The following is a 144179-nucleotide window of genomic DNA, read 5'->3' as shown; positions in this document are numbered from 1 at the left end:
GCTCCCGTAGAATATTTGGGAAAAGGAAAGGCTGTCATTATCAGTTCTGAACAAGGAAAAAAGAAGGAATTCTGCATAAAAAAACTCTTTACTAGCAGGTCTTCGGAACTCTCGAACATGAAGGAAGATGATACTATACCTAGCCAGCTTCTACTCTCTGAAAGCAAGACACCAACATGTGGCATCCTCTCAGGTTCTCAGCAGACAGGGCTGCCCCACCCCTTCAATGCTAGTAATTACTCGGTCTCCTTACCCTACTACCAGCAGCCAGATGACGTCACACTTCCAATGATTCCAAGTCGTATCTGAAGTCATCCCGAGTACTCCAGGCCTTCCTTTGTCTTCCAAAGATCCTATAAGCCCAATATCAATTCGGCCCGAGACCAATCCCTCTTTCCTTAACCAAATCTTAACCCATCTTCAAAACAACAAAAGCTACACACTTTCGGATTTGCCGAAACAAAATTAAAATCTTTCTCTTCTGGTGAGTCCATCTGGCCGTGCTTGCATTGCTTTCAATACTTTTCAACTAAACCCAACTCCTCCTTCCTCTCATACCCATTTACCCCCTCTTCGAACATCCTTCTAGAATATCAATCAAAACCAATATTGACCTCATGGCATCAGCTTTTGCCATCCCAGCTTCTTCACCAGCTTCATCTTCAGAATCATCTAGGAAGAGGAAAATTCCCATCCCACTCAAGCAAGCCCCCCAACACCCGCATAAAAAGGTTCTTATTTCCTCAACTGTTACACTGGAAGATTCGGCCTGGCTTAATAAGGAGAAAACAGGAACTTGTTTGGATGCAGCACCACATAATACAATTGGTCTATCCACCGAAAACAAAGAGGTGCCTCAAGCTTCACAAAAAAATCATACAGTCAGAAATGAAAAATCGAGCAGGCCGCAGCACAGGAACAAAAAGATCAACAACTCTGGACAGTATACTCCATACCAAAGGCAAGCTCTATCAGTCTCGGGTAATAATGTTCAGACTCAAACTATGCATCTCTTTCCCACTAATCCAATGACTAGAGTGGCAGGTCCTCACTGCCACAAAATGATCCATGAAGCTTCTTGCTTGGAACTGCTGAGGCATCGCCCGTCCTCGTGCAATCAGATCACTCAGGGCAAATATCAGGATCTATAATCCTGATCTTATCTTTCTTTCAGAAACTTTATTGCCTTCTAGTGATAATAGTCGTATTGTGAATATGCTTGGTTTCTCTTATTTTGTACACTCCCCACCTACTAGAAAATGGGGACGTCTTTTGCTCATGTATCAGCTGGATGCGATATGGAACTTGTAAATATTTCTAGCAATATGATATCTATTTTGGTCTACTCTGATCCCACGCACATGCCTTGGCTTTTGAATCTTGTTACTGCCCCGCCCCGTACAACCGAAAACAACACTTTTGGGATCTTTTAAGCTTGACTACTAAGTCTTTTTCAGGACCCTCTCTTGCCATTGGAGACTTCAATTCTATCCTCTATCAGTCTGAAAAAATGGGGGGTAAACCCTTTGCCCAATCTTCTAATCCAAATGGACTTCCTCTCTTTATGAATAGATTTGGGCTTGTTGATATTGGGTTAAAGGGACCAAAATATACCTGGTCTAATAAAAGAGAGGACCATAATCTTATCAAAGAAAGACTAGATCGAGGGATCGCCAATTTAGCCTGGTTTGATTTGTTTCCACAGGCAACCATCTCTACTCTTAACCGAGACTCTTCAGATCATGCTCCTATTTTCCTGGACACTTCAAATAGAAAGTCTTTTCCTAAAGCTTTTAAATTTGAAGAATTTTGGTTGAGAGTCCCTCTATTTATGGCATTATAAAAAAAAGCTTGGAACTCCACTTTCATTAGTACGCCCTCTTTTATCCTTTCAAAAAAGCTCAAACTTACAAAGAAAGCACTTCGAGAGTGGAACATCAAAACTTTTGGTCATATCCAATCTCAAATAAAAACCTTATATGAGGCCCTCTCCTTCATTCAAGGTCAAGACAATTCTTCCTCTTCAAGCTCTTTGGAATTGGACTTGCAAGCAAATTTTCATGAACTCCTCATTAGAGAAAAATCCTTCTGGCACCAAAAATCTAGAGTTACCTGGCTCACTACTACGGACTTAAACACAAAATTCTTCCATGCCTCTACTGTCATCAGGCGCCGCAGTAACAATATGGAGTGCCTCAAAATCAGCAGTAACCAGTGGACCTCTGATCCATCTTTTATCACATCTTCTGTCCTGGTCCATTTTCAAAATCTGTTTACTTCTTCCAATCCAACACTTTCTGTTGATCTGGATATTCTTTTTCCAAGGAAAGTAACTGAAACTAAAAATCGTTTCCTTTGCAAAATCCCTTCTGACGAGGAAATATTTCTTCTTGTTAAAAATCTTCTCTCAGCAAAAGCACCTGGACCAGATGGTTTCACTGGCCTTTTTTACAAAAAATGTTGGGAAATCATAAAAGCAGATATTTTGGCTACTGTTAAAAGCTTCTTTATTCAAGCAAAACTTCTAAAAGAACTGAACCATACCAATCTGGTCTTGATTCCCAAGATAGAGAATCCAAATGATATAAATCAATTTCGACCTATTAGCCTTTCAAATGTTTGCTATAAAATCATAGCAAAAATCATTGCTAAGAGGTTTAAAACAGTTCTGCCAAACATCATCTCTCCTTTTCAATCTACTTTCTTACCAAACAGAGTTATTCAAGAAAATACAATCTTGGCCCAAGAGATTTTTCATCTCATGCATAAAAGAAGAACCAGAAATAGCATTATGGCCATCAAAATAGATATGGCAAAAGCCTTTGATTCTTTGGAATGGTCATTCATCTTGGATGTTCTTCATCACCTTGGGTTTAACCATAATTGGATTCATTGGATTAAAGAGTGCATTTCAACTGTCTCCTACTCTATAATTATCAATGGATCCCCCCATGGGTTCTTTCATCCTTCGAGAGGACTGCGACAAGGAGACCCCTTATCTCCTTTTCTTTTCATCCTTGCCTCTGAAGTTCTCTTTAGGCTTATCATCCAGAAAGAAAATCAGGGTATTCTCAAAGGCATAAAACTATCAAGAGAAGGGCCCTCCATCTCTCACTTATTATTTACTGATGATCTATTCCTGTTCGGTATGGCAAACCATCAAACAGCCCAAGCATTTGCAGATTGTATTGATTCTTATAATGCTTGGTCCGGGCAAAATATCAATAAAAGAAAATCCTCTCTCCATTTTAGTGCCAACATCAATTCTGATTCCATCAATGTGGTTAAATCTCTCTTTGACTTCAGAATCTCTCGTCCAAACTCTAAATATTTGGGTCTCCCCCTTAAAAATGGTGCTGATAAGAAAATTTTTTTATCTGATCTCATTGAAAAAATCCAAGCCAAACTCCAAGGATGGAAGACAAAAACCTTATCACAAGCCTCAAAAACTGTTCTTATCAAATCGGTAGCAAGTTCTATACCCTCATATGCTATCTCCACATTCCTCTTCCCAAAAGAAAAGGCAAAAAAAAATTGACTCTTTGATAAGAAGGTTCTGGTGGGGGTATGATGATAACCAAATAAAGAAATTTACCCCAAAATCTTGGAAGTCCATTTGCTTACCAAAATCTATGGGAGGACTTGGCTTGAAACAGACTTCCATATTCAATTCTGCTCTCATCTCAAAATTTGCATGGGCTCTTATCAATGATTCAACCAGCTTATGGAAAGAAGCTCTCTCTAAGAAATATTTAAAATCTCACTCCTTTCTAGAAATTTCTCCTAAAGCTATTGATTCCAGATTTTGGAGAAGTATACTAAAACAAAGAGATTTCCTCAAATCAAGCATATGCTTTCAGATAAACAATGGAGCTACCACCATAGTTTGGACAAACCCTTAGATACCTACCTTATCAGTCAATTCACTTCTACAGGATCCCACTAATGTTGTAGTGGATCACTCTATGACTGTATCAGAGCTAACTCTAGAAGAGCCAAGATGTTGGAACACCCTTCTTCTCAATACTCTCTTCTCGGAAACCACCATCAGAGAGATCCAAAAAATCCCATTAGCCAACCAAAATTTCCAACACATACCTGATAAACTTTAATGGATTCATCATACTTCTAGTAATTTTTTGGTAAAATCAACTTATGCTACCCTGGTTCAACAGAATGGTATAGCTTCTACCAGTAATCTGGCCGTTAACTAGAAGGCCCTTTGGAAGATGAAGTTACAAGATAGACTAAAAATGCTCCTTTGGAAGATATGCCACAGTATTCTCCCCACAAAAACAAAGATCAGCAAAGCCATTGCACTAGATGAAGACCAAATATGTTGTCCTCTTTGCAAAACTGAAGCTAAAGATCTCCCTCATCTATTCTTAAAATTTGTTTTTTCTAGAGTGCTATGGAGACAATCAAAGTGGCCATTGGATATCTCTCAGTTTGCAAGTCAATCAATTTCTAATTGGATCAGCATCATCATTAATCCAACACCCACACTGAAGATCCCAGAGGAAGAGCTGCATGATTTTCAAATATTTGCTACAATTGCAATGGATCAGTTATGGTTCCTAAGAAATCAGTTTGAGAATAATTTAGTAACACCCTCAATTTTAGCATACGTTGAATCAGTGATCAAAATCTCTAATCAGCATACCAGAGCATGGGCAAGACAAGAGAATCAGATTGAAGAAACAGAAGAAAGACACCCTGATGGCTATCAACTAATAACTTTTGATGTGACAACTAAAAAAGAGGAATCAATCCTTGCAGCTTTTTGCTGGGGCGAAAATGGGACTTTATTATTTACTAAAACTGATCTCATCAACAGAGTAAGCTTAAATGTAGGAGAAGCATCAGCTGCATTAATGGCTATTAAAGAAGCTAAAAAGTTAAAATTGGAAAGAATAATTCTCAAAGGAGATTCACAAGTCACTATCCAAGCAATTTTAAATACCTCTCCAGTTTAAGAATGGATCATGAGCCCGATCATCAATGACATCAGACATCATCTAGACTCATTCAAGGAATGGAAGATGAGGAAAATTCATCGATCTAAAAATCAATGCGCGCATAACTTAGCGCAATGGGCAACAACAACGTAAGTTTTTGGTAACATCCTTCTAATCCAAATTCTCCCTTCATTACTGCAATTCCATAACAGGAAGGATCCACCCAATAATGTAACTTATTAATTTCCTGCTACTAAAATGTGATGTACTATGTTTTTATAAATATTATGCAGCTTGCTTAAAAAAAAAATTAATATTATAATTTTCTCTATATGTAGTACAACTTCGGACCACTCTTCAATGTGAAAACTTTATTTCATCTGTTGAAGGCCATGAGCATTGAAGGCCCATATAGAAGAGTGTAAAAGAAAATGAGAGTTTTTTTTTTTTTGAGCATTGCTATTGCTACAGAAGTTTTCCACCGAAAACTTCTAACGAAAGGCAAAAGTTTTTTTTTTTTTTTTTTTTGCTTTTTTTTCAATCATTTTTTTAAACACTTTAAATATTTTTAAAAAATATAAAAAAATCATAAATTCATTTAAAAACATTTCTTAATCACTAAGTAAAAATTAAAAAAAAAAATTACCTTTCGGTAGAAGTTTTCGATAAAAAATTTCTGTAGAAATAGCATTTTCCTTTTTTTTTTTTTTGTTTGAGACAGAGAATGGGAGAGTTGTCAACTATAAGCCATAAGGCTTGATAGATCATAAAGCAAAGACAAGACATAAAGTAGTGGAAAGGGACAAGACATAACAGCGGTGCAACTATAACTGCTGAGAGCACCCGCTGAGTTTCCGTCAGTGTATTTGAGATTTATTTTATTTTTATATTTTTTTATATATATATTTTTTAATATATTTAAATATATTTAAAAAAATAAAAAATTTATAATATTATTAAAAAATATTTATTTAATCATTAAGTAAAAAATAATAATAATAAAATAAAAAATTTATAGCGGTAAAAATTAACAGTGAATAGTATTTTCCCAAGACATAAAGAGGGATCTGCTCTCATTGGGCAGGGATTAGTACAGTTCATCTGGATTGGTATGGCCCATAATTTCAAAACAAAAATTTCACATGAATGCTTTTGGGGTGGGACCCTTCTGGGTCCCTCTATTAATCTCACAGCAGAATTGCAGGTCCATCTCCTACCCATCTAGATCTTTCATATTTTATTCGAGTCTTTTGTACGTGTTCCATGGTAGTATCACACACTGCATATAGAGTATCAACCCCAAAAATAAAACAAAATTAGGTATCCTAAGCTGGTTGATATGTCAGCTTCAACTTGAAAAAATATATATATGTAATTTCAACCTGATCTGGCCTCTGTTACAGTTCCTTGTCCCTAAGCTGTTGATAAGACAATATTTTGCTTCTCTCTGTTATATATGGGGTTCAATGAATATGAATTGACCAATCTTGGAATATGAATAATATTTTATATATATATATATTACTGTATACGTGGCCATCACACGTGGCGCACATGACAGTGGGGCCAAAGCCTGATTTCTAGCCAATGGACATTAATAAAGAGAAGATTTTCTAGGGAAAATATGTATAGTTGGATTCATCAAATTAAGAAAAAAAAAAAAAAAAAAGGAGAAGGGAATTGGCCTGGGGACGAAGCTGGCCCAAGGTTAATCTATCTTTTGGCAGCTTCCACCAAGAGGTTCATTTCATCATCAGCTATGCATTTTAATTACCACAGATATATAGCTAGCTTGGTATATATTATAAAGTGGCAAGTGCAAACCATTTTGAGTACGTTAGGCATTCGAATTTTAGAGACACGTTGCATGCATACAGAATGCGAAGGGCTAATTATATATAGCAAATTATGTATATATATATAGAAGAAAAGCCAACAGCTGGGTCTAAATTGTACAACAAAAAGTCTACTTGCACCCGAAACACACCGGGTACCCGGGTGTCAAATCATCATTATTTAAACGGTGCGTATGCACCCTAAGTTAAACGCACCGTTTAATTATTTAGTCTTCTTTCTAAAATTAACCCGGACGAATGCTCATATCCAAATGATTTAGGATTGAACAGAGTGATTCACGATTCACCTATGGAAGACTGTTTCGATGCCCAATCATCACCTCGCACCTCCAAGCTTCCAAAGCTTGCTACGAAATCGGTTCCCAAACAAAGGTACGATGTGTGGCCACAAGCTTCTGCTCAAACAACCTATACCACGGACGTGCTGCCAGACGAACCCGAAACACCCATGGAAGCCGATGAAGAACCCCAATCTTCACCTCGCACTGTGAACACCTCCAAGCTTCTCAAGCTTGCTACGAAGACCATTTCCCCACGAAGTTACGATGGGTGGCCACAAACTTCTCCTCAAACAACCTTGCCCACCGATGTGCTGCCAGATGAAACACGAAGGGAGTCATAGGTTGTTCTCATTCTCTTGAATCATTGATCTCATTTTCACACTTTGCATGTCCTAAAACGAGATGGGTGTTCTCAAATAAACCGAATCACTAAAACAGAGCAAGGCATTATAATACCCACAATAAAAAACTTAGATGCATAAAACATAAAAAAAAATTGCTCAGATGGCCATGGAAGACAGCAAGAACACCATGAAGAAAAATTAAGAAAAATAGAAAACAATTTGCATAAAATAGAGCATGGGTACGATGGCACTCACTTGAAGAACGACAAACCCACTTTTCTTTTCGCAGCAAAATGGTTTCGGAACTCGGAACCCGCAGAATGGTTTATGCAAAAAATGGTTTCTGGTGCTTTTTTTCTTCAGCGAAAATGGTTTTTGGTACTTCTCTTTTCAAAGCAAAATTGTTTCTGGTGATTTTCTTTTTAGCGCAATCGGACCACAATGAGGAACGGCTATCGCGCAGAATGGTTTCTGCGCAGAATGGTTTTGGTGCTCATTTCTCCTTTCCGTCTTTTTCTTTCTTCTTTTCTCTCTTTTTTTTTTTAATATAATATAAAGCTGCCATGTCAACGATTCCGCAACGGGTACCCGAATACGGGTACTTGTAGCAGAATTGATTGTACAAACATGGCTCACTATAAAAAAAAAAAATGTTGAAAATCAAGTTGAAACCCATAATTTCAAAACAAATATTTCAAAACAGAGAGAGGGATTTGCTCTCATTGGGTTAGGAATTGGGATGAGTTTTTGTAGGGAAAAGGAATCAGATCACTCTGAGACCACTTTTCTCAGAAAACTCGTGAATGTAGAGAGATTAGTGAGAATGAAGAGCTTGAATTTATAGTGAATTTTATACGCAATACCGGTAGACGTATGCTTCAAAGTAAAACCACATAAATACTTGTCTTTTTATTTTCAGTCATTTATCATTAAGCAAGTCACAAATGAGCATTCCAAGCACAACACCACCAAGAACCATCACGAGAGAGGAGAGGGTCCTCTGATCATCTTGTTGCGGTTGAAAAATGCATCAACATCATCAAATTTTCACAATTTTATTAAATAGTTGAAATAATTATTATCCGATTGCATTTCTATTTTGGTGAACGATTGAACTGCACAACAGGAACAATTCTCTTTTGCGAGCAATCACTGATGTTAACAAAAAAAAAACCACATAGACAAACACCTGACTAAAGGGTGTAGTCAAAACTTAGTGAGAGGCCATAACAGAGGATTTACTGATTGTAGAAGAGCACTGAAATCATTGAATAATTATACATAAAGTCATGAAATGTGTAAATATCGTGCAGTCGCTTTAAAAAATTGTGGAATCTACTATTAAAAAATTAATTTCTTTTCATATGAGTCTCATATTTATTTACTGTTGTCAAAACGACTGTACGGCGCTTACGTACTCACGACTGCAAATATCCTTTCTCAAAATTCATTATATTGCAACCGAGCTGGGCAAGAGCTATCTATTTAAGTATCTATACAAATATAAATACTGTAATATAACTGTATCTATATATATATATATATACACACTATGTCATCTACAAATTTATCAAGTACCTCATCCATTATAGATAATCCAAAGAATGAGCGAATGGAATATTCAGAATAAGCTTATGAATATTTTTTTTTATAAAAATATAGAAAAAAAAGGTTTACCAAATCTATCGTTAAAAAAAAAAAAAAAACTACCCATTATTTCTGCTCCAGTTTAGGAACAAGGCAAAACTTGTTATAATTATTATTATTATTATTATTATTATTAAATATACAGGTAAAGGAATACTCTGTTTTCGAGCAGGCATAGTTCCCGGAGCAAGGAATGCTCTGTTGGGCATGCAAAAGCTTTTCTAATATTACATCCACATCCTCTTCAAGTACGACTTCAAGCTTCATATCAGCAACATCAAGGACCATGATTTGAGTCTGTAAACATTTATCAGGCCAACATCAAAGGACATGATGTCAAAAGCACACTGCAAGTTTACAAGATACGATTATATGCAAAATCCATTCGATGTAAAAGCTATCTAATTGCTTGGCGCCGAAGTTGACTGAACTCATGGCTACACAGCCAGAATGAAGTTGTACAACCAGTAGCACGGCCTTTTTCTTTTTCGGATAAGTGATATCGAGTAGATGTTAGTTAAGAAGCAGCGAGTTGACAATTGATATGGTTTGAGTTTGATTCTTCAATTCAATTAGTAGTTACTTCTGATTGCTTGGCGCCGAAGAGAATATTCGCAATCCAGTGCTAAGGATCATATGTGAAAGCCATAAATCAATGTAATATGCCTTTAGCATTTCAACAATTAATATGCTCTAGTAAAAAGAAAGGCTAAATTTGCAGCATGTATATTGACTGACATGTCCAGAATTACAAAAAAACTGCTAGATGTCATATGCATTAAGAGTTGTCTTCACAAGAGCAATCCAATAAATGACCCTTGTAAGCTACCAACAATTTCTCTGCATCATTTCCAAACTTCGCTATGAACTTAGCCAAGAACTCCTCCTCCGTTAAAGACAAGACGTGAATAAAACTTGGCTCCCTCTTCAACAGCTTTTCGGAGTTAATAACCTGCAGAACCATGTACCGAGGCATCACTCTTTTATCCATGCTATACATCAAACATGAAGGTATACGAACTAACACAGACTTTTCCAAGTTAATGGTATTCATGAAGAACTCAAATCCAAGCTTTAGCTTCTCCTCGGAGGTCCTAAGCAAACCAGGTGCCTTTCGAAACATTTGGATACATTCTTCTGAAGAAAACCCGGAACTCTGAAACAATTCCAATTTCCTCGTGAAAGTCTCATTGCTCATGCAACTAACTGTATAAAGCGCATAAACCAACATCCTTGAATTGACAGCAAAACCCATGTCTAGTACCCGAGAAACAAGATCTCTAAGCTTGGATTCCTTAATAGTAAAAAGCCTAGGCTGCCTAGTCAAAAGCATTGAAAGCTGAGACCCGACAATACCACAACTCTTCAAGAAGGCAATATTGCCCATCAACCCTGATTGAGGGTCTCCCCTCACCACCTTATTGCACCGCCGAAGAACGCGGAAAAGGTCTTGGTTATCCTCATCGTTGGACAAGATATTCTTGATAATTTCAATGCAGGGTACCAATCTTCTCTCCAAACTCACGTTCAAAAGCATGGAATTCCTGGAAATGAACTTGCCCAGCTCAGAACCAACAAGACCCAGCTCCTGGAAAAACTCAATCTTGGGCTTAAGGGTCTTGTCTATATCAGAGAACAGAATTTGTGGGGACGTGCGGACTGCGGATCGAATGTCCGACTCGGAGAATCCGAGATTTTGGAAGAAGAGAAGTAGGGACCCGGGCTTCTCGGGGGATTTGACCCAATAAAATCTGGTCGAGATAGAGAGGGCTTGGGTTTCGGTGAATTTGAAGGTGTTGATTAGATAATCGGCAATGGGAGAGTTATTTTCCAGGATTTGGGTTTTGGCTTTGGTGGATGAAGAAAGAGAGTACCAGAAGAGAAATTGGAAGGGTTTGATCGAGTCTGAAACAAACCTTTTGTAGAAATGGTAAGGTGGAGGAATGGAGAGGGATTTGAGAGCTTGCATTGACAGTGCGATGCTGTGGACCATGGAGAGAGAGAGACTGAGAGAGAGAGAGAGAGCGAGTTAGGGTTTGTTTGAGGTCTTTTCTTAAAGAGGCGTACTTAAAACGACAGATAGACTGAATCAGCTTAAACGACACATGCTTAAACGACAAAACCGCAATTACAGCTGGAATCAGCTTCTGGTAAATGTTACCATAGACGCCATTAATCCCATACTCATCAAAGCCCACTACTGTTTCTACTTCGGGACTCTTTTTACACCTTCAACTATGCTTGGTCACGCAGATGATTGTTTCAGATATTAACACCCTTATCTTCTAAAAAAAGTATGCATTTTCAGATCCGTTGAAGTTCTTTCTCACATAGATTTGTAGTGTTGGGTCATTCAAGCATGTGACAAAGTCTGCCTCTGTCTGCCGGTAGTCTTCAACGGAGACAATCACAGGCAAATTCACAATCAGTCCTCCCAAGGACACTCATTGTACTGATGTTAGCCTATGTCCTCCCACCGTGGTCAGTCCTTTGTTATATCGGGAATGCAATGACGGGGAGTATATTCTACTCTCAAGTTCTTGAATAGCTGTGTAGAAAACTTCATCTACGTCACTTAAAAAAATAAGATTTGATTTATAAAATTTAAAATTTAAAATTTATTTTTCAAATCAAATGATGTAATTTAAATACTTGCTTCAGAATGAAATAACAATTTTAGAAAAGCCTAAAAGCATTTTCATCCCATTTCCTATAAAATTTCTTATAATTTAGTTAAAATTTACATTCTCTAAAAAATTTTCCTAAATTTTATTTATTGTTCAAAAACCTCATACATCTCATTCACAATCATTTCTCTATTCTATTAAAATAATATTTCTCTATTCTTTCTTTATTATTTTTTTCTCCCACTTCTATTTACAAACTTAATGACTCAATATTTTTTCTTATGTTTTGAACTATTACTCTAGTGAATATTTTAAACAAAAAATTATATTATTTTTTTGGGGGTATAATAATATTTTTAAAATTATTTTTTTATATTTTAGTAATTATTTAAATTATTTTTAAAATTATTATTTAAAGCTATAATACATATGAGTATGAGAGAAAGTGTAGATGATTGGAAGAAGAATTTATTTTATTTATTAGAATAAAATATTGATAAAAAAATAATTTAGGGATGAATAGTGATTTCCTATATTTGGGAAACCATTGATCATCCCCTAAACATTTTTCCTAAAATAGGTATTCGGATGTAAGCGGGATTTTAATCAAAACCGTAAAATGAGCCTCAAATTATAGGGAAAAGAGTGTTATGGGGCACTAGCTGCGAATGCTCTAAGGGTGTCATAAAATCTAAAACCTCAACAAATATAGGTTACCTGGCTTGTAACAAAAGACTCCCTTGCATAGATTGATGCAATTGATCTCTTTAGGTTACAAAATTTTTTCCTATGGAAATGCACAGCCGATAAAAAATCATAGTAGATCCTATACAAATTACATTCCAATTAAACTTTGAGAGAGCTCCATCAACAGTAGAAAGAAGAGGTGTTATGGTCAGTTCAGTAGATGGAAGAGGGATGAGTGCTGAATCTGGAGCTTATCGAGTGTATTGCAAGGGAGTTAGTTACTTATTAGTTGATCATGTGTTAGTCACGTGTTTACTTGAGGGCTAAATGTACTATTGAGTCCTCATTTACTCATTGATGATTACCATAATACCCTTAGTATTCAACTGTCATTAACAGACATGGTTGTCTATAAATACTAATGCCTTCATTTCTATCGATTACATTGAAAAGTTAATAAGAATTCCTTTGGAGGTTCCTGGTCCCTCGAAGATCAGAGTGTTCATTTCCATTGTTGTGTGATAATTCTCTAGTATACTATTACAATTTGCATCAGAGCAATTCGAAATTCTGGGCAATTTTTTTTTAGAATGGCAGAAGGCACACGGTTTAAAGATTTGGAGAAGATGGTTCTTGGGTTGAAGCAACATCAAGAACTTTAAAAGAAGAGAGTCGCAGATCATCAGAGTGCACTGGATGGTCTGAATTCCAAGATGGGTATTTTGTTGGAAGTTGTGAATGGGGGATGAAATGTTTAGAATGGGAGTGTAAAAAAATGGTGATGGGGCACAATATGAGAACTTGAATGTGACTCCTGGAATGCAATTTCGAAGCATTAAGTTGGATTTTTCAATATTCAATGGAGAAAACCCAACTGGATGGCTTTATAAGGCAAATCATTATTTTGCCTTACACCTTATGCCGGATGGGCAGGAGATATTGATAGCCTCATTCTATATGGATGAGAGTGCATTAGTATGGTTTCAAGATGCTGAGGAAACTGGTTCTTTCAATACTTGGAATTCTTTTGTTGAAGTTGTGCAGTTAAGATTCAGGAGCTCTTCTTACGATGACCTTATGGAGGCACTTACAAGATTGAGGCAGAATTCTACAGTTGGGGCACACAAGACCCAATTTGAAGTGCTCTTAAACAGATTGAAAGGTTTGTCTGAAAAGTATAAGCTTTCTTGTTTCTTGAGTGGCCTTAGAGACGAGATAAGATTGTCTGTGAGAATGCTACACCCTCTGAATTTGAATACTGCCTTTGGATTGGCAAAGATCCAAGAGGAGTATATCACTAGTTCTCGGGAAAATAGTAGATTCCAGTCTTCCTATGTTTCTGTTCCAGGGGAAGGCAGCAATACAGTTTTTGGTAATTCTGTTAGAAAAGAGGGATTCTCTGGACAAAGGAATAATAGCTTCAAACCCTCAGTTCCATTTCAGAAAGTAACACCAACTGAGATGAAAGAAAGAAGAGACAAGGGCTTGTGTTATTTTTGTGAGGAGAAGTGGAATCCTAGTCACAAGTGCAAGAAGGCCAAGCTGTTTGAAATGGAAGGTATGGAATTGTTGCAAGAAGCTGAGAAGGAAGGGGGTGATCAGCAAGATTCGCATGGAAATTATGAAGCTGCAATGGCAGAATGTGAGATGCCTGAGATCTCACTGCATGCAATTGCGGCTGCTTGAGCCCGAGAACTATGAGAGTTAATGGCAAAGTTAATGACTACTCAGTGGTGGTTCTTGTTGACATTGGCTATACATATAACTTTCTTGGCCCTATGATAGCAAGAAAAGTGGGATTAGCTGTCAAGAAAAGTGGAAAGATCGAAGTTAGGGTTGCAAATGATGAAAGGATTGCTGGTGAAGGATTGGTTCAGAATATATAGTTTTAGATGCAAGGTCATCATTTCAGCACTGATTTTTTCTTGCTACCTTTAGGGGATGCGATGTGGTGGTTGGTATGCAATGGCTGAGGACTTTAGGTCCTGTTTTGTGGGATTTTACTAATCTTACAATGACTTTTGAGTTTTGTGACTCTTAAGGCTTGAGTTCCCAACAAGTCTGAAATTGTTGAAGATGTCTAGATTTGCCAATTGATTATTGTGGAGAGGAAATGAATGTTCCTTCAGATTGTTCAAAAGGAGACAAACCAAGAGGTTGGAAGACATGATTCTGATATTGAGGCAGTGCTAGCAAGATTTGGCAGTGTATATGATGAGCCAAAGGGCTTGCCTCCAAGAAGAGCTAAGGATCATCATATTACTCTTAAAGAAGGGACCATGCAAATATCTGCTAGACCATACAAGTATCCTTTTTTCCATAAAGCTGAAATAGAAAAAATAGTCAAAGAGTTATTGGATGCAGGAGTAATTAGGAGAAGTCAATCCCTATTTTCTTCACCTGTTCTTTTGGTGAGAAAAGTTGATGGTTCATGGCGTATGTGTATAGATTATAAGGGTTTAAATAGGGAAACAGTCAAACATAAATTCTCTCTATCCCTGTAATTGATGAACTCTTAGATAAATTACATGGAGCCTCGATTTTTTCAAACTTAGACCTTAGATCTGGGCACCACCAGATTCGTGTGAGGGAGGGGGATATTGAAAAATTTGCATTCAAAACATATCAAAGGCATTATGAATTCTTGGTTATGTCTTTTGGCTTAACCAATGCCCCAGCCACTTTTCAATCTTTGATGAATGAGGTATTCCAACCCTTCTTGAGAAAGTTTGTAACTATTTTTATGATATATTGATATATAGTAAGTCTAGAGAAGAACATTTAGATCATCTTTCAGTTGTGTTGGAAACTTTAGCAAATAATACTCTTTTTGCCAAAAAGAGTAAGTGCAGATTTGCTTATGGGGAGATTGAATATTTGAGAGATTTGGTATTTGCAAAGGGTGTAAACGCAGATCCATCAAAAATCAAAGCAATGACAGATTGACCCTTACCAAAATATCTTAAGTCACTAAGGGGATTTCTTGGTTTAACGGGTTATTATAGAAAGTTTGTTAAAGGATTTGGCTTAATTGTTGCACCATTGACTGATTTGCTGAGGAAATATGCATTTTTTTAGAGGGATGAAACTACTAAAGCCTTTGAAGAATTGAAGAAGGCCGTGACAAACCCACATGTTCTGGGCCTTGCCAGATTTTTCAAAGCCATTTTTGTTGGAATGTGATGCTTCTGGCAGAGGGATTGGTATTTTCTTAAGTCAGGAAGGGAGGCCCTTGGCATTCTTAAGTCAAGCTTTTGAAGGGAAAAGCATTGGACATCTCTACATATGAAAAAGAGTTACTTGCAATTGTGTTGGCTATGAAGAAATTGAGGCCTTACTTGTTGGGAGCTATGCTTGTAATTAAAACTGATCAACAAAGCTTGAAGTTTCTATTGGAATAGAAGATAAGAACTTCATCTCAACAGAAATGGATTACCAAGTTGCTTGGTTATGATTTTACGATTGAATACAAGCATGTGAAAGACAATATGGCTACAGATGGTCTTTCTATAAGGGAAGAAGTGGAGGAAGAAGCTGTTGAGTTGTTAGCTATCACAATTCTTGATCCATTGTGGTTAGAGCAGCTGAGACATTCATACTTGAATGATGAAGAGATTTCAGTAATTTGTAAGAAGCTACAGGAGGGCAAGCTTTCTGATAAGAAGTTTGAGTTGAGAAATGGGTTGTTATTCAAAAATGAGAGGCTGTTTTTGTCATCTTTATCACCTATGAAGGAGCAAGTGCTGCAGTTTATACACATAAGTGCCTTTGGAGGACATTCTGGTTATCAGAAATCATTGCATAGAGCAAGGGTGGATTTTTTATGGAGTGGCATGAGGAGAGACAAAGTGGTTTATAAGGAAATGTCAAGTTTGTCAAAGATGCAAGACATAAAACTTACAACATGGTGGTTTATTGCAGCCTTTGCCAATTCCTAGCAGATCCTGGAGTGATATCTTCATGGATTTTATTGATTCCTTGCCATGTTTAAAGGGGTTCTCTGTTATTTTGGTAGTAGATAGACTCACAAAATATGCACATTTCTTACTTTTATCTCATCCTTATATAGTTGTATCTATGGCTGCTATATTCATATATCAGGTATTCAAGTTATATGGTATGCCAGCTACCATTGTAACTGATAGGGATGTAGTTTTTACAAGTGATTTTTGAAAAGAGATGTTTAAATTGCAGGGAACTAGACTACACTTTACCTCTACCAATCATCCACAATCAGATGGACAGACTGAAGTGGTTAATAAGTGTGTGCAACAATACCTAAGATGTTTTGTCAGTGAGAAACCAAAATAGTCGATGCATTGGCTTCCTTGGGCTGAATGGTGATATAAACATCAGTTCACTCATCTACTAAAATGACTTCATTATAGGCATTATATGGTGCTCCTCCTCCCACTTTAATTCAATATGTTGATGGTACTACTCATAATGAAGCTGTGGGAATGGAATTAAAGTCAAGAGATGAGATATTAATTATGTTGAAAAAGAATTTGCTTGATGTTCAGGTTGCTATGAAACATCAATATGATAAGCATCATACTCAAAGGAAGTTTCAGATGGGTGATTTTGTTTATTTGAAAATGCATAAATATAAGTAGCAGACTGTGAGCCAAGTCAGTAGATCCAAGCTAGCAGCCAGATATTGTGGGTCATTCAAGGTTCTGGAATGCATTGGGGAGGTAGCTTACAAACTTGAGTTGCCACCAAACTCATCAGTTCATCCAATATTTCATGTCTCAAGGCTGAAGAAATATGTTGGGCCTAATTCTCAAATTTCTCCCGTGTTGCCATTAGTTGATTCGCATGGGATTTTCAAGATGGAACTAGAGGCTATACTTGACAGAAGAATGACTGTTGTGGATAACAGGCCTTTTATCGAGCTGTTAGTGAAGTGGCGTGGTGTAACTAAGGAAAATTCCACTTGGGAACCTGTGGAACAGTTGAGAGCTCATTATCCTGACCTTGTGGGCAAGGTCTTTCAAAGGGAAGGGCAGTTGTTATGGTCAGTTCAATAGATGGAAGAGGGATAAGTGCTGAATCTAGAAGGGAGCTTATCGGGTGTATTACAAGGGAGTTAGTTACTTGTTAGTTGATCATGTGTTAGTCTACTTGAGGGTTAAATGTACTATTAAGTCCTCATTTACTCATTGATGATTACTATAATACCCTTAGTATTCAACTGCCATTAACAGACGTGATTGTCTATAAATACTGAAGCCTTCATTTGTATCGATTACATTGAAAAGCTAATAAGAATTCCTTTAGAGGATCCTAATCCCTCGAAGAACAGAGTGTTCATTGAATCATTTCCATTGTTGTGTGATAATTCTCTAGTATACTGTTATAGAAGGAAACCTTGAGTTTGCTAATGCATCCACAAGGCAGGTAGCCTCTCTATCTACAATCTATATACGTCTTTAGATGATCTTGTAACCTCATAATGTCTGTCCAAACTTGAGCTGAAATGGAAAGGTGGGCAAGGTATATATCATGTTATGGTTAATAAGCTTTGCTCCACCGCAATCACTGGCAGGCAATAATTCATTGTTCAAAACTGTACTATACCTGATACTTCAATAATCAAATGTACAATAGTGTTTGTGTATATATATATACACACACACACACAATAGTGTAATTTCGTAACTAGGCAGGATCATGACAACTTACAAAGTCAAACATCACGGACACGTTGCATTTCTTCTTCATCTTCATCTAATATTATTCAGATAGGAGAGAGAGAGAGAGAGAGAGAGAGAGAGAGAGAGAGAGAGAGAGAGAGAGAGAGAGATTGTTGGAAGGAACTGTTGATTGAACCTTACAAAAATAGAAAAGATACAAATAAATCTTTGGAAAGAAGCTAAAATGAGCATATTTCTAACAGGTTGTGATGCCACTTTTCAACCAATATTCAAATTGACAGAAAATGAAATGAAGGGAAAAAGTCGCTTGAGAAACTAGAGGTTCTTGATATTGGATTAGTACTGCTCCATTACAAGTAAGAACACGATCAACATGGCTCGAGCCCAAGGCCTGAATGTCCATTTCTTGTACAGGAAAGGGAAGTAGTCGTTTAGTGATGTTAGGAATTCGGCGACGACAGAAAATCCTAGAAGTAAAGAGGAAGATGAAGATGAAAGTGAGAACAAAAGATGGGTTTGACGAAATGAAGTGAAAGGAAGACTTGAACAAGAAACAACATTGTTGGGATTCAAGTGAAGCACATCATTTTGAGAAGTTAAGCAAAATAGGGCGTTGGGGTAAATTTTGGAGGGTTGTTGAGAATTGTACGCAGCGTTTTAGCTAATGTGTAGTCTGTAGTGGTCTTTGTAGTACGCAGTGTTAGGACTTCAAAATACCAAACGATGTGTTTAGTTTACTGTCAAGTGTTTTTGCACATCGAAGCGCACCAATAGGTACACTTGTATCGTTTAATGAAACGGTGCGTTTTCATTTTTATGGGATGAACAAGTTTTGGGCGGGGAGAGAATTTGGCATGAAATGGGAAAAATGAGACGAGCATGCCCTGAATTCAATGTTGTTGACTCTAGTCTCCAACTCGAAGACAATTCAGGAAGCGGCAACCTTTGCAACATTGCTGAGCATGACCAATGCTCCGATTCACCCCATGAATGCGATTTCTTTGGCGAACCAAGTGGCAATAAATACGACCCTTCACTCAACTGCAAGACAAGGTCTCGGTCACTAGCGTGCCAGAGCTTCCCCTGCCGAGTGAGCGGCCTCTGGGTAAACAATTGTGCTTGTCCCTGCCACTTGGGGAAAGCACCATCACCTATGTATATATACATATATATATATATATCTATGTATTAGCTAATAATATAAGTATATTGCTTTTGCAATTAAATTAAAATATGTAACATGTAACCTAATTTTGTTTTTTCGGGAGGGGGGGGGGGGTGGCGGCACAGTGCCCCTACATTCTATATATATCCTTTCTTAAGGTGGAGGGAAACCAGTAATTACATAGTGGGAACTTCATACTATATCCAGGTTATACCCAGAAAGTTCAAAGAGCCTAAAACCAGTGACCTCCACTAACAGCAATAGACAAACAATCATCTAATCTGAGGCAGCCCAAGCCTGTCAATGCCAAGGACCCCTTTCAATAGATGGGGAATTGTAGCCATTGACTCCCAATTTTTTGTGACCCCTTGAGATCCCAGCTTTGCAAGGAAGTCAGCAGTTGAGTTTTCTTGCCTATAGATATGCCTCAAGTTAAATAATAGTTGTTGTAAAAGAGCCTGAAGTTCCTCCCAGAATTCTTCCAGGTACCAGACACCACAAGAAGAAGATTTGATCCAATTAATAACCACTTGAAAGTCCATCTATATCTCCACTCTAGTAATGAGTTTTTGTCAAATAATTATGAGCCCATGTAGCAAAGATAAAAATTATGCACTTGTGTTTGTGCCGTGCCCAATGGAAGCTGCAAATGCTACGATCAACCTCCCAAATTCATCTCTTACTACCCCCTCCAACACCTGCCATGCCAGGATTTCCTCTACTACTCCCGTCAACATTTAGTTTAAACCAACCCGAACGTGGTTTTTGCCAAGCAACAAACAAAACAGGTTTAACCTTTGGGGCTTTATAGGTATGTTCATATCTGCAAGGACTCTTTCATCCCTTACACTCAATGGTTTAACAGCCTTAAGCTTTTCACTTAATTTCCCAATCTAGTACTTTATTTGTCTCCAAGTTTCCTCTATGTTAATGCGTCTTCCTTCCATTCTCACACTACATCTTCTTAGCCACAACTGCCAAGTGGCTATAGATGGGATTATACCGATTAGTTGACCTTTTGTAGTGAGCTTGGAAGCTTTGTTAAACCAAACTTGCACCACCTCATACCAGCTTTGGAACTGTCTCCCAGGCAATCCAATTTGTTTAGCACATCTCTCCCATACTGCCTTTGCCACCTCACAGGTAGCCAATACATGGTTAAGGTCTTCATATCCTCCTCTTTCATAATAGTTACACTTTGAAACAATAGGAATACCTATGCATCTAACATGGTCATCCACACTTAGCACAATGTTGATGCTTTTCCACATGGTAATAGCAATATTTTTGGGGAGACTCGAGTGCCATATCCATGGGGCCCAAGTCAGTTTGGGAGCTTTGACCTTCACTACCTCCCAGACACTTTTTGTAGTAAAAATCTCATCTTCCTTGGCCGTCCAAATAAGCATATTCACTCCTTTTTGGCGACTCAAAGATTGCACTATTTCTCCTATTTTTGGACGCCAACAAGACTAGTCAGAAGATTTATATCCCACTCATCATTCAGCCTGCACTCCTTCTGCTTTCGACTAGGACTACCATTAATTGGTAAAGTCTCACTAAGAGTCTCCTCTCCCAACCACTTGTCAAAACAAAAGGATACCAAACCTTCTTCCAGTCTCCACTTTGATTTTTCCAGGATGGATGGGACACTTCTTAATACCATTTTCCAAAATCAACTACCTTTATTCGGATTTATTAAGGAAACATGGTCATTTTTTCACATATTTTGCCTTAAAAAACCTTGACGATAGAGAGTTTTCCGTTAGTAGCCTCCATGCAAATTTCATATGAAGAGCTTTTTGCGTATCCTGGAGAATCCATACCCCAATGCCCCCTTCCTCAACTAGCTTACATATTTTTTTCCAAGCTCTCCACTGTCTTTTTCGTTTTCCATCCTTATAGCTCCAGAAAAAATCACTAAAGCACTTATTGATGTGTGCTATGATAGAGTTTGGTATTTGTAGGATGGAAAGGAGATGAATAAGGATACTATTGAGTACATGCCTGATGAGTAGTAATCTAGCTCCATTAGACAATAAACGGGCGGATCAACCTCCAATTTTCTCCTGAATTTTCCCCACCAACTCCTGAAAATGAGAAGCCTTTAATCTTCCCTCTATGATAGGTATTCCCAGATACTTGAAAAGAAAGGATCCCTTTGAAAAACCTGTGAGTTCCAATAGCCCCCGTCGTCTTGTTGTGGATATGTATTTAGAGAAGAACACAGAAGTTTTCTCTTTACTCACCACTTGTCTTGACCAAACTTCATATATCGCAAGCGTCTCAGAAATAGTGCAGAGAGATTCTTTACTACCATAGCAAAAATCACTATGTCATCCGCGTACAATAGATGAGAGATAATGGGAGCCTCTCTAGGATGATAAAATGGTCTTATTTTTCCTTCTTGAAATTTTTTCTTTAGCAACCTTGAGAGAATCTCTTCCATAACAATAAAGAGATAAGGGAAAATAGGATCCCTTGTCTCTGACCACGGCCCCTTGAAAATAGCCTTTAGGAGTACCATTCATAACCAAAGAAAACCAAGGGAAGCAGATACATAGTCAAATCAAACTACAAACCTGCTGAGAAAACCCAAACGTTGCCAAAACATTGATTAGGAACTCCCAATCCACATTATTATATGCTTTAGCCATATCAATCTTCAGGACAACATTCTCACCTCTTACATGTTTGTTTATAGACTAAACCATCTCTTGTGTCAAACTGATGTTCTCAATATGCTTCTCCCTTTAATAAAAGCTTCTTGCTCTTGGGAAACTATTCGGGGCAGCAAAGAGGATAGTCGACCCACTAATATCTTTGTGCAGATTTTATAAAATACTGAGTAAAGACTTATGGGTCGAAATTTTTCAAAACCTTTTGGGTTCTCAACCTTTGGAATCAAGACCAAAAAAGAAGAGGAGAGCCCTCTAGGCAGCGGGTTACCTTTGAAGAAGTCATGGATAGCCACTACAACATCCTCCGCTACGATCTGCCAACAGGATTTATAGAAACCCGAGCCAAACCCCTTCGGACATGGGCTACTATCAACTGGAGTGGAGAACAATGCTTCCTTTATCTCTTGGAATGAAGGACTCTCTAGAATCAGCCTATTATTCGATGAGCTCACCACAGATGAAACTATAGAAGCTATGTCAGGAAAAACCCAAGGAGACGAAGCTGCCAGGAAATTCTGAAAATAATCCACAACCCCTAAATGGATTTCTATCGGGGTCTTCAACCATCTATCCTCCCCTATTTTCATCTCCCTTACTACCCTGTGGTTTTTTTAGTCCAAGGCATGGAAGAATTGGGAGTTTCCTTCCCCCTTCTCTAGCCATTTCTGTTTTGCTTGTTGGGCAAGGCGGGTCTCTTCCCTACTTTCCCAAGTGTGTAACTCAGCCTTTGATGCCAACAAAACAAGTTCCACGTCTTCAGGGAAACCAAACTGAAGTTGTTCTACCAAACAAACTATCCTCTCCTCAAGTCGTTGTATGTGATCACTTGTCCAACTAAACACTTCTTTATTGCATCTCCTAAACACCCATTTTAGATATTTTAGTTTTTTTTTTTTCCAGCCTTACCATACCATGGCCAAACTGAGATTTGCCCCAAGCGTCACGCACACAATTATGGAAGAGCTCATGAGAGGTCCACATTTGTTGGAACTTAAAAGGAATAAATCCATACGGCTTATTTCTTTTCCCCAAAGATACTACCAAAGGTGAATGATCCGAACTTTGCCTTGTCAAGTAAGAAAGCAACACCCCTGGTAAATCTAGCAACAAGGACGAATTTATCAAGGTCCGATCCAGCCTTGCCCAACTTCGAGCTCTACCTTGCTGTCCATGACATCATATTTTCTTCATAATTCGCTTCAACCAATCCCACCGCATCTATGCAATCATTAAACTCCCCCATATCAATATTTGGTCTAGGCCTCCCTCCAATCCTCTCACCATCATTACAAATGATATTGAAATCACCCATGATGATCCAAGGTGCTTTAGCAATATGCACGCTATTCAAATCTTCCCATATCTTCCTACGATCCATATATGAGCATTTAGCATATACAAAAGTAATAGCCACTTGCTTGTCCTTCTCTTTAGCTAATATTGTTATACTTTGACCCGTATTACCAGACACAACTATACTCCCACTGGTTTTCCACATTACCCATAATTTCCCTCCATCTCCCTCATTTGTAATACCACCCCTAAAATCCATACTTTGTTGAAGTCGACTCATACTGTGTTCATCAATAAAAGGTTTAGCCACAACTACCACACTTGGTTTATGCCTCTTTATCATTTTTAACAAGTGTTTTCTTAAGGTACCAAGCCTTCTTAAATTCCAATACAGTAATGGATTCATAGGTCCAGTTTGGATGGTATGCTTTTGGCCCTAACGGAGCTCCTATTTTTTACTTCCACTTCCCCTTCTATGTTTGAGCTAATATCATGTTCTTTTTGTAAATTTTCCAATTCATTTAGTTCTTCAGAATCTGATAGGGAGCACCTTACCACAGAAAACAACAAGTCTCCCTCCTGTGTATCTGTACCATGTTCAATTGACCCAATCCCCTGCTGTCCTACTTCCTTGAGGGCCGCCAAGTTAGGCTCCAGAGAGACACAATCTTTCTGCAACCGGTTAGTGCATCCATCTGCCAACTCTACTCGAGGACTAATCTGTACACCAACATCTTCTTGTACCTGCTCTAATTCCCCCTCTTCTAACTCTTCAATCGGTATAGTATCGCCATTTTCCAAACCTTCCTTGTCAGAGCATTGATTATTTTTTGTCCCTTCCATGTCTATTTGCCCACTTGATTCTCCCACGAAAACAACATCATTTAGATTTCTAGTTTCCTCTACAACGACCACATTATTTTCTGGGTTTAATATCAGATTTCTAGTCATCTTTTCCTCTATTGCTGGGCCTTTCTTCTCCCATCTTCTCCCACCAACTACCACCCTCTTATTTCCTTCCTCACGTTGTCTATTCTCTACTTCTGTTTTTTAGATGTACTGCCATTATGTCCTTGCATATTGCAACTTGGGAAATAAGCTGGTAGAGTCTCATATATCACATACTGGTATCAACTTTGTGTGGCCCTCGGAATACCAATCCAAAAGCCCTCTATTGGCTTCAGCAATGCATCCATCTCAATGCATACTCTCGCTCCATCTGTCCGAGTAGCACACCTCGTGTTGTTATCATTACGTAAGTAATTTCCCATTGGCAACACAAGATTACGCAAAAAATCCTCATGATAAAAATTGGGAGGCAACCTAGGAAAAAATACCCAAACAGGGACCAATGATGGTTCCTTTTCCTCCGAAAAATCAGTAGACCATTTGAATAGAGGAAAGGGCGTACCTTTGATGTCGCAGGCCTCCCGAGCAAAAGTTTTGCAAAAATCCTCCAATTTTGCAAATCTGAGAAACACATGCAGTGAAGTCCGCATGCTAGAAACAACTGGTTGAGACACCAGCCCCCATCGATTGCGAATGAAAGCTCGGATTACGTCTAGAGATGAGCGTTGACGGAGAAATTTCATCACCAATGAATATCGGAATGGCTGAGCAGATCTGTCTAGTTCCTCCTTCGAGAAGTTAATATAAGTTTCTCCTCCGATGGATTTCGGCGCACGCAGTGGTATCTCCATTATAGGTAGCGAAATCGGCATCTAAGAAATTGTTTCCACAAAGGTTTAAGGCCTCGGAGGCAGGGACCCTTGAGGGCCCCTGTGGCTAACATCCCCCCAAAATAAACAGGCGAGGAGGACACTCATGAGGCTGTCAAACTTCCAAGCAATCCTTTCTGGCCGCCGCAGTCCCTCCCGATCTAGTTAAGCAGTCCATTGGCAGTAGTTCCACTCGGTGACGAGTAAAACACCACAGGGTTGAAAGACCCTTGGCGGCGTCAATAGTTATATTTTATAATTTGTACAATAATTTGTCGATAAGATTTAATAATTTCATATACTAGTATGTTGGAACCATATATGAAATAGATATATGCTATTATATTTGTCAATAAAAAAAATATATATATAATATCATATTATGTATATGTATTAATAATTTATGTAGGCATATAATATATTGTTATTATGGATAAATATCAACTAACTAGATATTAATTATTTATAAATTTTTAAAATCTTATAATTCAATAGAGGTTCTCCTTGTTAATAAAATTTTTATTTTTAATTTATCTAAGTTATTAATTATTACTTTTTCTCTCATTTTTCAAAATCTTATAAAAGATATTAATTCAAATTATTTTATTAATATTTACAAATTTTTCATTTCATCTCATCTCAATAATTAAAAATAATGCTACTTTACCCACTCATATTGATAAAGAGCATACATATAATATTTTGTTATTACGTACCATGAAGAGACACACAAGGTGTTTGATAAATTGCATCAACCAAGATCAGAGAATTCCACAGCTTATATTTTCTATATTTCCTCACACACTTAAATGTACAATATCACAATGTATTTATAGAATACAATAGCCAATGAAAAGCATTATGAAAAAAAAAATAGAAAGATGATTCTCGAATATTCTTTGCTGTAGAGTTTGTTATGTTGCTGTCATGGAGCCCCCTGCATCTGAATCAGGTTGTTGAGGATTTCTTCCATAAGGATTCATGTGTGTAGTATGTGCTGAGGCATGTGCCTTAATAGAGAGTAAAATCAACCAAAATTTTGTTGATTTCTTATATTTTGTACGTTCGTCTAAGGTTAATAATTATGACACGTTATGACTATAAAGAAAAAATACAATAATATTGTCTCTTCCTTTACTCAAGTAACTTTAAGTTTGTAATGATCATAAAAGGAAATCCTATGCGCTCTAGTTTTTCTCTCAACACAGCCCCCCTCAATAAACTCAAATCAGAGAAGGGGGTTGGAGCTTTGGCTACTCCCTCCCTCTTCCCTTCCTCCCTTATCCCTCATCTTTTTTCTCTCTAATTTTTCTTTTATTTTTCTAGTTTTGTTTGTTTTTCATTCACAGTAGGCGAAATGCAGATATATTGTTCTCTAGAGCCAGGCAACCATCACGGGCCCCACCGCAAGATTTCCAAGGCGCCGATCCTTCAAACGGACAAAAAATCTCGTTGAACGGAGCGGCACATGAGCCACACGCACGGTCCAAAGTGTGCAAGTGACATCCACGCGCCACTGTAAGGGGAGATATATCACCGCCACATGCGACTTTTCTAAAACCAGGGTCATCGGTTTCTTTAAACCTAACGTTTCACCGTACTTCCAGAGTGGCGCTTGAGGGACATGCACCACCACAATCTCAGTGTTTGCATCTTTGATTTCCTCTAGGGTTGAAAATGTAGATCTACAGATTTCCAAGCTGTAATTTGTTATTTTCTCATGTATCTTTTATGCTTTCTTTTATTTCGCTTGTTTTAGGTTAAAAAAAAAATACGTTCTCTTAGATTTTGTTCATAGAGTGTGTCTTCTACTCCGTCCTAGACAGAGTATGATATTGTTTTATTCCGTCTTAGGATAGAGTGTTGTCTTTTAAACAGTTTATCTGTAAAGAGTTACAACAATAGATTAGACCATGTCAATCACAAAACAAATTGTGTATTGAGAAGGTTTAAAAGTAATAGTTAGCTTGTATTATGTATGTCTCGGATCAAAGTTATATGTCTAGTTATGAATAAATGTAGTTTGTTCTTAAAAAAAAAATTGTAATGATCACGTCATTTCTCATCATCAACAAAGACTGCATGCAGATCGATCTAGCTTTACATCTTCGGCGTAAAAATTTGACGATAGCATTTAGAAACGCTTATCTCGTGCATGTGCAGTCGTTTCGAAATGATACATGTATGCATGATCAATTATTTTGAATATTCTCATGTAATTTAGTTGCTTGGAAAAAAAGTTCACGAAAATATTGATCTATATTATCGAAAGGATACAAAAAGTTCCAAGCCGGCCATATTATAGTCATTTTTGTGTAATTTCACGAATGTTACTGTGGGAACTTTTTGTCGTACTATCTATAATTTGTTAGACTTGGAAAAAAATACACTAGCTGTTGCAAATATGTTGAAAAGAATAATATTACTTTATCCATTCAATTTATTCATTTATTTTGATATCTTATATATATTTTTTTAATTTTTTTATTTAATAGTTAAGAAAGTGACTATTAGTATATTAATTTTTTTTATTTTTTAAAAATATTTTAAAATGATAAAAAAAATATAAATAAAAAAAAACAACAAAATAACACCGCTCGCTCGAAAAAAATAATACTACTTTATCCACTCAATTTATCCACTTATATTGAAAAAGAGCATGTAAAATTTTGCTATTACGTACATTCTTTTGTTGAATAAAATCAGTTTTAATTTTTGTTTTCACACCACATGCATTTCATGGCTAGCTTCTTTTTTTTTTTTTTTTTTTTTTTTTTTTTTTTTTTTTTTTTTTTTTTTTTTTTTTTTTTTTTTTTTTTTTTTTAATTATGTTCAGCTTCCTAAGGTGCTGAACATGAAATTTAAATTTTTTTTTTTTAAATTTTGTTGTCTGATCGTGTCATTTGTGAAGAATATGAAACATCTTGTCTTTTTTGTGAGTTGTCTAATTTCTAGGTTCGTTTGTTTTCAGAGATGAGATGAGATGAGATGAGATTAAAATTAAAAAATTGAATAAAATATTGTTAAAAAATATTTTTTAATATTATTCTTATTTTAAAATTTGAAAAAATTGAATTATTTATTTTATTTTATATTAAAAATTAAAAAAATTATAATAATTAAATAAAATGAAATGATATATTTTTTGAAAACAAACTAGATCTCTTTTATGATCACGATGAGTATGTACGTACCCAATTTGCTTTCTTATAATCGAAAACTCAAATATTATGGTTAAGAATTAAAGACCAACTATATTGTTTGTTGTAAAAGAAATATACGTCATTGCAACAATCACGTCAAGCCACCAGCCCCAGTTTAAATTATTGAATGGCAGATACCAAATCATGTCACAAACCTTTTAAATCATATCATTTCACCTTATATTATTTAAATATAAATATTATTTATTTTAATTTTTAATTTTTAATTTTTTCATCTAATCATTATATAATAATTATAAATTTTTTAAATTTTTAAATAAAATATAAAAAATAATTTAATTTTTTTAAATATCAAATAAAAAATTTTATTCTAATAATATTTTAAATTTATAATATTTTTATTCAATCTCTCTATCTCATTTTTTAAACTTTCGTAAAACATATTAATTCAAACATATTAAACATATAAATTATTTTATTAATATTTATAAATAATTTCATCTCGTCTACCGTCCAAATCAAATCTTATTATGCCCTTCTAGGTCTGGTAGTACCACGTGTTATTAATACCAAAGTCTATTTTTTCTCCCATCAAAAAAAAAAAAAAGTCTATTTTTTATTTTTTTAATACATTTGGACAGGGTTTTGACACCAATACCTCTATTTTGAAGATTGAGAATTTGTGACGATCACACCATAGACCTTTGGCCAATAGAATCTAAATGATGCGACAATATCAAGTCATTTCATAAAAAATAAAAAATAAAAATAAAATTATTATACTCACAAAAAAATTTATTATATTCATAAAAAAATTTAATAAAAATAAATTTATAAATTAACATAATTTTATATGATACGTTAGATCTATTTTATAATATAACATATCAATTTGTAAATTTATAATAAAAATAATCTAACATATTATATAAAATTATGTCAATTTATAAATTTATTTTTATAAAAACTCTTGTGCTTACAAAATTTTTAAATATATATACACACACAAAAGAGCGGGGCAATGGGGGCATTTAGCACTGACTCTTTAAAATTGTTTGTAAAGAGACCCTTTATAGCAACAATCTTTGCCTGCCCCTAGAAAGACCACTGTATTGGGTGAGCCATGAGCCATGGACAGCTAAAAGCATCTCATTCTCACCAGGCTTAGGCAACCTCAGCGTCCTGGGTTGTCATTCCAACAGACAACCTTTGGCAACTCAGCTGCAATTAAAGACCATCAGCTAAATCTAGATATTTTCATGTCACATTAAACATATATTGTTATAATTAAGAGTTTAAATAAATTATTTTCTTACTCAATAAAATTTAGAAGATAAATTTTTTTAATTATTTTTCATATAAATCATTGATTTTAAATGATTTTTTTCTTTTATATTTTTACTTTGGATTTTTTATTAAGAAGTTTAATATTTTATAACAAAAAAATTTAGGATCCATATTAATAAATTTATTATTTTTTTTAAATTTAATTTTAATAATTATGGAGAGACCACATCCTTAAAAATAGATAATGTATAGAAATTAAATAAAATTTTAGAACTATAAGAAAAATAAAGTATAGAGAGAGGCAAAAATTATAAATTTTTTGAAGAGACATCTTTTATATTTATTCATGTATAAAATCTAGGATCGTTTTCAACGTGCAAGTTGCACATCTTTCCGCATGTGAACAAAAAATTATCTGTGCTTCCACAAAAGTCAAGAACTTAACTTCAAATCAAATCGTACGTGGTTCGATTGTCACTGCCTCAACCTAACAATGTTAATGTCTGTGAAAACGTGGAATACAATAAATCCAACATGATTTGATATATCTAATCACGTGAAATCACATTTATTTCTCAGATTTTGCAGGAAAAATAGCAGGTGGATTTGTGGCTAAAACCGCAGTTTGCTTCTTAGGTGATTTTGTGGGTTTGGTTGTTCTAGTCTTTTTCTCGGTTGCGGATTGTTTAGGAGAAGTCATTGTAAGGTGTGTTTCGAGTTTTTGAATTTTAATGGTCCTTGTGCTCTCAAATTTGGGGAAGTGTCTCTAGTTTCATAAGTCACGCATCAAAGTATCCATCTTTTTTTTTTTTAATATATCGACTGATGTGGCATAAAGCCACGTAAGCCGATTACTCGGTGGTTTTTCTTCGCCGGTTGTACGTAGCAGGATGCATTTATTTTCATGTAATGTCTGCTTGTAATAGACAGTTTTCTTCATATATATATATATATATATATATATATATATATATATATATCAACAATGAATAGAGACTCTTATTTTTCAACATGATTTTAATGGAATACGTGGAATACAATAAATCCAACATGATTTGATCAGTTCTTCTACGTACAACCGAGACGAGTAACCGTTGAGCAACCTGCTAATAAATATATTATTAAGAAAAAGAGAGAAGAAAAAAGAAAGTGACAAAACCAACGGAGTCATGAAGTACAAAACAAGGAAATGGAAAATCAAGAGAGTGTCATCGTCGTCGTGGGTCTGAACCAGTGGTCATCATCGTGGGTAGCCGGTCTTGAGTAGCCAAATCTGTGCCGGTGGTCATCGTCGTGGACTCGTGGGTAGCGTTATGGGTAGCCGAATCTGTTGAAAGTGGTCGTCGTTTGCAACCCCCTCCCCCCCTCTCTCTCTCTAAAATATGCTCTCATCTGCAAGCCAAACAATAGATTGTCACTATTTATGGGAAAAAAAAATTTTGTCGCTCTCCACTGGGCAACACCTCAACAGAGTAAGGCCAAGCTTTCTACTGTTAAACATCATCTACACAGTATACCCACTCTCAAACTTCATCATCGGACTATTAGAAATTGCTGCACACACAAATCCCACCCACCAATTCACCACCATTTCAGATAACAAATTCTAATCTCCATAAACCCCTTCATAAAAATAAAAAATAAAAAAAAACCAGAACAAAAAGCAAAGAAAATGTTATACTTCCATAGATCTATACCTTTTTGGTTGTTTAGGAAAAGACTATGAAGAGAAAACCAGAAGAATATGAAAGGAGAGGAAAAAGCTGGTAAAGTTGATTTTGAGGAAGAAAAATTTTATTTGCAGTTGATATATTATTTTTATAGTTCTCTAAAATTATAATGTTTTTTCTATTCTTCAACTCGGCTATGTTCTTCCAGAGATCTATTCCGGATGCAGATGCAGATGCAGACGCGGATGCAGATGCGGATGCAGACGATGCGAGGAAAGACGAGAGAAAAACATGAAGTCAGTTTCAAGTTTTTAATTCAATTGGAGGCTTTAAATGCAACAGGAAACAAAATATAAGAAAAGTCAACCGGCCACATGGGACGCGGTGCCCCCGCGGTTTCCCTGGCCGTTTGTAAGTAGACATTTTCTGATTTGATATATCTAATCACGTAAAATCACTTTTATTTTTCACGTGATCTCTTTGAGTGTAACATTTCTCTTCCTATATCAAGGAATGGAATGAAGAGAGACTCCAGTAGCAGCTGAATCTAGTACCTCTCCTGAAACTCGGTCATTTACCGCATCTGAATCAAACATGGCCACCGTGTCTTGGACATGGAGCATACTCGCACTGCTTGTGCTCGCACATCTCCTGCGACAATGGGCATTGAAAAGCTGGAACAAGAATAGGAAATTACCACCTGGCCCAAGAGGGTTCCCCATCTTTGGGAGCCTTCATATTTTGGGGGAGTTGCCTCATCGAAATCTACAGCGACTAGCCCAGAAATATGGCCCCATCATGCACTTGTGCTTAGGTTTGGTGCCTGCTATTGTTGTCTCCTCGCCTCAAGCTGCCGAGCTCTTCCTTAAAGCACACGACCTTGTGTTTGCTAGTAGACCACCTATGGTGTCTGCAAAGCACATCAATTATGGGCAAAGGAACATGATCTTTGCTCCGTACGGCTCTTATTGGCGCAACATACGCAAGATGTGCACCCTCGAAATGCTTAGCAACGTTAAAATCGATTCTTTCAAATCCATGAGAAATGAAGAGACTGGCCTACTGGTGAAGTTTATTCAAGAGGCCGCCAGTAATTGTGTTGCTGTAGATCTGAGTGCCAAGCTTATATCTCTGAATGCGGATATGTCATGCCGTATGGTGTTTGGGAAGAAGTACGAGGACAAAGATCTTGATGAGAAGGGATTCAAGGCTGTAATGCACGAGGTTCTGTATCTTGGAGCAGTTCCTAACCTAGCCGATTATATTCCTTGTATTCGTCCCTTTGATCTTCAGGGGCTAACACGACGCATGAAGGCTGTTAGTAAGATCTTGGATAATTTTTTTGAGAAGATCATTGATGAGCATATCCAGTCCAAGGATGAAAATAAGACCAACGACGACTTTGTTGATGTCATGCTGAGGCTCATGGGGTCAAGAGAATCTGAGTACTCTATTGAAAGGTCCAACATCAAAGCCATCATTTTGGTAAGTAAGTTTTCATACCACTTGCATTCATGTATTGATTTAGCAAGGAATCAAAGTATAAGTCAAAAAAGATTTATAAAACTTATAGTTTATTAGGTAGTTGTGTAATACTTAACGTAGTCAAATAGATGCGTGAAGAACAGAATTATGTATAACTCTACAATTGGATTCAGATATTACGCTAATTTCACATATCAAAATTTTGGTGGCAGGACATGCTTGCAGCCTCGATGGACACTTCGGCAACGGCAATTGAGTGGGCACTCTCAGAACTAATGAAGCATCCACGGGTAATGAAGAAGCTTCAAAAGGAGTTAGAAACTGAGGTTGGCTTGAAGAGGATGGTAGAGGAAGCAGACTTGGATAGATTGGAGTACTTGGACATGATTGTAAAGGAAACCTTAAGGCTACATCCAGTAGCACCACTTATGATTCCTCATGAGGCCAGGGAAGATTGCACAGTTAATGGTTTCCACATACCCGGAAAGTCTAGAGTGATGATAAACTTATGGGCCATCGGGAGAGATCCGAGTGTTTGGAGTGATGCAGAGAAGTTCTTCCCGGAGAGGTTTGTTGGGAGTAACATAGATCTCAGGGGACGTGACTTCCGACTAATCCCATTTGGTGCTGGCAGAAGAAGTTGCCCAGGGATGCAATTGGGTCTGACTGTGTTCCGGCTAGTGCTAGCACAACTTGTGCATTGCTTTGATTGGGACCTTCCAGATAACATACAGCCAACTGAGTTGGATATGACTGAGGCGTTTGGTATTACTGTTCCTAGAGCCAAGCATCTACTTGCCATTCCTCGTTATCGCCTTCACCATTGACAAATTTATATTTTCTCTATTTTTGGTTGCTGATTTCTGCAATTGGAATGCGTAGATTTGTATGCAAAGGAATAATTTAGTTTTGTAGAAGAAAATAGTATTATGTAACTAAAGTTTGCTTGAATTCAGTACTATGTAATAAATAAAATCTAAGTGTCAACATTAGCACCTTGATTTACAAACTTTGCTCGAATGTAGAGTAAGATAAAATATATATATATATATATATATATGTTTATATTATGTGATAAAGTAACTAGTCATCAAGAGAAATAATTAAAGGCTCTTGAAGTTTCTCAAAATAGTGAACTTTATGAATCCGATAGTTATAAAGCTAAATAGGTATGCTAAAAAGAAATTTAATAAGAAACTAGAAAGCTCTCATATGAAAATTACTAATGAAATTATATATATACATATATACACTTTAATTTAACCATTTTAAAATTAATTATATATTATTTAATTATTATTAATGAAGTGAATGAGAGTGGATGATTTGACTAAATAGGAGCAAAATATCATTAACGAGAGTTGAAAAGTCTTGTTTTTTAGATTGCATAGAGAGAGCCGGAAAGTCCTCTTCTGCATTAGAGAGAGTTATGTCATTGGATTACAAATTATTAAAGCATCCTTTTTTTTTTTTTTTTTTGAAGGAATAAGACTTCTCATTCATATTGTAATCACAATGGATGAATAAAGGGGGGAAAACCTCCAAAGTAATGCTCTCCTCAGAGAGTTTTAAACCATCCCTTTTAGACATAAAATATTGTACATCCCCTACAGTTAAGGGATTTCCCTGAGAATCCTCCTCCTCGCCCTTTTTTTGTGCATCTTTTCCTTGCTTAGAAAATTCCTTGAGATCCTCTGCTATGGCCTTTCTCCTATGACTTTCCGATGAAGCTGCATCTGTCTCACCTTGCCTTGCCGGAAAACCATTGGAAGAAGGCCTTTTTGAACTAGCCCGAAGCCATGCACCATACTGAGGGGTGAAACTTTCCTTAGCACTCAGTTCCATCTCCATTTTAGCACATCTTCCAACCAAGTGATTGATCAAACCATAGTGATAACAGAAATTAGGCAACTTCTAATATTTGAAAGAGGTCCAGTACTTCTTATTCCCAAGCCTCAGAAACCTTCCTCTTGCCAAAGGTTTAGACAAGTCCACCATAACTTTGGTGCGTAAAAAACTCCCCCCATCCGTTCCACCACCATTCACATCCACTCTGAGTACCTCTCCCACAGTCTGTCCTATCTTTCTCCCCCCATACCATAGTTCATGCCAGCATATGGTAAGTCGTGACATTGGATCCAAAAAGGTTCAGATGTAAACTGAACATCCCTGGAATTGTAACAACACTTCACAGTCCTTTCAACAAATTAGAAACTTATCAAAGGACCACGGACGACCATGCATAACCCTTCTCTTATCATCACTTTGTGCAAATTCAATTAAGAATTTGTTCCTTCCCATCTCAGTAAATACTGCTTTACCTTCTGTTTGCCAAACTTTGGGTAATGTATTTTTAAAAGCACCTCTGTTGATTTCCTTTTCAGCCATGACACATGCCATTATGCACTTCTTGCTCTTCTCCACAGTCCAGCGTATATCTTCCTCATTGATCTCCACCTCCTGTTGTTCATCTTCAGTTAACTTGAGATTCTCATACATACTGGACAAATCTCCCTTCATACTCCCAAACTCCCCAGACTTAAACCCGAGAGATAGGAACTCTACGTTTAGATGTTGAGTTGAATCGAGATGAACTGAGTTCTTTATGAATAGTAATGAATTGATATGATAGAGTAAGTTTTATAGGGCTCACTTATGACAAATTTAAATGTATTTAGACTTTAGATGTTAAAATAAGTTTAGATATATTTATGAGAATTTGAAAAGGGTTGTGGGTCTCGCGTGTAAAGATATATTGTATTGAAAAAAGTTGTGGATCTCAAATGTAAAGAGGTTTTGAGTTTATATGAGTTTATTGATTTGAGAGTTAGATATTTGAATATTATACTCAGCTTAAAATTAGATTGCATTGAGTTGATCTCAGTATAGTCTAACAACCAAATATGGATAGATGAATGTCCTGCTTTTACTTTTTTACAAGTATGTAAGGATATAAATTGTTCAGGTTTACAGTATGATGAATGAATACACGAGGTTCTTTGGTTTCAAAAAAAAAACAACCAAATAGGGCCTAAGCTTACCAAGGCAACCTAGAGAGAAAAAGCCTCACCTTCATGAGCCCGATTTGGATATACAAAATCATTTCATCTCATCATTACAACTTTATCAAACTTTCACACAAAATATAATAAATAATTTAATTTTTTTAAATCTCAAAATAAAAATTATATTAAAAAATTATATTCTAATAATATTTTATTTAATTTTTAATAAAATATCTCATCTTATCAAAATTGCAAACGCGACCAGTGAAAAAAGGACCGTATTTATTAGGTTGAAACTCCCAAGCCTTGAGGAACTTATTAAAGCCTCTTTTTTATAGGTTGAAACTACTGAAGGTAGATTTTTCTTTACTTTCTTTACGCAAGGAAAAGAGACGATTTTATGGGCTTTAGCAGTAGCAACTCTTTAGTATATATTTGGAATTGTAGTGAGAAATATAATTTATAATTTATAATTTAAGTAATAAATTTTATTATTAAAAATTTATTTTTTATTTGATAATAATATGTTTAAAATACTTACAAACATGTTATGTATGTTTAGAAATAAATTAAGATAAAAATAATGATTATTTGAATTTTTAAAGATTATGACATCCTTAAGAGTTTAAAAGTTGTAATTATTTAAAAGTTGTATGAGTATTTTTATCTATTGACAATATTTTTAAAATTTGAATTACGTTCTGCATTATCCAAAAAAAATATGTTTGAAACGAAATTTTTAACTTATTTGAAATTAAAAAATACTTTAATATATAACATTTAATTTTTCCATTAAAGAGCTTTTAAAACTATTTAAGCATTTTTTAAGACTCATGCCACAACCCCAAACAGACTCTTGGGCTCCAACTCTGGAAATTCAGGAACATTACGTTATTTAAATTTTGTGCGTGTAAACGCCTTCATATTCTCCAAATCAAACCGGCTTTCAAGCAAAAATGAGAATGAAATGGCTTGTTTCCCTTACCAGAGTCTAAAAAGGAGCAAATAACACTAGAAAAATAACCACAAGAGGGTGGGGGAAATAAAAAGGGCAAATATTCCCTTTTCACGTTGCGAGCCATGTTATATGCCTGTCAAAAAAGAACATGCTGAGAACCCAAAAGAATCAAAATCCTTCTCAATTTAGATCAAACCCAAGCACTGACTGTCAAATAATCAACGGATGCAGGTCTCTTTACAAGAAGATTTTCAAAATAACAAAAGAATTTGATCATTTAGCCCAAAATCACAAGGCTTGAAACCAATTAAGGAGAAAAGAATTAAGAGAAACATTGGGGGGGAGGGGGTGTCAAGGAACCAAAAAAACTAATTCCAAGACCCATGTACAAAAATTTTCAAACAGATACAGAAGAGAGATCGTCCAAGACTTGTCTGATGTTAGGCCTCTCATTTACTGGGAGAATACACCTGATCGAGACTCCGAGCAATTCATCCATTGCTTTGGAAGTTTCTTCCCCACCTGTAATGTCTCTGTCGATACAATCCATTCTCCGTCCTTCCTGATCGCATAGTCGAACCCAATCTGTAAGATCAACAGCTCCCGACTGGCCTGATATTATGTCACCAGCACTTCTCCGGGTTAACAGTTCCATTATAATCACTCCAAGTGCATAGACATCTGCCTTGAATGACAGAACTGGTTTAACAGCAGTAGCAAGTTCTGGAGCACAGTATCCAAGTGCTCCAAGATTTAATATTTGCTCCGCAATGCCACCCGACGTCATAAGCCTGTGAAGACCATAATCAGTAAGGCGGGCATTGTAATCAGGACCTTCCAGGAGTATATTTGTTGGTTTCAGATTTCCATGTGGCAGACCTCTATCATGAAGGTATAACAGGCAGTGAGCAACATCCATGGCAATCTTTAGTCTTTGACTGAACGATAATGGGGAGTATCTACGAGGTGTAGTTTCTGCATTGAAAAAAGAGAAATATTCAAAAACTAAGAGAGAGCTCATTGCATGTCAAGTACTGCTGCATACACAAGTGCACAAGCATTTGTAAATCAAGATTGCTTGACTATGGTAGGTCTGAAACCCAATGCGCTCCGTTCTCTAATGCTCCTAAAAAGGGCAGGAGCGAAGGGCACCACAAAAACTAAAGCTTGCAGAAAGCTAGCTCATTTATTTAAAAATAAATAAATAAATATATGGAAGATGTTGCCTATTTGTGTCATGTGGTGTTTATGGCAGGAGCGTAACGAACGGACTTTTGATGACAAAGAAAGATCAATAGAGGAACTAAAGGCTTTCTTGTTTAGAACTCTTTGTACTTGGGCCAATTCCGTTAACTTTAATGGCCAAGATCTCCATGCTTTCCTTATTTCCAATGTTCCTACTTAGCTAGGACATTCTTTGTACTGAACATGGCTTTTGCCTATTCTTTTATTAATATACTTACAATTATAAAAAAAAAAACCAGTTAGCCCTGTTACAACTTACAACAGCAGCTCTGTTAAGCACTAGACTTTACTGGCCAAATCATCAAGCAGTTGACATGTCTGAAGGACCAAGTTCAAAATCACGTATGTGTCTGCATCATTTTATTGTTGCTACTGATCATTTATTCATTATCTGCCTGAACTTACCTGCTGAATTTGCTCAGATATAGGTTTGAATCTAAAGCCATATCAAATACAGGTAAATTGTTCTTGTAACAAAAACATTTCTGATGGCAAATTGATATCTCTAGGTTATAAAAGTTGTCTTGTGGCAAAAGCTCTATGCACAGCCAAGCACTAGAAGTTCATTCCCATAGCAACATTATGCATTGAATCCTATTTCTCCATCTGCAGAAAGATGGATAGCCCAGAGGGAGGTGATATCCAAAACTGTGTGTAATGTTAATTATACTTTTTCATGACTAGCTTTTAGCTTTTTCTAGTTCCTAGCTTGTATTTAGATGTTTTCTCTTGTATACTTCATATGTACTTGGGGGCTAAGCCTATTTACTAGTCAATAAAATTTCTTATTACTAACAAAAAAAAATGTTAATTATACTTTCCAAGTAAAGCGTCCAATAATCTGATGGTAAGCCTCATTCATAGACAGGACAGCAAGCATAATTAAAATAGAATACAGTCCAGGACGCCAATTTCTAGGAGAAATGAAAGATAATTATGAGGGTTGATATTATGATACCTATACTGGACCATGCATGCAAACACCATATTCACATAGCCAATTGTGGAACATTTATCCTCCAAACATAAGATGTGATCAGATAAAAACCATGACTTGTAAAAAAAGAAAAAACCAACCATGACTCAATGTGAGCTTAATGAGGCAATAATGACTATATACACTTAGAATGGGACACAGCACCTCACTTCACTTTAACATCAGAGAAGTGGATCTGAAATCCAGATCGGGTGTAAATACATCTATTGATATGTTGAAATCAGAAGTTCTCATCTAGGTATTTATAATGCGACACAATTTTCCTCCAACCAGGTTGGAGGAAGTTTCCTCCCAACCATATAAAAAATTGCCACACGTCCCCTGAGCATGTGACAAGCACATGCTTTTTTAATGAAGAGATTCATGTCACTTTTTTAACTTGAACTTTTAAAAAAGCATGTGCATATCACATGCTCAAAGGACACGTGCCATTTTTATAAATGGGTTAGAGGAAAGCGTTATCATTTGTCCTATAATATTGTGTTCAATTGCCTTACATTCTATCATCAATAAAATTCTTATTTACCGATCAAAAAAATATATATATTATGTAGAATTGCATGTCTCAGATATTGGCATTTACTGCAACAATAAAAGTTAAAAAGAAATAAGCTACCCACTAAGTGTTTATTACACGAAAATTAACTTGGCGAGTGTTTGCCGATAACACTATCCATCACAGCACACTGGTCAGATAAAATGCCATAAAGCTAAGTGAACTGTTTGAAGGTAGCTCTGCTATCAAGTCCCATGTTTGATGTAGACTTTCACTAACCATCCCAAGACTAACAAAAATAAAATAAACAAAGCATAAAAAAATCACCATGGCAAGAGAAGACTCCATTCTTTAAACATGCTTAATTTACATGGTATTGAAAGAATAAAATATATGATGAGATAATTTCATTAACACGGGAGGAATGAGAAAAATTACAAAGAGAAACACCAGAGATATAGCTATTAGAGACTAAGGTCTCGTTTGTTTTCACAACTTCTCTCAACTCATCTTATCTCATCTAATCTAATTATTACAACTTTTCTAATTCCTACACAAAATAAAATAAACAACTCAAAATTTTCATATTCCAAAACAAGAATAATATTAAAAATATATATTCTAACAATATTTTATTTAACTTTTAACTTTAATTTCAACTCATCTCATCTACAAAAACAAACGAGGCTTAAAAAACAAGGTTTTCAGAGTTCTTACCATAAAGATGTAGGGCCAAGCTATCTCCCCGTACGTAATCTGCTAAAAGAAGCCTCTCTTGTTCTCTTGGCCCCCAATAGTATGCTCGTAATGGAACAATACATGGATGTCTTATAGAGCCAATTCTTTTAACTTCTCTAGAAAATTCCTTTTTATTCTTTACAAGTCCCACCCGTAACCACTTCACAGTCAAAAAATGTCCACTGTCTAGAGTAGCTTTATACAGTGTGCCATGGCTGCTTCTGCCAAGCACTTCTGCCGGAGCACGAGATAACTCCTCAGCAGTAAATGCCAGCGAAGCATCCAGGAAGAACAGTTCTCCAGCCAACCTATCTGGCGAGTACACATCCAACATGACAGGTTGTTCAGACACCTCTATAAAACGGGGTGAGGAAGCTAATGGGGAGTCTGGGGAGGACTTCCTTCCAGATGTTGCAGGATGATTATCCAGCACACTAGGATTCATGGAAGCTGAACTAGTTGCTACTCCTTCAGGCAAAACATGCTCACCAGTTTCAGTTAGTAACTCTGCCTGCCCAGGTAATGCCCTTGAATTTGTAGTCAGCAAGTGATCATTTGAAAAACTCAAGGAAGTGGGTGGGGGCTCAACATTCCTGTGAAACTTGAAGAGGGAAGGCCGGGCAAATCTTCCTAACTTAACATTTCCCCCTGTATCTTGATCACTAAATCCACTTCTTCCACGGAATTCTTTAAGATGTGCTCGGTGATAAGCCACTAAGACAAAAACAATCATCATAGCAGCACCAACCGAGGCAAGAATGATTGCCAATCTAACAGTCCCCTTAGAAGTATGCTGTTTCCCTGGAGAATGAATACTATCTGGAACAGAAGTTCTTGGAAAACCATTTACTCCGTTGAGCAACTCATTTCCAGGATGAAATGAAGATGGAGGAAACCTTCTCAAATTTTCTGGAACATCACCGGATAATTCATTGTAGGACACATTAAATACATTTAAGCTGGACGGAAGATTTTTGGGAATAGTTTCCTTGAATTTGTTTTTAGATAGATCAAGGTACTCCAGGCTAGCAAGTTTGCTCAATTCATTTGGTAGCTGTCCTGAAAAGACATTCCTTGCTAGATTCAATAGTTTGAGACTTGCCATGTCACCTATGTCAGTAGGCAAGGAACCTGTTAAGGAATTATCGGAGAGGTCAAGATATTCCATCTGCATATATGGAGTTCGAGTTAATAACTCACTTGCATGTGAGCTTTGAAGAGGAATATTCCCGGAAAAATTATTTCCTGAAAGATTTAGGCTTGTCAATGTTACTGCAGTGAAGAAACTGCCAGGAATCGGCCCACTAAGTCTATTTAAACTGAGGTCAACTGAGGACAAGCTACGATAGGTTCCCAGTATTGGAGGCAAGGTACCTACTAGGGAATTATTTCTCAGAGTAAGAGTTGTTATGCTATCAAACTGAGAAGTCAAGTTTGGAATGCTTCCTGACAGTTCGTTGGAACTCAAATCAAGAACCTGCAGCACGGTCACCCAATTTTGCATGATAGTGATGTTACCAGAGATTGAATTTCTGCTTAAGTCCATTATTTTACAACTTCTCACAAAATTGGGCAAAGAGCCGGATAAACCATTTGACGAAAGATTCAAAGAATGCAAAGTTGTGGAATTAATCCCAAGAACTGGACCTGTACACACAAAATGCAAAATGGAGAGTACTGATTGTCAAAACATGCATTCAAGATATAATACTCACAAGAAAATAAAAACGATGACACCCAATCTCGAACTGAGAATATAAGTCACATATACATTCTTAAAAGAGTTACCAGCATGAAAAGTCCAGCTAAAATTGGTGTGTTGTTTCTCAAGAGCAGTTAAGAAATCTTAGCATTTAATCTGCACGTTTCATGTTGAACTTTCGAATTACTGTTACTAAACGTAAGCTTGAAAAGCTAGTCTGATGGAGCTAATCTGCTTAGCCAAGATTTTATTGAAACTCAGAAGGGGCAGCCAAGAACAGAGGAAGTATACAAGAGATAAATCCAATTTGAAAAAGAAAAATAAAGATCAAGAAATCATTGAAAATAGAGATACATCCATAAGCAACCATTCATTTGTAAAGGATTTGAAACAAAAAGGCCACTAACTACACTATAGTCCTCTTATAGTCTTTAAACTTAATTTCTTTCTCAACAAATGTGACGCATTAAGCTCTCAAAAATCATCTTCCACAGTAATACTTTTGATGACTACCAAACCGTCCTCCCCAACAAGCAACCGGACCAACCACTTGTCTAGGGATGATCATGCCATCCCAAAGAAACCGAAAATACAATAGGGCACTAGCAGTCTCATAGTGAATGAAAGATTATTGGCATTTTCCTCACTTCTATTCATCTCTTGCACATGCAACACCAATCAACAAACATATGTCACTTGAGTTATTTTTCCTTTCCCCTCACTTCTCTTCATCTCTTACTAGAAGCACAGAGGATACACTTAACTAGCCAGAAGTAGGAGAACGTGAGCAAAATTCATATGCTGGAGAAATGAGGGATGTTGTGATCAGTCATCCAAGTAAAGAGATTGTTGAATATTGTGGCTGTTAATCCATTAATGTCCACTCCTGGTCCTCAACAGTTCAGGCATTTCATTCAAGCCAAATGCACCACATTAAGCACTACAGGACCATCCTCTACACATTGGAATTTTTGTGACTATCACAAGGATTCCACCAACATGTCAACAACTTCACCACCATCTCAGGCATAACTTATTCTTTTTTAGCCAACTCACAATGTAGCAGAAGATTATCCATATTTTTCTCATTTTACTTGAACAAAAACACGACCAATACTGAAATATTCCTATTCCTCAAATTCTCCGACGTTGAAACCTTTCCTATCCTATCAGCTTAACCTTTTACTTATACAAAAAAATATTTCCTAAGCTTTTCGATAAAGTTTCTTACTTACATACTTACAAAACAAAATATTTACTGAGGCAATCATCCGATCAAAGAAGTTTCTCCAAATACATTTCCAGGGAAATGATGAGCCAACTGGAGGGATGAGCGCTTTGAAAATGATTTAACCTTATATATTCATTGCTTGGACAAGATCCAATACATTTTATCATCGCCACAACTTCTCCATCTAAAAGAATACAAGCGGTTGAAGGAAGAAGAAAACTCCGTCTCCATTCACAGGCTTATTTAATAACATTCCATTAAGGCATATTATCTAACAACTGCAAGTGTTCTGCAACCAAAATCTCCTTGCAACGAGATAACCAAAACAACTCAGGTAAATTGTCTTTAAGGGCTGGTCCCCACACCAAAAATCATACCAAGAAAGGGATTTTAGACCCATTACCCACCTCCTGATGTTTTTCCACACCTTGACCCCAAACATTTCACTGACCTAATTTGAAGACCTACCCCACATGCTACCATATTTGGCTTCCACCACCAACCAGTACAAAGCTTCCCTCTCCATAGCATAGCACCCTAACCATTTCCCCAATAGAGCTATTCTGAAAATGTCTTCCTCAAGTTATTTAAATTGTGTACCTTCTGGTTTAGAACATAGCTAGCAATGATTAATTATCAAATGTGCTAAAATAGTTATTATCAATAAATCTACTTTTGCATTGTTAGGTTGCTAGCCTTCTAAGGACCATGGTTCTTTGGCCTCTCTGAGATGATTGGGTTATGTCTTCTTGTGCAGTGGATCTCTTAACATGTTGGAAAGTCCAGTTTGGTAGCCATCAATGTTCACTATTGTGAAGAATGACCCCCATTGTTGGAGAGAATATTGTAATTTTGAGGATTGAGAGAAATCGGTGCTGGAGCTCAAGTCCTTTCTGAATAACCTCTTTTTTTTTTTAGTTAAGCAAGAAATTTTATTGATAGCAATAGGCTTTCTTAACACCCTCTTTCATTGGACTGTGGCCAAAATAGTTCTAATTTACTTTTTTTTATAAAAGATAAAAATATAGAGTTCTACTTTTCATATCTTTGCTTTTCAATAATTTTTTTAGCTCTATCCTTTTGCTAGTTAGATGGATCTCTTTTATACTTCTTGTGTACAAGGGTAACACCCTCTTTCACTTAATAAAATTTCCCCAACAATCTTGAACATGTAACTTGCTTCATTACTTGATTACAGACTCAGAATGGATGAAATTCAATAGCAGGAAACTCATGGAAGAAATCCTGATGAAGAAGCAAGCAAAACAGAACCCTTTTCTTAAACTCATATACTTCATGTTTACTTTTATCTTGTTATATGCTTGTAAACTCAAAAATGTTTTTCATGATGGCATTGGACAGATTTGGAAAGCATCCCAAGTATATACACTTAGGTGTGGGCTGTGTTCAGGTAAATCAAAGATTTTAGGGGTATGTTAGATTAAGACGGATTTTGAAAATGTTTTGAGAATTTTTGAGAATTTTTTTAAATGTAGTGGTTATTGGGTGTTGTGAAAGTAGATAGAAAATTTTGAATAAGAACTTTTTTTTAAAATATGTTGTATTGGAGTGTGTGAAAGTGGATAGCTAGAGTTGAAAAGTTGTTGGAATAAAATTTTTTGGGGTAGTTTTGTTTTTGTTTTTGTAAAAGTTGTTTTGTTTTTTGTATTTTTCACTCACTTCTATATCATCAATAAAATTCTTGTTTACAGATAAAGAAAAGTATTCACTTTTCACTGAAATATTGGCAAATGATTGGGTGAAAAGTTGAAATAGAAAATTTGTTTTGAGATTGAAAGATGTATGGATTGAACTTGAAATTTTTTTCAAAGCTGACTTAACCCAACAAGCCCTAGGGTATCTGACTGTGCAAGAAGGGTTTAGGACTTACCCAAAAAGCAGAAGGCTACAAGTTGCGGAGGATCTTGATGTAGTTGATACTCAAACCACATGCAACTCACTTCTCTACTATAAGTGGGTAAGTGATGGTTACCATCATGTACTTTGATATTTACACCTTCACAGCTCACAAGCCATATATATCTCCTGATGCAAGCTTTACTTTAGCTTTGATGCACATCTAAAAGGTGGCCACTGTTTGATAATTTTGATTTATTTGTTGCTATTACTGCCACTACTTTAACAATTCAAATGGTTGAAAAATCAATCATTGATTTTTAAAGGTGTTTGAAGACCGGCAGAGATCCTTGGATGAGCTGAAAAGATTCTTCTACAACGCTCTTTTTTCTTGGGCTTCCGTCATTGATTGTAATGGGGATGCTTTTCACAATTTGCTTGTATCCATTTCTAGTTCCTAGATGATGCCAGGTGTAATCTGTTATCCGTGTATGCTTCCTGTGTACTTGGACTGTGCCTCTTTTCAATCAATAAAATTTTATTCTCGCTTATGAAGAAAAGACAGTTTCTAACTACACTCTAAGGCTTCATTTTAAACCAAGAGCAACCTTAAGCTGTGCAAATAGGAATTTGAGCCTCAGGAATGACATGCAATTTTTCTTGCATCATAACTTAAATCCTCCATTTGAACATACATTCGTGCATGCGCTTTCTGTTTATCTCAAGTCAGATGGTAAAAAAGTCGGGAATGCCAGGATAGTTCTAGGCTTGAATCTTTGCCAGTGAAATAAAAGGTTTCCACCTATGACCATCTAAACCAATATGAACATTTGCAAACTGAAATTTATGAGCAGAAAGCAAAAGTATTCACTGGATATAAATTTAATAACAATAAATTGGTATAAAATAGTTTTTTAAAGTAGCTTTATTAGTGCAAATTTTCACCAGAATTTTTTTTGAGCGAACAGAAGTTAATTCACTTAATTTTATTCCATATTCATTTTCTAGTCTGCAATTTTGCTTGAACAGTTTTTATACTCACAGGTTGTGCACTCTCAGACAAGAGGTCCTGCACCTTTCAGCTTTCAACTATAAATCACGATCGACCATGGAAGCAACTTTATATCGATAAACATTTTATTAACAGCTCAAGACAGAAAACAAAGCAATCGATAACTGTAAAATCTAAGGCATTCAGGCTTGGCTTGGGCAAGGGTTGAGATTGAGGTAGACAGAGATCTTAGGACTGAATCATACCCAGTACCCAAAAAATTGATCAAATGAGATAAACTTCAGATCTACAAAACCTTAAATATCAAAAAAGTTCAAATACCCGTAGCACACTTTAACAAAATACCTATAAGAGAATGTGTAAAAGAGCATGTATATGTATAGGCTTCGCAGATTAGATGTCTCACAGCATATAACTCGTGGACTTAATATTCCAATTTCCAACATGGTATAGTAACGCAATCAAGCAAACAAACACATACTTTCCAAAGCCTTTTATCAAGCAAGTGATAATTAAATGTAAGCAGAGGTGAAATTCTTTACCTGTAAACCCATTGCCACTAAGGTCTAATTCCTCCAGTGGCACAGAACTATCTAACAATTGCTCCGGTATCGACCCAAACAACTGATTACCCCCCAACCTCAAAACCCTCAAACTCGGCAACGACCCTAATGAAGGTAGCTCTCCACTAATCCGATTATATCCCAAATCTAAAACCTCCAAGTTCCGGAACAATCCGATGACTTCACTCTTGAATAACTCACCATTCAATTCGTTATGGCTCAGATTCAAAGAACGAACTGTATTAGCTAAGCCGGAAATATTCTCCGAACCCATTGATAGCCCACCGTAAAACCTGTTGTAACTGAAATCCACAGACTCTACATTTCTCAACTCCGATAATACATCACCAATGTTACCCCGCAGCTGATTCCTATGCAAATCCAACGCTTTCAGTTGCTGTAAATTCCGAATTCCGCTCGGAAACCTGCCGATGAAATTGTTAGAAGATAAATTCAGATAATTAAGCCCCCACAAGTCGTTCATCCGGGCCGGAATCGGGCCGTAGAAGTTGTTATCGGACAGATCCAAATGCTGCAACGTAGTGATAGTTCCCAGCACCGGGGCGACCCTGCCCGTGAAGTGGTTGCCTGACACGCTGAGATTCTTCAACATCTTGAGGCCGGCAAGAGTGTGGAACTTCAAATCGCCGCCGAGGCCCAAGCTCTTGAGGACGATGCCGGTGACGTTGCCGGAGCCTTCTTCGCAGACTATCCCGCGCCAGTTGGGGCAGGCATTGGTGTCCAACAAGAGCGTGGACGTGTTCCAGGACAAGACTAGTCCGAGCGGGTCGTGGCTTATGCCCTTCTTGAATTCGAGTAGGCATCGGAGCTCCGAGTCTGATGCGGAGGAGACCAGCAGGACTACAGAGAGAATGTAGAGAGAGAAAGCGGTAACAGGGAGTGAGAGACGATTCATTTGACCACAATGTGGAAACCTCCCCTACAGATTCATTGAAAGAGAGATAGAGAGAGAGTCCTCGAAACCCTAGAATATCAAAGATAGATTGGTTTTCTGTGTAAAAGAGAGAATGGTAGAGCTAGGGTTTGATATATATAATTATATATAGATAGATGACAATGTAAGGGAAAAAAGAATCCGTTAACAATGGCGGTTCAGTGAGGTGGAGGAAGATGGTTGGTGGAGGTGAGTAACTACAGTCTGTAAAGGACAAAGCTTCTCTATAACTCTCTCTCTCTCTCTCCCTCTCTCTCTCTCCCCCTCTTTTGACGCCGTTTGAAGGTTCCGGCGTCTTTGTTCTTTTGTATCGATAATTATTAATAATTAATAATATGGAAAGAGGTCAAACTTGCACGTGGCTGTGATATGTTCTGATCTGACTTCTTGTTAAGAAAAAAAACTGCATTATTGCATTTGCCTCGCATAACTTCGCATTCTACCATTTTTTATTCTAAGAAAAATAAATATTATTTATTATCTCTTTAATAATAGTAGTTAATAAATTATTCTAAATTTCTTATAATTCTTTATTTAAATGAAATATATTATTATAAAGCTATTTATAAAAAAAATTATTATTCTATAAAAATATCTTCCACTTATAACGTAATAGTAAAGATAATCGTTAAAAATAAATATAACTCTTTATTTTTCTTTGAAAATATATTTTCAATAATACCTTGCATATACTTTTTTAAAAGTCATCAAATTAAAAATTTATTTCAAATTATTATATACAAATAAGTTATTCTATTCTCAAGCCGGTGTTATCCACTTCACTTAAATGATAAGATTTAATTTATAAGATTTAAATTTTAAAATTTATCTTTTAAATTAAATTATATCACAAAAATATTTTATTAAGTATGTTCTATACATTGACTTGATAACGGAGTTTTTCTATACAAAATACAAGAAGTTACTATAAGAAAAATAAAAGATGTTGTTTGTCGTCTATTTTTTTCATTTTAAATCACATATGTTGATTAAATATTATTTATTTATAAAAACACTTAAAATGCAACAAATTAGCTAGTACGACGCAAGGTGACAAAAGTTAAAATAAAAAATAGATATGCCATCTTGATCATCTTAAAAGGTTATTTGCTTATTGAAAAAATATAGAAAGGTTTTTTTTTATATATATAAAAAAATTTGGCAAAACGGTTTTTTTTTTAATATTGTGGTTGCGTTTGAGTGATAAGATATTTTTAAAGTAAGAAAAGTCTTCTTACAAGCGATTTGGTGCACAAATCGTACACCAATATTAAACATAGAGTATTCGTTTAATGAAATAATGTGAATTGAAGATGAAAATAATTTTCGTAAGACAGATAATCTTATTCTTCTCTCAAATTTTATTTTTTTTTGTAATAAAAAAAGTTATGTAGTGTGTCAAATCATTTGTACCTAACAAGTTTCTTTGAGGTATTCAAAAAGTAATAAAAAATAATAATAAAATATTAAATAATAATAAATAATATAAATAAATAATAATAATAATAAAATAATAAATAATAATAAAAAATAACTCAGCACACAAATAAAACCCAAAACAATTTGTTGCATACGGACTTTAAAATATCTTACCATATCAGGAATCTAAAAAAATCACAACTAATGGATCATATCTCAATTTTAAAGATTTTTTATTTCGACTGAAATTATTATTAAAAATAAAAATTCTGTCGGATTAGAGTCGTTTTCGTAGCTTGGTATTTGGTAAGAAACGCAACGGAAGTAGGGAAGTGAAGAAGTGGAACACAGCTCAGCGACATGCATATTAACGCCGTTAACTGCTCGGTGGCGTCAAGGTCTTCTGTCTAAGGAATTTGATTCGGCATTGCATGTGATGGATATGCATCACTCCTAATAAATACAATTTTATTTTTTTACTCAGCAAAAAAAATATTTAGAGAGAGTCTACTATGCCGCTCCAAACATATCGGTTTGATCGCTAGGTTTTTTTTTTTTTTTTTATCAAATGATGAAAAAAGTAATTTTAAAAATATTAATATATTTTTTTTATTTTTTAAAAATATTCAAATACATTAAAAAAATGTTAATAGAAAAAAAAATTATTTCTGCATTTAGCAGTAACACCGAGCTGTCCTACTCAAATAACAGAGTAGCACTGCTCAAGTATATATATACAATTTCAAAAATTATTTTTAAAAATTCTATTAATTATTTATTTTACCATCATTTTTGGACATTTCATGATGTGATTGATTCATAAATTAGACATAATAAATAATATTTAATATTTTAATAGAAGTATGATAATAAAAATAATAATGAATAGCATTACTTTTTATTTTTTTTAAGTAGACATATTTTGATTGGTCCAATTTATTGTTATTTCGACACTTCCTTTTGACTCTCTCCATGAGACGTTTAAACACCAACAAATCAATTGTCTTTGTTACGTAATACACACACAAATCTCAAGTTGGCAAGTTATTCCTCGCCTAAATTGAATTCGTAATTATTTTTTAAAAAAATTATTTTAAGTATTTTAAATATTTAAACTCAATCCTCTCGGATACTCTAAATTCTAATTGCGTAAATGATTGTTGAAATTATTATAGTGTTTTTAAATAGTGTCTTTAAAGATGATCATCTAAATAAGGTCATAAATCTTATCTTTTTCGAGTAATGTTATATGTTTTTTAATTTATATCACTTATTTTATCTCTTTAATATACCACAATATGATTCCACGTGACTTGGTAAAAATAAAATAGCGCTCGAAAATACAAAAGGAGTAAGGCAATTTCTAGATTTCCTCTACATTTTTATGTTTATATTTTTAATTTATTTTAATAAGTCATGTTCAAGACGCCGAAATGAATAATATAAATTAGAGGGTATAGTAGCATTTTTCATCTTTTTCAATTTCTAATTTGACAAAAGAGAGAGCAATGGGGAATATTGAATCCACCAATAAATTACATCATTTGGATAGTGAAAGTGTTTTATATCATCTTATCTCATCATTACAATTTTTTTAAATTCACACATAAAATATAATAAATAATTTAACTTTTTCAAGTCTCAAAATAATAATAATATTTTATTCAACTTTTAATTTTTATCTAAGACAATTTCATTTCATCTCATTATTCAAACCGCACTATAAATCTTTGACTTACTTATACGCAAACAAATCTTGAACCATAAGTAATTGAAGCATTCAAACACCATCCACCAATTAAATTTAAGACAAGGAAAAATCTCGAACATATAAGCTATTCCTCGTTTACATTGAATTAGTTTAAAGATAATTTTTTTTAAATCTCAATCATTATTTTAAAATTTTAATTTTATGTGCTAAATATGATAAATACTAGAAGAAAATAATAAATATCTGAATTTAAAAAAAATGAAAAAAGAAAAAGATGGTTGGTATTCAAAGAAGAAAATCTCATGGAATAGAAGTTTAATAGAAAATATTGTTTTTATTGTTCATTGGCTATCTCATTGCCATATTTAATTTTATTTTTTTTTTTATTTTTTTTCAAAGAAGAAGATAATAATGAAGTGAAGTGGGTGGTAGGGTAAGAATTGAAAGGTTAGGGACAAAAATTGGGAAGGACCCCAATCCAAATAAGCAGTCGTCAGCCTCAGGTCCCCACGGCTGGATTTGGGTTTTCTCGTACAATTTGTCCCAAAGAAGTAGTCTTCTGTTTGAACGGCTAAGATTCACCAACAAAGTATGACTCATCACATGGCATATCGAGGTCAAGTCGTGGTAACCACCAATAATCCCTGTACTTGTTGGGAATGTCCTTTGTCACTACAAGAAAAATGGTCTTTTGTGGTCATTTAATTGCGGCGAAAATGTTATTTGTGACCAAAACAGACTCATTTTAGCTGTAAATAATCATTTTCCTGGAATTAAATGGCCACAAATAAGCAGTTTTCTTGTAGTGTGTCTTTGTGTGTGTGTGGTTTTTTTTTTTTTTTTTTAAAGATTTATATAGGATAATATAAGAATTTTTATAATTTTCAAAAATTTTAAACTTTTCGTAATTTCATTCTTAAATATCATTTAAATATAAAACATTTTTCAGTTTTAAATTTATACAATTTTTACAAACTTTAAAACAAAAATAATATTAAAAAATTACATTCAAATAATTTTTTAACTTTATAATATTTTTATTCAAAATTTTTTTCCTTTTCTCAAAATTCAACAAAACATCTTCATTCAAATTATTTCATTATTATTTACAAAATTCTGAAATATTCCAAGTGTCCAAGCATGCCCTTAGACTAGCTCTGTGTGCTATTTTTAAAAAAAAAAAGAATATGAAAAATTTGGAATCTACATAAAAACAAATTTTTACATTGTAGATCTCGCTTTTTTCAAAGAAAGTGTGCAAAACTTTCACACCCTAAGACTGTATCTACTATTACTCTCTTTTTCTTATAAAAATAAAATATCTTTTTTTCTTTTATGGGATATATTCTTAGGAAATTCAATAAAAATGGTGGAGATGAAATCGGTTACAAACAAGAAGTAAAAATAGAATAACTAATCCAATTTTTCATAATCTAGGATTCTTTGATGTCAGCCTGAGATCCAATGCAAAAAGGTCCTTGTGTGGACTAAAGTGATGTGCATAGAGACAATGTTGCGGTGGAGGTAAGCATGAATGATTCAATGGTGTATATTAGCATTTTTGCTGTTGCTAAGATCATTTGTGAATGTAGAATGATTGTCGACTATACTTTGACTTATGTGATCATCACAAACTCAACGGGTGATTTGATGCACGAGAATTCAAGTTTATAAAATTATTAAGTTCTATGTTGATAGTGCTCGACCACTTTTAAAAAAGCAGATCGATACAAGTTTTTTACGCGATTCTAATATTCATAGCAAAAATTATGATCAAAATATTATTATATATATACACAAAATATTAAAGAATCATTTTCATGATGGCAGGTAGAAGACAATGCTGGAGGGCTTTTTATCAGGACTGCCTTTTGGTTTCCACATAAACCAGGACCATTTGCCTATGCCTTTATTTAGACAATCTACGTATGGGACCTATGCACATTGGCTTTAGAAAAAAGGAAGAAGGCTTTCCAATATATTTTGTTATTGCCCACTAATAAAAGCTCAAGCTTTTGGACAAGCTTGTTTATAAGCCTAATCGGAGTCTGATCTCTGTATAGTTTCGTTTCTGAATGTCGAAGCAATTGTGCCCAATGATTCTTCTTTATACTTCCACGTGTAAATAAAATTTTTGGTTTTGGGTTTGTAGAGCATTATTTGTTCTTGTAGCCGTCCGATTTATTGATCTGACTCGACAATAATTCATTATAATTTTCTTGTAGAGTTTCGATGAGGTTTGGATCATGGAACGCAGGCTTGGGCCCCATGAAACGTTTTAGACCTGTTTTGTAATTTGAGAAACAATAGATAGAAAGTTTGTTTAACCTTCGTGTGACAGGTTGTTCAAGCAAATCTCAAGCAAAGAGTTTGCTCGACACTCACTTGATGTGTTGCTTGAATGAACATCAAACAAAAAGTTTGCTAGATGCTTACTCGACACCTCGCTCGAGCGAATAACGCGATAATTGTGAAATTAGAATTTCTGCAGCACAACTCTATAAATATGTTTATTATGAACAATATAATCGTTCCAAGCATTGTTATTTTAGCTCATAGTGTACTTTGACATTCTTCAAGAGAATAAAATCATTTACAGCTTTCTGAACATAGACACATTGTCAAATCACGTAAATTTTTATATTGTGTGATTGATTTTTTATTCTATTTTTCACAACACCAGGAAGCAATAGTCATAAACTCTCGTGATGCATGAGATGGGATAAAAGCTAAATTGCTAGTACTATTTTGTCAAGTAAAGGTGGAATCTAAAGGGTTTTTCTCTGTAATTTGAAAAGGTGAGGAAATGTTTGTTTGAATAAGAGTAGAGGAAATGTTGAGAAACTTGAAGAGTTTATATCACAGAATAGGAAATGTTTTCTCCAGCAAGAAGCGGTGAAAAGTTGAGATACCAAAATGGTTCTGATGTAAAATAATGAAAAAATAATAAAGAAAAATAATATTTACAGTTATAGAATGCATAAACGTCTCATATATTTTTTTTTTCTTTGACTAAATATAGAATGTGAAAATAAATAGTAACTTATATATATTATTTCTCTGACTAAATCTTAATTTAATCTATGCAATGAGGACCTTGACCAACCTTCTCTGTTGCCCGGTGGTTTGTTCAATCTCTAGCTGTCACCAAGATCAAGGGTCCAAACTATGGTAGGCGAAGACTTCATAAGCTTTTATATATGTATTGATCCAGAGAGAGAGAATGATAGGGAGAGGCAGCTCTCATATTTCCTTTTTTTATACCTTACTAAAACAGAGTGCTGAATTCGACTTGATCGGATCCTTTCCGGTAATTGAAGGTGTAAGTACGTGAATTTTATGAAAAATTCTATTTATTATTCCCGCACCTCAAATCACACATGATTTTTTATTTTTTATTTTTTATTTTTTTTTCTTTACTAAATATATAGTATATGAATAATGAATAGAAGAACTCAATTAATTTAGAAATAATAAAAAAATAAAAAATAAATATAGTGTGGTGTGTAAAATGATGAATAACAAAACTCGAGTTTTATACATAATAAAGCTCATTTGTGTAATTTATAAAGTAAAGTAGTTTTGTTTTGAAATTTGAAAAATTTGTAATGATTAGTTAATAATTAAATGAAAAAAATAAAAAATAAAAAATATTTTATATTTGAGTAATATTTGAGAAGTAAATATTTTAGAATAATTGAGAATGTTGCAACTTTAATACCTCTCGGGATGATAGCAGTAGTAAAATATTAGAAATAAATCTACTTCTCATTTTCACAGACTATATAATTTTTTTTTTCATAATAAGTATATGATATATAGATGATTAGTAAAACATCTCAATTAATTTAATAATAATAAAATAAATTTTAAAAAATAAAATATGTAAAATATGCTATGGGAAATGATGAATAACATCTCTTAAATATTAGAGAGAGAAGAGAGAGAGAGAGTGAATGACATGACAAGTAGGAACTTCCTTGCCTCTCTCCCTCATTTTCACGTATATTTTAGTGACAAGATACCAATATAGGCCGACCCATGCTCTTGTCACTTGAGGATTGAGCTTACTGCTACGAATGAGGAGACAGACCAAAAGAAAACACTTCAGAGTCCATATATAAAGATTTGATGGGATTAGTTTAATTACAGAATATTGCACCAAGTAGCTTCCAAGATCATGTCGGTTCCGTCTTCTTCTTAAGAGCCTCGTACATAGTAGAATTAGTGTAAGCCTGTTTTCACACCATTCACTACGGGGTTCAAAGAAAGTACCATGAGATTTTCCAAACGCTCTCTCTTTCTCTTTTTGGTTCTCTTTTACTGTTTGATATTTGTTGCTCAAGGGGAATCAAAGACCAACAGATTCGCGGTGGGCTCCACAGGAACTTCTGCAAATGTAGTGAGCTCTCTCTCTCTCTCTCTCTCTCTCTCTCGCAAGTGACGTTGCAGTTGTTAACAACATTTTGATATATAATGGATCATATGATGTAGGGAAGAGTTGGGAATGAGGTGCCAGAAGAGAGTGTTTTTGAGAATGAGGATTATATCTACAACAACTCTCTTCCTTAGATAAATCATAAAACACCTCATTTTTAATGTAAATTGCTTTGAATGGATCATTCTGTAACGTGTACTCCATTCTTGTCTGTCTTTGTTTTTATTTAGATCGAGTAGTGCCGTCAATTGATTAAGACAATTAATCATATTCAAACTTGGTGTGACCTTATGTCTACAGTGTAGTCCACTGAAGCTGTTTCTCTATACCCACCAAATCATGACATCTCAGTATCCTTCTCTAATCACTCATCAAATGGGGTGATCTTGCGTAGAAAGTGATAATATAACTTTCTAGTTTCTAACTGTGTCAAGAAAATGAACTCAAAGTAACTAATGCCACGGGATAATCTTGCAATCCCTATTTTCAGTTTTCAAGGACTTCAGATTTTAGAATAAGAGAGTAAATACTCTTTGCTGTAAAATGCACCGCTGCAGAGATCTAGATTTTAGACGTGTGCAAGCTAGGAGGCATATTCACCATAACCATCATAATGTAATTGAATTATTTTAATAATTTTTACATTTTTCTTTTAAACCCAATCACATGGTTAGATACTGGAGAATGAAAACAAACAATCATATCCTATTATGATGGAAGCATGATTTGCTGAACATTACAATTACAACTTTTCTGATGAATTGAACTTCTATTAATATTCAAGAGCTGCAGTCCAATCAAAGGTACAAAAAATCCTTCAAAAACTAATCAACTACTGAAAACTTTTAATGATCACAAGCCATTCTCATGTGAATAACAATGCATGAAAAAGAAAAATGTCTGCACTGATGATGGGGTTTCTTCATTTTTTTGGATTGGTTCTAATATGAGTCAATGAGTGGGTGCTGTGGACGTACATGATATGCTTGTAGTTGCAGTAATAGTTTCTATTGGCATTGAAAGCGTCATCCTAAGTGGCTGATTTATTGAACCTCTCCAAAGGAAAGGCTAGCTCTAGAAACAACTCATACATTTCTATGCCTTCCCAGACATGATCTATCTGTAGCTGCTTCCATGAAGCATGATTTATTTCTCTATCCAAATAAACTGACACAAGCAACATCCTACACACCACAGAAACATGTGAAGTCGTAGTACTATTGAATTACAGAAATTAATGGAGATTTTCCCAACATGTAGATTTGGCTCATCTTGAAGTTAACTCTAGCTAGCTGTTTGCTTTGACCACAAAATGTATTCTTTAAACACATTCTGCAGAAACAAGAGAAACCTAAGGCTTATCTTAATTAATGCTCTTCCAACATACTTCTTGGTCGGTGTGAGTTAGGAGATTAACAATACAATAGTTGTCCTCTCATTTGGGTCCAGCTGACCTGGCTCCAAGCACTATGACAATGTTATGTCCTTGAAGATTCCCTGCCTCTCTCTCTCTCACACACGCAGAGAGAGAGAGAGTTCTTAATAGGAAGAGCATGGGAACATGACCATCTGGGAATCTTTTGGATTTATGTACTTCTTTAATGGCAGAAAGGACCCATTAAAACACTTGGGCCATTCATTCTTACAACTTGGGAATAATACTAACGTTTAAATTTTCATCGAGTGAATTTCAGGGTGATTTGAACATGTCATTGTTGAGGAATAATTCCACATTAACTGTGGACAAGGTCTTGGGCATGTTTATAAGCAATGAGCAATCCTCTCTTATACAACCGGTTTTATGAGATGAGTTAGGCCCATGAATTTCATCATGGTATCAGAGCCAGGTTCAGGATGAATGTGGGCCTACACTACTTACCCCGTGACAAGGACCAGAAAAAATACTGGCCTGCACGTGAGGGAGGGTGTTGAGGAATAATCCCACATTAACTGTGGACAAGGTCTTGGGCATGTTTATAAGCAATGAGCAATCCTCTCTTATACAACCGGTTTTATGAGATGAGTTAGGCCCATGAATTTCATCAATCATTGCCCCAAGACCACTTTCATTTTTTTTTTCAAAACGAAAAGAAAAATATAATAGCAAATGCATGTGCCCTAAAACGGCTCAATACAGTCATTTTTTAAGACAAATGACCTAAAGGTCAGATGGTAGATTTGGGTGTTGTGAGACTATCGGTTTGAGATACACGTTATTGGTAGCTACGCACTCTGTCCAAAGGTAGGAGGTCAAATGCCAGTTCTTATACTGAGCAGGTTTAAAGCCAGTTCAGTGACTTCTATATATTGGCACAGCTCACATATCTGCAGCCATGTAACAGTACGTTGGTTTTTTTATTATTTGGATGAATTGAAAGGTAAAGAAAATGGAAGAGTTTAGAGAAAAATAAAAAATAAAAGTTAAGGTTTCGTTGGTTACTGAATTTAGTTGAGTTCAGTCTAATTTTAAGTTGAGTTTAACATTTAAACACTCAACTTTTAAATTACTAAACTCATCCCAACTCAAAAACTTCTTACACATAGAATTTACAATTTTTTTCAATTTAAAACATCTTTATACATAAGACTTACAATATTTTTTAATTTTTTATAAAAATTATGAAAATTCATTTTAACATTCAAACACACTTTAAATTTAATTTAAATAAATCTTACATAATTTTTTTATTATTTAATTTATTATTATTTATAAAAAATCAATTCAATTAAATAGTTCAACCTTCGAATGCTACCTAAAAGTTGAAGAGTTTTGCTACACAACCTCCATCACACTCTACATTCCACATTTTTTTAAATTTTTTAAATTTTTTTTTGAGTTTATTCTTTTTAAATTATTTTAAATTTTTTATTCATTATTTATATAATAAATATTTAATAAAAGTAAAAAATAATAAAAATTAAAAATAATGTGAAGTGTGAAGGTTGTATAAATAGTAAAAAATTTGAGTAGAATTTTTGAAAGTCGAATAAGAACTCTTGAAAATCGAAATCCGAGCTTTAACAGATTTTAAACAAGTTAATGCTAAAAGACAAAGGACTGACTGGTCTCAAAAAACAATCTGACAACTGCCACCTATGACAAGAAAGGAAATTGCCTAGTTTGACATTGAAAACGTCAGTAGAAACAAGAACCGTAAGTCCGTAACAACATCTTGTTCTTGCTCTTCTAAGATACCCCGCATCTTCACCAAATCAGCCTTCGATTGTGCTTTGTTTGGATAAATAGAAACGGAAAGAAAATGTAAGAATTTAGGGAGAAAAGAATGATAAACTTGGAAGATGATCAACCTCCATGAAAGAGAGTGAAGAACTGAGTTTTTCATTAGGATCCAACCTCTGTCCTTTTCATTAAGCGTTGTGAATTAATTTTTAAATGAGAAGCTACTTTTTACATAAATGAGCTTAGCTACTTAACCTACTTCTAATAAATCGGCTAAATAAGTGGCCTTAAATAACAATCCCATGGGCCAACAGTCTACTATGTATTTCAAGCCACTCATCCTCTCCACTTTTATATCTTGGGGGAAGAATTACCTTCCTACTATATGTGGGAGAATGTTGGATTATTTCAAATATCCCTCCAATTTAACTTTGATTTCTTTTTAAGTTTTCTCTAATGTGATTTTTTTGTTAGTTTCACATTAAAAAGACAAGTAAACTTAATGATTTATAAGTGAATGAGTTTTATAATACATAAATTAAAATATAAGGATAGACACACAATAATAGTGTTGACCACACACATGCACCTTATAGTGATTTTAATAATAATTTTGATCGTTTTTGTGAAGATAGTGGTATAATACACCAAAGCACAACACCTTATACACCGCAACAAAATGATATAGTTGAGCAAAAAAATAGAACTCTTATAGATATGGTCAATGCCAGAATTGAACAATCAAGTCTACCTGACAATCTTTGGGGAGAAGCTATATTTTGTGCAATTCATATTTTGAATAGAATGCCTTCTACAAAGAATAATATGTCACCATATGAGTTATGATTTAAACGCAAACCTAACTTAAATTATCTTAAAGTGTGGGGGGTGTCTAGCTTATGTAAGATTGCCTGACCTCAAAAGATCTAAATTAGGACCAAGAACTTCAAAATGTATTTTTGTTGGATATGCATCACATAATAAAGCTTATCATTTTTTGGATCAAAAATCTAATATAATTATCGAATCAAGAGATGCTGAATTTTCTGAAAATAATTACTTTATAAAATCTCTTGAAGGTAGCACTTCCTATAAAGATAGCACTCTTGGATTTTTTTTTTCTAGAAAATGAAAAGAACTTCGAAATTAGAAAATCCAAAAGAATAAGAAAAGAAAAATGTTTTGGTCATGATTTTATAACATATCTTGTAGAAGGAAATTCTAAAATAATCTTGCGTGAGTTTGGTTTGTCTTACAACTTGGAAAACGACCCTTCTACTTTACAAGAAGCATTGAAATCTAGGGATACTACTTTCTAGAATGAGGCAATTGATGATGAAATGGAGTCTATAATGTCTAATAAGACATGGATCCTTGTAGATTTGCCTTTCGATTCTAAACCCATAGGATGTAAATGGATTTTTAAGAGAAAATTAAAAACTAATGGATCCATTGATAAGCATAAGGCTAGACTAATAGCCAAAGGGTTTAGACAGTCCAAGGGCACTGATTTTTTTGATACACATGCTCTTGTAGCTAGGATTTCGTCAATTAGAACATTGATATCTTTGGCCTCTATATTCAATCTAAAAATTCATCAAATAGATGTGGTTACAATATTCCTAAATGGTTATTTGGATGAAAAAGTATATATGGAGCAATCAGGCGGTTTCATTGTTCTGGGTCATGCAAACAAGGTTTGTAAATTAGTCAAATCTTTGTATGATTTAAAACAAGCTCCCAAACAATGGCATGAAAGATTTGATAATGTAGTTCTTTCTAATGGTTTTCATTTCAATGAAGCAAACAAATGTATTTATTCTAAAGTATGCAATAATCATTTTGTGATAATATACTTATATGTAGATGATATGATGACTTTCAGTGATAATAGCTCATGCATTAAAGATACAAAATTTTTTCTGTCATCTCATTTTGATATGAAAGATTTGGGTGTTGCTAATACCATACTTGGTATTAAAATATATAGGAATGATAATGCTTATGCTATATCACAAAGTCATTACATTGATAAAGTTTTGAGTAAATTTAATCATTTACTTGGAAAAACATCTCGTGTTCCATATAACCCTACTTTGGAGCTTGGAACAAATAAATATCGATGTATATCACAACTAGAATATTCTAGTGTTATTGGAAGTCTGATGTATACAATGCATTGCACACGTCGAAACATAGCTTTTGCATGGGCAAATTGAGTAGATACACAAGTTGTCCAGGCGTGAAACATTGGGAAGCAATTTCTATTGTTTTGGGTTATTTAAAAGGAACCAAGTCCTATGCTCTATATTATGGAACATATCCATCCGTAAATTGAGGGTTTTAGTAACGCTAACTGGAACTGTGTGGATAATGGCTCTAAATCCACAAGTGGGTGGGTGTTCACCTTTGGTGGCGCGATCATCTCATGGGGATCCAAAAAACAAACTTGCATAACTCACTCTATTATGGAGTCTGAGTTAGTGGCTTTAGCAGCTGTTGGAAAAGAGGTCGAATGGTTGAGAAACCTCTTAATAGACTTGCCTATGTGGCCAAGTCCAATGCCTCCTATTTCCTTACATTGAGATAGTCAAGCTACATTCTCAAGAATGTATAGCAAGTCATACAATGGGAAAACAAGACATATAATTCTTTGACATAACACTGTGAGACAACTGTTGGAAGAAGACATAATCACAGTAGACTATATAAAGTCAAGTACATACTTGGCAGATCCTCTAACAAAGGGCCTAAATAAGGATTTGATTTGTTAAACATCGATTGAGATTGGTCTAAAATCTATGGAATAGATCACTAAAAGATGGCAACTGAACCTAAATTTGGAATTCTAAATTCTAGGTTCAATGGGAAAAACAAAGTCTTATTAGTGATGGTAATAGCACTGAATTAGATCACCATATAAAAAGTTATTGTTTAGTGCTAGTCCTGCAGTGAAAATGAAAGGTTGAGCATGACTCTTAGTGAGTTCGCATAAAAGGTATTTTTATGCAGGAGCACCTAGAAGAACTCTAACTATGTAAGTGTAAAGTCATGCTGCTTTTGTTGGGATTCGGTAAATCACCTATAGCACTCATGAAGTTGGGATAACGCGCATGACCTTTAATGCGCGGCTATAAAGAACAATAGAAATATGTGTTGATTTTCTGGTTTTATCACACGATATGATAGTTCAAAGACATCGTGTCTACTATCATATTGATAAAGCTTTGAGAATCATATACTACCTAAAAGTTCAAACCCAAAAGGTACTTACATTTAAGTGTTGAGATATAATTGTAATAACAGCATTTTTTTTAAAAATATTATTTATTATTTGAAATAAGTGGGGGAATGTTGGATTATTTCAAATATTCCCTCCAATTTAACTTTGACTTCTTTTAAAGTTTCTCTCCAATGTGATTTTTTGTTAGTCCCATATTGGAAAGACAAGCAAACTTTTAATGGTGTATAAGTGAATGAGTTTCATAATACATAAATTGGAATATAAATGTAGACACACAATAGTTTTGTCGACCACATGCACACGCGCGCTATGCATTAACGCACTTAGCTCGTACGCATCGTCACAAGTGACGGAATGGTTTTAATTTAAACGAAATGATGCGTTTTTCATCTTTTTTGACATTTATTATTAACTGTCAATGACAGTTACTTCACACATTTCTGATAGAAATTGTTTTATTTAAATTCAAATAAAAGATTACAATTGTTGCTATTACATCTGTTCATTCTAAGATTAGTGTTCAGAATTTACACTCTGCATACTATATAAACATTATTGTATCCTGAGGACATAATGGCCAGATTCTCTTTTGCAGAACTCAATTCGTGAGTGGGAGGCAATATTTATCTAAGAGACAGATTAACAATTGCCTCACCATTTGCTCTTTTCAATCTCTGTTTGCTCTTAATGTTTTTATTTCTAACAGTATCAAGGTCTTTCAAAGACTAAAATATGTTATATTGGATGTCATGGATGAATTTAATTAAATGATAAAAGATCATGCAACAAACGTTTATGACTTTTTTTTTTTTTTTTTAATTCCATTGCAAAATTCATAGCATTGAACTTTCAGAATTTTGAGAAATCCACTGAGTGGAATACCATAAAAATAATTACCAGAGATCTTCAACTTAAAAGGCTGTGCAGCTGCAAGCAAGGGGGAACAGGGCACAAGATTCTAATTAATTTGCTTACAGTAAATGAACATGAAGTATTCAGTGCAAGAACTCCATTTTGTTGCTGAAAGACTAGGGTAGCGAGAACAAAAGTTTTTTCAGCTTCTCAAGCGTCATCACAATTCCCATCACAGGGTTGAAAGAAAAGCACAACCGTAACTACAATTTCCATCAGAGAAAGTTGAATCAACAAAAATGGGGGCGCAAATTGTATTGAATCATTTTCTTATCTTAACAAAATTAGATAACACTAGTAGTCAGTAGATATCCATCCTGTAAAATATGATGGGGGGGGGGCTACAATGCCAACATCTACCATTGAAATTGTTACAAATTTAACTCATTGGGGCTGAAAGCTATCATTTATGGCCATCAGCTTTAGCTGACCTAATTACAATTAAGAATCTCCCTATAAGTAAGCTTTTGAAGAATAAAGTGCAAATGTTCAGCCTTAGGTTTTTCCTATTTTTAACATAAGTCAAGAATTCGAAAGTTCTAGCTCATACTGATGGTAACAGAAACCTTCATGATATGCTCCTTTAAGCTTGTGTTCTTCTGTCGATTGAACAGCTGACTTGGGTAATCAGAAAACTTTATATGAGCTGGGTCTCCACTCTACATCTGCAATGAGCCAAACCAAAGGAACAGACGGCTTTGGTTCAAAGGTGAAGGTTGATAAGAAAAAAACATAAAACACTTCACAGCAATATCTACATGGGATGGTCTGTATCATAAGGCCATTATCCCAGTTGTATTCACATTCTTCCATTCCGTCCAGTTACTTCAATATGATAATTTGCACAAATTCATACAACAGACAAAATGTCAAGAATGTGGATGGTCCATGAAAATAGCCATTTAATCATTTCCTAGCTTAAAGACGCTCCCCTGCACAGCAATTAATGTTTTAAATACAAGCTCACAAGTTGATATCAAGGAAGTTGGTTATGAATCTAGATCTTGTCAAAGTTTGGAGTGTTTGGGCACACATTACCAACACTCACATATGCAACTTTTAAACCGCCAAGAAAGAAAACAAAAGATTAAAAAAAAATAAAAATACAAAGAGGCTTCAATTAATATTAAATCATTTGCATATTTTGCATAAGAAATCAAGGAGATGTACTTGTATCAAGGGAATTGCAGGTTGGAGATGATGCAAAGAACTGACATGATATACATACTATAGGATAAACGGGATTCACTTACCAGTTGCCTATGCAGTTCCTGTCACCAACCTTTCCTGTTCGTCTAGTTTTCTGACCTTTATAATACCAAATAGAACTTGAAAGCCAAAAAGTGCACAGAAGGCATATGCTATAGTTGCAGGCACCTAAAAAGCACAATTAAAGCGCTGAATAAAAACTAAGCACACAAAGACTTGTTTTGCCATAAGGAACAAAGATTAAAAGGGATAGCTTACTCTTATGGAGTTAAAATACAAAATTGTTGCAAGGTTTATCAGGCTCCCAGCTGCTACTGCCTGTTAATTAGTCAAAAGGAGATATATTCAGAGAGTGATAACATTATATGGAGAGAATATGACGAACTTTTCTTCTGATTCATATTAGTCTCAATACAAGATAATTCAGGTAAACTTGTTTTTGATCGGTATTCAGGTAAACTGACCATACAGGAAAATGAAATGTTTTGTTGCTATTTAAATTGTCAGCCTTAAACTAGTTATAATTACTTTGTTTTCACAATCTGTACATATTTTCTAGTGATATCATGCTATTAACAGCTAATAAACAAGTACAAATTTCCTCTTTTATCTTCTTGTTTTTTTCCTCCATGATAAGAATATGAGGTGAAAGGTAAGGACTACTATTACAAGAAAAAGCTCAAGAAAAAAGCTTAAGCATTTTGCAAGTACACAACTTTCCATCTCCATGCACAGAATTATCTTTGATGCAGTTTTCGATTTCCCCTTTGAAATAAACAGTCATTACCACATTTTTGTATCTCCATTGAAAGTTACATTATAATACCAATCAATATAGTGGTTAAAAAATGTTAGTAGGCGTCCTTAGTTTGAGCTGCCAAGAAAGGGTGAGATTTTGACATTTCAATCGGGATGCAGAGTAAATCAGTGTTCGAACTCAGAAACTTCATTTTGATACTATGTTCAATCTCCAATTATCCCAAACTATTGATTTTCGAAATTGACACACCAATTGGAAACTTCAGTTGCAATGTGCACACCGTGCTACCTCTGTCACAATCCAACTATCAAGATTGTATCATGGCATCTATTCTTTTGCCTATCTTAACAGCTAGATATAAAAGATGATTCAAATTGCAACTAAATTTTCAAATTGGGGTAGGGGTGCTACCTGCACCCGGTAGCACCCTACGGGGAAAAAACAAAACACAAAAAAACCAAACAATAAAGAAAATACAAATAAAATCCACAACGCTATACCTCCCTCAATGATTCGAATCCGAAACAACAAAAAAAACCTAAACTACTAAAAAATAAACTCAGTGACTCATGGATTCGGAGAGGAGGAGCCGTTGCAGAGGACAACGACTGCATGAGGGAGAGAGGGTAGTGGCGGCCATAGAGGAGAGAGAGAAGGGGGGGGGGAATGGGAAGGGAGGCTTCCAGGAGAGGGTGGATTTAGGGTTAACCAAAACCGATGTCGTTTTAGCGTTCATTTTTGAAAAAAAAAATCGCTACCAAAACGACGTCATTTTGGTAACGAAATTCTTATATATATATATATATATGTATATATATATGGGCTAGGCTTAGGCCCAGCTTGGGAGGTGGGGTGCGGAGGGGGGCTGGGCTGGGCCCAGCCCATCCCTGCCCTTGTTTCCCCTGCAGGGCTGGGTTGCCCACGCTGCCCAGATAGGGTCGGGGCAGGGGGCAGGGCCCTACCGCCCTACCCTAAATTGGGGTGTCAAGTGTCAAAATTGGTAGTTTGAAGGTTTCATTGCCAAAGAATTGATAGTTGGAGGTAGGGCTATCCATTGGAATTAAAATTCTAAATCAACCTTCCATTCTCAACCGATCCTTGGAATTCCGGCAAGTTGGTTAACTACACAAATATAGTTTCTTCTTCCGATGGAAGTTGAGTCGGAATGAGTTTCTTCTTCTGTTTTCTGACCATCCTTAGTTTAAATATTTAAAAATCCATATATAATATATATATAGATTCTAATGATACCTGTAATATAATTGATTATTTGATGAGGGCTGGAAACAGGCCCAAAAAAGTTGGGCTGCGGACTGAAAAGAAAAAAAAGAGTGGCAAGTGCAAGGAACAACCAAGAAATTATTGTTGGGCCGCAAACACCCAAAAAGGCTGCAAACAACCCAAAAGTGGCCGACAAGAAAAAGCCAACTCCAACAAACTTCCAAGCATATTTTCAAAAATCTTTTTTCCTTCAGGTCAGAATTGCACATTGGAAATTTTATTTCCTATTTACTCATCAAAAAGAGAATTGAAATGCATTTCTCTTTCGACATCGAAGGTACACTGTTGGAGGGGTTTGTGTAGCTTTCCCTTTTTAGTTTTTTTAATTTTTAGTCCTTGTTTTGGTGAAGTAGGACTTGGATAACCAAGGCACAGTAACCACCAAGTTTTATAAATTCAATTCTTCAGTTTATATTTGATGAGAACTGCAGATGAAGAAAAAAATAAACAGATTCCTCTAAAAGTTGGAGTTTAAGACTTGTATAATTCCCCTAGATGATAAACCAGCTAAACTCACATTCCCTACTGTCCTCTGAACAGCTGCAACTCGCTGGAATGCCCGCTCAGACTCCAATGTTCGAACTCGAAGTTTCAGATCACCTTGCTCCTGTATTAGATGGAGTAAGGGACATCAATTTGAAATCCACAAGATCAACGAAATATAAGAAATCAAAGAACTCTCAATATATACCAATCGTTGGATAATTTCTGCAAGCTTTTCAACTCTGTCGGCCTGTCTGAATAAGTTGTAGAATGCACGGGATTGTCTATCCAATCTCTTTCTGATGTCCTGAAATACTCATAAGATTCACAAGGAACTTGAGAAACATGCTATATCATTGTACAAAATAACAAGAGAATCAAGAGATTTTAAGGTTGCCTTCAGGATAACTTCAACTCCAGCTTCCTTAAACTTTAACAACTCCAGTGCATAGCTACAAGGTAAAGCATCAAAGGAACGTCAGATGTATGGAAGATATAGCTTGCTATATCTCAGAGTTGGAAGAGGCTAAGATCAAACTCACGGCTTGGCAATCTCAGTAATATCAAATCGAGGGTCAAGGCCCTTCCCAATGCCATCCAAAACTGCAGAGATGATAATAGTTTACTAGTTGAGGTTCATCTGGCATGTACAAACCATCAAGCTCTAATTATATTACCTGAAAATGCTCTAACAACAAATGTGAATGTGGCAGGAAATCGAAAAGGCTGATCTGCTGCAATGGCTAACAAATCTTCCCCTGTTAGGAAAATGCAACAGTTAGCACCTCATGTTCATAGGGAATAAGTGAAGACCCTGGCACTTGCTTCTGTTATCTAAAGTAGAAATTCAAACAACTGAGATGAGGGTCGAAAGTTCAAACATAGGGCACAGCTATAAATATTTATATTATTGCATTCATATATATATCCGGGCATGTACACACATTATAAACAACACGGATGCATTACAAAATCTTCGTTTCCAAGTTAGCCACAAATAATTTGGATTACTACAATAAAAACTCAAGCATTAATATGCCGAAGTACAGTTGCACTTGTATGCATCAAACAAGCAGAAAATTTCCTTATTCCAACCCCAGAGTATGCCTTTATTCCATGTCTCAAATTCAACAAGACACAATTAACCCTGGTACAGAATCTTCTCTAAAAGCCAAGACTCCTCGTAAGAGAGAGGACCAATCTGGGAAGAATATTGAGGGGGTGGGGGGATTGGTATTGAGGAGAAGCCAACCAGTTATCATCTTATATGAGGGTAAGAGCATAAGAGGTATGGTAATTGATTGCTATCCTTGTGACCATGCCTACAAATTATACGACCAACTTATTACTTAGGTCTTTACTAAACCATATATCCTGACATGGATTGAATTGCTGAGGCCAACCGCATGCACTCGGCTCTCAAAATCATTTGTCAAATAGTTAATACATTAGATACCTAGTTAACAAGCATAGAATCTATCATAGACAAGATCTACACCAGGTGCATTACCAATTGCAGCCAGTCTTTGTTTCTTTTTCATTACTCTTTCCTCCTTGCTCAATGGCTTTTTAAACCCAGGCTCTATTGTTGCTAGCTCTCTTTCTTTTCTTTGTGCAGCAAGCCGCTCTTCAAAACTGCAAAACAGTCGATTATAAATTTACGGTCAGAGAGGCTCAATCCAGAAAAAAATGTAGATGAGAATTTGGCAGGACTGCTTTGTTTATTTGAGACAGGCTATGAATTTGGCATGACTGCTTTGTTTAGTGATGCCTCAAGAGCTCGCCAAACTATTAAAGAACTGGAAAAGTTTATACTCAGTTCTCATAATTCTTCTCTACAGCACCTGTTGAGGAAGAACTGTGCTGTTCGTCTGACAGCAGTCATATCTCCAGTTGGCACAAGAACTCCCATTTGAATCATTGCCTGAAGGACCTGCACTAGCATAAGAGTTTCCACTAATAGGTACATCACAACCAAGGATAGGAATGGCAATATCACTAACATATAGTAACTGTAATGATGGCCACCACCCTTGAGGAGAAATGATTACCTTATCTGGATTTTTTTCATAAACTCCGTAGAATGTTTCGAGCAAACCTTCTCTGATATTTTTACTGATACTGTAAGATACAGAGATAGAGTAAATGCTCAGGACATCACCAAGGAATGTTAGAGAAATAGAATACATCAATGTATTCTTACAGTAGTTAAGACAATACAGGGTCCAGAAAATACCTTCCCATCATTCCAAAATCATAAAAAATCAACCTTCCACCATTGACATCATCAACTGCAATGTTTCCGGGATGCTAAAGAAAGGAACCAAAAAATTTCGGGTTACATCTCTGATAAATACATCCAATGGCAGGATCTGAAAGTATGTAAACATGACAAACATGCAGACCACAGCTTCCTCATTTGTAGATAAAAATATGCTTACCAGAACTCTCTATTATGATATTAGATTGAGAGAGTCTGAAATAAGGACAAAAGACAAAAACATAGATGTCCCAGACAATGCCCCAAAGTGGCAGCCAAGGGATTAACGAAACCATTTTCAGATGTTCCAGTACAAGGGTATTCTAGACCGCTTCTTGTAATGCTTCATATGATTCCAATATTAGAATCCATTGATATTCCATATCCTACTTAACCAAACATGCACTTATTCGCACCATGCATGCAATGAAGAGCAAACATTAAGGAACTCACAGGATCAGCATGGAAAAAACCATGAGACAGAATTTGTTCCAAGTACGATTCAACAGCATAGCGACCCAACCTAGAGAACACAGCAATAGAGTCATCAGGTGTTGGTAGTAAATCTTCCTTTCATCTGGGAAGCATAAGAGTCAGTGGTCTCAATGCAAAAAGCTTGTATCTTTTTTAACCTTTGGCGATCAACACCCAGCTGATCCAAAGCTTTTATCTTGTTTATCTTGATCCCTGGGACATACTCCATTGTCAAAACCTGCATGCAAAAAGTTAAAATGATAATAATTGAAGGAAGTTAGATATTAACAGGAAAAAAAACACTAGCGTTAACTGGTTGAGGCTATGATTACTGAAGGAATAAACCTGTGGTGTCGTATACTCCCAAAATATTGATGGAACTTTCACATATTCCATATTTTTGAAGTTACTTGCGAATAGTTCTGCATTTGCAGCTTCCTTGGTGTAATCAATCTCCTGAAAACTCAAAATTCTGGTTGCTAATTGAACAGAAAAAGAAGAAAGGAAAGTCTTAAAGAATGAGGGAGAGAGAGCACTAAAACTTGAGAATAAGTTGCATCAATGATCTATTAGGGATGGAGCAACTGCAAACGAAGCGATGATTACAAAAATGTGTTAAATCTTATGCATTTTGAATTGTAAAAGAGATGAACTAAAAAGGCAAACAATGAAAACAATGTATATGTCCAACAAACTATGTCTAAAAGCAGAAGGTAAACCTACTGGCTAAAGCTGGCTAACATCAAAAGGTGAGGCAAGGACAAAGAGGATTCCTGTCAGAGTCAGTAACACATTCGACTTGCCTTGTCCAGGATATAGGAAATCATTGAGCCATAGAAAATTTTCTCATCACTTATCCTGTTTTACCACAGCCCTTTATGATACTTACATATCAGCATTTATTCACAACATCGACACAAATTCTACCTTTTCTTCCACTTATCTTTGTTACATGATGGAATCATCTCGACCAACTTGCATCAATGTTATCCTCGATGCTGTTTCTAAAATTCCCTTAAAATGATTCGGGTTGGTATTACTGTAGTGTATCCTTTCCTGGCCACTACTCTTCCATGTCAATATCCTTGTCTTAGATTCATTTGGCATTATTTTTTTTTTTATTGGCACCGGGTGTCCAGGAACAACATCTTGACTAATCCCAGGGGTGCACAGGCCCTCGGCAAGGAGTTTCCTGCAAGTGCACCTCGGGTAATTCAAGGGAAAAATCTCCCAGTTCGATGGCCCCTAGAGCTTGTTTCCACCTAGTGGGATTCGAACCTTGGACCTTGGAGGGAGCATACCACCAAGACCAAGGCCTTTTACCACTTGAGCCTTTACCATTTGTCATTATTGATTTGTTTTTCCTTTAGGGCCCGTTTGGATACAGAGGTGAGATGAAACCATATCACCTCATCTCATCTCATTTCATCTAATTTCAACTAATAATCTCACTACTATTTACAAACTATCTCAACTCATTTAATTTCACTATCCAAACGGGCCCTTAAGCATAGCAAACATCACAGGCATCCTATGAGCTTTAAATTTAGGAGAAAAGTTATGAAACTCCAAAACCCTAACTTAAGAACGATACAATTAAGGGAATATGACTACCTGATATAAGACACTAGCACACTCATCATAGATAGCAACCCAATCCCTCTTCGCGCCATCTGACTTTGGGTCAACCTTTTGGAGATATTCTGCAATTACCTGGAATAAAATAAAATGGCCATAGTATTGATGCGTGTCAGAAGAATTTAAACCCCTTAACATGTGTGAATACCAAGAAATAACTTTCAAACATATATATGCGTGCTCCTTTTTTTTCTTTTTTTCAGGATAACAGGGCATATCAAGTTGAAAAAAGAATCCAAGTTATGACTGAGAAAACAAAAATCGCTTAGTTTAATACATATTTAAGCATGCTCATGTAGACTCATATGACACAGACACATAGAGACACAAAAGAAGTAGCAGAATTTTTTTAAGACAAAATTTAAAACCTCCAAGTGTCTTGGTTATATTAAGTAATAATCTAATGAAAATTGTAAATTTCGCAAGACCAAAGAAAGTGAGGAAGGAAATGCATAGAAAAGAGGAGGACCAAATCAAATATGATGAGTAGTCGGAATTTCACAATTATAATAACCCCTGAAAGAATAAGCATAGGATTTTAAGCCAATAAAAACTAACCCTCAGGTTTTTAAGGTCAATGTCAAAAAGATCCTTGAGACCAGGCCTTTGTACTTTAACAACAACTTCCTCTCCCTTCAATCTTGCACGATGAACCTGACCTGCATAAAAAGATTGTATTTTGATACTTATATTTTTTTACAAGTGATACTTAAATCTTATTAACTTTTGCAATAAACCTGGAAAAGATTCTACTGTATATAAGATAAAACCACTTAAGGAACACTTGAGCTAGGTTCATTTACTTTTGTACAAATTTCCCAATGAAAAAGCATCAAAAGCAAATTAAGGTTACCAAGACTAGCAGCAGCTATTGGTTCATAGTCAAAACGATCAAAAATGTCATTCAAAGGAGCTCCAAGTTGTTCTTCAACTATAGACAAAGCAGTCTTCGAAGGGAAGGGTGGAACTTGGTCCTGTAGCAAAAAAATAATTCAGTTTTTATTCCTTGATAATTTGAAAATACATGAACACTCATTTATATAGAGAAGCAACACACACAAATATGGAATTACAATAAATGAGGAAAGAAAATCAAATTTGTCCTAGAATCATATCAGCCACAAATAATACTAGATACAGTCATGGGTTGTGCAAGTGCCGCGTACTCATTTTGAAAAAGAGTGGAGTTCACCATTAAAAAATTAATTTTTTCATGCGGGTCTCATATTTACTCACTTTTTTCAAAAGGAGTGAGTGGCGGTTGCTCACTCTATGACTGCAAATATCATTTCTCATTATCCACATATCATCAACATATCAAAGTTCAAAGCACTTAATTCTTTTAGGCTCTCCTCTTCCCAACCCTTCCCGAAAATTAGAAACAAGAAAAAAAAAAACTGACGACACCCTTGCATGCTTCAAGTTCTCATACTACCCACATCAGTTGCTGAATTCTGTCAATATGCGGACATACTATTGAGATAGTACTGTTGGAACGGATGACCCTCTTCCCTAAGCCTAAATTGCTACTAGCTAGCTTTTCAAAGTTTGTAGCTTAGATGAGATTGCTAAGAGAGATAAGCAGTAAGCTATCTCAGTCTCAGAAGGCTACAAAAGAAAAACTCAATTAAAATGCCAAAAAAAAGTGTTGTTGATGAAAACATGTTCATTAATATGAGCAATAGAGAATAAAAATAAAAAATTAAAAGCCACTGGCAAGCAGCTAAAACTAAGATGGTTGATTTAGTCAACATATATTATTGAAACACTATGGCACACACATGAACAACAACTAAAATAACACGAATTCAACCTGAAGTTCTGACAACTGATCAACATATTCTTGTGCAAGAATGTCCACCCTCGTCGAGAACTGCTGGCCAATTTTGATGAATGTAGGACCTAATCTCAAAATACTTTCTTTAAGCCACTTGGCAAGAGCCTTCCGCCTTGAAGCTTTCTTCTTTTCTGTCATTCCTCCTGCAACTCCACATCTTTGAAATCAGATCTAGATTAAAGTACAAGCATTGTCATTCAATGATGGAAGACCAGAAAGTTCTGCATTACTTTCCAAATCATTGAGATCATATGGTATGCCCTCACCATCTGGATTGACCCACATGACAGAGAGTTGGTAGTTGTATTTTGCAGCCAACCCAACCAGAACAGGGGTTCAATAACTAGATGTACAACAGGCATACTAAGGTCTTCTTTTTATATGAAGTCTTGGGAATTTTATGACGAATAGTGAAAAATGTGAGGAAATTAAAGTTCTATAGGTTTTTGTGAAAGTTGTGGATCCCAGCTTGAAAAAATGTTTGGATAGTGATTTTGTAAGAAATAATTAAGAAAAACATTGTTATTTAAAATTTTTTTTTGGTAATTAATAAGAGACTTTATTACCAAGAATAGGCATAGTCCAAGTACACAGGAAGTATACAAAGAAAATACCTACTACACTCTAGAAGCAGGAAAAAGACTAAAACAGAAACAGATTCAGCACATTATCATCATCCCTTACAAAAATCCTAGCCCACAAACACAAAGTAGAAAAGAAAAAATTCCGAAGTTCTCCGAGAGAATGCTCTTTGTCTTCAAAACATGGTTATTTAAATTAAAAAGAGAAAATAGAAAATAGAAAATAATAATTGGGGTCGCCAACATTAAGCTTTTTTTTAATGTTATGTATTGTTTTAATTTTTAATGGTATTATAATTTAATAAGTGAAACATGTTGAGATGAGGAGTGGAATAGGCGTCTCTCTTGTTTACTTCTTGTATACTTGGCTTGCACCTCTTGTGCATTTTAATAAAGATTTCTTAATTGAAAAGAAAAAAAAAGCAAGAGAGAAACCAAGTTTGGTGATATAAGCCTTTGCAAATGTTGTACCATCTACCCTGGGCTTCTGAACAGCTTTCTCATCCTTGAGACTGACGAAATATTTAAAATCAGTCATTACACATTGCAAAAACCCATACTTTATTTATTCACTTCAAGTCATAGATGGATAGGTAGGGACACAATTTTTAAAGATATTATCAGGGTGACAGAATTGAAGACTTATTTATGCCTATCATTAAATAAGAGTTCTGCTATATACAGTCACTTTTGCATACTCCTTGCACACTCTACTGATGTGATTGGCCAAAACAGTTATTTTATATTAAAAAAATGTGACATAGCCAATCATATTAGTGGAGTGTGCAAAGAGTATGCAAAAGTGACTGCACATAGAGTTTTTGTTAATAAAATCGTTTACTTACAAAAAAAAAGTCTTATTTATGAATAGAGCCTAAACAATATGCATTCAATTGTTTGAAAATTGATCCAGTAGTAGTGCCTGACCTCGATAAGAAAACTTTTGATTGTTCAGCCAAGCCTTAAAGATAAATGTCAGTACGAATCCCCATATTTCCAAGGTCCTTTGTATTGTTGAGTAGGTTTTAAATCTACTCCAGCGGCCACCAGGTGCAACAGAAACCTACAAAACCCATATTTTGCCAAAAGATTATTCTCAATAGATGTGTGTCTAGATATCTGGAATCTTGTGAACTTATGTATATAAAAGCAACCGAAGAAAATAAGTAGTTATGCAACTGAGGTGGATACGAATACCTATGCCACAACTATATAAATTAGGCTCTGCCTACACATCCATGCACACAACATGGGTCCTGTCTTCCTTAACGATTCTGGTCATCTAATCAGCTTTTATACTTGCAACCGTTTGTCTTATTAAAGAGAATTCAACATTCCAGAAAGTCAAACTTCAAATCGTGTGGATTTGAACAAATGACTTATACCTTACCACAGCATTACTCTACTGCTGAGTTAAAAGGGCCCTAATCTAATCTTCCTTAACCATTATGGTCACCTTTCATCCAATATCTAAGGTCTTGTCTTCATCCTCCAAACCCTTCACCCAAGAAATAACACAAATAAAAAAAAAATTAAAAATAAAAATAAATTGTTACCTGAAATTGTCCTCTTATCATATTTAAGAAATGTATTTGCCATACCTTGACTTCGAAATTATATTTGTAAGAAAGATCTTAAAAAATACCCCTAACATTACATAACACAAAAAGAAAGTCCTTAAGTCAGCTCAAAGCAATCCTATTGCATATGTAATTCCAGATATACAAATGAAAAAATGAAAAACAAATAAAAAACACCAATTCCAACACCACCAACTAGCCAACCATTAGTTTGAACTGAACTACTTAATTGATACCTGGGATTCTATTCTTCAATAACATATATAAAAGTTGAGTCCCTTTACTCATTAATATTTGGTGCGCTCACTAGCACAAAATTAGCTTATCATTTATTCTTATGCATCCACTACCCTTTTGTCCCAGCTTTGATAGAGAAGACAAATATATGAACTGGGATTTAATTATTAATCAACACCTACGTTAACTTTTTTTGATGACGAGGAACCTAGAGACCGTGCAAATGCGCAACATCACACAGATAAGGCAAATCACTGGCTTCGCACCAATGGGACGTTGCTCCTAGAAATTATTTGCATCCAAGGGTTCAAACCTTAGACCTGAAGGGAGCATACTACCAAGACCGAAGTCCTTACCACTTGAGCCAACTCCTAGGAGTGGCAAACGAACTAAGTCGAGTCAAATTCAAACAAGGGTCCTCGAGCTCAAGTAGCATGTTTACTCATTTGAACTCGGCTCGAACTTGAATAAAACTTGAATATCCTTGTTCGAACTCGACTCGTTAACCATTAATATTGTTCAAATTCGGCACGAGCTCAACTAAGGTGCCATTTGGATAGTGAATTGAGATGAGATGAGTTGAGATGAAAGTTGTATAAAATATTATTAGAATATTATTTTTTAATATTATTATTGTTTTGAGATTTGAAAAAATTGAATTATTTATTATATTTTGTGTGAAAATTTGGAAAAGTTATAATGATGAGATGAGATGAGACGGGACGAGACTAAACACTTTCACTATCCAAACAGTAAAATAATCAAACAACTCAAACTCGAGTAGCTCTAGCTCGAACTTGATTTTTTTTTTTTTTAATTCTGAATCTTATCTTTAGATTAATAAAAAAAATTTAAATTTTACAAAAATAACTCTAACCATTTAACTATTCAACCAAATGGTTTTGATTAAAAAATTCTTATGGTATAACTTTTATAAAATAAATTAACTTATAGTTATAATTAAAAAATAATAACATATAAGATGAATGTAATAAACTAAAATATTTAATATATATAATATAATAAATCAAAAGTTCTAGTTGTATGAAATATTATTATACAAATTATCCTATACACACTTTGGGAAAATAATAAATATATTAAATAACGTAAACTATAAATAAATTAATAATATATAATTAAGTACATAAAATATAACTAACATGTAATAAATATAACACATACATATATAACACATTACAAGCTCAAAGAAGTCAAGTTGAGCTTATAAGAGTTTTATTCACGAGCCTAAACCGAGTCGAGCCGAGTTTATACAAGTTTTGCTCGTTTAATATTCGAACCTATATTAATCGGTTTATTCACGAGCCTAAACCGAGTCGAGTCTAGTTTCACGAACCTATATTTACTTTGGGTGATGCCTAGGATGTGGTGTATCTGCTTGCAGGTTGGTATGGATTAAAGGGAAGAAAGAATGTTGCTGATATATGGAAGATGATTCCTTCATGTCTGATGTGGTGTCTCTGGCTCGAAAGGAATGGGAGATGCTTTGAAGACAAAGAACATTCGATGGGAGAACTTGGGGATTTTTTCTTTAGTACTTTGTGTTTGTGGGCTAAAACTCTTATAATGGATGATGTTAACTTCCTAAATTTGTATTAGCTCTTCTTTTGTTTTTAGAGAGATGTAGGTATTTCCTTTCTATACATCCTATGTACTTGGGTTTTGCCTATTCTTGGGAATAAAGTTTCTTATTAATTATAAAAAAAATAAAGTGTTTACGAACATCTCATTTATTAAATGAACCGAGTATACACAAGACGAGCTCGAGCTGTTCACGAGCTGAGTTCATTTGCAGCCCTACCTAAGAGTTAAAAAGCCTATGTAAACTTCACGTGAAAGACAAAGAAATGATTCTTTAAATACCTGACATGTTTCGTTCATTATTCTCTTCACCTCTTTATAAGATTAAGACACCACGATTTAACTTAAACAATCATATTTCGCAAATGAGCCCCTTAAGAATTGAGCGAGTAAGGTAACCCACTGGGTGGATGTGTAATGTACCAATTATTTTTTGGGATAAGATGTAATCAACCGATAATGATGATGATGATGTGTTATGATCCTGAGGGTTAAACCTTGATAATGTGTTATGATCCTGACGGTTAAAGGTTTAACCAAATTAGTATCCAACAGTCTTAGGACTTTTGAATCAATGGTTGGGTCTTTAACAATTAGTATCAGAGCAAGAACTACGTCACAAGTTCAAATCACGGAGGGGGCGACCTATAGGTTGAATTAAAATGTCTTGGTACTTTTTATAGGCATAGTGTCAAGTCATTAAATACTGATAGATGAGTGAAGTTTCCAAAAGGGAAATGGCTACTACCGGGTCAGTGTTGATAGAGTGGACCGCCATGGTCGTCAGATTCAGAAGCATGGTGGAATGTTATGATCCTGAGGATTAAAGGTTTAACCAAATTAGTATCCAACAATCCTATGACTTTTGGATCAATGTTGGATCTTTAACATGATGATACTAGAAACCAACACCTATTTCTGTCAAAAGTTCCCGTAAGGATGACACATTCCACCTAGACCACACAACAACAAGAAGTAGTCGCGAACATAGAGTTAGGTCCTTCAAAATTGAATCCAGCACTCCTCTTCTAAGTCTAGTAGTTTCACAACCGAATCCAAATACACTAACCCCATATTCACAAAAATACTAAAATAGCTAAGCAACATTTTTTCAGATTCCAAAGAATTGAAGACTCAAATTAACACCAATTTACCTCAATGGATTCATGCCCGGTTCGCTTGAACCACGCATCTTCTTTACCAATCTCCTCTATCCTTCTCTTCCTCCCTTCCTCCTTCGACGCCGGATCTTCAACCTCCTCCACCAACTCCCCCGCGGTCACGCCATTCCCGTTCACATACTTCACCAAGCTCCCATTCCCTGGCGCAGACACGCCCACACTGCCATTCGAGGACCTCTCAACCGATACACCGTACCTGGAATCAGCAGTAACAGCACTAGCAGCTCCATTCCCATTTTTCAATTCCTTGATCAACTGCCTCTCTCTGTCTTCGACCAGCGCACCTTCCTTACTCACGGCCCTAATACGAGTCCGAACATCGAGACTGCGCCTAAGGCCTCTAGAAAGGGAAGTTTTAGAGAGAAAAAGCCGGTGTTTGGGAGTTTTTTGTGGAGATAGTAAAAGAAGCTCGGGCAAAGTCAGAGAAGCTGCCATGAATTAAGGTTTTTTTTGCGCAGAGTAATTTCGACCGAACCCCAAACCACAAATTTTCATTGCATCATCGCATGCGTGAAGGAGAGATGAATGCGAAGGCCTTTTGTGGTTGTTGTGTGTACAGTGTAGACGACGACGACGACTACAGAGTCAGTGTGAAAGAGAGGCGAAAAAGAAACGGAGGGAATGGGAAAGGGGTGGAGGTGGGTTGGACACGTGGCATATAGAAAGATGGAGGGCGTTAGGGGTATTTGGCGGAGGGTTCTGATTGGCCGAAAACCCTGCCACGTTGTCTTGGCCACAACCTCGCTTCGTATGCGTGTAACATTCTTTTGGACGCTTTTTGGCTTACGTGTCAGTACACAAGTTCGCTCATCTCTGGGACGCTTCATCGCTTTGTGGTCACAAGTTATTTTAAAATTTTAAAATGATTATGGAGACGTTTGGATTCGAAGATGAGTTGACATGAGTTGAAATGACTTGAGATGAGTTGAGATGGATTGTGAATAGTAATGAGATGAGTTGTGAATAGTAGTGAGATTTGTGAGTTAAAGTTGCTGAATAGTAATGAATAGTAGAGTGATGAGTTGAGATGAGTTGAGATGAGCTGAGATCTCTTTCGAATCCAAACGTCCCCTATATTATCAAAAATCTAAATTAAATATAAATATAGTTTTAAAAGTAAATAATTTGTATTTATCACCTCATTTCTCCTAGCCATATATATTATAGAACAATACTACACAATCTCTCAATCTTTACACATCATATTTTTTTAAAATTTTTAATATTTTTTTTAAATTTTTTTTGAGTTTATTCTTTTTAAACTAATTCATTTTTTCTATCTATTATTCATATATTAAATATTTGATAAAATAAAAAAATTAAAAATTAAAAAAAGTGTAATGTATGGAAGTTGTGTGAATAATAAGATTGTGTAAATTTTTTGTATATTATATACCATATCCCGGTGTTCATTATATTTGAGACCATTGTATGCCGAACCAATACAAGTAAACTATAATCTATATAATTTGTACCTTTTATATATATATATATAATGTATATTCTAAATGGACTAATTAATATTTCGAATAGAGGCCACCAAAATCATTACAAATTACAAAAAGCTTCTCATTTTCAGACAGTGACAGAGCCACAAATTACAAATGTAATATATAGCTTTGCTCCTCATACTCTGTAAAAAAAAAAGTTCAACAAAAGTTCCAACTTTTGAGCTACCCTTTGTCACTCGACCCTGCTCTCTTACTTCTCTGACTAGCATTTACATATATCTTCTAAGTTTCTAACCCAATTGTCATATATTGTATTCTCGTCCTACTCCACCATATAAGATTATGATGATGCACACATATTCATTAACTCTTGAATGGTTAATGGACAATGCTACGTCGATACAATGGAGAGGAAATGAGATGAGATGAGATGAAAATGTAATATATAGCATAATGCATATCTACCACATCATGCACATAGAAGGACCGAACCAAACTGACCCTCAATTCAGACCCCTCTCTGAAATTTCTGATAATGTTCAGAGAGAGAGAGAGAGATTGATTCCCTTGCCATTTGTCATTACCTCTCATATTTACAGAGTAATGCTCTCTAATTACCTACAAAATTCCTATAAAATCCTCCCGAGAATACTTCTCCCAACCAAATTAAGCACCACCATGAGAATATCTCCCCCAACCCTTTTGACTATCATAGAACCAATTAATCATACTTATAAATGCAGAAACTTGAGCTTTTTTTCCTATGCAAATTTGCAGAAACTTGTACCACGGTATTTAAGTTTCCAGTGTGCCACAGAAACTTGGATGTTGCGTTGAAAAGCTTAAACAGTGACTGGCTGGTCACCTACCAACTCACTGCCCATTGATAATCCTGACAACTTCTGTGACTGCTGTGTTGCAAAAGAAACATCTCCGACAATTTAAAAGATGCCAGGTTATGCAGCCATAACAAGATATGTAAGAACAAGGCTCGAACCGGGCATCTGCTTCACCTGTATAACAGATGCAGCACTTGCTATCATCCCCATCAGTTTCTCCCCCACAACCCATTTTATCAAGTCCTTGTGAGTCAGTCTGGCTGCTAAGGATGCTTGCGAATTTCTCTAGCTGCCTGAGTTTTCCAACATAAGCATCTCCCCTGAATGATCCAGCCTGGAAAAAATCATGAACAAGAGCGTGAATTCCATTTTTAAACCTCCATCTTAACAAATAGAGACTATGGCAAGCTGAAACATGAATGACATGGCTGAACTGACGAGATACTCCCCCCATCACAATAGACATGAACTCATCACACTTTTAACTTAACAAGCTAATGCAAATGCCTTATTGAAACCCAGAACAACCTTAATCCAAGTTTATAAGGATTGGGAAAGGGGAATATGACAGATGCCCAACAAAAACCAAGTCAAGCAATTGTATGGATATATTAAAATCCAGATGCAGATAAGTTTTGATAATTTACCAGCAGCTACACCCACGATTCTCACTGATGCATGTAATTTTTTTTTTTTTTTTTTGCTTTTTTTCAAACATTTTTTTAGACACCTTAAACATTTTTAAAAAAAGAAAAAAAATCACAAAATCATTAAAAAAAACTTCCTTAATTATTAAGTAAAAAAAAAAGTACAATCGGTACCCACTCTCGGTGGGTATTCTCGGTAGGACTAGGATTTTCCTAATCAAATACCATGGGAAAAGAGTTGGATTAGGGCATCATCAACATAATAGTAGTAAGTTATTGCTAGTAAGTTATTGTAGCACAAGAACTTGCTAGGTAGGAGGGGGAAAAAAACAGAATATCACAAACCAAGACAATTTTCCAGCTGCTGGGGAAAGCTTAGGATTCTTGCAAATACAAAGGTACATTACCACCAAGGTAGAGGGATGGAGGGTGGAGGAAGCAGTCAAGAACTAACCGAGTTGTAGTCCAAGAGATACTGAAAACCACAATGAACAGTTTTAGGGCAGTCCATGCTTGCAAAGACACCCACAACATCATTGTGCTCTATGCACTCCGCCCCTGAACTGGCATCCAACAAATTCAAGACGATCCCCACAAGAGGTGCCAATATCATGCCTCCGATAAATTTATCTAAAAGATGACCATGTCGTCCAAGTGGCCTGCAAAAATAACTAGTGATAACATGATAAAAATGTACATGTCTATACTTCGGCTATGCCTATTCTATTAATATAATCGTTTACTTATAAAAAAAATGCACATGTCTGTAGGAAATTTAAATTTTATCTTTTAATTGCAGCTACTTATTATGTGAGGATAAGAAATCAAGGTATGCATGAGAGGTGTTGCTGGCACTTATGGAGAATAAAATGAGGGAGAGCATTATGAGATGATTTGGGCGTTGGCAACAGAGACTTGAGAATGCAGAGATTGATTGTATCAATATGGAGCAAGCAAAAAGAGAAAAGGGATGCATAAAATTATGTGGGTAGAAATCAAAATCAAAGACATGATTGTTAAGAGGCACATACGGGTGTGGCCCTGGGATTAAGTTTCACTTCGGTTGATTACCTCCAGTTAAATTAACCAATCTTACTTGTACCAAGAAGCAACAAATAAAATGTTCATACATTTGGAGAGTGAGAAGAGATTATTTCATCCAAGTTCAATTCTACAAGAAACAGAACAGATTCAAGAAAATTAGATTGAAAGATAAAAAGAAAATGAAATATTAAACACAACACTTACAAGACCAAAGGGTATAATTCCCTTACATGCAGCTCGTTATTTGCCAATAATAATAAAAAAATCATAGTGCAATAAAATATTAGAGAACTTGAAAATAATTATAACTTAAGTAGGAAAGAGAAGAAAAGGGCGCAATAGGTTGGGGGTGCAGGAAGGAACAGTACACATCTGAATTCACGAGCACAGAAAACTTACAAGTCAAAAAACTGATCTGCTGCTAAATTTATGTGGTTCAGAATAAAGAGGATCAGTTCAGTTAGCCGCCGGAGGTTTGTATCAGTCCGGGAATGCTTGAGGGATTTTACGGGTACAGAATTCCAAGACCCTGGTAAGGTTGCACAAGAGATCAAATATGACACTACATTTCCTTTGCTGAAACTCTAGAACCTGAAAGAAGGTTTTACAACAATTACATGACATGATGAAGAATAAGGGAAGAAAGGTGTAATGAAGGCAAAAGGGAGGGGGATGGTTGAAAAAAGGGAATATATGAAATTGCTAGAAAAATGCATAACGGTCAACAACGTCATGTGATCTACCACAATTATTTAAGCCAATTATGATGGTATCTATAAATGGAGATGGGAAAAAGCAACACTCTAGTAGGTCTGAGATCAGAACTCCAACCATGTAATTGATCTTCTTAATAAGTACTCGAAAATTTATTAATAAAAGGCATACCCAAGTACACAGTGTGCATACAAGACAAACACCTAATTAGAAATAAAAAGGGATATAAGGAAATCATGAAAACTCAGTCCATTAAAGTCTATAGTAATTGCCCAAAGGAACAGAGTATTGAAGAAAAAAAATAAGTAAGCTCATCCAGCGTCCACTCGCAATCTCTAAAATTTCTATCACTCCTTTCCCTCCAAATACACCACAATAAATGGACAAGGCCATCTTCCACACCGCTGCAATTTGTGAATTGCCATATAATCCTCCCGAGTTTACAAGGTCTGCTAACCTTCTACACATAAGCCACGCTAAACTGACTCTAACAAAGAAGTCTTCCACAAGGCTCTGGCAACCTCGCGATAGAGCAGAAGGTGGTCTATAGATTTTCTACTCTTTTTGCACATGCAACACCAATCAACTACAATGATCTGGCATTTCTTTGGTTATCCATGGTCAGGATCTTTTCTACGGATGTTGTACAAGTCAAACAACTGCTTTTAGAGGCATCTTAATCCTCCAAATACTCCATGGAAAGAAAATACTGTCCCAAGTAGTGAAGACCTGATACAATGAACAAATAGTAAACTTCCTTTCCTTAAAAGGGCTCCAAAGAATCTTATCTCCATCTCCAACTTGGTAGAGAACAATAGATAAAAAAAAAAAAAATCTATGATGGCATCAACTTCCTAGTCAAGAGCTGTGCTAAAAAATTGACGGGAGCCACTGGAAAATTCCAATAGATCAACCACCGAAGCCTCCTGGACATGTGCAATACTATACACATGTGAAATCTTCCTTGAGGTCATATCTCCACACCACAAGTAATGACAAAAATTAATCCTAGAGCCATCACCCCCAGCAAGTCTACCGCATCTTGAAAAGACCCCCATTCTCTTCTGATATTTTTCATGCAGTCCATGTCCCACGTTAGAACAACACTCACGCCAAGCATTACCAAATTTGGAATCCATTACAGCTTTCCACAAGGCATCTCTCTCATGTTGATGATGCCACAATCATTTCCTTAAAAGGATCCATTTGAACAAAAGCAAGTTTCGAACTCTCATTCTGTAAGGGTCCAGGGGTTGAGCAATGTTAGGGGAGATTGTGTGCAGAAGTAGTTTAGTTGTTGAAGGCTCGTGAGAATAATCAGTTGTTGAAAGCTCGTGAGATTGAATGCAGAAGTAGTTAAAGTTGTTAGAAAGTTAGTTCTGTTAGTGTGGTAATACGACAGGTCGTGAGTGTATTCTTGTTTAATAGAGTTTGATTGCACGATGTCGTTGAGTTGAATGTAAAATGTGTAGGAAGCTCGAAACGGTGTCGTTCTAATAATGTTTAGCTATAAAAACAGATTGGAATGAAGTGAAAAGGAGTAAGATGAAATTAACAGAATTTCCCTCGCAATCTTCTATTCAATTCTCTCTCCCTTCTCTCTCTACTTCCTGGACTTTCTCTCTCTAGTTCTTGGTAATTCATATTCGGTGAAGGGGCCCATTACAATTGGTATCAGTAGTCATGGCTGAAGTAACGCGATCCTATTCACAAGTGGTGGATTCTTTGAATAGTCTACGAGAGCAACAAGATCGACATCAGAAGCAGCTCGAGGATACAATTGCTGTTCTGTTACAGCAACAAGAAAATGCAAGAATTGACAGAGAAAATCAAGATAAAAGGTTTGCAGAAGTATTACAGCAGATTTCAAAAATATCAATCAATGGATCAAACGCACAGGAAGAAATGCATGACGACAGTGAAGAGGTACCTGGCCGTGACCATGTTGATAGAGGAATTTTTAGAAACATCAAAGTGGAGTTTCCAAGGTTTTCTGGTGGAAATCCAGTGGCGTGGGTGTATAAGGCTAATCAATATTTTTTGTACCATCAAGTACCTCTAGGACAAAGAATATTCTTTGCTTCCTTCTATATGGAGGAAGAAGCCTTGGTGTGGTTTCAGAATTCATCTGAAGCAGGTTTATTTCGTTCTTGGGATGAGTTTACTCAAGCATTGCAGGTAAGATTTGGATTATCTGTTTATGACGATCCAATGGAGGCTCTTACAAGGTTGAAGCAAGTGAGTACAGTAGCAGCCTATAAGACAGAATTTGACTTGATTTCTAATAGGCTTAAGGGAATCTCTGAGAAGAATAAGCTAAGTTGCTTTATAAGTGGCTTAAAAGATGAGGTAAGATTCGCTGTGAAGATGTTTAATCCTAAGAACTTAAATGATGCGTTTGGATTGGCCAAGATTCAAGAACAGAACATTTGGAGCACTAGGAAGGTGTGGAAGAACACCTCATATGATTCGGGGACTAGTATGCAGAAACCAATACAGGCTCCTTCCATCTTGGGAGCACCCCCTCGAGGGCAGACTGTTTCAAAAATGCCTTTCCAAAGGATCTCAGAAAATCAGATGCAAGAAAGGAGGAAGAAGGGGCTTTGTTACTTTTGTGAAGAGAAATATTATCAAGGCCACAAGTGTGCAAAACCAAGAGTATATGTATTAGAAGGTATGGACTTATCTCAAATGGAGTCATGCGAATTAGAAGAAGAAACTGAACAGTCAGAAGAAAATGATGATCAACAGATGAAAGGGGTCGCTGGTGTGGCTTCAATTTCAGTCCAAGCCTTGGTGGGAACACCAAGTCCCAAAACAATGAGGGTTCTTGGCCATATCAAGAAGAGAAGGTTAACTATTTTGATAGACTCTGGCAGTACCCATAATTTTGTGGATACTGCAGTAGCAAGTAAATGTGGACTGGCAATACAACAATCTGAACCTTTGCAAGTCAGAATTGCAAATGGTGATATGGTGGCTAGTGAAGGGAAGTGTTGTAATGTGACACTACTTATACAAGGTACGAAATTTGTATCTGATTTACTTACCTTGAATTTGGGTGGTTGTGACATAGTCTTAGGAGTCCAATGGTTGCTGTCATTGGGCCCTATCCTTTGGGATTTTGGCAAATTAAGCATGCAGTTCACTTACAAAGGAGTTTTGACCTGTTTAAAGGCCTTAACTTCCACTTCTAGCAACCTTGTGGATGATGTGGAGGTTACTAAAATCTCTTCTATGGAGAGCAAGGGATTATTTTTATAAATCACTGCAGTTCAGTCTCAAGAGGTGTTGCATGATGTACCTCAGGATGTCTTGAAATTGTTAGATAGCTTTCAGATAGTTTTTGATGAACCACGAGGCTTACCTCCACAAAGGTCTCATGATCATCAGATACTTCTGAAAACAGACTCCACACCAGTGAGTGTGAGGCCATATCGATATTCATACTACCAAAAGACTGAAATTGAAAAAATAGTTAAAGAATTGTTACACTCTGGTGTCATCAGGCCAAGCCAGTCACCATTTTCTTCACCTGTCCTTTTAGTGAGGAAGGGAGATGGTTCTTGGCGAATGTGCATAGACTATAGGGTACTTAATGAGGCCACAATCAAGCTAAATACCCTATACCAGTGGTGGATGAATTGCTTGATGAACTTTTTGGGGCCACTGTTTTTTCCAAGCTTGATTTAAGGTCAGGCTACCATCAGATTCGCATGAAGGAGGATGACATCTCCAAGACAGCATTTCGAACACATGAGGGTCATTATGAGTTCCTTGTAATGCTTTTTGGACTCACTAATGCACCCTCCACATTTCAAGGTCTTATGAATGATGTCTTTAGACCATTTTTAAGAAAATTTGTCATTGTTTTCTTTGATGATATCCTGATATATAGTAGAGATTTGCAATCACATTTGAAGCATTTAGCCACTGTTTTGCATACCTTACAAGACCATCAATTGTATGCTAAGAAATCTAAATGTCACTTTGCTTGCCGTGAGATTGAATACTTGGGACATCTCATTTCTAAGGAGGGAGTCATGGCAGATCAGAAAAAGATAGAATCAATGATTAAATGGCCAATTCCTAAGTCTGTTAAATCCTTGAGAGGGTTCTTGGGATTGACTGGCTATTACAGGAAGTTTATTCGAGATTATGGCATCATAGCTGCTCCATTAACAGCCTTGTTGAAGAAGGAAGCTTTTAAGTGGTCTGAGGAAGCAACTAAAGCATTTGCTGAATTGAAACAAGCCGTGACACAACCTTCTGTTTTGGCTTTGCCAGATTTTTCTAAAGTGTTTGTGATTGAATGTGATGCATGTGGGAGTGGTGTAGGGCCTGTATTGATGCAAGAACAAAGACCTTTGGCTTTCTTGAGCCAAGCTTTAAAAGGAAAAAACCTGCAATTGTCAACATATGAAAAGGAATTTTTGGCTTTGGTCTTGGCAGTCAAGAAGTGGAGGCCTTACTTGTTGGGAGGCTCATTCATCATCAGAACTGATCATCATAGCCTAAAATACTTGTTGGAACAGAAGGTTGGCACACCTGCTCAACAGAAGTGGCTCTCTAAATTGCTTGGCTATGACTTCTCAGTAGAATACAAAAAGGGAGTGAAAAACAAGGTGGCAGATGCTTTGTCTAGGAAAGACCAGTGGGAGAATGTCCATTCTGTGTTAGCCATATCTGTCCCAAACCCTATGTGATTAGAGGAGATAAAAAGGGCATATGTTGAAGATCAGGTGGTACAGCAACAGTTTGTGAATTTGCAACAAACCCCTACAACAAGTTCATCATTTTCTATTAGAGGAGGAATTTTGTTTAAGAAATGGAGGTTGTATATTCCTGACTGCACTGACTTAAAAGTCAGAATCTTGCATTTTATTCATGCAAGCCCTGCTGCAGGTTATTCAGGTTTCCATAAGTCACTACAGAGGGCAAGGTCTGACTTCTACTGGCCTGGTATGAAAACTGAGATAAAGAAATTCATCAAGGAGTGTGAAGTCTGCCAGAGAAATAAAGTTGAAAATGTTCACCCAGCTGGGTTACTTCAGCCCTTAAAAATTCCTCAAGCAGTTTGGACTGATATCTCAATGGATTTTGTGGAAGGATTGCCATTGTCTAGAGGTTACTCAGTTATTATGGTGATTGTTGATAGGCTTTTGAAATATGCTCATTTTTTGCCTTTAAAACATCCCTTCACAGCAGTTAAAGTTGCCTCAGTTTTCTTGGACCATGTTTTTAAATTACATGGCATGCCAAAATCCATTGTGTCAGATCGTGGCTCCACTTTCCTCAGTTCATTTTGGAAGGAGTTCTTCAAGTTACAAGGTGTAAATCTGGCTTTTTCTTCAGCATACCATCCTCAAAGTGATGGCCAAACCGAGGCTGTAAACAAATGTTTAGAGCAATTTTTAAGGTGTTTTTCAGGTGATAAACCAAAGCAGTGGTCTGACTGGTTGGCTTTAGCTGAGTGGTGGTACAATACCAGTTTCCACACCTCTACTAAGATCACTCCCTATGAGGCAGTTTATGGTGTTCCACCTACTCCACTCAGAGGCTATGTTCCAGGTCTTTCCTCTAATCAAGCTGTGGAAGAATTGTTGAAGTCTCGAGAACAGATTTTAGACATTTTGAAGACTAATATGTTGTTGGCACAAGAAAGAATGAAATTTCAGTACGATAAACAGCATACTGAGAGAACTTTTACAGTGGGAGATTGGGTTTATTTAAGGCTTCAGCCTTATAGACAGAAGTCTTTGGCAGTAAGGAGAAACATGAAACTGTCACCTAAGTTTTTTGGTCCTTTCCAAATATTGGAAAGGATTGGACGGGTGGCTTATCATCTTGAATTACCTCCACAGTCACAATTACATCCTGTTTTCCATGTCTCTTGTTTAAAGCAAAAGATTGGGCATCATATTTCTCCTTTGACAACATTACCTCCAGTGGATATTCAAGGTGAACTTGCACCTGAGCCTCAGATTATTCTACAACGTCGTAGCAGAAAAGTGAACAACAGAGCAGTGGTCGAAGTTTTGGTTCAGTGGGAAGGCACTGATGCTGATCAAGCTACCTGGGAGCCTTATTGGCAGTTAAGGAAAAGTTTTCCTCACCTTGTGGGCAAGGTGCTTTGAAGGGGAGAGGTATGTAAGGGTCCAGGGGTTGAGCAATGTTAGGGGAGATTGTGTGCAGAAGTAGTTTAGTTGTTGAAGGCTCGTGAGAATAATCAGTTGTTGAAAGCTTGTGAGATTGAATGCAGAAGTAGTTAAAGTTGTTAGAAAGTTAGTTCTGTTAGTGTGGTAATACGACAGGTCGTGAGTGTATTCTTGTTTAATAGAGTTTGATTGCACGATGTCGTTGAGTTGAATGTAAAATGTGTAGGAAGCTCGAAACGGTGTCGTTCTAATAATGTTTAGCTATAAAAACAGATTGGAATGAAGTGAAAAGGAATAAGATGAAATTAACAGAATTTCCCTCGCAATCTTCTATTCAATTCTCTCTCCCTTCTCTCTCTACTTCCTGGACTTTCTCTCTCTAGTTCTTGGTAATTCATATTCGGTGAAGGGGCCATTACACATTCATACCCTAGATTGGCTAGGTGGAAAAGGTAATATTTATAAAAGGGCAATAGAATTACCTTTATAAAGTTTTAGTTGGGTGTTCAGGTAGAGTTTTAATTCTAGGGGAAACAGAGGGTTGGGGTCGGGTCCGGTGTATTTTGGGGTTGTTTTCCAAGGGCTTTTTGGGTCATTTTGGATTAAGTGTTTTCTTATATACATTCAGTGTACTTGGTTTCTTCTTTCGATATATATAATTTTTACTTATCAAAAAAAAAAAATTACCTTGATAAAGAGTACTTTGTCAAATCTACCCACTTAATTTATGTCCTTGTTTCCCCTTCCAAATGGCATTGCTAATTACATTGAAAGATTATAGAATTCTTATGGGGAGGTGGGAAGGAAGAGCTAAAATCTCACCTAATAAATTGGTCCACGTTTTGATCCCCAATATCGAAAGGAGGTTTGGGGATTAAGAGATTGATTCCTGTCAATCAGACTCTATGGAGAAAACGATTATGAAACTATGCCACTGAAAGAGACAACCTTTGGAGGATGGCGATAGAAATGAGCTAGGGCAGTTTGTGGGGTGTGTGGTGCTCTAATGTGATTTATGGAGTGGTTTATTGAAGAATATATGAAGAGGTTGGTGGGAGTTTTCTAGATTCATCAGGTATGAGGCGAGATACTGTTCTACTATAAGTTTCGGACATGATATATGGTGCAGAGATCAACCTCTTAATGGGGCTTTTTCCTGTTATATTTAGTAGTGCATGACTTAAAGCTTTGGTGGTAGACAATTTGTAGACAAAATAGCTCTAATCAATGGGAAGTAGAATATATTAGAGCAGCACATGGGAGGGAGTTGGACCTCTTTTCCTTGTTCTATACTTGATTGTATTACGTTTGATAAATATGGGAGAGAAGACAAGATGTGTTGGGCCCTATCCAAGGGAGGAGTGTCTGAAGGAAAATCATTTTAGTATGTGCTATCTCCCCATGAAAGCCCTAATTTCCCATGGAAGTATATTTGGCAGAGTAAGGCTCCCCTAAGAGCAAAATTCTTTGCTTGGGTGGCAGCATTATGAGAAATCCTTACATTAGATCATTTAAGGAAGCAACAGGGTAGATGAATAAATTGGTGTTGTATGTGCAAGAGAGAAGGAGAATGAGTGGACCATTTGTTATTACACTCTGAAGTAGCCAGTTCTTTATGACAAGCTGATTTCAGCCTTGTCGGGTTAGAGTGGGTCATATGCCTTGGCAGCTGGTGGATCTTTTCATGTGTTGGACAAGTCGGTTCTGGCCTTCGGCAGCCAACGTAGTGAAACCTTGTGTAAAATACTCCTGATCGCCTAATATGGAGTATTTTGGTGAGAGGAATGACCAAGTTTTGAGGGTTGTGAGAAGACTATGGAGGAGCTATTATCATCATTGGATGGATGCAAACTTCTGTTCTTTCAGCTTTAGTTTCAGGATTCTCACACTAGTTACTCTCTGGAAAGGTGTATAAAATGTGTACTCCATGTGCACTTGGATAGTGCCTTTATGATCATTAATAACATTATCCAAAAAAATGACCAGGTTTTTGGACAAACATAAAATTAATTAATATGATAGAGAAAAGGCAAGTTTCATGTCTCTGTAGGGACAAAAACATTTCTTGCATTTCTGGCTGGATTACCCATAACTGGAATTTTTCTTTCATTTCTCGCATGGAAACTGAGAATTCCATCATTGTCCAGCTGAGAGTGTTAAATTGGCGGTTGAGAAAAGCTGAGAATAGCTCTGTCATTGATGCAGGTTTCCTGTAGCAATCTCTATGAGGATGAATAGGCCAAACAGAAAACAATACAACGGTTAGAAGTTACCCTTGGGGAGGGAGGGAGAGGGAGAGTCTAGCAACAAAAAAGGATCACCATTCACCTGGAAAACCACTGACAATGATGATGATGATTCCCCATGATTGGAAGAACCAAAGCCAGAACCCCTACACAATCGCAGAAGAATGCTGGTAACAGGGATCCAGGATCTCTGATCAAATGCTGAAAGCAATGCTGTTGGCAATATCTGGATTGCTGCTTCATTGCTCTCAAAAGCAGCCAAGTATTCCTTGCAATGTACCAGGACCGATATAGATTGAAGAAGAAGATCCTTAAGATCTGCACTTGATATCCTTGGGTCATTGAAGTGGGTAACTACAAAGGTGACCTGCTCAACAACACATCTCACACATAACTTATTTGACTCACATTATTGAGTGCATTTAACATTCTGAGTAAAGTAAACATCATGAATCTTTTGCCTTAATAAAATGCCCGAGTAGTAGCATAAGTAAGATCTAAACTTGTAGGAAGGCTGAAGCCAGTGTATCATTTATGTAAGTAATAATAGTTCATGTTCCACATATAAAGAGGTTATCGGCAACCAAGATCCTCTCGTCATTGGATGATTGATTCATACTTCTTTTTTATGCATGATGTTACATTCACCATGAATATCATATAGTTTTATCAAGGGCTTGAGCGTTACATTTATGTTTCGAAAATTGGAGATAAACACAGGTTCCTTCATCGGATAGGTATGCTACTAACCAATAATCCAGCAGTAGATAACTCCAAACTGCCACCAGCATACATTCAAAATATTCAGTATATACTACTATTGTGATAAAATGAAAGGAAATAGAAGAAGATTAACAGATGAGACATACAAATGAAGCAAGTCCCTGCATGACAAAGACTGCAGGTGGAACGAATGGAGGATCACTCCTACGCAACACATGAAAGCAGTCTTTCTGTGACAGCAAATGGTATAGAAATCAATAATAAGGTTAATGGAAACAAAATGCCATCAGCATTAGACAAGTACAGCGTCAGAGTGAAAACTTAGACGGCTGATTATATATCAAATACTACAGGCTATATATGGTATGTCTCAATCCTTTGACATAACACAAACCTTTTTATTCTTTTTGAAACACAAAAAAGAATCCAGAGTTTATTTTATGTCTGGGAGCATCAACACAGAAAATAGTTTATACATGTTCTATGCAATACCATACAACTTTCATATGATAAGATTTTACAAAGTCTCGTGTTGATAAAGATTCTGTATACCAAAGCTTCCAGATAAAATTCAGGTATGTAAGCGAACAAGGAATCCACTTTGCTAAGAACCAGAAGCAATTGGACAATCCTGCTGCATACATCCCTCTCTGCTTCCATTGAGAATATAAAGAAATGCGATACCTGAGAACCATAAAAGACAATTAGAAACTATGAGTACAAACCCAAACCAAGCTTTGAATCAGAAGCTGAGCTGTCACTTCCCTAAATTTCTTTCAGAACTCCCAACTACAAGATGGGCAGGTTAATACACACACACACACACACACATATATATATATATTACTTTCGTGCACTCTTTGGTTTTGTGCACTCTTTGGTGCTTTGGTTTTCTGCTTTAGTGATTAATGGAGCTTATGTTCATGATTTTCTGTCATCGCTTTCTGTTTCTTAGAATGTATTTAGGTGTTTTGTTTTGTATACTTCCTGTATACACGAGCTTCGCCTATACATTCATTTCTAATAAAATTACTTCTTACTTAAAAAAAAATACATATATATACACATATTTAGACATATATGTACAGGCATAAAATTATTGATGCTATGGTGAGCACTGAGGACCTTATCTTCTCATACAAAGCTCCGTGTTATTCATATCCAAAAGTTATGACAAAGTATTAACCAGACAACATGTGTACCCAAAACATCTACTCAGTTACAAAATTACAAAAAGGGAAAAGATAATGATGAACAAAAAGTTCCACAAAGTCCTGGGGTACAAAGCACGCATGTATAATACCGTGAAACTAGGTATCCTTGGTCACCATTGAATATCATTGGGCCATAAATGGCCCCAAACAAAATCAATTGGATCAATACAACAAAAAATTTAGTAAAAAGAGCAAGTACATGTCCATCTAAAAGTTCAATAAATCGAACTTATTGCAAGCCAACACAGCAAAACTAAGAGGCCAAAATTACAACAAGCGAAAATCACAACTGAATAGAAAGATATGAACTACAACAGAGTAAAGATGTAAAGTATGACACATTCCAGAATTTAGCCGTAGTTTGCTTTAAAGGATATAGGTAATTCAGAAAACCTACTTATGTGAACATCACCATCTTTATCAAGAAAAACATAATCAGAAAGTATGCCCTTATGGTTTTGGTAGGGACTCAACATTGCACACCACAAAAATAAATTGATGGTGAGAATAGATGATATGCATCATTACGTAAACCCACAATCAGAGAAGGAACCAAAATGAGAACATACACACAACTGCATTTACTAACCAGTACCCAATTATCAAACCTTCTTTCAATCACATATCAGACATATGGCTTAATGTTACATCAGATACCATTTATAGCCTAAACTAAAAAAATGTCGAAATGCTAATGAAATGGTCATGACTAGGGAAATGTTACTAAATGATAACGGGTCCATTTGGACTCAGTGGGTTAATTTTAGAGATCTCAGGAAACATTCTAGTTTGGTAGCTAATATTTCATCCAACTGCTCTTAGTCTTGGACAAGAGTCGGTCAGGAAAGGTTTGGCTAATGCCTCTAGCCATGCTGTCCAGACTGCTTGTGTTTCCCAAGCTAGTACATGAGTAAAAAAAATACAAGCCAAATTGAATTTCAAAAAGAATTCCTCATGCTCATCTTACCATGTACAATGTCTGACACAGTCAATAACTTCTTCACGATAGCAATTGCGGGCTTCTTTCAAATGCTTTAATTGCTCACTGCAAGTTCCTCCTTCTCTTATCTGTTTATCAGTTTCATCTAGCACAGAGATTGACTGTGACTGATGAGACATGTAAATTGATGCCTACAGTTAGAAGAATGTATTTCAGATAATTAAAACATTCAAAAGAATCAAGGAAGATCAATGCAAATAAGTGAAAGGTCTTTGGCAGTAGACATGAGGTAAAATGCTCTAAAAAAGGGAGCAAACATATAGCAAACTAGAAGGTAGAGAGTCAAATGCAGAATGTTGTAGCATTCAAACTAGAGCAAATGCTCAATTCAAGAAGTGCCCAAAATAGGCAGGCATGGCACAGATCACAAAAATGTCAGTTTCACCAACAAGCAACACCACTTATTACAAAGGTCAACAACCATTATAAGGGTTGTAAAAAAATACAAATATATATAATGTACTCTAAATCAACAAATCACCATGTTAAGTTTAAGGAAAATGATAAGCTTACAATTAGTATACAACTAGTTTACTACTCTATTTAAAATGAAGGGTATTTAAGTAAAATTGAAATTATCTTTTAATGAAGTGTCACAATTACATTGGTTGATTTAAAATGAATTGTAAGGTAGTTGTAAGTGTATCATTATCCTAAGTTTGATAGCATTAATTTTTATATAAATTGTCAGAAATATGTGAGACAGTATAGGAATGGAAATAAAGATCAATGCAGATGCCAAGTTCAAAATCAACAAAAAAACTCGTACATTCTCCAAAGAATAAATTTTACCCATTGGTTCCTCACCTGCTTAAAATTTGGTGCAAGACCTATATGATACAAAAACAGCAAGGCATCTAGAAGTTCTTCTTCTTCTCTTAGTGCAGCAGAAGACACATCAATTTCCTGGGTACAATTATCACATGTTGGACTGGGTGATAACCAAATTCAGATTCAGATTGATCACTGGAGCTAGGTTTTCCGTTATGTCATTGTTCAAACTTCCAGCACTGCATTCTGCAGCAACATGAGCAGATCTCTCTGGAATATGGTTGCAATGGGCTGAAGAACTTTTGCCTGTGTATCTAATTAGATCCTTTGAGATTCTTGTGAAGTCATCATACCTTGAACTTGAACAGCAACATGGTTTATGCCTAGTTGAATGAGTAACTCTGGTTTCTTCATCATCCATACACCCTTCCTCCCAACTGATCACTTCTGCTTCCTCATTATTTGCAGGATTTGATTTCAATAGATGACTGAATGAGCCTCCAAGCCTAGATATGTCAGTTCGATGAGGATCATTTTTCAGAAATAAGTGCATGGGAAAACTTCGTTGGCCACCCCTATGAAGAAAACTGACATTGGGGTCAACTGTTTCACAGCTCTTCAACCAGCCACAGATGTCCCTCATGTCAAGTCCTTCAGATAGAAAATGGAGTATAACTGTGTACAAAGAAACAAGAACAGAGTTGCTCGAGACCCATATAACCTTCCTCATACCCAATTCTAGTCCAGACTTTACTGCTATGCATGCTGCTATGGCCTCTGCTAGAAGAGGGTTAGGCATTGTGTCTTGATTTTTCCTCAAGGTCGCCAAAAAATGGCCTTATTCATCTCTTAATGCCACTCATATTCCTATTTTACAATATTTTTTTATCAACTGCCACATCCCATTTGATTTTAAAAAAACCTTGAGGTGGACATTCTCATATAACTGCCCTTCTGTTTTCTGCGGAGACTTGATGCTCATGTCTTGGTTCAACTATACATAATTCCAGCTGCAATTGTTTCACTTTATGTATCATAGTCTGAGGATCTATCAAAATGTTCCTGAACACTAACTGAATTCTTCTCCACCAAAGGTTCCAGAGAGTTAAGGACAAGTCTATCATTTCTTGCTTGTCTAACTTGTTGAACATGTCTTCCATTAACTCCCTAAAGCTCTTGTATGACCAGTTGCATTTCTCAATTTTTCTGGATAGCTGGCTCAATACATCATTAGCTGAGACACACTCCCACAATATATGTTCAATGATTTCAGGCACCATAAGACACATTGGAAGATTTGGATCATCCAATATATTCCTTTTGTACAAATTAATCTTGGTGGCTGTATATTTCGACAAGCTCTCCAAAGTAAATTCTTGACTACTGGAGGTATGTGAATCTTCCATAGTCTGGTCCACTGTTCCTTCTTATTACTGTTGTATGAGTTCTGGCCTTTTTTTCTATCTTGCAATTCCCCTTATAAATGATATGCACTCCTCACTATAAAGCAACCATTAACATCATTCCTCCATATCAACTTGTCTTGTTGATTGCTTTGACTGATTGGTAATTTCTTAATTAAATAAGCTTCCATGTTGCAAAACACTTACTAAATTAAAGGGAGGTTCCATTCTTTTTTTCCTGGCAGTATCAGTGCTTCCACTTTAGCTTCTTCCCCAATGATTTATTGCCACTTTGAGGTTTGTAAGATGTTGGTTGTGGCAGCCATGGATCAGACCATATTCTCACTGACTTCCAATTGCCAATTCTCCATTGAAGTCCTTGTTGTAGAAGCTCTCTTGCAGAAAGTATACTTCTCCATATGTAGGAGGGGTTGCTTCCCATTTTTGCTTCAAGAAAATCAGATTTGGAAAAGTATTTGAGCTTCAACACTCTTGATGATAAAGAATTAGGATATAAGAGGATTCTCCATCCTTGCTTTGCTAACAAAGCAATGTTAAAGTTTTCAAAGTCTCTAAATCCAAGTCCTCCTATGTCTTTTGATTTCCCCATTTGAGACCAACTCATCCAGTTCATTCTCTTTTCTTGGTTTACCTGACTCCATCAATACCCTCTCATCATGTTGTTTAGTTTTCTCAATAAAGTTTTAGGAAGTTTAAAAACTCCCATTGAGTAAGTGTAAATAGCTTGAATGACAGATTTGAGCATAATTTCTCTCTCTACTTGTGATAAGAATTTGTGCTTCCAATTGCTCATTTTGACACTGACTTTGTCTAGTATAGCCTTGAACTCCTTACTTCTTGATCTGCCTACCAAAGCTAGAAGGCCTAGGTGTTTCTCCTGTAAGTTTGTGACTCTAATCCCTGCCATACTAGTTATGTTGTTTTTTGTTGAGATTCTGGTATTTCTACTAAAAAAGATAGAGGACTCGTCTTTGTTCATTCTCTGGCCCGATGATTCCTCATATTGACTAACAAGCTCCATCATTTTCCTCCATTCCAAATCTATTGCTTGGCAAAATAGCAAATAGTCATCTGCAAAAAATAGATGACCAATATGCAGTTTTCCTCTAGCTATTGGAAGCCCTGTGATCTGCCTAGTAATCTCTGCTTTATTGAGCATCTGAGTATGTGCCTCCGAGCATATAATAAATAGATAGGGTGATAGTGGATCACCCTGTCTAACTCCACGAGATGGGTTGTGGGATTCCATTGATTAATAGTGAGTAAGAAACTGTTGAAACACATCTTGAAATAAGATCAATTCATCTTCTGTTGAATCTCATCTTCTTCATTACAGTTTCAATAAAAGACCACTCCAATCTGTCGTAAGCTTTACTCATGTCCATCTTAAGAGCCATATACCCTTTTGAACCCTTCATTTTGGACTGCATTGAATGCATAGTTTCATATGCAACTATCACACTGTCTGTTATCATTCTTTCTGGTATAAAAGCAGTCTGAGTTGTTGAAATTATGCTTGACAGAATGTTCTTCAATCTGTTTGCTATTGCTTTGGCCATAACCTTATACATCACATTACACAAACTTATTGGTCTAAATTTTGTTACAGTAGTGGGATTTTTGACCTCTTGGATTAAAACTATGAATATCTCATTAATAGAGTTGTCCCAATTGTTTGTGTTAAGAGCTTTAGTAATTGTCTCACATAGTTCCTTACCTCTTATATCCCAATGTTGTTGAAAAAATTAGCTCAAAACCCATCTGGACCTGGGGAACTCATAGGATTCATATTAAGAATTGTATCTTAAACTTCTGAAAAATCAATATCTCTCAGAAGCATTTGGTTCATCTCTTCTGTGATCAACATTGGCATTGTCTCTACACACTGTTGTTGGCCCTCTAGATTTGAAGTAGAGAATAGATTTGTGAAGAAGTCTTCGAAATTTTGATTAATGACTTGTGAAGAAGTTTGAAGCTACCCCTCTCCATCATAGATTCAATTAATTGTTTTAATCTTGCACCTTTGAGAAGCACACTTGTAAAAGTAACTTGTGTTTCTATCTCCCTCTTTAAGCCATCTTTGTTTGGACCTTTGTTTCCACTTCACTTCTTCTTGTTCCAATCTCCAATTAATTTGCATTTGAATCTGTTTGATTTCTTGAATATCAAAACCTGTGTTCCTTGCTTGAAGTTGTAAAATCTTTCCTTGCTGCATCTTGATTGTCTCAGAGGCTTCCTTTTCTTTGTTCTTACTCCATTTTATTAACTGTATTTTTCAATTGTCCATCTTGTTTTCAAATCTTCTAACGAGTTTGCATTTCTGTTTTGAACATGCCAAGCTGTTGAAATTAAATCTTTGCAGTCAATATTGGTGCCCCAACTGTATTCATATCTAAACAGTCTTTCTTTCCTTCTTGCAGGTTGTGTCTGAGTATTCATGACTGTTAAGAGAGGATAGTGATCCAAAGAACTTGTTGCTATTGTTGTAACCTCTATTGATCGAAACATAGTGAAACAAGTAGTGTTAGCACATACTCTATCTAACCTCTCCTTGGTGAATACTGATCCTTCTCTGTTGTTAGACCAAGTATGTTTGAGTCCATTATAACCCATGTCACTTAAATCACAATCCTGCAAAGCTTTCCTGAATCCTTGAATTTGAACAAAAGGTCTTTGAGATCCTCCCCATTTTTCATGTTGATAAAGAATTTCGTTGAAGTCTCTCATACACAACCATGGACTATGGTCTATAGGTTGTAAACACCAAAGTAGCTACCAACTTTCCTCTCTTTTTGCAGTTACTGAGTGGCCATAAAACCTTGTGACAGTCCACACCTTCCCAAGTTTTGAGTCATTAACCTTCACAGAAATATGGTATCTGGTATAAGTGTGAACCTCCATGTCAATAGTTGAATTCCACATCATTGCCAACCATCCGCTACTCCCTTTTGCATTAACAGTAAAACTTCTATCAAATCCAATAATTCCTGATTTCTTCAATCCTCTCCCTCGAGCTCTTAGTTTCAATGAGGAAGAGGATATCTAAGCTCTTTTGCTTCACTAAAAAATGAAGCTCTCGAACTGTTCGTGGGTTCCCAAGCCCTCGACAGTTCCATGTTATGCATTTCATTGTAGCTGATGGGGCTGCTTAGCAGCCACCACCATTTGTTCCTGAGTTTGGCTCCTTCTAAGATTGAGCTCGTCTTTCTGTCTTTTGTTAATCATTTGTAGATTCTCATTCTTATTTGTTTCTTTGTCCCTTTTTCTACCTCTTGTAATAACTCTGCTAATGTAATCAGTTTCCATCTCCTCTGTTGTTGAAAGGTTGAGTGCTCTTGCTCTTCTTTTCCAACCCAGAGGTTTAGAAAACACTTGCTCATTCTGCACAGGATCACTTTTAGATAAATCTAAATTAATCTCTGAAGTGTTTGTACCTTGCATGCTTTCTTTGGATCTCAAATCTGGATTGCTGACTTTTTCCTGAACTCCTTCCTAAATCTTTGATTCCTTATACCCCTCTTCTTGTTGACTTCTTGTTTGATCTTCTATAATCTCATCTTGCCTTTGTTGCTCAAGATAGAGTTTTTGTTTTCCTTCATCATTTACTACTGCAGTCTTGTTGTAACTTCCAGAATGCTGATCATGTGCGGCTTCATCAAGATTCTCATCCTGTGTTACCTGATTTCCTTTAAGATTGATTAGAGCCGCACGGCTTTGACCCTCTCCATTGCCCGAGTCGTTGTTCTAACTACTAAGTCCCCTTCCCTCTATTCCTGTGTCTCCACTACCTATTAAGTTAAAAGTTATGGCCTTTAACCTTTTACCATATTGGTTTTGAGATGTTTCTGCAGTACTAAACCTTGTTTTTTCTAGAACACATACTCGACCAACATGTTTGATAACCCCATAATGAAAACAAAATAAAGGCAACTTTTCATATTTAAACTTTACCCAGCTTTGTTTGCCTTCAACTCTAATTAGTTTCCCACGAGGTATAGGCTTTGTAATATCCATATTGGCTCTTATCCTGAGATATTTTTTCCACCCAATTCCATCCCCATCCACATCAACAGTTATCACTTCCTCAAGAAACCAATTTTCTCACCTCCATCCACTGTCATGGTTGCTAGAGGCCGACCATGTAGTTGGATCCAAAATGATTCTTGATTAAAATCCATCTCATTAGGGGGAGTACTTTTATCAAAAAGTTGTATACAGATTAAGTGTTTATCAAAGGTTTCATGGTCTACCATTTAACACTCTTTCAATATCTACATCTTTTTGAAATTCAACCAAGAATCTATTATGTCCCACCTCATTAAAACAGATTGAACCCTCAGGATTCCAAACTTCGGTCAAAGTTGCTTTAAAAGCCTCCTTGTTTAAACTCTTGTCCATCAAAATTAGAAGAAGCAGGCATCTATGAGCTCTGGCATCTGCACGTTTGGTGTCATCCACTGAAAAGTTTACCTCTTCTTTCTCAGTTTCTGTTAACTTGAATCTTTCCCATAGATTTGTTAGTTCTTTTGCCAAAACTGTCTGTTGCAGTCTCTCTATTTCACCAAAAAATTTATCAAAACCCTACTCCACCACCTCACCCTTCTAAGAAGGAAAGGACACTCACCTTACCCAAAAAAGGAAAGGACCCTCTAAGGTGGCCAACCTTGGGCGGCTTTGTTTTGCACGCGAGCCATTGTAGAGAATTTAGGTATTTGGAAAGTGAGAAGTGTAAGAGCACTCACAATGGGTTTTGTAAAACCCATTTTTATGTAAAATTTGAAGAAAAGTAGCCTGAAACTACCTCTAACGGATTCTTTATTTTCAAAAGTATTTTACATTTTACTACAGTGTTAAACTAAATGTAGAGTGAACTATTCACAAATGTAAAAATATTTTATTTATTTATTGTCTTTTCATGTACTTTATCTCTCACAATAGTTTCTCTCTCTTTGTACTTTTTTTTCCAACAAACTATTAAATAATATAATATAAAGAAAAATAGATAAACTGATGTATGGTATATTGTAAAAGTTAGTATGTAAAATAGAAAAAATGAGTTTTGATGATATATTTTAAAGGATAAGATACATAAACCATTGGGAGTGCTCTAACACATGTATAAGATTTTTATACAAATAAATTTATAAAAATAATTTTACAATTCATAATATATATTTAATCATTTCAATTTATAAATTTATTTTTATAAAATTTCATAATCCCTCTAAAAATGTCATAACTATGTGCGGGAGCTTTTAGTTGGGTATCCAACATACTAAAAGTTGTGTCCTTATGTGTGTTTATTTCAGATGAAACTCTTTGTAATTTTCTTAAAAAGAAAAGAAACTCTTTGCAATATGTGTTTAGCCAATTGAGATCTCCCGCCAGCACAGTCTTAGATTTGAGTTGTAACTTTCCAACAAGATTCTAAGGGTAATACTAGATATATTTTAATCTAAGCAAGTTTCACGCACTCGTTTTAAAAAAGAGTACGATCCATTAGTAAAAAATTAATTTCTTCATGCGAGTCTCATATTTATCCATTTTTACAAAAATAATACGTGAGATTTATACATTCTAAAACTGCAAATATCATTTATCTATCATGTATTGATTGATAAGTAATAAAAGTAGGTAGCGATTGTTTGGGAATGAAAAATTCTTATTTTTTATAATGTACTAATTTAATGTCATATAAGACTATAACGAGGGGGTGATAAGCAATAAGATAGTTGATCGAATTTTATGACTTCAAAATTTTACACAAATAGTATTAAGGCCTCATTTGTTTTTACAGAAGAGATAAGATGAATTGAGATTAAAATTAAAAGTTGAATAAAATATTATTAGTGTGAGTGGATTTTTCCCCCAGCCATGGAATTTCCTAGGCCCAGCCCATTGGGGGGACCCACTAGGAGAAAGGAAAGAATGAGGGAAAGAGAAGGGGACAAAGGCATGGGAAGCGCAATATCAGACATGGAAAAGTAATGTCAAGAGAGGAAAAGTAGTGATTTGACATAAAACAAGAGAATGCAAGATGTAAGATGTCAGAAGAGAAAAGTAGTGAAATGACTTAAAACTAGGGGCAAGAGATAAAAGGCACGAGAACCTACAAATTCAGGACTTTTGGACGGTTTGAGAGGTTTCTTGGAGAGGGAGACCTTTTTCAACCTCAGGAGAGAGAGAGAGAGAGAGAGAGAGAGAGAGAGAGAGAGAGAGAGAGAGAGGAGAAAAACCAAAGAGTAGATCTTCAGCTCCCATTGTACAATGAGGATGAGAGGCTATGAGATACTGTAAACAAACATATTATAGTGAATCTCCCCTTTCTAAACTCCAGTAGACGTAGGCCTAGTGCCGAACTATGTAAATCTGTGTGTCCTTTTCTTTTTATTTTCTCTGTATTTAAATACTGTTCACCACCATGGATGTACACATTGACACTGTACAACCGCACCGAACCACTACCGAGGGCTCCATACAATACCGATCGAGACCCAGCTCTGAAGATCCGAGTTAATGGAACTTGACCTAAAGGCGTACGAACACAACGTTAACAGTGGCGCTGTCTATGTGATCCTTTTTTTAAAAAGATCCTTATATCTTGTGTGTACTTCATATGCCTTCGACAACCCGTTCCAGGCGACTTAGAAGTTAAGAACGAGATTTTTCTTTGTGTACTCCTTTGAAGATTTTTATGTGGGATCGAAAGCAGAAGGAGGACGATTTTCTGGTGCACTAAATTACCTCCGAAGGAGCAGATGAAACTTTCTCAAATAAGTGCTCTCAACCTTTCGACTTTTATTCTTATAAAAAACACTACTGCTAAAAATGGGCAAATGAACTTCTCCTCGCCTAGGCAATTAAGTGCACTGCGTTTAATTGCTTTCCATGCACGCAGTGTAGGGCCGGGAACCCAAACTCTCTAGCCACTCGGACTGCAAATACTCAGTCATGACCACGTGGTTTACAAGAAAAGAGAGGCTGAGGCACGTTGGACATGCTCGCAGGCAAGGACCAAGTGTGCACTGTGCACTGGTGCACGTGGTTGTGCATGGCATGAATAGTGCCATGTAAGCCGAGAGCCCAGACCACCCACCAGTGGCCTCCACTCGGACCACCGACAGTCACCGCCTGAGGTAAACCGTCGGCACCTTCAGTTGGCACAAGAGTGGTCCTCGACTACCATGGCAGACCCACGACGGTCCTTAGCACACACCCCATATGCGGGAGACTCACAGAGATCTCTCAGTGGAGTCGTGAGCTCCTAGCTCGAGCCGGCGGTCTCCACTTGAACCTCCGCATCTTCTACAGTCTAAAGAGTGGTCCCTAACCACGACGACTGAACTTGGTCTCCCCTCGGCCGAGCACCCAGAGCATTGGACAGGTCAGCCAGTACACTCCACGACCACAAACCCCCCGACTACTTACTCCTCAGCCTTGGGTCCCTTGGCCAGCGCCCTCACGAAGCTCCTCGGTCATGAGCTCCTCATCCCTGAGCTCCTCCTCGACCAGCGAACATCCCAACAACAGGCTGACTAAAAAAAAAAAAGGGGAAGAGACTGAAAGAAGAAAACGAGGAAAGGCACGCATGAACTTCGGAGGCGTACACCTCATCAAATGAAGAAAGAATAAAAATGAGGAGCAGGAAAGAGATGAAATGACCAACAATGGTGGGCAATTTCAGTCAAGTAACGGACAAATAGCAACGAGCAAAAATCAGTCATAGCAGCTTAACACCCTAGTCTGTTCTTATCAAAATATGCATTTTATTTTGACTCAGCTGATTGGTCTCATGTAGCGTGAAGCACCAGTTGTACAGTCCCACTCGAACATCTCACAAAAGCGACATATGGATTAAGGAAGCTCTACCAGCTCCAACCTACCTCCTTGCGAGGCAAAGGGAAGAGTCACGCCAGAGGCGACTCTATCCCTCTCGCAAAGGAGTGCGGGTCGGCCTTCGGACACCTAACATACTTATCAGCAGAATCTCCACCAACGAAATCTCTATTAACATAATCTTCATCAGCGAAATCTGCACGAACAAAATCTCCATCAGCGAAATCTTCAACAATGAAATCTCTATCAACGGAATCTTCACAAACAGAAACTAACATTCTGACAATGCAGAAAGGAGCAAATGGAGAGGAAAGCAAAAGGGAAGAAAAAAGGCTTGGTGGGGTAAATCAATAGGACCGAAATAGAAAGGTAGCTAAGCAATAGGAGGGAAGGAACATAGCTAAAGGAAATAAGAACGGAATAGAAAGGCAGCCAAGGAAATAGGAAACGGAAGGAAAAGGCGGCTAAAGGAAATAGTTAAGGGAAATGCAGCTAAAGGAAATTGGAAAGGAAAATAAGGTTAAAGGAAATCAGTAGGACAAAGCAACGACAGGAAGGTTCGGCGGGGCAGAACCCCACTTAAAGATTGACAAACGGAAAAACTGATGGCCCAGCATAATGGGTGAGGCAAATGGAAAATAGGCTGAAAAATTCCCATCGGACAGGTTTGATAGTAATTGGCAGGGTAACTGTGAGGGGGTTTTTCCCCCGACCCATGGAATTTCCTAAGCCCAGCCCATTGGGGGGACCCACTAGGAGAAAGGAAATAATAAGGAAAAAAAGGGAGAAAGGCATGGGAAGCATAGTATTAGACATGAGAAAGTAATGTCAGAAGAGGAAAAATTGTGATTTGACATAAAGCAAGGGAAGACAATGTGTAACGTGTCAGGAGAGAAAATTAGGGAAGTGACTTAAAGCCAAGGGGGCAAGAGATAAAAGGTATAGGGACCTACGGATTCAGGGAGACTTTTGGACGGTTTGAGAGGCTTCTTGGAGAGGGAGGACCTTCTTCAACCTCAGGAGAGAGAGAGAGAGAGAGAGAGAGAGAGAGAGAGAGACTAAACCAAAAGGAGAAAAACCAGAGAGTAGATCTCCAGTTTTCATTGTACAGTGAGAATGAGAGGCGAGCATATTATAATGGAATCTCTCCTTCCTAAACTTTTGTGGATGTAGGTCTAGTGTCAAATTACGTAAATCTGTGTGTCCTTCTCTCTTTATTTTCTCTGTATTTAAATATTGTTCATCGCTATGGATACATGCACCGACACCGTACTGCTGCACCGGACCACTTTCGAGGGCTCCACACAACACTGATCGAATCCAGCTTTGAAGACTCGAGTTGCTAGAACTTCATCTAAATGCATGCGAAACACGACATTAACAGTTAGAATATATTTTTTTAATATTATTTTTATTTTAGAATTTGAAAAAGTTAAATTGTTTATTTTATTTTATATGAAAATTTGATAAAATTGTAATGATTAGATAAAAAGAATTGTAAAAACAAACTAGACTTAAATGTCAAAAAATTTTCATGATATAGTATCTCTCTGAATTGGATGAAAATTGTGAAGGCTTTTTTCATTTACAGTTGAAGGAATAGACCTATTAATTGTAACCGGGCACAATTGGGCCCAACGTTCTTAATATGGGCTCCAGCGTCCGCAGTCAATTATATATTTTATTTTAACCATTTTAACATTAATTATATATTATTTAGTTATTATTAATGAAGTGAATAGGGGTGAAAACCGACCCCTTCGGTTCGGTTTTTGGGAAAAACCGACGCCGACCGACAGGTAATTTGCGGGGAGAAAACCGGCCGAAACCGATCGACGGGGAGGAGAAACACCGGCCGAAACCGTTGCTTCCTTTCTCTATCGGTTCACGGTCGGTTCCCGAACCGAGCTTCTTCTGAGAGAGTAGAGAGAGAGATTGTTGCAGAGGAGAGAGAGAGAGAGAGAGGATGAGAGCTGGTAAGAACGCGAGGAAGAAGACGCGAGGAAGAAGATGAAGCTATTTTGAAACGACGCCGTTTGGTTTAAACGAAACGGCGTCGTTCTACTTAATTTTTTTTTAAATCGTTATAAATTAAACGACGCCGTCGTATAATTTGTGTTTAAAACACAACTAAAGCTTAAAACGACGCCGTTCCACTTAAACTTAAGTAGAACGGCGTCGTTTTAAGTTTAAAATATATATAAAAGGAAATAGTTTATTTAGTCGGCCGGTTCAGCAGTTTTAATCTGGTTCGAACCGACGCCGAACCAGCCGATATCGGTTTTCTCTATTTTCTGCCGCATGCCGACCGGTTCTCCACCGGTTTCGACCGGTTCTGAGCTCCGGCGGCCGGTCTGAGTTGGTCTAGGTCGGTTTTTCAGTTTTTTGTACAGCCCTAGAAGTGAATGAGAGTGGATGGTTTGACTAAATAGGAGCAAAATATCATTGAGGAGAGTTGAAAAGTCTTGTTTTTTTAGATTGCATAGTGAGAGCTGGAAGGTCCTCTTCTGCATTAGAGATAGACTTTATTTCATTGGATTGACAAATTATTAAAGCATCTCTTTTATAGGTTGAAACTACTTAAAAGGGAGATTTTGCTTTACTTTCTTTACGCAGAGACGATTTTATGGGCTTTAGCAGTAGCACCTCTTAGCGAATGTTTGAGATTACAGTAAAAAATATAGTTTATAATTTATAATTTAAGTAATAAGTTATATTATTAAAACTTATTTACAATTTAATAATTATATATTTAAAACATTTTTAAGCATGTTATTTTGGTTTGGAAACAAATTTAAAAAAATTCCTTTTAAGGTAGAAATGTCGTTTATTTGAATTTTTAAAGATTATGATCATATCCTTAAAAATTTAAAAATTGTAATTATCTAAAAGTAGTATGAATATTTTCATCAATTTTCATATGAGAGCTTTATAGTTTCTAATTAAATTTCTTTTTAACTCTCTCTATTTATACCTTTTTAGCTTTATAACTATCGGATTCATAAAGTTCACTATTTTGAGAAACTTCAAGAGCCTCTAATTATTTCCCTTGATGACTAAGTTACTTTATCACATAATATAAACATATATATATATATATATTTTATCTTACTCTACATTCGAGCAAAGTTTGTAAATCAAGGTGCTAATGTTGACACTTAGATTTTATTTATTACATAGTGAATTCAAGCAAACTTAGTTACATATACTATTTTCTTCTACAAAACTAAATTATTCCCGCGCATACAAATCTACGCATTCCAAGTGCAGAAATCAGCAACCAACAATAGAGAGAATATAAATTTGTCAATGGTGAAGGCGATAACGAGGAATGGCAAGTAGATGCTTGGCTCTAGGAACAGTAAGACCAAACACCTCAGTCATATCCAACTCAGTTGGCTGTATGTTATCTGGAAGGTCCCAATCAAAGCAATGCACAAGTTGTGCTATCACTAGCCGGACCACAATCAGACCCAATTGCATCCCTGGGCAGCCTCTTCTCCCAGCACCAAATGGAATTAGTTGGAAGTCACGTCCCCTGAGATCTATGTTACTCCCAACAAACCTCTCCGGGAAGAACTTCTCTGCATCACCCCAAACGCTCGTATCTCTCCCAATTGCCCATACGTTTATCATCACTCTAGACTTTCCGGGTATGTGGAAACCATTAACTGTGAAATCTTCCCTGGCCTCATGAGGAAGCAAAAGTGGTGCTACTGGATGTAGCCTTAAGGTTTCCTTTACAATCATGTCCAAGTACTCCAATCTATCCAAGTCTGCTTCCTCTACCATCCTCTTCAAGCCAACCTCAGTTTCTAACTCCTTTTGAAGCTTCTTCATTACCCGTGGATGCTTCATTAGTTCTGAGAGTGCCCACTCAATTGCCGTTGCCGAAGTGTCCATCGAGGCTACAAGCATGTCCTGCCACCAAAATTTTGATCTGCGAAATTAGCGTAATATCTTAATCCAATTGTAGAGTTATACATAATTCTGTTCTTTACGCATCTATTTGACTACGTTTAAGTATTACACACCTACCTAATAAACTATAAGTTTTTATAAATCTTTTTTGACTTATACTTTGATTCCTTGCTTAATCAATACATGAATGCAAGTGGTATGAAAACTTACCAAAATGATGGCTTTGATGTTGGACCTTTCAATGGAGTACTCAGATTCTTTTGACCCCATGAGCCTCAGCATGACATCAACAAAGTCGTCGTTGGTCTTATTTTCATCCTTGGACTGGATATGCTCATCAATGATCTTCTCAAAAAAATTATCAAAGATCTTACTAACAGCCTTCATGCGTCGTGTCAGCCCCTGAAGATCAAATGGACGAATACAAGGAATATAATCGCCGAGGTTAGGAACTGCTCCTAGATACATAGTCTCGTGGATTACAGCCTTGAATCCCTTTTCATCCAGATCTTTGTCCTCGTACTTCTTCCCAAACACCATACGGCATGACATATCCGCATTCAGAGATGTTACCTTGGCACTCAGATCTACAGCAACACAATTACTGGCAGCCTCTTGAATAAACTTCACCAGTAGGCCAATCTCTTCATTTCTCATGGATTTGAAAGAATCGATTTTAACGTTGCTAAGCATTTCGAGGGTGCACATCTTGCGTATGTTGCGCCAATAAGATCCGTACGGAGCAAAGATCATGCTCCTTTGCTCATAAGCGATGTGCTTTGCAGACTCCATAGGTGGTCTACTAGCAAACACAAGGTCGTGTGCTTTAAGGAACAGCTCGGCAGCTTGAGGCGAGGAGACAACAATAGCAGGCACCAAACCTAAGCGCAAGTGCATGATGGGGCCATATTTCTGGGCTAGTCGCTGTAGATTTCGATGAGGGAATTCCCCCAAACTATGAAGGCTACCAAAGATGGGGAACCCTCTTGGGCCAGGTGGTAATTTCCTATTCTTGTTCCAGCTTTTCAATGCCCATTGTCGCAGGAGATGTGCGAGCACAAGCAGTGCGAGTATGCTCCATGTCCAAGACACGGTGGCCATGTTTGATTCAGATGCGGTAAATGACCGAGTTTCAGGAGAGGCAGATAATTCAGCTGCTACTGGTTCCTGATATGTATACGAAGAAGAGAACTGTTCCGATTTAAGTGAAAGTAAATTTATAAACTGTGCTATTTACGTGATTCAATGGATCTATTCTACGGTAAAAGTATAATGTATCAAGCCACTCATTAATATCGTTAGGTAGAGCCGGTGACAATCGAACCACGTACGATTTGATACGAAGATGATAAGTTCTTGACTTCCGTGCAAGGACAGATTTTGTATCCACTTGCTAGAATACGTGCAAATTGCAGTTGAAAACGACCATAGATTTTTTATACATGAATAAATATAGAAGATGTCATCTTCAAAAAATTTATAATTTTTGCCTCTCTCTACTTTATTTTTCTTATAGTTCTAAAATTTTATTTAAATTTTATATGTTATCTATTTTTAAGGATATGGTCTCTCTAAAATTATTAAAATTAAATTTAAGAGAAATAATAAATTTATTAATATGGATCCTAAAACTTTTTGTTATAAAATATTAGGCTTCTTAATATAGAATCTAAAGTGAAAATATAAAAAAAATCATTTAAGGTCGATGATCTATATGAAAAATAGTTAAAAGAATTTATCCTCTAGACTTTATTGAATCAGAAAAAAATTTATTTAAACTCTCAATTATAACAATATATGTTTAATGTGACATGAAAATATCTAGATTTTGCATGAAATATTATAAAGTAGTTTACATACTAGAGTAAAAGATGACATTCTAAAATATTACTTGATAGTTTATATGAATAAATTAAATTCTAAATATTCCATGAAATAATATTTTAGAAATCTGAAATATATATTAAATTGTGTTTTTAGAATCTTTTTCTAAAGAAATGTGTTTTTAGAATTTTATTCCTACGTGTATGTAGCAAATTATCAAGATCTAATCTTATATGTAGTTATGTTTTTATGATTTTTCAATCTCTTTTTATTTTACATAAGAGAAATGATACTTGCAGTTTTAAGATGTGTAAGTCTCACGTACTCATTTTGAAAAAAGTAGGTAAATCTAAGACTCACATCAAAATATTATTTTTTAATGATATATCTTATTTTTCAAAAGAAGTGCGTAAAGTTTGCACACCCCAAGACTGAATCTAAAATTACTCTTTACATAAATGTAACATATAGTAAAAAAATTGACCCCCTTAACAAAATTGCTGGTTTCGCTATTGGGTGCACACCGAATGTGCACCGTACCCTATATATGCACACCAGTGCAATTGCATTTTTTTTCTTTTAAAATTTTTTAAATATCTTAATTATTAAAAAAATACAAATTTACTAGTAGTCACTTATTTAACTATTAAGTAAAAAAATAAAATGGGGCACATTTGGGGGCATATTGGGGAGTCATCCAAGCATTTGCCTTCAAAAAAAGTTGTTACTATACTTCGGCGTATCCTTAGTACAATTGTATTTTCTAAAAATATTTTTAAATATTATTTTTTAAAAAATATATATAAATACATCAGTAGTAACATGTTTAAACATTTAAAAAAATTAAAATATACTAACAATCAAATTCAGAGAGCAAAATCGATGGTAAACTAGCATTTTAAAAAAAAAATGTTTTAGCTAGTACAAAAGATCAATGGAAGTTTTCCGAGTTTAGCTCATTGAGCTGAAGCATGTGCATATATATGAAATGATTTGATATAATTTGATAAAAAAAAAAATTATTATAAAATAGATTTAATATCACGTTAATTTATAAATTTATTTTTATAAAAATATTATCGGTTATAACACTTAAATCAGAAAATAGCTTTAACGTATTGCCAGGTATCAATGAAGTTGAATACGTAATGTAGGAATTCATTAGTACTTTTTTGGTAAGCAAATTCTCATTAAACTAGAATAGACTAGCAAATTCTCCAGTGGTCCCTTTTGCCCACTGGAGACAAAATATATGATAGGACGTTTGCATTGGAGACAAAATATATTATCATATATATATATATATGAAATATATATAGATGGAAATAAAAATAACACAATAGCATTATAAAAAAGTTATATTTTTTTACAAATTTATAAATCATATAACAATAAAAAGTTGTAATCAAATTGCAAATAAATAAAAAAATTCAAATGTGAAAGAAAACAAATAATATATGCAAAAATCATAGTAATATATATGCAAAAGAACCTTAATATAAGTTTACAAAATGTAATTTGATTTAAGTCCAAACAAAATGTAGTTTGATTTAGGTCCTAAACAATAACTAACATATTTCTTTCTTTTTTGCCGAATTAATCGATAAGATATTAAGATTTTTATGTTGCTGTTGGCTCATCTACGCTATATATGCACAAAGTTCAATTATCCATTCTTTTTCTGAAATTTCTTTGGTCATACTTTCTAAGAATTGTAAATGCTCTTGCAAAAAAATACATAATTTATTATAAAAATTATATTTTGATTTATAATTATATTATTTGAATTGAAAAAGTTTTAAAAATGTAGTATTATGTTACATTGCCAGTATGATGCATGTAATGAATTGCTGAATAACCCAATGTTTTTTCTGCAATTTCACCAAATACTACTACAGCTAGCTGTCTTGTACCATCATCAACTTCAACATACACTCGACAACTATCATCAACAAAGATATAATTATCTGTTAGAATGTAAAGAAAATATATGTTAAACTTTTCAAGTAAGGGATGCGAACTGAAGGTTTAGAAGAAAGATACATACCGTGGTTGTGTAATGCTTATATGCTTGCAATAGTAACATGAAAATTTTTCATATATTTCATAATTTGTTCCTTTATTATATCCAATGCAAGGCATATAAAATAAGATTTGCTGGAGATCAAGCATGTTTATCTTGTCTTTCACCCAAAATTTTGATTTCTATATGATATTTATAACAAGTATTAAAATGATTGCATTGTAATAATCGATAATTAAAAAAATATTGTTAAGAATATAATTTACTATTCCAAGTTATGAAGCCTTGAGAAGTTATGCAACATTAGAAATGTTTGTTAATTTCCAGACAACATGAGCAATGGCAGATGTGTGTGTTGGATCCAAAAATTTTATAATCACATATTTAAGCAAGAAATCATTGATTGTTGCCTTGCAAAAATTTAAGAGAAAATAAAAACAAATAATAACTTTTAAAAATATAACAATTATATGTTAAAAACAAAAATTAATAAGAGTTTGTTTTAATTTTAATAAGCCTTTAAAAGTAAAATCAAAAAATCATATATTTCAACAAAACTTCTCTAAAAAAAATTAGTCTACAAATATGGGACGACCAGGCAAAAATCTATTTACCCATTTTCACAAAAACAAAATGCATCATCGACATCGAGAAAACAAAAACAAAAAAAGTAAAAAAATGCAAGTCTTAAAAGCAACATAAAAAATGCCATAAAAAAAAAAACCACCACAAAAATCAAATCTAATCAAATATTCAAACACGGCAAATAGCATGCAAATCACAATAATGCTAAATAAAAGTATTATGTAGTTGCAAGGAATCATTCACATCAAATGGCTACAGAACCCCACCCGAATCTCGATTGCCTTCTGCAGAAAGTACTACAAACTGCTATATGGTCATTCAGGTGAGGATTATTCTGTCATATCGATGTGGTCTCATTAAAGTAAAACATACAGCCCTTCTAAAAAGACCAAACTATTAATATATAAACGGAAAAATACAATATTACATTGTACCTGAAAAAATTAACTTCACACAACTCCAACTCTACAGAACAAATTTAAAAAAATTTGATCTATACCAAAAAAAATATACAAAAAATACATCTGAAAGAATCACATAATAAAAATAAAAAATGTTTACAAGAAGAAAGACAGCAAAAAATCACAAAAAAAAAAAAAATAACACTTCAACAAAAAATATACAAATGAAAAAATATACAAACGTAAAAAAAAAAAAAAAATAATCATGTAACCAATATAATAATAATGAGCAATGAAATACAAAAAAAAAATTCGTGTCTTATACATAACAATATCATCAGAGCTGACTGTAATAAGTGAGGCGTATCAAAAGATTCACCATAATTGACTTTTGATTTTAATCCAGAGTATAAGTTGATTGATTTAACCAACTACAGACACCAGATTATTTTAATTATTTATATTCTTCAATTGGTGTTACAGTAATATAATCTATTATTTTTCATTTTCACCTTGCTTGGCCTAAACACTCCCTAGTGAACTACCATTATTTACGTTCTATTTTAAAACTATTCACGATTGAGTATATCCGCATGATAAAGGGAATTGTTTTCTTGAATTATTCTAAATATATTTGCCAACGGTTTTTTTTAAATACAATAAAAGAAAGAAACATACGTAAAAACGCATTTTCCTGTTAATCGCTGCCAGCCAAGAAAATAGTAAAAAACAAAAACAAAACAACAATACTTTAGTCGGTCAAGTCCAAAGCCACTTTTTAATATCATTTCAATTTTCAAGTAGGACACAATGTGAAAAAAAAAAAAAAAACCGCTTTAAAGCTTGAAACAAAACCAAGTGGAATAATCTTTCACGACATAGTAAAGGAAAACAATTCATATATTTCTTCCACAAGCAAACTTCCCCTAAAAAATTCAGTCCACAAATATGGCACAGCCGAAGAAAAATCCATAAACTTCTTTTAGTAAAAATAAAGCGCATCATCGACCACGAGAAAAGAACAAAAAAATAAAAAAATACAGGCCTCAAAGCAACATAAAAAATCCCAACCCAAAAAAACAACCACTCCAAAATGAATCAAAGTTAAAAAGAAATTCTTTTAAAGAATTAAACCAATCAAGTGCATAAATTTAAAGAGAAACAAAAACCAAAGTGATAATATTAAAAAAAAAAAAAAACGATAACAATTTACAAGTTCTATCTTCTATACTAAAACATCAATTTAAGTCGATAGAATTACAATTTATAAAATTATTTTTATTAACAAATAACAATATAGAATATGTTTTTTTTGGTCCATAGTTAACAATTATATTTTCTATAGTTACTATAGAAAAATATATTTATAGTATGTGTTAACATCCAACAATGGTTTTTTCAGTTGCATTATTCCAATCCTTTGTAAATTCTCCAAAAATGAAGAACTTAAAAAATGCATAAAACTAAAAACTAAACACATGAATCCATAACATGCAAATCCACAACATATACAATCCAAATTCCTTCGGAGAACTAAACAATCAAGTGCATAAATTCAAAGATAGAAAAAAAAAACAAAAAAAAAATATGAACAGCTGAATAAAAACTAAATGAAGCAGAACTTAAAAAATGCATGAAGGGAAGAACTAAACCCTAAACCAAAAAACCCAAGTACCCTCAAAGACTAAAATATCTCACTTAAACGGATACAAAACGTTAAAATAGAAGGACAAAAAGGAGAAAAAACACAAAAATAGATTGTAACATGGAGGATGACAAAAAGTACTATAATAATTAAATAAGAGGAATTATAAAAACAAACGAGACCTAAATATCAAAAAAATTTCATGATATAGTATCTCTCTAAATTGGATGAAAATTGTGAAGGCTGTTTTCATTTACAGTTGAAGGAATAGATATAGACCTATTAATTGTAACCGGGCACAATTGGGCCCAACGTTCTTGATATGGGCTCCAACGTCCGCAGTTTGTTTTCATTTTATCGGGTCAATTATTTTTTATTTCTTAATATGGGCTCCATTGTCCGCAACTTGTTGACAGGCATAGCATGGCTCGCAACGTGAAAAGGGAATATTTGCCCTTTTTATTTCCCACCCTCTTGTAGCAAGTGAAACAAGCCATTTCATTCTTATTTTTGCTTGAAAGCCGGTGTGATTTGGAGAACATGAAGGCCTTTTACACGCAAAGAGATTAAATAACGTAATGTTCCTGAATTTCCAGAGTTGGAGCCTAAGGGCCTATTTGAGGTTGCGGTATGAGTCTTAAAAGTGTTTAAATAGCCTTAAAAATTATTTAATAAAAAAATTAAGTTGTTTGTATGTTATATATTAAAGTACTTTTAATCTCAAATAAGCTAAAAAACATGTTGAAAGAAAAACATCATTTTTCTTGAAACATGATTTTCTGGATAATACGGAACCTAATTCGAATTTTAAAAAAACTATTAATGGATGAAAATACTCATACAACTTTCAGATAATTACAATTTTTAAACTTTCAAGAATATGGTCATAATATTTAAAAATTTAAATAATCATCATTTCTATCTTTAAAAGAATTTTTTTAAATTTGTTTCTAAACTAACTAACGTAACATGTTTGAAATTGGTTAAATTAAAGTGTATATATATATATATATATAATTTCATTAGTAATTTTCATATGAGAGCTTTATAGTTTCTAATCAAATTTCTTTTTAACTCTCTCTATTTATACCTTTTTAGCTTTATAACTATCGGATTCATAAAGTTCACAATTTTGAGAAACTTCAAGAGCCCCTAATTATTTCTCTTGATGACTAAGTTACTTTATCACATAATATAAACATATATATATAGAAAAAATATTTGCATCAGCCTACTATTTATCACACACTCAACACACTAAGTGTGTTGAGTTAAAAAAAAAAAAATTTGAATGCATAGTGTGTGGAGAGTGTAGGCTGATACGTAGAATTACTCATATATAGATATATATATATATATATCTTACTCTACATTCGAGCAAAGTTTGTAAATCAAGGTGCTAATGTTGACACTTAGATTTTATTTATTATATAGTGAATTCAAGCAAACTTAGTTACATATACTATTTTCTTCTACAAAACTAAATTATTCTCGCGCATACAAATCTACGCATTCCACGTGCAGAAATCAACAATCAAAAATAGAGAAAATATAAATTTGTCAATGGTGAAGGCGATAACGAGGAATGACAAGTAGATGCTTGGCTCTAGGAACAGTAATACCAAACACCTCAGTCATATCCAACTCAGTTGGCTGTATGATATCTGGAAGGTCCCAATCAAAGCAACGCACAAGTTGTGCTATAACTAGCCTGACCACAATCAGACCCATTTGCATCCTGATCCCTGGGCAGCCTCTTCTGCTCGCACCAAATGGGATTAGTTGGAAGTGACGTCCCTGAGATCTATGTTACTCCCATGAACAAACCTCTCCAGGAAGAACTTCTCTGCATCACTCCAAGCACTCGGATCTCTTCCTATTGCTCATACGTTTGCATATGAAAAAATTATTTTTAAATGATGGATCCTATTTTTTAAAAGAAGTGCATAAAGTTTACACATCCTAAAATTGTATCTGATATTACTCTTTACATAAATATATAGTACAGTAAAAAAATTAGCCCCATCAACAAAATTGTTGGTGGGTGCACACCAAATGTGTGCACTATATATGCACACCAATGCAATTGCATTTTTTTTCTTTCAAAAATTTTTAAACATATTTAATTATTAAGAAAAAATATATATAAATTTACTAGTAGTTATTTCTTTACCTATAAAGTAAAAAATAAAATGGGGCATATTGGGGAGTCATCCAAAGATTTTCCTTAAAAATAAAAATGATCGTTACTATACTATGCTGCTTAGCATGCACTGCTAAGTGTGCCCTTAGCGTAATTTTATTTTTTTAAAACATCTTAATTTTTTTTAAAACAATATATACAAATAAATTAGTAGTAACATGTTTAAACATTTAAAAAAATTAAAATACATTAACAGTCAAATTCAGAGGGTAAAATAAGGTAAATTAGCATTTAAAAAAAATGTTTTAGCCAGTACAAAAGATCAATAAAAATTTTTTAAATTTAACTCATTGAATGTATGATTTAATATGGTACGTGATGTTATAAAATTATTTTTATTATAAAATAAATTTAATAAAAAGTTAATTTATAAATTTATTTTTATAAAAATATTACTAGATAACACTAATCAGAAAACATACCTCGAGATTTGTTTTCTCGATCAATGCCTTTTAACGTCTTGTCAGGTATTCATAAAGTTTTGTTTTGTTTATTATTAATTTTTTTTTTTGTGAATACCTAACGTTGCGATTCATTAGTACTTTTTTGATAAGTAAGATTTGGTTAAATTATTAGAATGTGAAATAATTTGTATAAATTTTAAATAGATAAATTTAATATAAATTTTTATAAAAAAGTAAATTTTAGTTTAAAAAAATATAAAAAAAATTATTATATATTAATAAAACTTATTATTTTATAAAAAATTTATATAAATTTTATCTATTTAAAACTTAAATCTAACGTTACTCTAACTAAAATAGGCTAGTAAGAAGAGACATGGAGAGCGCCGTCTCAACTCTTTATAAGAAAAGAAAAAGAAAAATCTTTACAACAGCCCACTGTTGGCTGCAGCCGCAACATACCTGACGGGTCAAACAGGACCGGGTTCAACGAACCGGTTTCTTGCCCCAGCCCCAGCCCCAATCCCTGAAGCCCTTAGTCGGTCTCGAATTCGAAAGTGTGCTTCGACGGAAACCCCAAACTGCTTCTGGGTTTCAACCCTCAATCCCCTCACGCTTCTAATCCAACTTCTTCACTGTAAATCCCTCAACTTTCCTCACAAAACCCTGAACCTTCTTCTTCTTCTCTGTGAATCACAAAAAATCCCCTGACGATTTCGAAAACCCCAAATTCTCTAAGTCTTCTGCTTATCAATCGCGAAATACATTTTCGGCAAGACCTTCTTCTTCTTCTTCTCTGTAACTCTCTCAGTCCCCTCACGTGCATTGTGATTTCCCCCTCAAAATTTGAAGCCCTCTCAAACCTGTACTTCATCTCCCCCCTCCCTTCATCCTCATCGGCTCATCCCCATAATTTTTCCATCGGCTCATCCTCCAATCCTTTAGATCTGCGATGAGAGGATTCCACACCATGATGAAGTAAAGAGCCCACCAAATCTTCGGCTAGAAACATGTAATGTATTGACAAAGCCATTAATGTTCTTCAAATTTTACCTCCTTTTTCCGTGTGATTCTAGGTTTGCACCGTACATTTGTTTGGCTCTGGGGTTCTAGGGTTTAATGTTCTTCAAATCTGGGTGAAATCTTACATTGAGGAGGTATGTTGACGAATTTTGGTTTTGTATTTTTATTCCATAAAATCGCAATCATTTTATAACTTTCGGTTGGTACACACGTCACGTTCCCTTTCTTTGATTTTTCATTTGGTTTCTGTGACTGTATATATTCCTGAAAAAAGACAATGTATTATTTGCTGCTGTGCATGTTGACTTTGATGTAGCAGTCAGTTTGAGATCTTTAAATATGCATCCTATAATTTTCATGAAATGGATATAGATGATTTTTTTGTGTGCATTTCTATGATGGTACACTGATTAATAAATCTTGGAAGTTGAAATATCTAAAAAAAAATTTGATCTTTTGACTGGAATCAAATGAGTCTCCTGCATTACCTTGAGATGACTCTGCTATTATATTTGTTGTAATTTCTAGAAGACACTTCTTAGTATAGTTTGAAATTTTTTTTTGGGGGGGGGGGATAGAGGATGGAACTACTTTATGGTCTCTACAAAAATATCATTAGGGGAGACTGCAATGCCTTCATAATGTAATCTATCTCTAGATACCCCATAAAAAAAAGGTGATCTCTAGATATAGGAAGTAGATGTTTCAGGTATCAGCAATTCCAATAGTCTTGTCTTAATATACAACTTTGTTGTTTTGGAACTCTTTGATTATGATCGGAGGTACTTCAGTGTCTAGCAGGTGTATCTCCCCAAGAATCTAGATAGCTTCCCCACTTCCCCTCGAAGAGATTCTTCAACCAAGAAGCTTGACTGTCATTACATAGTTCTTGTCCTGCAAGGCATGCCCCCAAGAGTGTCTTGGGCCTTTTATTTTTCGTATCATCATCATCATTCTTATTATTATTTTCTTATGTTATCTTAGACTTCCTGTTTCTTATGAAATTAATCGCAGATGTATCCAAACTTGTTTTGTGAACCCATGCATCATTAGTTTGTTATAAATGTAGCCACATATATTCAGATCTTTCAGGAATGGGCTGTGCATCATTGGCAAACAAACATAAGTGTTTATTTCATTTGTTTTAGGGTGGCTTATAAAAAGAAAAAATCTTCCAAAATATGTGGGTTTCCATAGAGGTGGAAGAACATAGTTGCAAATATAGGATGTAGGTTGTGGTGCTACTTGCTTCCCATTACTTCTGTCTTGCAAATATAGGATCTAACTCATGTCATTTTAATTAGCCCAAAGTAGGGTACCTGTATCGCTTTTATTGTTACTTTGTTGCTAAGTTATGCTGTCCATGCATTTTAAAGTTACTGCTAACATTCAATTGTTTAAGTTCTCAATGGATTTCATAACGTGCAGGCCTTTAACAAGTACAATGAAGTGTGGTGGAATTGGTGGATCCTTTGATGGAGGAAGTCATTGATTCAGAGGAACTTATGAAAATGTTTTCTTCCACTGTGCAGCACCGATTCGGGCCGATTGCCCAGACATATTAGTGGGAGAACAATTGTGGCCAATAAGGGCAGACTATCTTAGGAGTGCAATGAGAGTTCATTGACTGCAATTTGGGAGTTGTCATTTGTAAATCAATTGAACAAATCAATTTGGGAGTTGCAGATTTTTCCTATGAACAAATCTTACTTTTTTTGTTCTTTGCTTTATTCTTAATTCTTGAACGTATATGAAGATGTTTATTGTTTTTCAACTTCTCATCTCAAAGCAGTGCCTCATTATGACAAGCATCAAGTGAACTGGGCATGAAAAATATTTTTCCAGAGTCCCTCCCTTCATCTGTATGACTGACTATTGATTGTATTTTTTTTTTTTTTTTTTGTTACACTTCTAATAAGATTGATTTTTCTAATAAGATATATTTTTTTATTTACTCTATAAGATGAAAAAGTGGGGATGATTCTATAAAGGGAATGAGAGATTTGACTTCAACTGTAAATACCCTCTGGGAGCTAACCGGAACATTAGATATATATGTTATTCACGTGTTTAAGTCGATACAACAATCATGGGTGATTGTATTGTTTTATTTTTTGTACTATAATGCGATACAATCTATTGGTGTTGTGTACTCAAGAATAAAAGAAGAAAATAAAAATTTAACTGGGTTGGTTTTTGTGTAAGAGGTAGCTTAATAAGGTAAAAAAATAACTTAGAATGAAGTTGATACGCCAACAAACCAACCACAATCAATCAAACTTGGTAGTCTAAAAATTACCGCCAGTACCTTAAAAAAAAAAAAGAATTTTTGGCATGAAGATGATCTTAACTCGGTTGATTGTTTTTACTTGGATGTCATCTGTCAAAGAATCCAAGGTTCAGGCGATAACTTTCTTCAATACAAGAGCGTTTTAGAGGATTAGATGGATTGCAAAAGAAAGAAGCCAACTTTATTTGATTTCACTCTCATAAATTATGCTTGTTCAGCCAACCATATCTTAGTCTACCCATGGATTTACTCTATAAGATGAAAAAGTGGTGATGATTCTAAGCTTTGTCAATGTAATCAACTTGAAAAAAGAAATTATATAACCAATGACACTCAGCATTCCATTGTTCATTTGTCACATATTCTATGAGCAGGACGAATATGCAACATGTTAACAAATACAGATCTAAGCTTACTTTTCATTCATCTCACAAATATTACAGCAAATGAAACACAAAGTAAACAATGTGTATATTACAAGTCTCATTTCCCTTTTATTTCCCTCTTACAATCACTTACAATCAGTGCATGCTTAGCAACCACATACCAAAATTAAAGTTATACAAGAACTAAATATATAGCAAATGAAAATATATCCTGGTCATGCCTTCGCTTCCAATCTTGTCAAAATCCTCCATCCGAAAGAAGTGCCACAAAGCCATTCAAAATATTTAGTGGAATGTTTACCTTAATTCAAACCCAGATCTGAAAAATCGAAGAAACAAACATATCGAATACTGAATTAATATCCTGCACATATTTAACAAGGTAAACTTTCTATACCTCTACTGGAACAAGATGCATAGAACAGGACAACCAAGTGAAGATATGTAAACATACACAATTAAAATCACAGAAGCAATTAATTATAAAAAAGATAATCACAGAAGCAATTCCAAGATAAAATCAAACGCCATTTTTATATTTTGATATTCGTAAATATTGTTTAAAGACGATTGGGTTGAATGCTCAGTTCTCGTTTCAAGAAAAAAAAAAAAAATAGGGAGACTCAAAAACTTCAAATCTTTCTCAAAACCCCCCAAATGACTTTACCTTAACAAAAGTGTCACCAAAAACAAAATGTAAGAGCTTATTTTAAAATTTGATCTTACCAAAATCAGAAAATAAACATTATTATCACTAATTTTTATTAATGGGTTGACAGTATGTGTAGAATAAGAAAAATGCATCTGATTTTGGCAAGAACTGTGCTACTTAATTCAGAAACATATGCAAACCAAAACTAGTCAGACCCAAAAGTTGGTAGAATTGCAATAGCTAATCAAAATTCAAGTCCATAAAAGTTATAGTTAAAGAGCCAGTTCTTTGTACCTTACACCTTATTAAGTACTTAAACTATATTGTTTGTTAATGTTACTTGTCTCAATAAAATTTTTATTCATAAAAAAGAACCTATATTGTTTGTTAAAAATTTTGTAATCATTTTCTTAAAAAACTAGTTGAATACTTTTAGAGGCATATCTAATGGATTTTTGCATTTCAAGCTGTCATTAGTGTTATTCATCATTGAATGTAAGAGATCAATAATTTGGGACATGTAAGTCAGAAATGAAATTCTAAAGATTATGTGACCAGATCAGACTTCATTCATTATTTAGTGTTACAAGTATGTGGTCAAAATTGTGGAGCTATTTTTACATATGCAATATGGCTAAAATTAGATCAATTTTGGAGTTTAATATATAGGTTTGTAAACCTAGTTTCTTTCTCTCTTTTGGTTGAGATTATGTAGGTAACACATTGAATTTGTGTGTAAAACTCAAGGCACTTCCTGTTATTTTAGTGGAGTCAATTTGGGATTGAATCATTTGTAAAGATTAGTTCTTTATTCTTTATTTTGTGCACAATCTAACGCACAATACATAGGCTAAAAATTGAAGAATAGCAAGTATAGCAGCTGAGAATTATTAACATCGGATATCCATGATAAGGAATGAATATTGACCAGAAGTGTTACCTCTCGAAGATTTTCATAGCAGGGAAGAGCCCATAACTTCTCTGGATGGCCTTCTCAACATTCCCAGACATGCTTGTCTTTTGTTAGAAGCCACTTGCTATATCATATTTTTTTCTGGGTCAAATTGAGGTGATGTTCCTTCTATATATTATACTCTGCAAGAGACTTGTAATCAGAAAGAGCATGCAGTTATCAGTTCAAATATTCATGCTTTTTTCTAAACATTCTTAGTCATCGAAGACACCAAGTTACAAAATGAAGGCCAACTTACTGTTGTTAGACTATAAACAGATGAAGCTGAACTATTGGAGAAAAGATCAGCTCAAACAAACATAACTATTTGGCCAAAATAAATCCAGAACTAATTATGAAGTATACTGAATTTTGTTTGAAAGAATTTTAGAGAAAATAAAGGGCTAAACAAAACATGTAAACTATAAACATAATCTTAAACTATAAAAGGTCAATCACAGCCATCTCTGTTTTGTATACAGTCATGGCTCACGATTATTGAAAGAGAATGCTACTAACAGTTACACTTCAGAAGCCTTGGTGTCATACCAAGCAAGCAACAGCACAAGTAACAGCACAAGCCTTGGTGCATACCAAGCAAGCAATAGCACAAGCTTTCTTCAAGAGTTCTTTTCTCCGCTTGCAGAAGGTGACTTGACGATTGGTAGTGTACGTTCTCGATCATCTTGATCTCAATCTTTCCTCTACCCATCTTGCAGCAGCACTTCTTGACACAACTGCACAATCCAATTAAAGTGAGGATCAAGGAAGGTGTCATGAGTCAAACCCATGACATATCCATGAGCCAGCTAGCTCAAGACTAGAATATGTAAAATCAACTTAGATTAGCTAAAGAAAACTTAATCAGACCCAAGAGATCATATGTAGCTTCTAATAAAGTTTTTTTAAAGGAAAAAAAACACCTATATGCTTTATAGTTATCAAAATTCTCACAATCACTCAGATTTTGAGATGATATTATAAGGTCTAACTCCACTAACTCAAGCTTTTGAATTAGTTCTGTATAAAAATGTTTGTCAAGCCCCACAAATAAAGCCCACAAGTGTTAGCACCCTCACTGAGAAACAGGCATACCTGTGTCAAAGTTGTTGCATCAGCGATGACAAAGGGCACATTCACAAATCGAGCCAGTGTTTTTGCAAGTAGTGTCTTCCCTGATTCACAACATGTTGGTCAGATTGGCAGCTTGATCTTACAATTTCAGAGATGACATGACATGAAAATCATAGGACACAAAAAAAAAATTCAAAATAAACTGAAGAACGAATAGGGGAAGCATGTACAAAAAATATTACCTGAAGATCATTCAAGTAGTTGATGCCTCGGACATTGTTCCATGAAACTTCAAATAGAATAAAGCCATACAGTGTCCTATGCAACTCGCTGCTAACAAGAGAAGACTCACGAAGTTTTTTAACAGTTAATAGAACCCTCTTATGTGACAACGTTACCGCATCAATCAACGAGAACCATTTCTTGAGCTTGTCTGATTTACTAGTGTAAATCACTAGTATTAACTGTTTGCCGTGAAAATCCAAGAAAATCCTATATTGGATTGCCGTGAAAATCCAAGAAAAGGAAAAACCCCATCATGAACCTAAAACTATTAAATGTTTTATGATTTGGGTACGACTAAAACAACAACATCGCATCTTCCAGTTGAGTTGAACTTTTCAGATCATGTTCTTTTCAAGGAAAACATAAAGGGAAGCAAACATCAGAAGAAGGCCGAATGTAGAGTAGAACTTACTCGGGGAGGGCGAGGAAGCCGCACGAGGAGACTTGGGGAGACGATGAGAGGGTCGACGGGGGCGTTGCTGAGTAGAGTAATTACGTGGTACTTACATCCTCACAAGGCAGAGAATAAATCAGTCTCTGCTTACCTTTTCAAACTATGCAATGTTGGTTTGGGCAGAGGGAGGGTCGCTCAGAGAGGCGGCGTCGCCGGTGGCGGTGGGCAGAGCAACGACGCGACGTGAGCGAGGGGAGGAAATTTTCGTGCGGGGTAAATTCGAATGAATTGGGGAAGAAGAAAACAGTAAGATAAAACGCATGTGTTGATTCTCAGGTATTCTTAAAAAAAATAATAATAAATAAATAAATAAAATAAAATTATAAACAGTGCAGTCACGTTGAGTGTGCAATGCAGAGGATGACCCGTAGTACTACTCATAAGAAAAAGAATAGGAGATGTTTGGATTCGAAGATGACTTGAGATGAGCTGAGATGAGTTGAGATGGATTGTGAATAGTAATGAGATGAGTTGTGAATAGTAGTGAGATTTGTGAGTTAAAGTTGCTGAATAGTAATGAATAGTAGTGAGATGAGTTGAGATGAGGTGAGATGACTTGTGAATCCAAACAAGCCCTAAATCTTCTTCACACACTACTATGTGAAGAACCCCAGCACACTTAACGTGCTGGGGTGAAAAAAAAAAAAAAATTAGTTATGAAGGGTGTGCTGCGGCTTCCGGCTGATGCGCAGCACATCCCTAAGAAAAACTATGGATCAGCCAATGTAGCGCAACATCCATTGCACACCTGACGTATCAGACCGAGTTCACAAACAACGAACCGGTTCCTTGCCTCAGCCCCCCTCTCCCCGAAGCCCTCAATCCCCTCGTGAATTCGAAAGTGTGCTTCGACAGAAACACAACTGCTTCTTGGTTTCAATCCCCTCATGTTTTTAATCCAACTTATTCACCGTAAATCCTTCAACTTTCCTCACAAAACCATGAACCTTCTTCTTCTTCTCTGTGAATCGCAAAAAATCCCCCCGATGTGATTTCCTCCATCTCAATCCCGTGACCCTTCATCTCAGTCCCAGGATAGTATGAGTCCAGACACTATGAAACCGCGTCCAGAAATCTGCATGAAAGGTAATCTTCTTCAAACCGACCCCTTCTTACTCCTTGTTTCTCTGTGATGCTAGGTTTTAGGAATACATTTATAGACTTCTGTGTGTTTACTTCTATGTTTTTATCTCAAGGGTTTAGATCAACTACAAACTGTTTTGCTTTTCGTGCTGTGAAAATTATTTGGGTTTTCTTTATTTTGTTATGTATGGAGTGATAATTGATGTTTGTAATTCTGGAAATTTGTAGGCTATTCGAGGTGCCTGGCCTCCACTATTGTAAACACTAAATATCTGAAAAATTCATACCTTTATGCATTGATAACAGCCATATAAATAGCATTTTACATGACTTAAACAGATATGAAAACTAACCCAAAACAAATCCCAACAGACCCACTAAACCGCGGACTCAAAACAGGAACAACTTCAACTGAACGGACTAATTCAACAACAGAAAATAAACCGGAAACAACGTGGCTCGTGGCCCGTGACTCACCATACTGGACTTTAACTAACAACACCCAACTAAACACTCAAATTAATACTAAGGCCTCAAGCCCACAATAGGCCTGTAAGCCAACGACCCGGCCCATGCACCCGTTCAGACAACCAACCCTAAATTAGGGTTCCATCTCTTTCGGTCTCATAACACATGCCGCCGCTCAAAAGACCTTGCCCTCAAGGTCTGCAAATCTCCTCTTCAACTCTTCATGATCCATCCAGGTTGCGTCATTTTCGTCCATGCCCCTCCATTGAAGCAACTCCACACCAGCCTTCCTTCCTTTTCTAAAGATTCTTTTGGCGAGTACAACTTCGGGCTCGGGCTCGAGATGCCCTTCGGAGGTAAGCCTCGGTAACTTTGTAGATGGTTGTACTTGCTCTCCCAGTTTCTTTTTAAGACACGAAACATGAAATACCGGAAAAATCTGTGAATCCTTTGGTAAATCTAATCGGTATGCCACTTTGCCGATTCTCTGAGATATGTTGTACAGTCCGTAATATCTTGGAGAAAGTTTGAGGTTCCTCCTCATGGCTACCGACATCTGTTAATAAGGACGAAGTCGAAGGTAAACTTTGTCACCGATCTGGAACTCACGATCGGTCCTGTGCCTATCTGCATAAAATTTCATTTTTTTCTTGTGCTTCCTTCAAATTTTCGCGCACTAATCTGTTTATGAGCTCCCTGCTTTTAAGTTCTTCCTCAACAGCCTGAACCTTTGTTACACCCGATTCATATGGCATCATTCTTGGTGGTGGCTGTCCATAGACCACTTCATATGGAGAAATTTTTGTTGAGGTATGTTCTGAAGTGTTGTATGCATATTCGGCTAGAGGTAGCCATTTTGCCCAGTCACAGGGCCTATCTCCCGAGAAGCTCCTGAGGTAACCTTCCAACCCTTTGTTGACTATTTCTGTTTGGCCATCTGTCTGGGGATGGTAAGCTGAACTAAGCATTAGCTCAGTGCCACTCATTTTAAAAAGTTCTTTCCAGAACTGACTGGTGAACACCGGATCCCTGTCACTCACAATTGTTAGAGGAAACCCATGTAATTTAAATACAGTTTCAAGGAATACCCTTGCCACTGAGGCTGCTGTGTATGGATGTGATAGGGACATGAAATGAGCATACTTGCTCAGTCTGTCTACTACCATCATTATTACAGTTCGTCCTCCTGAAGGTGGCAACCCTTCAATGAAATCCATACTGATATCAACCCAATTCCTTGTAGGAATTGGTAAAGGCTGGAGCAGGCCTGCTGGATGAATATTTTCCACCTTATTTCTCTGGTAAACATCGCATTCCCGAATGAAGTCCCTGACATCCTTTCTTAAACCAGGCCAGAAAAATTCTTTTTTAATTCTTGCATATGTTTTATACATCCCCGTGTGACCAGCTAATGGGCTGCTGTGGAATTTCTGCAGGATCTCTCGCTGAAAGGCCACCAAATTCCCAAGATGCAACCTGCTTTTATAAAAAAAAGCCCATCCCGGACTTGGTAAAAAGATTGGTTTTCCAGGGTTCCTTGATGGCAGTTGCTAATTAGCTCCTGCAACTGGGAATCCTGTAGGTAAGCTTTCTGTAATTCATCAATCCAATTGGTTTGAAGAAAGCTTATAGCTTGAATATGTGCTGGCTGGTATTGTGTTTGGTTGGTTGGGCTCTATGTATCTGGAGATTTTTCTGAAGTAGTAGTTAACTGTCTTGGGGTTTCTGGTTTGTCTATAATGGGTAACCTGGATAATGCATCAGCCACTTGGTTGGTTTTCCCACTCTTATATTCCACTGAAAAATCATATCCTAGCAGCTTGGAAACCCATTTCTGCTGTGCGGGGGTTCCCACCCTTTGCTCCAGTAGATATTTCAAAGCTTGTTGATCTGTTCGCACTTTAAAATGCTGTCCCAACAGATAATGTCTCCATTTTCTGATTGCCATGACCAGCGCCAAGAGCTCCTTCTCATAAGTTGATAATGTGAGACTTCTTCCCTTTAAACCTTGGCTGAAATAAGCTAGGGGTTTCCCTTCTTGCATTAATACCGCCCCTAAACCTTCACCTGATGCATCACATTCCACCACAAATCTTTTAGAAAAATCAGGTAAATTTAACACGGGTGGACTTACCATCGCTTCCTTGAGCCTTTCAAAGGCTTCTTGTGCCTTGTCGGACCATACAAAGGCATTCTTCCTTAAGAGATTAGTTAATGGAGCTGCAATAGCTCCATAGTTTTTCACAAACTTCCGGTAGTATCCCGTAAAACCCAAAAATCCTCGTAAGGCCTTTAAATTTCTGGGCAGTGGCCATTGTTGCATTGCTGATATTTTATGGGGATCAGCTTTGACTCCTTCTTTAGAAATTAGATGACCTAGATATTCTACTTCACGGCAGCCAAACACACACTTAGACTCCCTTGCATAAAGCTGATGGGATCTCAAAGTGTTTAAAACCACTTGCAAATGGTTCACATGATCTTTCAAAGACTTGCTATAAATTAATATATCATCAAAAAAGACTAGAACAAACTTTCGCAAATAAGGTTTAAAAATTTCATTCATCAACCCTTGGAAAGTAGATGGTGCATTAGTAAGCCCAAAAGGCATCACCATGAATTCATAGTGTCCCTCATGCGTTCTAAAAGCAGTTTTTTGTATATCCTCCTCATGCATTCTGATTTGATGATAACCGGAACGCAAATCCAGTTTTGAGAAAATTTCAGCTCCATGAAGTTCATCAAGTAACTCATCAATGTTAGGAATTGGGTACTTATCTTTTATTGTGTCCTTGTTGAGTGCACGGTAGTCCACACACATCCTCCAACTCCCATCCGCCTTTCGAACCAGTAAAACAGGGGAAGAGTATGGGCTTTGGCTTCCTCTAATAATTCCACTCTTAAGCATATCTGCCACCAACTTCTCTATTTCTGTTTTTTGATAATATGGGTACCTGTAAGGCCTTACACAAGTCGGTTTTGCTCCTTCTAACAACTCAATTTTATGGTCATGACTCCGGGAAGGAGGCAAGCCATTGGGTTCAGCAAAAACATCTTCAAATTTCTGAATAACTTGTTCCAACATTGGTTCCTTGTGTTCCCGGATCTTCATCACAGATTCACATATTAATTGCAACCAGATTCCTTTGACAGAACCTTTCTGTAAATTAGGGACATCCTCCACTACTTCCAAGGCTTCTCTTGGAGGTTGTAAACCTTGTAGTTGCACTTTTTTACCCCTGAAATCAAACTGCATAGTGAGGTCAGAAAAATTCCATAAGATTGATCCTAAACCTTGCAACCAATCTACTCCCAACACCACATCACAGCCTCCTAGAGTTAATAAATACAGATTAGCCATAGTCTTTAAACTCTGTAATTGAATAGGAACTGCCCTACAGTGACCTTGGCAAGGAAGGCTATCCCCATTAGCCACTTTAACCGTCAGTTGGCTTCTCCCCACTGATAGTTTGGATTTCCTTGCTACATATGGATCCACAAAGCTGTGCGTGCTCCCTGTGTCGATAAGGATCAGAACTTTCTGTTGATCAATAAAACCTTCTACCCTCATCATCTTAGGTGATAATGAACCAGCCATGGCATGTAAGGAAATGCCAAGTAGTTCCCCCATCTCCATATTTCCTTCCTCCATCTCCTTTGGCTCAATAATGGCCAGGTTCCCCTCCTCAACTTCTATTTCTTCCTTCTCACTCAATTCGATCCCTTCCAACAAAAACAACTTGGGCTTATTATATTTGTGACCTATGTGAAATTTCTCATCACAATAGTAACATAATCTCTTCTCCCTTCTTTCTTGCATTTGCATTGGGGTAATTCTTTTTATGGGCATCATTGGCTTTTTGTTTGGGTTGTAAGGAGCTTGTGGGATTCTGTTTTCAGGTCTAGTAGTTGGTGCTGGTAATCTGAAAATTATTGGTGCTGGTGGAATTTTTGGCAGATTATTATGAGTGGGTAGAAATGGGTTTTGGGTTCTGTTTGGGGCTGTCCTGCTTCTTCTAGCTACTTCCTCCTCTTGTAACTTTGCTAACCCAAATGCAGCTGAAATAGTATTGGGCTTAAGCATAGTCACCATAATTTTAAGATCATCCCTTAGACCACTAATAAAGGTACTAATACGAAATTCCTCCGTAAGTCCTTTAATTTTATTTGATAAAATCTCAAACTCAGTTTGGTATTCTTCTACCGTAGAGGTTTGTCTCAGCTTTGTAAAAGCCCCAATTGGATCCTCAAATATTGAAGGTCCAAATCTCACCCTAAGTGCTGTAGTAAACTCCTCCCAATTTCCCAAAGTACTCGAATCCCTTAGCCAAGAAAACCAAGACAAAGCTTTGCCTTCCATGTGAAAGAAGGCAATCTGAATTTTTTGGTCTTCAGGTGTATTGAAATATTCAAAAAACTGTTCAGCCTTAAGAATCCATTCCATAGGTTCTAACCCATCAAATTTAGGAAAATCTAATCTTATAGACCTAGCATGTATTCCTCCAGTTCCTTCAAATAATGGATTATTAAACTGACCTTTAGCATTGGATGTCCCCACTCCCGAGTTCTGATTAGTAATCCGTAGAGCTAATTGGTCATAGCTTGCTGCCAAGTTGTTAAGCTACTGTAACACTGCTTCTAGCATGCCTTTTTGTTTGGTTTGTTCTTCCCGCAGGTACCCTGCTTCAGTTGAGAGCAAAGTTACTGCTTCAGATAATTGAGCTTGGCGTGTACCCTCAGCCATGGTGCAGGAACGCGGCTGCTGATACCACTGTTATGTATGGAGTGATAATTGATGTTTGTAATTCTGGAAATTTGTAGGCTATTCGAGGTGCCTGGCCTCCACTATTGTAAACACTAAATATCTGGAAAATTCATACCTTCATGCATTGATAACAGCCATATAAATAGCATTTTACATGACTTAAACAGATATGAAAACTAACCCAAAACAAATCCCAACAGACCCACTAAACCACGGACTCAAAACAGGAACAACAAAACAGGAACAACTTCAACTGAACGGACTAATTCAACAACAGAAAATAAACCGGAAACAACGTGGCTCGTGGCCCGTGACTCACCATACTGAACTTTAACTAACAACACCCAACTAAACACTCAAATTAATACTAAGGCCTCAAGCCCACAATAGGCCCGTAAGCCAACGACCCGGCCCATGCACCCGTTCAGACAACCAACCCTAAATTAGGGTTCCATATCTTTCGGTCTCATAACATATTTCTAATTATATATGACTCGAGTACGAATAAGGAACATTTGTACATTTCCAACAATCGGGTTTTCTTTATTTCCAATTATTGGTTGATAACCAGAATAATTTCCTTATTCACATTCTCCATTGCCAATCTCGCCACCTACGGTTTCTTAGAGAGTTTCTTCTCAAGCCTAGAGTAACTATTTCCATCTTTTCTCTCAGCAAAAAAAAAAAAACTATTTCCATCTTTTCTTTTGTTAAATTATTTCTGGTATGCAAGCTATGATGTATTGGGGTATGCTATAACAAAAGGTTCAAAAAGATTGTGTTGCTCGTGACTACAGAAATCCCAGTTTCTCATAAATATTTTGTTTGTGTGTTTCCCTTGCATGCATCCCAGTTTCCTTAGCGTTTAGTTTACTTCAAATATGATTATATGTATTAATGTATTTGCTTTTATGGATAATATTTTTCCCTAATTAATGTAGGCCAGCTCTTTGTGTGCTCTCTGCTTGTTGCTCTTTGTTACCCTCCAAAATACTGAGTGCAAAATTGTGCAAAATCTCCCTTCCTAAACTCAAAGTAGTTTGAAACAGTGATACAACTTTCGTATTTATGTTAATATGAAGATAATGTTTGTTGAAATCATGAACGATAAATAATCCTGCATTTAATTACCTAGAATGATTCTAATGGACCACACTCATGTTATGTAGAACTCCTTTAAGCCATACATACATTTTATATACATTTTTGTGTATGTGTGTGACCAGGTGTACATATTCCATGCATTAACAATGAATAATCATGCATTTAACTACATATAATGATTCCAATTAGGCCACACTGCATTTAATTACATGTTACTATCTTTATCTGCCAAATTCTATTGATTTGTAGTGGAATTTGTAGGCATTTAAAATAGAAAATACATAAAACTAGTTACATTATTATACGATATTCCCACAAGTTTTTCCTTGAAAATAAGGGTGAATTTTTTGGTGGTGACATAAGCATTCTAAAAAATATTGACTCATGAAAGTTGCCTGAAGGTGATGCAAATTATGATGACAACCATTGACAATGTAAGATATAAATTAAAGTTACCTAATGAGAAATTGATTATGAATCTGGTGATTACCTCACTCTCGCAAATAAATTGTTTCTATACTCCGTATAAAGTAAGGTTTAGGTTATCATTTATTAGATTGCATTGTTTTGGTCTAGATTCTTGACAGCATCATCTGTGGAAGTTCATTAAAAAAAAACTTTTAAATGCATCAGATCTGGAACATTGACCCCACCACCCTTCTTCAATTTTCTTTAGGTGCTCAGTGCTCTGGCCATACTTTTTGGTTTGTAGATTGCTATTCAACTGTGATTAATTAGTTAACAATATGCATTTCTAGCAGTAAAGTTGTTCATTCATTCCCTTTTGTTGTGAAGGTGGAGTCCGCTCCCTTGCTATGTTTAATAATGATATAGGAAGTGGCAGCAATGGTGGTGATGTTGGACTCCATGACTTCCGGTTGCTACTGGTAAGAGTAAGCGTAACAGGCACGCTGATAATGGTGAAAGCATCAGCTCATCTGCAAGTTCTGACATGCAGATAGAGATTACTAAAAATGTTGGGGACCAAAGAATTATCTTTTGCATGGCATGAAATGTCCCTCTCTTAAATGCGTTTGTTGTGAAGTTGAGAGTAGCTCTTCTTGAATTGCAAATTTTTGAATGATCCAGTTGTAATGGTACTTCTCAAGTGGTGACCTTTGTAATGATCTTTGTAAATTAACTGTTGCAATGAAAAGTTGTGTAATGAAAACAACTTAGTAATTGGTTCGGATTAAATAAGTTGTAATGAAAAATTGTGTAAATTAACCTTTCTTGAATTGTGTTCATAACTGGAGAAGTTGAGAGTAGCCCTTCTTATATTATTTTTAAATGTCTTGGACATTAACAACATGGTGGATAGGTCTGCTCACGTTAATAGCATGGCAAGATTAACAGCACTGCTGTTGTACACTGATATCTGGTTATATAGATCTAAGCCTCTTTTCATTCATCTCACAAATATTACAGCAAATGAAACACAAAGTAAACAAATATTACTCTGTGTATATTACAGGTCGCATTTCCCTTTTATTTCCCTCTTACAATCACTTACAGTTAGTGCATGCTTAGCAACCACATACAAAAATTATTAATAGAGCCTTTAATAATAGAAATGGGAACTCTGAGATACTGTAAAGACTCAAAGCACCCAGGCAGCTGATATTTTAAAGATAACTCGGTACTATCTAAGGCTTTGCACGTCTACAGGAACTGCCTAAGCCAATCTGTTGGAGAAGGGTGCAATGGATGCAGCCCTGGACCAAGGAATGAAGAAGATCATATATAATTTATCAAATAAGCGCATGACAGATAGACGATAGTTCAAAAGGAGGATATGTAACTGCAGATAACACAGTTGTACAGAGCAACCGAAAGCAATGGTAATGATTGAGATTGCTTTTCTAGCAATACATGAAGCATGCATACATGAATGACAGCAACATACAAACCTACAGGCATGCTTCCATACATGTGTGTGGCATGGATGTGCCTACATCATCCAAGTAACACCAAAGTATGCATCATCACTGAATCTAATCAGGCCAAGGTTTCGCATAATTCTCATTAACCAAGTCCTATTAACTACCACGGGCCAAATCTAGATGATATAAGAACAAAAGCAAAAAAAAAAAAGGTTCACAGGTGATTAATATCACCAAGACAAGATAATATTGTGTAAAACGAGCTTCTACAGACTGGTGTGTCTTAGATAATTATAGCTGAATGATAGTGCTAGACCCCACAATTGTCAATGCACTAAATACATGCATATCGCATTCCTAAATAGAACAAGCAGCACATTTTTACGAATGCTGTCAATTGCCGTCAATTAATATTTTTTGGCTGTTTTATTCAAGCTCTGGTGGCCTAAGCTGGATTGCTATTCCTTGAGATTTTACAGGAAAAAACAAGTGAGCAGTTGGAAAAATTATATAACCTTCATAAGTACAAAATACTTGGCTAAACGACAACAATGATGAGCAGAAATTTACCAATTCAGCAGTACAATGGCTGGAGTAAGGCTTGACCTATGATGTTTATGTATTCTGCATAAAAGCTGACTCTGGGGAATGCAGTTTGATAAGGTCACCAAGGGCTTTCATCCTATTATGCATTTCCAGGTCTTCTCGAAACCAAACATTATAGCTTAAAACCTTCAATGAACTAGATATTGTGCCCGAACCCAAGTCCTCTGTCACACAATTTTAGTCACGTGAAGCTAAAAACACCTAATATTCTATTGTATAAACATTAAAACCAAAATACGAAAGGGAAAAGTCCATCACAGTTGATCTAAAGTACAAGTCATGGAAAACTAATCGTGCATTGGAAACCAACTATATCCAAAAAATAATTTCTGAGGTCCAATATGCTTTCTGATTGCTCTGTGTAGATAACCATTAACAATTCTCATAATTACCAATCAAGACATTGCCACAAAAGGGACAAAGCATGGCTTGCTAAAGAATCAATAATCTTGTAGAAAGGAAAACAAAAAAGAAAAAAGAAAGAGAAACTACCATTAGACCACCCACAATAGTTTACGGTGTCCAGCAATATATAATCCCAAAAAACAAACCTACCCTAATAAAAATTATAGACCCTAAATAGCACATTTACGACACTCAAGGAAAACTAAGCAAACGAATATCCAAAAATGCAAAAATCCTAACTTGATCAAAACTCAAAGCTCACCCAACACGGCCAGTGCTTGATCTTATTTTCTTGGATCTTTGAGGTCCTTCACCACATGTATCTAATGATGTCTTTCGATTTTACACTGCCTTTATGGATGATTTTTCTCGATATACATGGCTTTTCCCTTTAAAATCCAAGTCTCAAGCATTTGATATCTTTCTCAAATTTAAGGCACAAGTTGAACTTCAATTTAATATAAAAGTTAAACAATTCCAATCTGATTGTGGTGGTGAATTTAGGAAGTTCTCAAATTTTCTATCATCTTGTGGAATTATACATCGCATAACATGTCCACATACGCATACTCAAAATGACATTATTAAAAGAAAACACCGTCACATCTTTGACTCCGGCTTAGCTCTTCTTGCCCACGCTTTTCTTCATGCCGTTCATCTAATTAATATTTTACTCTCTCCCTCTCTCAATCACTCTTCACCTTTTCAGACACTTCACAACGAAACTCCTAATTATAATTCTCTTCGGATTTTTGGATTTACATGTTGGCCTCTAACTACTCCATATAACACTCAAAGTTTCCTATCGGGCTATTCTTTGTGTTTTTCTTGGTCTTAGTCTAGACCATCAAGGTTTTCTTTGCCACCATATTCCCACGGGTCGCACTTACATTTCTAAGGATGTTAGATTTAATGAACTAGCTTTTCCATTTGCCTCTCTATCTAATCCCAAGCCCACCGAACAAACCTCACACGTTGCTTTTCCTATATTTAATTTTAACATGAGCTCTTCTTCTTCTCCTTCTATCCTAGGCCCATCTCCATCCACACTTCTATCGTCTTCCCCAAGTATTTCTTCTCCATCGGTTTCTCGACAACCTGTGCACTCAATGATGACCAGGTCATGGATTGATTTGCTTCGCCCTCGTCAATTTACCGATGGCCACCTCCTCATGCACTTCTCAGCGACACCTCTTCCGAAGTGGTGTGAGGCTATGGCAAAGGAGTTCAATGCTCTCATCGCTAACGGTACATGGTCCCTGGTTCCAACCTCTGAGTCCTCCAACACAGTTGCTTGTAAATGGATTTTTCAAACTAAGCCCCTCGCCAATGGTTCCATCGAACATCGGAAGGCTCATACAGTCGCTAAAGGCTTTCTTCAACAGTCTGGCATTGATTTTGAGAAAACATTTCGTCCAGTTGTTAAGGCAACTACAGTTCGTCTAGTGCTTGCACTGGCAGTTTCTCAAGGCTGGTCGATTCGGCAATACGAAGTGCAGAACACATTTATGCACAGACCTTTACTTGAAACTGTGTTTATGGCTGGCTAGCTCAGAACCAATTTAATCAAAAATACCAACTTCCTCCTCAGAAGTTGGTTAATGATGAATACCAACTTCATGCGAGAGGTTCTAAATAAGGATGGTATTCTGAGCTAGCCAGCCATTTTCTTTTTTGATTGAGTTGATCGAGTTGGTTCAGAGGAGGAAGTTGTGGAGATTTGGTTATTGGGAGATCCATTGACTGTTGCGCCTGAGCAGCCATTATCTATTCTGGTTTCTTATGAATGACATAATGGGAGGCTCAGATGGGAGTGTTGGTTAATGATAATAATGAGGTTTGATTGTGATGATTAATAGAATAGGTTCTATTTAAGACTTATTGGTGACGATTTGTTGAAGGATTATGATTTGAATAGGTGGCCGTGGTATGGGATGACTGTTAGTTGTTTTGGAAAGCTGGTTCTAAGCTGGGGAGGCTGGTTGTTGGGAGATCCTTAGGATGGGTTTGACTCACTAGGGAGGTCGGGAGAGCTCATCTTGGAGGTGGGTCGTTGAACAACTGATTGATTCGATGACTAAGTTACTTTATCACATAATATAAACATATATATATTTATCTTACTCTATATTCGAGCAAAGTTTGTAATTCAAGGTGCTAATGTTGACACTTAGATTTTATTTATTACATAGTGAATTCAAGCAAACTTAGTTACATATACTATTTTCTTCTACAAAACTAAATTATTCCCGCGCATACAAATCTACGCATTCCAAGTGCAGAAATCAGCAACCAACAATAGAGAGAATATAAATTTTTCAATGGTGAAGGCGATAACGAGGAATGGCAAGTAGATGCTTGGCTCTAGGAACAGTAAGACCAAACACCTCAGTCATATCCAACTCAGTTGGCTGTATGTTATCTGGAAGGTCCCAATCAAAGCAATGCACAAGTTGTGCTATCACTAGCCGGACCACAATCAGACCCATTTGCATCCCTGGGCAGCCTCTTCTGCCAGCACCAAATGGAATTAGTTGGAAGTCACGTCCCCTGAGATCTACGTTACTACCAACAAACCTCTCCGGGAAGAACTTTTCTGCATCACTCCAAACATTCGGATCTCTCCCGATTGCCCATACGTTTATCATCACTCTAGACTTTCCGGGTATGTGGAAACCATTAACCGTGCAATCTTCCCTGGCCTCATGAGGAAGCAAAAGTGGTACTACTGGATGTAGCCTGAAGGTTTCCTTTACAACCATGCTCAAGTAATCCAATCTATCCAAGTCTGCTTCTTTTACCATCCTCTTCAAGCCCACCTCATTTTCTAACTCTTTTTGAAGTTTCTTCATTACCCGTGGATGCTTCATTAGTTCTGAGAGTGCCCACTCAATTGCCGTTGCCGAAGTGTCCATCGAGGCTGCAAGCATGTCCTGCCACCGAAATTTTGATCTTTGAAATTAGCGCAATATCTGAATCCAATTTTAGAGTTATACGTAATTCCAATCTTTACGGCATCTATTTGACTACGTTAAACTATAAGTTTTTATAAAACTTTTTTTGACTTATACTTTGGTTCCTTTAATCAATACATGAATGCAAGTGGTATGAAAACTTACCAAAATGATGGCTTTGATGTTGGACCTTTCAATAGAGTACTCAGATTCTTTTGACCCCATGAGCCTCAGCATGACATCAACAAAGTCGTCGTTGGTCTTATTTTCATCCTTGGACTGGATATGCTCATCAATGATCTTCTCAAAAAAATTATCAAAGATCTTACTAACAGCCTTCATGCGTCGTGTCAACCCCTGAAGATCAAATGGACGAATACAAGGAATATAATCGCCGAGGTTAGGAACTGCTCCTAGATACATAGCCTCGTGGATTACAGCCTTGAATCCCTTTTCATCAAGATCTTTGTCCTCGTACTTCTTCCCAAACACCATACGGCATGACATATCCGCATTCAGAGATGTAACCTTGGCACTCAGATCTACAGCAACACAATTACTGGCGGCCTCTTGAATAAACTTCACTAGTAGGCCAATCTCTTCATTTCTCATGGATTTGAAAGAATCGATTTTAACGTTGCTAAGCATTTCGAGGGTGCACATCTTGCGTATGTTGCGCCAATAAGAACCGTACGGAGCAAAGATCATGCTCCTTTGCTCATAAGCGATGTGCTTTGCAGACTCCATAGGTGGTCTACTAGCAAACACAAGGTCGTGTGCTTTAAGGAACAGCTCGGCAGCTTGAGGCGAGGAGACAACAATAGCAGGCACCAAACCTAAGCGCAAGTGCATGATGGGGCCATATTTCTGGGCTAGTCGCTGTAGATTTCGATGAGGGAATTCCCCCAAACTATGAAGGCTACCAAAGATGGGGAACCCTCTTGGGCCAGGTGGTAATTTCCTATTCTTGTTCCAGCTTTTCAATGCCCATTGTCGCAGGAGATGTGCGAGCACAAGCAGTGCGAGTATGCTCCATGTCCAAGACACGGTGGCCATGTTTGATTCAGATGCGGTAAATGATCGAGTTTCAGGAGAGGTACTAGATTCAGCTGCTACTGGAGTATCTCTTCATTCCTTGATATAGGAAGATAAATGTTACACTCAAAGAGATCACGTGAGTGATTTTACGTGATTAGACATATTTTATATTAAAAATAACTTGCATCAAATCTTGGATTTATTGTATTCCACGTTTTCACTGGCTTGGTTTGATTTCAAAAATCTTCTCAACTCATCTCAATTCATCCTTACAATTTTTTTAAATTCTAACATAAAATATAATAAATAATTTAATTTTTTCAAATCTTAAAATAATAATAATATTAAAAAATAATATTCTAACAATATTTTATCATCTCAACTCAACTCAATTCAACTCACTTTAACATCCAAACACAACTTAATATTATTTGGTTGAGGCGGTGACAATCGAACCACGTACGATTTGATTTGAAGTTAAGTTCTTGACTTTTGTGGAAGCACAGATTTTTCATCTTCAAAAAATTTATAATTTTTGCCTCTCTCCACTTTATTTTTTTCATAGTTCTAAAATTTTATTTAAATTTTATATATTATCTATTTTTAAAGACGTGATCTCTCTAAAATTATTAAGATTAAATTTACGAAAAATAATAAATTTATTAATATGAATTCTAAAATTTTTGTTATAAAATATTACGATGATCTATATAAAAAATAGTTAAAAAATTTTATCTTCTAAATTTCATTAAATAAGAAAAAAATTTATTTAAACTCTAAATTATAATAATATATATTTAATGTGATAAGAAAATATCTAGATTTAGCTGATGGTCTTTAATTGCAGCTGAGTAGCCAAAGGTTGTCTGTTTGAATGACACCCAGAACGCTGAGGTTGCCTTAAGCCTGGTGAGAATGAGATGCTTTTAGCCGTCCATGGCTCACCCACCCCATACAGTGGTCTTTCTAGGGGCAGTCAAAGATTGTTGCTATACAGGGTCTCTTCACAAACAATTTTAAAGAGTCAGCGCTACATGCCCCCATCTATTAAATTAAAGAAAAAAATAAAATGCAACTTTGAATATTAAAATAATTTAATATATAAAAATAAAATTATTATTTATTTATGTTCATCATTTATTATGAGATTTAAATTATATTAAAAATTTAAATTAATTAGATAATTTTTTTTTCTTTAAAATGTACAGTAAAATTTCATCATTTATTTAATGATGAAAATTTAGTATTTTAATTATTTATTTTATGTTAATTTAAATCAATATTTAAATTTCTATCGTTAGATTAAATATGAAAATTAAAGATGAAGAGTTGTAATTTAAAACCTATAAACTAATATTTTTTCCAACTTTTCCTTTCTCCCTCTCTCTCATTCCCCACGCACGATTGTGGTATTACGTCGCACATTAACATTCACACAGACGAACCCAAAAAGAAACAAAACAAACATGAAAAAAAAAAACTTCTTTACTGTTCATTACTGTTGATGAACAGTATAGGGATATACGGAAAAAAAAAAATCACACAGCCTCTTTACTGTTCATTACTGTTGATGAACAGTAATATGATAGCCTCTTTTAAGATATAGGTAGATATATATATAAATTGAAATTAATTTTAAGTGTATGATAGAATATTTATATTTTAATTATCTATTTTATGTTAATTTAAATCAATATTTAAATTTCTACCGTTAGATTAAATCTGAAGATTAAAGATGAAGGGTTGAAATTTAAAATCCAAAAATTAATATTTTTCTTCACTTTTCATTTCTCTCTCTCTCATTCCCCACGCACGATTGTAGTATTACGTTACACATTGGTATTCTCACGGACAAACCAAAAAAAAAAAAGAAAAACTAAACAAATATGCGAGAAAAAAAATAAAAACCATTTTACTGTTCATTACAGTTGATAAACAGTAATAGGATATGCAAAAAAAAAAATCGAAAAAAATTATTAAAAAAAAACACCTCTGTACTGGTCATTACTGTTGATGAACAATAATGAACAGTAAACGCATAGCGGCTTTTAAGTAATAGGCAGATATATGTATATATATATATATATATAAATTTTATATTTTATTTGAAAGTTTGAAAAATTATAATGATTAAACGAAAAATTTGAAATTGAAAAGTGCTTAAATATTGAGATGAGATAAGATAAAGGGAGATGAAAAGATTTTGCCATCCAAACTAGGCCTAAATTATAAGCGGTCCAATCAGAAGGTTTAGATCTCAGATGAAATGAAATGAAAAATTTGTACGTAATTATAATCTTTTACTATTATTTTTGTTTTAGGATTTGAAAAAATTGATTTTTTTTTTTTTTATGTTTTATTTAAAAGTTTACAAAATTTGTAATAATTAGATAATGATTAAATGAAAAAATTAAAATTAAAAATTAACAAATATTTACATTTAAATAGTATGAGATGAAATTATATGATTTAAAATATTTGTGAAATCAAATAACTAGGCATGATTTGGTATCAGCCAATAGTATGAGATGTGGAAGAAGAATGCTCTAAATATGGCCGAGTGAGACTAATAATTTTGATCTTTGTAAATTTATTTTTTTTGTTCTTTGTAAATTTATGTTTTAGTTTAATTAGTTATGATGTATTATTATTTCTTTTGTTTTTTGTAAATTTACATCTTGCATTGTGATGTAACAACAATATTATTTATTTTACATTTTTATTTATTTTGCTTTTTTATTTATTTTGTTTGTTAATTTATTATCAGAATTTTTTTTAAAAAAAAACTAAGTGGTATAAAAACATTTTTTTAAGTTTTAAAGTCTTTTTTTTTTTTTTTTTTAAATTAAAGCCGGATTAAATCCGGTTGTAATCCGGATATCCGGTTACAATCCGGATATCCGAATTGAATCCGGTTATCCGCCCGGATTAAATCCGGATTAATCCGGACGGATAACCGCCCGGATTTTAGCATCCGGATCCGGATCTGGTTATAGCCGAATATCCGGATCCGGATCCGGATGAACACCCCTAGTCCATAGTTAACAATTATATTTTCTATAGTTACTACAGAAAAATATATTTATAGTATATGTTAACATCCAACAATGGTTTTTTCTATTGTGTTATTCCAATCCTTTGTAAATTATCCAAAAATGAAGAACTTAAAAAATGCATAGAACTAAAAACTAAACACATGAATCCATAACATGCAAATCCACAACATATACAACCTAAATTCCTTCAAAGAACTAAACAATCAAGTGCATAAATTCAAAGATGGAAAAAAAAATATGAACAGCTGAATAAAAACTAAATGAAGCAGAACTTAAAAAATGCATGAAGGGAAAAACTAAACCCTAAACCAAAAAACCCAAGTACTCTCAAAGACTAAAATACTCTCACTTAAATGGATACAAAACGTTAAAATAGAAGGATAAAAAGAAGAAAAAACACAAAAATAGATTGTAACATGGAGGATGACAAAAAGTACTATAATAATTAAATAAGAGGAATTATAAAAACAAACGAGATCTAAATATAAAAAAAAATTCATGATATAGTATCTCTCTAAATTGGATGAAAATTGTGAAGGCTGTTTTCATTTACAGTTGAAGGAATAGATATAGACCTATTAATTGTAACCGGGCACAATTGGGCCCAACGTTCTTGATATGGGCTCCAACGTCCGCAGTTTGTTTTCATTTTATCGGGTCAATTATTTTTTATTTCTTAATATGGGCTCCATTGTCCGCAACTTGTTGACAGGCATAGCATGGCTCGCAACGTGAAAAGGGAATATTTGCCCTTTTTATTTCCCACCCTCTTGTAGCAAGTGAAACAAGCCATTTCATTCTTATTTTTGCTTGAAAGCCGGTGTGATTTGGAGAACATGAAGGCCTTTTACACGCAAAGAGATTAAGGCCTTGTTTGTTTTCTAAAAACATCTCATCTCATCTCACCTCATCATTACAACTTTCTCAAATCCCCACACAAAATAAAATAAACAATTCAACTTTTTCAAATCCCAAAACAACAATAATATTAAAAAATATATTCTAACAATATTTTATTCAACTTTTTAACTTTAATCTCAACTCATCTCATCTCATCTCTGAAAACAAACGAGCCCTAAATAACGTAATGTTCCTGAATTTCCAGAGTTGGAGCCTAAGGGCCTATTTGAGGTTGCGGTATGAGTCTTAAAAATTATTTAATAAAAAAATTAAGTTGTTTGAATGTTATATATTAAAGTACTTTTAATCTCAAATAAACTAAAAAACATGTTGAAGGAAAAACATCATTTTTCTTGAAACATAATTTTTTGGATAATGCGGAACGTAATTCGAATTTTAAAAAAATTATTAATGGATGAAAATACTCATACAACTTTCAGATAATTACAATTTTAAAACTTTTAAGGATATGGTCATAATATTTAAAAATTTAAATAATCATCATTTCTATCTTTAAAAGAATTTTTTTAAATTTGTTTCTAAACTAACTAACGTAACATGTTTGAAATTGGTTAAATTAAAGTGTATATATATATATATATATATATATAATTTCATTAGTAATTTTCATATGAGAGCTTTATAGTTTCTAATCAAATTTCTTTTTAACTCTCTCTATTTATACCTTTTTAGCTTTATAACTATCGGATTCATAAAGTTCACAATTTTGAGAAACTTCAAGAGCCCCTAATTATTTCTCTTGATGACTAAGTTACTTTATCACATAATATAAACATATATATATAAAAAAAATATTTGCATCAGCCTACTATTTATCACACACTCAACATACTTAGTGTATTGAGTTAAAAAAAAAAATTTAAATGCATAGTGTGTGGAGAGTGTAGGCTGATGCATAAAATTACTTATATATATATATATATATCTTACTCTACATTCGAGCAAAGTTTGTAAATCAAGGTACTCATGTTGACACTTAGATTTTATTTATTATATAGTGAATTCAAGCAAACTTAGTTACATATACTATTTTCTTCTACAAAACTAAATTATTCTCGCACATACAAATCTACGCATTCCACGTGCAGAAATCAACAATCAAAAATAGAGAAAATATAAATTTGTCAATGGTGAAGGCGATAACGAGGAATGACAAGTAGATGCTTGGCTCTAGGAACAGTAAGACCAAACACCTCAGTCATATCCAACTCAGTTGGCTGTATGTTATCTGGAAGGTCCCAATCAAAGCAACGCACAAGTTGTGCTATAACTAGCCGGACCACAATCAGACCCATTTGCATCCCTGGGCAGCCTCTTCTGCTCGCACCAAATGGGATTAGTTGGAAGTAACGTCCCTGAGATCTATGTTACTCCCATGAACAAACCTCTCCAGGAAGAACTTCTCTGCATCACTCCAAGCACTCGGATCTCTTCCTAGTGCTCATACGTTTGCATATGAAAAAATTATTTTTAAATGATGGATCTTATTTTTTAAAAGAAGTACATAAAGTTTACACATCCTAAAATTGTATCTGATATTACTCTTTACATAAATATATAGCACAGTAAAAAAATTAGCCCCATCGACAAAATTGTTGGTGGGTGCACACCAAATGTGTGCACTATATATGCACACCAATGCAATTGCATTTTTTTTCTTTCAAAAATTTTTAAACATATTTAATTATTAAGAAAAAAAATATATAAATTTACTAGTAGTTATTTCTTTAACTATAAAGTAAAAAATAAAATGGGGCATATTGGGGAGTCATCCAAAGATTTTCCTTAAAAATAAAAATGATCGTTACTATACTATGCTGCTTAGCATGCACTGCTAAGTGTGCCCTTAGCGTAATTTTATTTTTTTAAAACATCTTAATTTTTTTTAAAACAATATATACAAATAAATTAGTAGTAACATGTTTAAAGATTTAAAAAAATTAAAATATACTTACAGTCAAATTCAGAGAGCAAAATAAGGGTAAACTAGCATTTTAAAAAAATGTTTTAGCTAATACAAAAAATCAATAGAAATTTTCTAAATTTAGCTTAGAGCACTCTCATTGGATTAGCTAAAATTAAAGGACATTTTTTATGAATGTAAGAGAAATTTGACTTTTAGCTATTTCATTCACATAAATATCCACATTGAAAAGCTATCTTTTCATTATATAATAATAAAATAATATAAGATGAATTTGATTTTAATTATTCACATCAAATCTACACATTAGATTATACATTTATTTATTATATAGTAATAAATAATTAATAATTTCAAAAATATTTAATTTTTTTAATTATTAATTTATTTTATTTTATCATATTTTACTATTCTACCTATTATATATTAATTAATAATCATATTCTTATTAAATTAATATATCACTAACTCAA

At 35.5% G+C, this 144179-nt stretch overlaps 8 protein-coding genes, 2 long non-coding RNA genes and 1 pseudogene across 15 annotated transcripts; 3 read left to right on the top strand and 8 right to left on the bottom strand.

The window, feature by feature from the left end:
• Nucleotides 1-9723: 9723 nt before the first annotated feature.
• On the bottom strand, nt 9724-11122 carry LOC108985778 (transcription termination factor MTERF8, chloroplastic-like). The gene has a single exon (XM_018958198.2). It carries the CDS (start codon nt 11077-11079, stop codon nt 9865-9867), a length of 1215 nt encoding a protein of 404 aa, XP_018813743.2. The 5' UTR covers nt 11080-11122; the 3' UTR covers nt 9724-9864.
• A 5355-nt stretch (nt 11123-16477) lies between these two features.
• On the top strand, nt 16478-17433 carry LOC108985779. The gene is made up of 4 exons (XM_018958199.1): nt 16478-16501; nt 16595-16654; nt 16789-16923; nt 17020-17433. Exons 1-4 carry the CDS (start codon nt 16478-16480, stop codon nt 17431-17433), a joined length of 633 nt encoding a protein of 210 aa, XP_018813744.1.
• Nucleotides 17434-31597: 14164 nt separating this feature from the next.
• LOC108985775 (cytochrome P450 71AU50-like) lies at nt 31598-33380 on the top strand. Its single transcript, XM_018958196.2, has 2 exons — nt 31598-32523; nt 32736-33380. Exons 1-2 carry the CDS (start codon nt 31633-31635, stop codon nt 33348-33350), a joined length of 1506 nt encoding a protein of 501 aa, XP_018813741.1. The 5' UTR covers nt 31598-31632; the 3' UTR covers nt 33351-33380.
• A 3258-nt stretch (nt 33381-36638) lies between these two features.
• LOC108985783 (probable inactive receptor kinase At5g10020) lies at nt 36639-47473 on the bottom strand. The gene is made up of 3 exons (XM_018958203.2): nt 46307-47473; nt 39942-41609; nt 36639-37461 (listed from the first exon to the last, which is right to left on the bottom strand). Exons 1-3 carry the CDS (start codon nt 47241-47243, stop codon nt 36884-36886), a joined length of 3183 nt encoding a protein of 1060 aa, XP_018813748.1. The 5' UTR covers nt 47244-47473; the 3' UTR covers nt 36639-36883.
• A 14940-nt stretch (nt 47474-62413) lies between these two features.
• LOC108985782 (protein ACTIVITY OF BC1 COMPLEX KINASE 8, chloroplastic-like) lies at nt 62414-77897 on the bottom strand. Its single transcript, XM_018958202.2, has 21 exons — nt 77284-77897; nt 73638-73773; nt 72106-72272; nt 71146-71266; nt 70851-70951; nt 70269-70367; nt 69000-69110; nt 68813-68892; nt 68634-68703; nt 68157-68230; nt 67972-68041; nt 67765-67853; nt 67431-67555; nt 66598-66678; nt 66463-66523; nt 66318-66372; nt 66129-66227; nt 65955-66044; nt 63655-63714; nt 63441-63564; nt 62414-62852 (listed from the first exon to the last, which is right to left on the bottom strand). Exons 1-20 carry the CDS (start codon nt 77743-77745, stop codon nt 63448-63450), a joined length of 2268 nt encoding a protein of 755 aa, XP_018813747.1. The 5' UTR covers nt 77746-77897; the 3' UTR covers nt 62414-62852; nt 63441-63447.
• A 1524-nt stretch (nt 77898-79421) lies between these two features.
• Nucleotides 79422-94916, bottom strand: LOC108985774 (annotated as a pseudogene).
• Nucleotides 94917-95767: 851 nt separating this feature from the next.
• Nucleotides 95768-96130, bottom strand: LOC108985780 (uncharacterized mitochondrial protein AtMg00310-like). Its single transcript, XM_018958201.1, has one exon. It carries the CDS (start codon nt 96128-96130, stop codon nt 95768-95770), a length of 363 nt encoding a protein of 120 aa, XP_018813746.1.
• A 10396-nt stretch (nt 96131-106526) lies between these two features.
• On the bottom strand, nt 106527-108724 carry LOC108985785 (cytochrome P450 71AU50-like). The gene is made up of 2 exons (XM_018958206.2): nt 107509-108724; nt 106527-107298 (listed from the first exon to the last, which is right to left on the bottom strand). Exons 1-2 carry the CDS (start codon nt 108397-108399, stop codon nt 106684-106686), a joined length of 1506 nt encoding a protein of 501 aa, XP_018813751.1. The 5' UTR covers nt 108400-108724; the 3' UTR covers nt 106527-106683.
• An 8017-nt stretch (nt 108725-116741) lies between these two features.
• Nucleotides 116742-119250, top strand: LOC109002558. The gene is made up of 2 exons (XR_001998020.2): nt 116742-117540; nt 118835-119250. It is a non-coding gene; the product is annotated as an uncharacterized LOC109002558 (long non-coding RNA).
• An 825-nt stretch (nt 119251-120075) lies between these two features.
• On the bottom strand, nt 120076-123726 carry LOC109002559. Of its 6 annotated transcripts, none has more exons than XR_004801285.1 (6): nt 123458-123726; nt 123003-123252; nt 122782-122861; nt 122236-122423; nt 121675-121829; nt 120076-120401 (listed from the first exon to the last, which is right to left on the bottom strand). It is a non-coding gene; the product is annotated as an uncharacterized LOC109002559 (long non-coding RNA). The 6 variants fall into 6 exon arrangements; XR_004801286.1 differs by having other exon boundaries at nt 123003-123090; XR_004801284.1 differs by having other exon boundaries at nt 121675-121839; nt 123003-123726.
• A 12235-nt stretch (nt 123727-135961) lies between these two features.
• On the bottom strand, nt 135962-137861 carry LOC108987789 (cytochrome P450 71AU50-like). Its single transcript, XM_018960797.2, has 2 exons — nt 136933-137861; nt 135962-136746 (listed from the first exon to the last, which is right to left on the bottom strand). The coding sequence occupies exons 1-2, from the start codon at nt 137821-137823 to the stop codon at nt 136132-136134; spliced, it is 1506 nt and encodes a 501-aa protein (XP_018816342.2). The 5' UTR covers nt 137824-137861; the 3' UTR covers nt 135962-136131.
• Nucleotides 137862-144179: the final 6318 nt, after the last annotated feature.

This window comes from Juglans regia, chromosome 1 (assembly GCF_001411555.2).
Source record: "Juglans regia cultivar Chandler chromosome 1, Walnut 2.0, whole genome shotgun sequence".
NCBI lineage: Eukaryota > Viridiplantae > Streptophyta > Magnoliopsida > Fagales > Juglandaceae > Juglans > Juglans regia.
Note: the sequence above shows the minus strand (reverse complement) of the source record. Positions and strands in the feature narration are given on the sequence as shown.

What these genes read in the sequence shown, in the direction of transcription:
- LOC108985778 (XM_018958198.2), bottom strand. Translation starts at nt 11,079, where the DNA reads ATGGTCCACAGCATCGCACTGTCAATGCAAGCTCTCAAATCCCTCTCC.
- LOC108985779 (XM_018958199.1), top strand. Translation starts at nt 16,478, where the DNA reads ATGGCTGCTATATTCATATATCAG. An exon ending in CTGCTATATTCATATATCAG is followed by an intron (nt 16,502 to 16,594) that starts GTATTCAAGTTA and finishes TTTAAATTGCAG; the next exon opens with GGAACTAGACTACACTTTAC. An exon ending in AGAATTTGCTTGATGTTCAG is followed by an intron (nt 16,924 to 17,019) that starts GTTGCTATGAAA and finishes TATAAGTAGCAG; the next exon opens with ACTGTGAGCCAAGTCAGTAG.
- LOC108985775 (XM_018958196.2), top strand. Translation starts at nt 31,633, where the DNA reads ATGGCCACCGTGTCTTGGACATGGAGCATACTCGCACTGCTTGTGCTC. An exon ending in ACATCAAAGCCATCATTTTG is followed by an intron (nt 32,524 to 32,735) that starts GTAAGTAAGTTT and finishes TTTTGGTGGCAG; the next exon opens with GACATGCTTGCAGCCTCGAT.
- LOC108985783 (XM_018958203.2), bottom strand. Translation starts at nt 47,243, where the DNA reads ATGAATCGTCTCTCACTCCCTGTTACCGCTTTCTCTCTCTACATTCTC. An exon ending in TAGTGGCAATGGGTTTACAG is followed by an intron (nt 41,610 to 46,306) that starts GTAAAGAATTTC and finishes TTGTGTGTACAG; the next exon opens with GTCCAGTTCTTGGGATTAAT. An exon ending in CTTGGCCCTACATCTTTATG is followed by an intron (nt 37,462 to 39,941) that starts GTAAGAACTCTG and finishes TTTTCAATGCAG; the next exon opens with AAACTACACCTCGTAGATAC.
- LOC108985782 (XM_018958202.2), bottom strand. Translation starts at nt 77,745, where the DNA reads ATGGCAGCTTCTCTGACTTTGCCCGAGCTTCTTTTACTATCTCCACAA. An exon ending in GTGCTAGTGTCTTATATCAG is followed by an intron (nt 69,111 to 70,268) that starts GTAGTCATATTC and finishes TTGAGTTTTCAG; the next exon opens with GAGATTGATTACACCAAGGA. An exon ending in ACAAAGACTGGCTGCAATTG is followed by an intron (nt 66,679 to 67,430) that starts GTAATGCACCTG and finishes TTTTCCTAACAG; the next exon opens with GGGAAGATTTGTTAGCCATT.
- LOC108985780 (XM_018958201.1), bottom strand. Translation starts at nt 96,130, where the DNA reads ATGGGGAAATCAAAAGACATAGGAGGACTTGGATTTAGAGACTTTGAA.
- LOC108985785 (XM_018958206.2), bottom strand. Translation starts at nt 108,399, where the DNA reads ATGGCCACCGTGTCTTGGACATGGAGCATACTCGCACTGCTTGTGCTC. An exon ending in ACATCAAAGCCATCATTTTG is followed by an intron (nt 107,299 to 107,508) that starts GTAAGTTTTCAT and finishes TTTTGGTGGCAG; the next exon opens with GACATGCTTGTAGCCTCGAT.
- LOC108987789 (XM_018960797.2), bottom strand. Translation starts at nt 137,823, where the DNA reads ATGGCCACCGTGTCTTGGACATGGAGCATACTCGCACTGCTTGTGCTC. An exon ending in ACATCAAAGCCATCATTTTG is followed by an intron (nt 136,747 to 136,932) that starts GTAAGTTTTCAT and finishes TTTCGGTGGCAG; the next exon opens with GACATGCTTGCAGCCTCGAT.